We start from the raw sequence: 144,179 nt of genomic DNA on the forward strand, positions 1-144,179 counted from the left end.
TATATATATATATATATATATATATATATATATATATATATATATATATATATAATGTAGGTATGTATGTATAAGTAGCCATCATCTTAGAGATGATAATTGAAGCCATAGGGGCTAATGAAATCACCCTCAGAGAGAGTTTCAAGAGAGAAGAGAAGAGGTCCCAGGATGGAGTCCTGCAGTATACCCAAGGTTTAGGATGAAGACCTGGATGATGACAAAGAAAAAGAAACTGAGGAATGTCTAGAGAGGTTGGAGGAAAAATCAGAGAAAGGAATATCATGAAACCCTAAAAATGAGAATGTATTTAGGAGGAGAGGATACTCAACAATATAAAATGAGAACTAAAAAAAAAAATGGCACTGGACTTAGCAACTAGGAGATCGTTGGTAACTTTGGAGAGAAAACTTTCAGTTGAGTTATATGATGGAAAGTCAGAGTGCAAGGAGATTAAGAAGTGAGTTAGAAGAGCAGTAGAGGCAGCAAGCTTTTTTTATAGGTTGTGAAAGTGAGGTCCAGAACAATTGCTTAAGTAATTATGTAGTACAAATTGGCTAATATGATGAAAAAGGAAAATGATAAATTATTGGAAGGTATGCAGAAAAACTGAGACTCTAATGCACTGTTCGTGGAGTTGTGAACTGATTCAACCATTCTGGAGAGTAGTTTGGAATGATGTGGTAAGGGCTATAAAACTGTGTCTACCCTTTTATCCAGCAATACTAGGTCTGTATACCAAAGAGATTATTTTTTTAAAAAAAGAAAAAGAACCTATTTGTACAAAAATATTTATAGCAGCTCTTTTTGGGGTGGTTAAGAATTAGAAATAAAGGAGATTGGGAATGGCTGAACAAACTGTGGTATATGATTATGATAAAATGTTATTGTGCTATAAGAAATGACAGGCAGTATGATTTCAGAAAAACCTGGGAAGACTTATATGAACTGATGCAAAGTGAAGTGAACGGAACCAGGAGAACATTGTGCACAGCAGCAGCAATATTGTTCAATGAAGGACTGTGAATGATTTAGTTATTCTCAGCAATACAATGATCTAAGATAATCCCAAAGGATTCATGATGAAGTGTGCTATCCACCTCCAGAGAAAGAGCTGACGTTGCCTGAATAGAGACTGAAGCATGCTACCTTTTACTTTCTTTTTTCTTTCATTCATTTGTTCATTCTTTGTTTCATTCATTCACTCATTTTTTTTATTCAAATCTTCTTATGCAAAATTACTACTTTGGGAATGTCTTGCTTGACTTCACATATATAACCTATATTGAATTGCTTACTGTCTCAGCCAGAGGGTGGGGGGTGGGAGTGAGGGAGAAGTAAAATTTAGAACACAAAACTTTTAAAAAATATTTAAAATTATTTTAACATGTAATTGGAGAGAGAAAATATTATAAAGGAAAAAATCAATGATAGGGGAAAGTGAAGGTGTGGAAGATTTATGCAGATAAAGAACCAGTAGATGTGGACAAATTGAAGGGTAAAGAGGAGAATATGATGGTGGGGACAGTCTGCCAAGGAAGATGAAAGGATATGGGATCTAGGGTTACAAGGAAAGGTTGTGACCTTGCTCAGGAGTAGGTCAACCTCTTTATCAGAGACTTCTATACAGGAGAGCGTGCAGAGGCTGTCAAGAGATTTTGAGGTGTAGAATAGGAAGGAAAAGGGAGTTCATGATAAAAAGACTTCTCAGTAAATTATAAAGTGAAATGTTCTGTTGAGAGGAAGGGGAAAACAGTTGGGCTAGAACACCTGAGGAAAGAGGAGAAAGTTTTGAACAGCTACTAGGGATAGTGTGATTGAGAAATAATCAGGAAAGATCTGAAGAATTATCTTACAGTGATGATTCAGTTGAGATTAGATAGCATTCATTTTTAGTGAGTCCAGTAAGCATAGCTATGCGCCTTCTTAAACAACACTCATTAGTATATCTGCAGAGGTAGAGGAAATTAATGATAGGTGTAATATAGAAATAGAGTTTTGCAAAGCATTGATGGCCATAAGACATGGGATGTCCTGTGTCTGATGGCAACAGGCCAAGGGATATGAGAATGTAAAATAGGTAAAGTTGAATTGTTTGTCTGGGGTTCTCAGTATGAGGTCCGTGAACTTTTAAAAAAATATTTTGATAACTATCTCAACATGATTGGTTTCCTTTGTAATTCTATGTATTACATTTTATGCCTTTAAAAACATTACTCTGAGAAGATCCAGGGACTTCACCAAACCACCAAAGGGGTCCATGACCCAAAAAAGTTTAAGATCCTCTCATCCATAGCTGTCTAATACTGAATTTGCTCATGCTACCTTGAGTGCTTATATATCTTCTGGGTATCCCTTTTACTCACATTTGGGGAAACTTAGACAAGCTATAATATAAGTATATTGGGAGATTTTCCTGGAACAACTCCAAGTAGAAGCAATGAGCCAAAAAGAAAATAATTTTTGGGGTCAAGTCCCTAGTAACAAACATGGTCTATATGAGACTAGAATCTTGGGGGAGGCCTTAGGCCATTAGTTATAAATGTGAAAATATATTTTAACATTTGAAACCTGAAGTCACAGCATGGGAAGGTCCTAAGTGACTACATAAGTGCTGAGTAGAGGAACTTGTCAATTCAGACCAGTGAGAATGACGTTATGGAACCTTAGAAGGCTGAATGTTCTTGGAGACCGCCCTTTTGTAGCTGTGCCAGCTACCAAGGCCATTCTAAATTCATCCTTCCCTATTCTTCTATTTTGTTTTGGAATATGATTCAGTGTACTATGATATCCAATATACTCTGACTCTATTATTTTTGTTTTTAATTTTAGATTTTATTTTCAGGACAGCATAGAAAAATTACCATGCAAAGAATGAGAGTGTGCTGTTTGTGGGGTGGGAGAAAGGTCTTTTATAGAGGAGAGAAGAATATAAGCTCCTTGAGGGTAGGGATTATGTTGCTCCTTTTTATTCCTAGCACCTACTACATTTCCTTTGGTAATATAGATGTTTGATAAAGGCTTGCTTTTGAATTAAATTAAATTAAATTGGATGACAAATTGGATTGTGAAGAGAAATGGGTTCTAATCCTTGCCCTACCATCAAATTGCTTGTGTGAACTTGGAGCTAATCATTTACCTTCTCCAGACCTCAATTATCTCACCTGACAAATGAAGAAATTGAACTAGGTAAACCCAGGTTTCTTTTGTTCTTTTTTCCTTATCTAAAACAATCTATAATCAAATTAAATTGAAGAGTTTTTCCTTCCAAATTCAGGGGAACAACAGTTTAAATTCTCTCTCCCTTTACATTTGTAGGTAATTAGAGAGGGCCATCTCTAGTTGTCCTGACTTACATCTTTCCACTGGACCCAGATGACTCCAGAGAAGAAAGTAAGGATGGCGCCTTTGCACTGTCCTCCCTCACTTAAATCCAGTTCACTTGCAAGTCATGCCATCTCCTTCCTGATATCATGATCCTCGTCAAGAATGAAGGACAAAAAACAGATAATTAGAACAGAGGTAAGGAAATGGAAGGTAAATCAGGAAGGATATATGGCAGTGCATTCTGGAGCCAAGAGAGGGCTACAATGGTGAAAATGTTACTTTTGTATCTCAAATAAACATTATTTAAAATCCTAACACTAGTGAGATCTAGACAAGCAAATTACCCCAAAAGAGTAAAAAAAATGCACTTTTGCCTCAGTTTATCTGGATGTTTTCTGGTGAACAATTTTTTTGCCTTCTTGTACTAATTATCTAGTTCATCATCCAAAGCCAATGGAAACTGAAAAACTCTTACTTAAGATTTTTTTTACCCACACTTCCCTGTTTTGAAGGAGAACCAAGTAAAAATGTTTTAGACTGATTAGTAAAGATGAAAGTTCCTCACTGCAAAGCTTCCCATCTCTTCAATGAAGCTAGAATTCATGTTTTTATTGACTCCTTATGGAGTTATCTGAGTTTAATTACAAACACAAAATAGTAAGAAGAGAATGGTTTAGGGGGAATGTAACAACAGATACAACTTCTTGGCCCTCACAATAAGGGGTTCCACCTCTGGGCACAGTCACAGAACAGGCTCAGTCTCTAAGGAGAGTTCTCAGGCTCCTTTCCTTGCATTGTCTGGTTCTTTAAGTCCCTCCCCTTAAACAATGGGGAAAATGACTTAATGCTTAGTTTTGGGTAACGAGCAGGATCTTTCAAAAAGGGAGCAGGAAGGCGATCAATGCAAACTATAACTAATCTATATAACTAAAAACAACAAATACTCATAAACACACATTGGTGAATACTTAAAACGTTACACACTCCCAGAGGGTTGGCACTTAAAACATTAAAACTGAGGCATTTAGTGGGATTGTTGAATGGGCCTTTCACCTTCACCTCAGCTTTGTACTGTGCAAATAAATCCCTCAGTGTTCGTATTTTCTGTCCAACAATGCTAGGAATTGATCTCATCATCTCTGAGAAGAGTGAAGTTACAGAAACCTTTAGTTGCTGCTCATTTATGACCCAGAAACTTCCAATTTCTCAAACTCACTACGTTGCCTTCAAGGCTAGAAACATCCATCTCCGTATTATTCTTGGAAGAAACACAAGCAAGGGCTTTAGGGTGAGGTTCAGTTTCACCCAGGCAGCATATGTCCTATATCCATGTATGAGCTAAGTCACCATAGCTGCTAAATGGAAGAGACAGACAGATAGGTAGACAAAGACAGAAAAAGAAAGATGAAACAGACTAGGAGAGATAAAGAAAGACAGAGAAAATGGACAGACTGAAACACAGAAACATAGAGACAGCCAGAGAGAGCTAAAAGTTTTCATGCCCCACATTCCATAGAGAAAAAAAGTTAATCTCTTCTTCTATTAAATGGGAGGCCCTTTCTGACTTAGTGGCCAATCCTCTTTGACAAAGGTACTCCTTGGTACCATCATATGGACCCAGACATCGGTAAAGATGTTTTTTGTCACCTCAAAGTGTTAAGTCCTTCAGCATAGAGCCAGCACATGTGGCCCACCAGAATTGGCCTGAGGGAGCTCAGCTCTAGTTTGTCCTGGACCCACAGGATGGCTCTTGTTATACTAGGTAAAACATTGGAAACCCAAACAAAAATGGGTTGGCCCAATTAGTGAAGTTGACAGCTTTCCTGCCCATCTCTTTGGTGCAGATGGAATTCATTTGTTTTTATTAACTTCTTATGGAGTTATGTGAGTTTGATTCCAATCATAAAATTTGTTTTTGTTTTTAGTCAGTGGTCAGTTTTGAGAAATAGCAAGTTCTTTTGGGCTAAACCAACAATCATTTGGCAAGCTACAGCGAAAGACTTCTAATTTCCATTAGAGGAAAAAAAAACGTCAAGGGATGATGCTAATGAAACACAAAATAGTGAAGGGTTTATTTGTTTGTTAAATTTAAATTATACCTCACTTTTGAAAACAACTCAGTTTGCAGATGGCTTTTAAAGAAATGCCCAGGCTATTCTGAGAATTGTGTCAAAGCCAGACTGTTATATAGCTGAAATGTAAAGTGAGCAAGCAATAATATGACATAGAATGTATAGAAGACCTGGAGTCAGGAAGTCTTGGCACTTGGCACTCTGACACTTTCAAGCTGTATGACCTTGCCTAAGTCACTTACCTTCTCTCTCACCATCGGTTTCCTAATATAAAATGAAGAGGGAGGATTGATGATCTCTAAACTTCCCACCAATTTCAAATCTCTTGTCTGAATTAAAAGACCCAGGATCATTCTATTTGTCCTTCGACTCTTAGCTTTCCCAGCTACTAAAAGAGGTCTAGAAATTCTTTTGCCAATGTGGACAGAATGTAACCAACAGGACAAAATACTTGTAACCAAAGACTTTAACTGCCTTCTTCATCTAACCTATTAATTCAAAGTCAAGTTACCTCCACCAGCTTACCCTGTGCAGTTCTCTGCCCCATTTTCAGGTTGCTAATGGACATTTAGATGGCTCAGACTGGGATATCGTGGAAATGGGAATATGGGACTTGAAGTCAGGAAGAACTGAGTGTGGATCCTGCTTCTTACATCTACTAATCAAGAGCAAATCTCTTTATCTCACTGAGCCTCAATTCACCTATCTGTAAATTAGGAGAAATAAGGTTTGTCATCAATGCCTACCTCATAGGATTATTATGGAGCTCACATGAAATAATCAATCCAAAGTACTGGACAAACCCTAACATGTGATTTTAATGTCAACAATTTCTTCCTTTAATAGGGTAAAGCAAAGCAAAAAGCCTGAAAGATTTGCCTACTGGATAATCAGAGTTACTTTGGTATTGTGTGCACCCCTTGACCCATTACAAAAATTAAACGTGTAGAGTAATCACAAATACTAGTAGTCAGGAAACCCACTTGAGAGTGACGTGACTAACACCTTTAATTTTATGAGGTCAAAACCTCAAGTTCACATCTCCCTTAGTTGCCACACTCTTAGGGGTAGGGAATGGTGGGCTAAGAATATTTCCTACCCTCAAAGAAGATAGGGAAATATATCGCAGGCACAAAGCAACCAGCACCATTTGCATTTATCCAGGACATGGAGACACAATAAGCTGAACAAGAAACTCTGCCTGGTGACCTTTCTGACAATGTGCCCCACATACTTTGGGGGAAGTCCTTCAGAGGGGCACTATCTATGGTTACGAAACTGGGTTGCCAGTAACCAGTTGCTACAAGCAGCAGATTCCCAATTGCTTTCAATATGTGTGTGTGTGCATGTATGTGTGTGTGTGTGTGTGTGTGTGTGTGTGTGTGTTTAAGGTAACGGTCATATCTGGATCCCTTGGTTGCCAGGTTTGAGTTTTTTTCCCCCTCTCGCTGAAAACACATGTCTTCTATTAGAACTCACTGATGTTGACACACTGGAGGCTCCCCCAAACAGTCATGCTCCCTGAGGAGTGAAAATTTTGCATGCCCAATAAGGAAAAGATGGGGCTCTGTTGGCATGAATGAGGTCTATGCCAGGAGAGGGAGGGGCACAGGAGGTGGTAAATTTAGGTAGGAAGGTAAATCTGGCTCTGGTTTTAATGATCCCCCTATCCGCACCTGAAAATAAACTAACCGCACCTGGTAAAATTCCTAAATGCTTCTGGAACCTTCTCCTGATGTCAGTGTGAATATGTATCTTCCATTAATCAGAGTAAGTGTCATGTGGGTGTGTGCTGAGCAGAGACCAGGGAATATTTAATAATTCACACTGTACACACACATAGCCTAGGCTGAATGCTTTAGTCCTAGGCATAACCCAAGCTAAATGCTCTGTTACTTTTACTCAGGGTTCCCAGGACACTCCTGTTTGGTTGCCTTCTTAGAAATAGTACTGAATTCTAATTTGCATAATGTTAAAGGATGCATAATGGTAATATCTCTCTTGGAATCTTTATCACCTGGATCTCTTCTTCAAACACAATCCACTCTTCACACCTTCTGAACAAGAGAGATGTTTCAGGCTTCTTTTATGTCTCATGGTAACAAGTATGCCTTGGTAAAGTTGGGGAGTATTGGGGGGGGGGACAGAAATCTTGACCTGATATAGGGATAACTTTTACCTTCAAATTTTGTTTCCAGTGAGAACTAACATGGAGGGGGTTCTTTACCTCAGGTGCTGGCATTTGTGTGGTAGCAAGGGAGTACTATTCTCTACCCCAGCCTATGCCCACTTATAATAATTTGACCTTTCTCAACCTCCTCAGTCTCCGTATGCACCACAGGTGTTGAGAAGGTGAAAGAGAATGTGGCCTCTGCCACCAGAAACTTCAATTTTCTTGACACCTTCCCAAACTACTTTCCCCCCTCCTCACCCTTTGTAGGTACTTTGTCAAGTTGTCTGATAGATGACTCAAAGGTGCAGATTCTCTATCCTAAAGCATAGCACCCCTCCTTCCTCCAGCATGGCAGTGTCTGTGGCAGAGCCTCAGCTATCCTTTTGCCCCCAGTTATCGTTCTGGCAAATATTCACAAGGAAAATGTTCACATACCCTGAATTTCAGAATTATGCTCAGAGTTTAATTGTTATTGTGGGGGGAATTGGTAAATGGTGGCTTACTGTCAATTACAGATTGAAAAAACTTTTAGGGGGACTAGAAAAGATGGTAGAAAAAGAAGAAACAGAATAGATCCACTCTTCTCCACAACTATTCCAATAAAGATCTAGAAAAAAAATCATATAAGTAGTCACCAGGGAATCTAAAGGTAAACCACAGTCAATCACTTTTCCAGCCAAGATAAGCAAAGGGTCTATAGGCATTGGGAAGGAGTATCTAGCCAAGAAGGTCCCATACAGAATCCTTAAAAATGAAGAAGGTTGAACTAGGGGCCTATAGCTATGTATTGGGCAAGGAGCGAATCAAGCATGGATCAAGTTCAGACTTCACATGAGTCTATATATTGAGCAAAGAGCAAGTACAGAAACGAGCAGTAGTTGTGTAGCACTGACTTGGGGTAGGGAGCCTGTCATGGATTCAACCCCTAGACCTAGACCAGTGTCTGCAGTTGAGTGACGAGGGCCAGCAGATCAGGCCAAGGAGGATCCTGCAGGTCTTCTGCTCTGAATTTGCAGGGTGACTTTAATACAAAAGATATTTCCCATCCTTAACATAGAGATTCTTTCATTTGTTGCTATCAGCTTCCCCAACGCAATGTAAGGTCTAGCATGTGTTCTTTCTTTGCTTCCATCCCATGGAATCTTGAGCTCTCATTAAGGCTTAACTCAAGTGGTACCTCCTACAGAAACCTTTCAAGATCCTCTCGGTAATTAGCATTTCCCCCTCATATCCTAAAAATGCTTCATACGTACATTGCTTTTTAAAATAAATTTTATTTATATCTTTTGTATTTACATCAACTCCATTTTTCATCTATCCCTACCCTGGATGTTTTTGTAAATCTATTTATTTATACTTTTAAAGTTATTAAAACTTAACATTGCATTGAGACTTTTGGGTCACCCTAAATGACAGAACATTCCCAAAGTGACATAGAAGAATCTTGTTGACAAAAGGATCTTACGCCTTTTAAAAGGGAAGATACTAATCAATACAGGTTGGATTGAACTGAGATGCCTCAAAGGACCTAAGCTTCAATGTCATAGTAAAACCTCTTAAATTATATCCTCTGGGTAGAATTAGTCTGATATTTTCCAGCACTAGCTTAAAGGAATTTCAACAGGAACCCATGATCACATTAATAAGATGAGCTGTGAACCAAACTAAGAGTTACTTGTTGAAACACACAAACCTCAAGGAGACATGAACTTTCTGGATCTGATTGTAGAACAATACCAGCTGGGTCTTTCCTTAAGCAGAATATGGTTGCCCTCAGTCATTTTTCTATAGATATGGTTTACTCTTTAAAAAAAAATAAAGGAAAAATCCCTAGGTGTGAGATGATTAAAGTTTTAGATCTGGACATTTTAAAATTGGAAACATATTTGAAATAAATTATGTTGGCTAAAAGCCATGGTCTTTTGTGGGTATGTTTTTGGTGAGGGTTCTTTGTTGGGTTGTTTTATTGTGTGTGTGTGTCTGTGTGTGTGTGTATGTTGTGTGTGTGTGTGTATGTGAGAGAGAGAGAGACAGAGACAGAGACAGAGAGATGAAAGAGGAGAGAAAAAGAAAAAGAGGAGAGAAATTAGAGATGAGAGGAGAGACAGAGAAAGAGACAGACAGAGAGGAGAGATGGGGAGAGAGAGAAAAAGATGGGGGTAGTTCTAAGAATTATTGTTTTAAAAGATTCTCTTGACTGAAATGGAGAGTGAGAGGTATATAGATGCTTCTTCTGATTGCCAGATAATCAAATACATTTCACTTCTGTAATTCTCCACTTTATCTCCTACATATGCTTTGGCTTGATTCCATAGGACAAACTCACTTCTGGCTTCTTAATGATCAGTTCTCTGTTTATCTGTGCCCAGGCTGAGAACAATCTGTGCCTTTACAGCCACTCTGACAAATGCAAGACTCCAAATTAAATATCAGCAGACCTGAGACAACAACTTCAATTCCCAACTTGTCTTGACAAGTTCCTAACTCTCCACTCTTGGTAGAGAAACAAAGTTCCTACTCCAGGCTTGACACCCACTAATAAAGTACTAATTTCATGATGGCTCATCACCATAATGTACTGCAAGAGGAAAGATGTGATATAGTTTCAGATGCAACCAGCACTGAGTTAGAAATATCTAAAAATTCGGTTTAGCAATAATTTCAATAATTTCTATTTATTTTCTCACATTTTTACCTTTAAGTGCTAGCTGACTGCTAATTTCAGAATGCTAAAATATCAGATTTAGAAGGTACCTCAGAGGCCATCTAGTCCAAATTATGCCCAACTGAGAATTCTCTCTTTAACATACTATCCCCTCCTTGATCTAAATACTATGCTTCTCTAGATGCAGCATGTGATTGTACTGTTGTCAAGTTTTACTTGGTCGACTGGGAGGGAGGGGAGCAAGAAGGGTTCATGTCACACTGTTTACTCATTTTGAGCTTCCAGTTGTCTAATGTTCTCAGATATTTTTGTTCAGACAAGCTATTTTCTAGACATGACTTTCCCATTTTACAAATGGGAAATTGATTTTTTTTTTTTGGACGTAAATGTAAGATTTGACATTCCTCCCCTTACACTTCATCTTGGTGAATTCATCCTGGTATTCAAGCCTAAGATCCTGTTGATCCTGTTGAATTCATCCTGGTATTCAAGTTAAGATGACTCCACCATCCGAAGCACTGATCATCTCTCTAAGTTTGGTATCAATTAAAACGCTGATGAAGATGTCAACCATTCTTTCATCTAAGATATTGATAAAAATATTAAGCAGTATAACAGTTTAACACCTCGAGATGCTCCCAGAACTTCAGATCAATAAATATATACAAAATCTTTACAAAGTCGTTAAAGAGATGGTAGTTAAGGAAGGAGGGCACTAACAGTGGTGCAGATCAAGAAAGATTGTGTGTAAAAGTTAAAACTTGAGCTACATCTTAAAGGAAGAGATACAACTAAAAAGAATTAGCATTGCAGACATAGAGGATAATCAAGATAATGGTGGGAGATAGATTGCCATATGTGAAGAGAAAGAAAACCAGTTAAATCTGGTTGGTAACATACAAGAAGGGGAGTAATGTATAATTACATCAGAAAGAAAGATCGGATGCAAGCTGTCAAGTGCTTTTAAAGATCAAACAGAAGGATTTGTATCTTATCTTAGTAGCAATAGAAAGTCACTGGAATTAATTCTATTGGTCAGGCAGGTAGGCAACTAGCATTTTTTAAGACATTGCCAAGCATTATGCTAATAGAAATACAAAGCAAGCAAACAAATAAAAAAGTCCCTACAATCAAAGTGCTCACCTCAAATGAGGGGACAACATACTAACAACTATGTGCAAGCAATATATATATACAGGATAAATTGGGGGTAATGTCTTAGATAAGGAAAGTCTTCTTGTAGAAGGTGGGATTTTAGGGGGGACTTGAAAGAAGTCAGGAAGTGGAAGTGAGGAGAGAGATAATGAAATACATGTGGAACAATAAGTGAAAATTCCCAAAGTGGGGAGATGAAGTATCTTGTTCTAAGAACCAAAAGTAGACCAGCATCCCTGGATCACAGAGCAAGTCATGGGAAGGAGGATGTGACAAGACTGGAAAGTACTTTATGTCCATTGTCTCATTTGTTCCTCACAACAATCCTATGAACTAAATATTATTATCATTATCCCCATTTCACAGATGAGGAAAGTGAGACTCAGATTTCTGGTCATACAGTTAGTAGATTTCTAAGGAATATTTGACCCCTGGTACTTTTTTACTTTTTTTTTTACTTTTTACTTAAGTCTTTATACACTATGCCATGTTGAATCCCTTATGCTTAATAAGTATTTGTTGAGTAAAAATTTGAATCAAATGACAGACCCTCAAAATTAAGGGGGAACTGAGATCTCATCTAATTCATTCTCCATATTGATGCATGAAGTCACTCTACGGTAGCTTCAACAAGATATTGTTAACACATATCCAGCCACTGCTTGGATATTTCCCATAATATCAGTACCTTAATAAAATAGTTCATTCTATTCTGAAGCAGTTCAAATTCTTTAAAAGTTTATTCATTATAGTAAACAGAAATCTGCAATCGTTGAACTACACTGGATTTTTTTCCAATGCCACTTTCCCTGACAGAAAAATATTAAAAGCAAAAAAATAGTTATTCAGCTATAGCCTAGGATAGTCCCCTAGGTTCTTCCTGAATTGAGCTAATTATATGGTAATTTTAAAGGGATTCTTCTTCATTATCAAGTTAATTAGTTAATGTGTGTATGGCTCTTTGAATATAAGCTGCAACATACAACTACTAAGAGTAATTATTTACCATCAAACTAATGATTACTTAATTAGTGTTTCCTAAACAGCGTTTGAAGAAGCTTGCTGCCTGTGCTGCTGCCTCAAAGAACTAAGTGCCACTTCTTCAGCTAGAAACAGAAAGACAGGTATGGATTTTGTGCTAGGCATCTTAAAATGGAAGTGATGACAGTTTTTTGACTCAGATAATTTCTCCCTGAAATATCACCTTGAACTTCATTTGCCAATCATTCAAATAGCAAAATAACCCTGGAGAGACGGGGACAAGAGAAATCCCTACACAAGTATACATCAACCAAAAAGAAAGGTCTGCTACAAGCTAGTAATGGATAGTAAGGGAAGACACTAACTACCATTCCCTGGTAGGAAAAAGAAGGAGAATTGATGTTCACTGAACTCCCAGGAGAGAGTAGGCATTCTGATTGCCCAGTCAAGAAAAAACAAAAAACTTTAGAATGGTGTGCGGAAGTGAGGGAAAAGAGCAGGGAGTAATTTTGCCTAGGAGCCATTTTTTATTTTTTCTCATTTTTATGCAAAAATCCATAGATTCTGAATTTTTATTAGAATGAATTAAATGCATGTAATAAAAGATTTTCCTCTATTAAGCCCTGGCTTTTCTTTCATTAGAATAATTTTAAAAAAACAATGCAATATGGAATATGCAAAACTAATATCTAGAATCACATTATTGTATTTTCTAAGAACAGATGGCATTCAGATAATTCTGAAATGCAAGACAAGTCAAAGGAATATGTTCTGAGGGGAGACACTGTCATGTTCACAAGAGAAGAAGGGCTCTTCACTTTCTTTACTTGTGAGATGCCTTGGTGACTCTTGCTCTAAAAACTGGTGGATATGCTTTTGGTTTCTTGACCAGGTCTTAAAGGATTGGGAGCAGAGTGACTCCATTTATTTCTATAGCAATAAGATAGGCATAGTTTATTGCCTGGATGGCTTAAAAGATCCAGGAAAATGGAATAAGAGCAAGTCTAATGTTTAGAAGTTGGAAAGATGTTGGAACCTGATGCCTTCCAGCCCTGTTGCTATAAGAGGCACAAAGGGAAGTATAAAAGTCTGCTTCCTTATTGAGTTGATAAAATAATCATAAATCAGAATATTAAACTCAATTTCAGAAGCATTAGCATATTTTCATAACCTGTGGAAATTATAATTGGATTTCTACTAATTCAGTGTTTTGGCAAAATTACCTAGCCATATTTTGCAAGGATGTGAGGCCTGCAGGGCTGCAAAATCATTTAGTCCTAATTCTGAAGAGACACCCTGACTACATATGTGCCTGTCGGAACATAGTATTTCTCTGCCATCTAGCCACAACTCTATCTTTTCCCCGTTAGCAAAATGGTGAGACCAATTTCTACCATATGGAAGCATTTCCACACTGTAAGTGATTCTGAGAGTGGAGAGTGGGGAGGGAGGAAACTGGTTTACAAACACAGCCACTTGCAATTTGCCTTTCAAGATAACCACTAGGATGACCAATCAAATCCTGAAGGGTAAGGCATGTCCCACTAACATTTTACAATCTTTCCTGGAGGAAAATACGGAGGATTATGAAGAAAGGAGCATAAATTAGCTTTTCTGGCATTCCCCTTCCTAAATCACTCCTTCTGCTGGGTCTGCTGGGTCTAGAAGCTCAGCATTATTAAAATATTTCTTTAAAACAGAACACCAAATATGACAATGGATTTCATTATAAATGAGATAGATGACCCTTAAAGAAAAGGAGGGAGAGATAAGGGGCTTGGTAAAGGTGGGTAGGGGGAGATTCAATTCAACTATTATTGATTCAGAATCTGATATTTATTAAGAATTCATCTAGGGGCTCAGGATACAATGATTGATACCTTGCTAGGAGGACCCAGGGAACTCAAGCTGATTGAATGACTATATATGAATGATTTGAAAGGACAGGTTTGCATTGGAGATAAGACCCCTCTCTGTGGCTTATGAAAGCAAGCTAATGCACCAACTTCCTTCTCCCAGAAATTTGAAAGCATATCAAAGCTGCATTTTTAGACAAGCAGCCTGAGAGAGTGGTTCATGGACAATGTTTGTGAATCTCAGACTATATGGTTAAAGGATAATTTTGAATTATATAGGCAGCGTGGTGCTAGAACTAGAATTCCAGTCAAAGAAGTGAGCTTTTCTCATGGGACAACCCAAATTCAAGACTTCTGAAATTCAAACAATTGGGCAACAGTTTCTTAGAGGGAGAAAAAAAAAGAAAAAAATCTCTTTCTCAGCCTTTCCCTGTTTAGAAAACACATCCATATTTAACAGAGCAGACTTTCCTCTGGGGGACTTGAGGAAAATCCATTCCTGTGTGCAGGTGCCTCTTCAAGACTAAAAAATATGTGGGAGTTTCATGTGCATATATGTGTACTCTGATATATACATATGCACCACCTTTTGTGGACAGTTTGTGCATAGTAAGTATGTGTGTGTATATGAGTGTGAAGAGGAGAGTGAGGTACTAGTAGAGAATTCCCTATGCAAGGTATTTATCCTTCTAGTCACCTGTGTGGAGGATAAGTTGGAATCGGGGAGATTTGAAAAGAAAGCCCAATTAAAAGGTTGCTGTAATAATCCACAAAAGCATCAATAAGGTTGGAACCAGAGTCACAGACATGTGAAGGAAGAAGAAAGATTAAATATGAAGGATGTTTTATACAAGTAGTTCTGACAAAATTTGGCAACTAATTGGATGTGAGGGATAACAGAGAATGACGAATTCAAAATGCCTCCAAATTTGCAAACCTGTATGACTAGAAAGATGATAATGTCCTCAACAGGAATAAGAAAGTCAGAAAGGGGACTGGGTTGGGATAGGAAGGAAAGATCATGAGTTATGCTTTGGGCACAAGTTTGAGATGTTTATGGGACAACTAGTTGAAAATGTCCAGTAGGGAGTATTCAATATGGGACACATCCTGAATGTATAGATCTTGTAGTCATCTGAATAAGAGAATCTTTGGAAACTGGTGAAATCACTGATAGACTTTAGAGAGAGAACAGAAAAGGATCTAGGACAAAACACTGGTATACAACCACTGTTATGAGACATGACATAGGTGATGGTCCAACAACAGAGACCAATGAGTGGCCAGATGGATTAAAGAATAACCCAGAAAGAACAAACATAAAGATCCACAGAGAAGGAGAATCTGTGATGAATGAGTAGGGAACAAGTCAGAAGCTGCAGAGAGGGCAAGAAGGTTGAAAACTGAGGGGAAAAGACACATAATCTGGCAATTAAAAAATAATGGATAATTTTGAAGACAGAAGTTGCAGCTGTCATCAGTGATGCTAGATACCATATTACAAGTGATTGAAAACTCAACGAGAGGAGAGTAAGTAAAGACAAGTAGTGTAGTTATATTTTTCTGTATCTAGTTTGGGAGGGAAGAAGAGATAGAGAATAATCCTTTAAGGGGATTGGAAAGTCAAGCAAAGGATTTTTTGTTTGTTTATAAAGAAAGAAGAGATCTGGACACTGTAGACAGCAGGTATGAGTCCAGTAAATATGGAGAGATTGTACTGTGAAAGGGAAAAGAAATATAAGTTTGATGGTTTAAGAGGATGATGGGGTCAAGTGAAAGTGTTTTGTTTTGTTTGTTTTAGGAAGAGAGAGACCTGGGAAGAAAAGAACCAGTAGATACGGAGAAATTAAAGATAGGATTCTGGGAGAAATCAAAGGAGTAAACTTCATAAGTGACAAGTAGAGCTGATACTGGGGCTAAGTAGAAGGTCCCACCATAACAAGAAATCAGTATAAACAAAGAGAGCGTTTAGGTGATGTCAGTAGGTTTATAAATATATATTAGGAGAGAAGAAGTGTTTTTCAGCAAAGTATAAGGTAAAGTCTGAGAAGGGAAGGAGGATGGTGTGGAAGACTTGAGAAAATAATAGAATATTTGAAACAGCTGTTGTGGGACACTGCCGAGAAACATTTAGGAAAGGATAAAAAAGGTTGCCTTGTGGAAGTGAGGGCTCAGTTGAGATTCGATAACACAGACACATCTAACCCAGTCAGAGTGGTTGCCTAGCTTCTAACAGACATCAGGAAAGAAAGTGTCCCTCTCCTGGCATGATATTCTTTATGTTATTATTATATGATATAATATAAATATGTAATTATTATTATTTTTATAATAATAATTCACATTTGCATAGTCTTTTAATGGTGGCAAAGTGTTTTCCTGGTCAGGAATCCTGTAAGGTTGACAAAGTACCACTATCCCTATTTTATAGATGTAGAAACTGATGCTCAAAGAGGCCAACTATCTTGATCAGTGTCACAGTAGGAGAGAGCTATGATTTAAATCAGATCTTCTTCTTTTTATTATATTGCAGTGACTTTCATGCTCCCTAATAGAACATCTAAATTTTGTAACTCTCTGAACAGTTAGAACAGTGCTTCAAACATAGTCCACCCCTAATTCCTTAGTGAATTAAAATTGAATTTAAATATCATTATAGAAGTTATCAAACAACAATGCCTGATGATTTTTTACCCTAAATCCTCTCCCCACAAAATGAAAGGATGAGTAATACCTGACTTGGGAGTGCAGTCATTCTAGTAAAGGGAATGGTCCAGCCCTCTCATCCAGAGGGACTAATAGGAAAACAGATCCTAAGACATGGGTACCACTATGTCAGGATATTGGAAATGGCAGCTGTGTGATGGTAGGGTGAGCCATATGAGAAAAAAGAATGGTAGTTGTTGTAGGGGAAAGCAAACCCCCACAGAGAGGAAGTATGCCCTACTTATGGATGTTGGGGCCTTGGGGCAAAGCCCCATGCTAAAGAACTCTGACTAGTTAATATTCTTTTGGCAACCCTGTCTGGGAGTCAGAATATGCAGAGGTAATAACATCCATGAAGCATACTTTCTTGTCATTTTGAAGATGGACAAACATATGGGATAAGGGATTTAAAACTATTCACACTGTGACTTCTTTACAGAAGCACACTGAAATGGGGAAGGAATGGAGAGGGCCAAGTATATCAGCTGCAAAGTATGAAAAGTTTGACTGAAGATAGGAGATGATTAAGTATTTGTTTTGCTGCCTGGGAGAGGAAGATCTAGCATGGATTGCAACAGGATGTACCTCCCAGGGCCTTAACTTGCTTTTTTATGACATCATCAGACTGGACAGTTTCCAAAAGAGCCATAGAAGAAGAAAAAAAAGTTATAGGACATGTCAGACCTGCTCATGATACAGCTGCTGTTTTGTAGAAGTGGGGTGAAAAATGCAAAGAATAAAATGTAGAAATAAAACAGTAGCAGCATTCAATGTGGCAGAGTGTAGATGTCCTTTGTGCTTTTATAAAAGGACAAAGTTCTTCAAGAAACATGGACAGATGTACTCAAAAAATAAGACACATTTCACCTGAACAAAATTGGATTTCTAGGACTCAGTTTCATCCTCTGTACCATGAGGGAGTGAAATTTATGGTTTCTAAGTTACCTCCTAGCTCTAATCTTATGATCTTGTAATGTCTTCTGATCTCAACTATATAATTCCCTGATCATTATAAAGCCAATTTATTGAGTAATCATTGCATAGGAATCACACGATGTTCTTGCCAGGTATTCCTTATAAAATAGTTCAGATAAGAATCAACTCTTGAGAATTTTCATAAATTTTCAAGCTGAAAGAAATAAAAAAGTGAAAAAGGGAATTTTTTCATTGTCAACAATATATGACTGTTATAAATGTCTTGGATCCATAACAAATTTAATTCAAGAAACAGTGATTAAGAATAGAGAAAAGATGATGGAGTAGAGGCAAGAACTCATCTGAACTCTATCAAATTCCCCTCCAAATAACTTTAAAATGACACTTTAACCTAAATTCTAGAGTGACAGAACCAACAAAAGGTGGGAGTGAAACAATTTTCCAGCCCAAGACAACTAAGGTCAGCAGGAAAGGCTGGTCACACAGTGATGCTGGTTAGATCAGGAACACAGCAGCCAAGCTATGACAACACCAGCAACAGGTCTTGGAGGATGCTGGAACAGCAGCAGCAGGAATTTCAGGAGCTCTCAACACACAGATAAGAAGGTCAGACAACTTGTCAAAGAGATACTACAGAGGATCTTTAGCTGGCACTGGGTTCCGGACCCTGTTGCATTATCTAGACCCAGGTCCATGTCACAGTTCAAGGGTGAAGAGCAGTGACCACAGAGGAGCAGGTGCCGTGGTCACAGTTCTAGAATGGAGGAGAGTGCTTGTGGTCACTCACAAGGAGGGGAATTGGTCACAGCTCCAGAGCCAAGAGGAGTACCAGTACCTGCAGCTGCAGGCGGAACAAGGTCCTTTCTTGGATAAAGACCAAATCAAAAGCCAGGAGAGTAGTGACCATTCCTCTTCTTGGAAACACTGAAAATTTGCAGAACCACAGAACTACCTCTGACAACAGCCAGCAGCAGTAACAACAACAACAAAATCTAAAGCTTTCAATACTGTCCCTTCCAACCTGGGAGAAAGTCTAAATTTAACATAAAGTTTAAAGTCAATAAATAAGCTGGAAAAAATGAGCAAGCAACAAAAAAAAAAACCCAACTATAAAATGTTACTTTGGTGACAAGGACTAAATGTCAAAGAGATGCAAAAATCCATTGAAGACAAGCATCTTTAAAAACAGAATTGGCCAAATGGAAGAAGAAATATAAAAATCTGCTGAAGGAAAAAACTCTTTAAAAGGCAGGATTGGCCAAATAGGAAAAAAAGTACAAAAACTCATTAAAAAATTTCTTTAAAACTGGAATTAGGCTAATAGAATCTAATGACTGTAAAATATCAAGAATCAATAAAACAAAGTCAAAAGAATAAAAAAATGTGAAATATCTCATTGGAAAAACAATTTACCTGGAAAACAGATCAAGATGAGATAATGTTAAGAATTATTTGTCTACCTGAAAGCCATGAAAAACGATCTTAAATATAATATTTCAAAAAAATATTAAGGCATATTGCTCTGATATCCTAGAATCAGAGGGTAAAATAGAAATTGAAAGAATCCACTGATAACCTCCTGAAAGAGTTCCCAAAATGAAAATTTCTAGGAATATTGTAGTCAAATCCCAGAGTTTCAAGATCAAGGAGAAAATATTTCAAGAAGCCAGAAAGAAACAATGCAAGTATAGAGGATCCACAGTCAGGATCACACAAAATTTACACTTTCCACATTCAACTATTGGAATATGATAAGCAAAGGAGGTCAGATAACAATCAAGAATAACATATCCAACAAAACTGAGTATAATCCTTCAAGGGGGAAATAATATTTAATGAAATAAAGGACTTTCAAGTCTTTCTAATGAAAAGATAGGAGATGAATAGAAAAATTTGCTTTCAAATATAAGACATAAGAGAAACTGAAAGGTAAACAGGAGTTTCAATAAAATTTAATTCAATAAAATTAAACTGGTTATATTCTTGTATGCAAAGATGATACTTTTAACTCCCAAGAACTTTATCATTAGTTAGAAGTTTACATAGACAGAAGGCATAGGTGTGAGTTGACTATGATGAGGTGACATTTTTTAATGAAGGAGTAAGAAAGAGGGATGCATTGGGTAGGTGGGGGGGAGGAAAGGAGCAGCGGAATTGGGGAAATTAACATAAAAGAGACATGCAAGGAAGAGCTTTTATAGTTGAAAAGAAATGAAGGGATGTAACTAGCAACACAGGAATCTTACTCTCAGAATCAATTCAAGGGATGGATAACATACACATTCAGTTGAGTATAGACATTTATCTCACCCAAAAGAGAAGTGGAAAGTGAGGAGGATAAAGAGGGGAGGGCTGAGAGAAGGGAGGAAAGAGTAAGTGAGGCAATGGTCAGAAGCAAAATAGACGTTTGAGATTGGACAGGGAGAAAGAGAGACAGAGAGAGAAACACAGAGAAAGAAAGAAAAAGAGAGAGGGAGAGAGAGAAAGAGAGAAAGAAAGAGAGAGAGAGGATAAATGGGAAAAACAGAATGGAGGGAAATACACAGTAATCACAACTGTGAATGTGAATGAGATGAATTCCCTCATAAAACAGAAGCAGATAGCACAATGAATTAGAAACCAGAATCCAACAACACGTTGTTTACAAGAAACACTTAAAACAGAGTGACACCATCAGAATAAAAACAAGGTGATGAAGAAGAATCTATCATACTTCAGTCAACATAAAAACCAAAAGTAGGGGTAGCAATCATAATTTCAGACAAAAGCAAAACAAAAGTAGACTTGATTAAAAGAGATAAGGGGAAAAAACTATATTATAAACAGCAAAGTAACATCAATACTAAAGATGTTTTTTCTTCATTTTCAATGAGGACCAAAGACATTATGGGATGATGTCTTAACTTGTGTGTGAATTGGATTTCAGTCAGGTAGAGTTGCACAAAGTTATCAGTCTTACTCTCTTTTCCTGAGTCATTAAAGTCTACTTGCAAGACAAAAATCAGTATGACTCACAATGACCCAAGAGGCAGTGGATGACCTTGGCATCTACAATATCTCTCCAAGTTCTAAGTATTTCACAGCATCTGGCTGGACTGGGGGAAGTCTTGACATGCTTAAAGTATACATCTCTCTATCTCACCAACAGGTTTGAGGTATATTCATTACCCTTAACATGGTTTAACCCATTTGCCAAGATAGTTTTACTGGGGTGGGGCTGCTAAACATATTACAATTTCTTAGAGCCACAGGTGAGTGTTGAATAAAAGGTAGACACCAAAGGTGGATGAGCAGCCCTGAAAAGGGTTCAGCTGCCCTCACATCAAAGATGCTAGTCTTCCCTGAACATGCCACATACCCCACTAAAGATATATGCACCAAATGACATAGCATCCAAATTCTTAAAGAAAAAGGTAAATGAATTACAATAGGAAACAGTAAAATTATACTAGTGAGTGACATCAGCATTCCCCTCTCAGAACTAGATAAATCTAATAATAAAATAAACGAGAAAGAAAGCAATGAATAGAATTTTCAAAAAGTTAGTTATGATACACCTCTACAGAAAATTGAATGGGAAAAGAAAGAATGCCTTTTTCTCAACCGTACATGGTACCTTTACAAAAATTGACCATGCATTAGAGCATAAAATCCTCACAAACAAATGCAGAAAAGAAGAAATATTAAATGCATATTTTACAGACTATAGCATAAAAATACATTCAATAAAGGGCCATGGGAACATAGATTATATAAATTTATTGCAAAGTAAATGATATAATCCTAAAGAATGAGTGGATCAAAGAAAAAGTCATACAACCAATCAATAATTTCATTAAAGAAAATGACAACAATGAGACAACATGCCAATACTTATAGCATGCAGCCAAAGCGGTACTTAGAAGAAATTTTGTATCTTAAATGCTTACATAAATAAAATAGAAAAAGAACAGATCAATGAATTGAACATGCAACTAAAAAAAGAACAAATTAAAAATACCCAGTTAAACACCAAATTTAAAATACTGAAAACCAAAGGAGAGATTAATAAAATTGAAAGTAAGAAAACCACTGAACTAACAAGTAAAACTTGGAGCTGGTTTTACGAACAAAACAATAAAACAGATAAATCATTGGTTAATCTGATTAAAAAATAAAAGGGCATTAATAATATCAAAAATAAAAAATGGTGAATGCACCACCAATGAAGATGAAATTAAAACAATTATTAGAAGCTATTTTGCTCAATTATATGCCAAGGATGAACATTTACAAAAATATAAATTGTTCAGATTAACAGAATGGGAAATAAAATACTTAAATAACCCTGTCTTTAAAAAAAGAAATTGAACAAATCATAAAAGAGCTCCCATTTTACTGATGAGGAAACCAAAGGAGACAGGGATTAAGTGACTTTTCCAGGGTCATATAGCTACTGAGTGTTTGAGGTCTCACTTGAATTCAGGTCCTCCTAACTCCAGACTCAATGATCTATCCACTAACTGCCGACTATTAAATTTATCAGACATAAAAAGGAACTTACTTGCATTCAAAGAATGCAATGAATAACTTATGGATCCGTGGGGTCAAGAAAATTTGAGCTCAATACAGAGTAAAGTGAGCAGGAGGAAGAGAACATTGTAGACAGTTACAGTAATATTGTGTGAAGAACTACTGAGAATGACTTAGCTGTTCTCAGCAATACAATGATATAAGACAATCCCAAAGGAATGATGAAGAAAAATACTATCTGCTTCCAGAGAAAGAACTTATGGAGTTTGAATACAGATTGGAGCATGTTATTTTTCCCTTTCTCCCTCTTCCTTCCTTCTTTCTTTCTTTCTCCCTTCCTTACTTTGCTTTTTTCTTTCTTTTTGAGTTTTCTTCCACAAAATTGCTAATATGGAAATGTGTTATATGTAATTGCACATGTATAACCTATATCAGGTTGCTTACCATCTTGGGGAAGGAAGGGAGAGAATTTGGAAAACCAAATTTAAAAAATATTTTAAACTGTTTTTATGTAATTAGGGAAAAATTAAATATTATTTTAAAAGAAGACCATTTCAAATCTTGCCTCAGAAATTTAGTAGCTCTTTGACCCTGGGAAAGTTACTTAAATTCTTATCTGCTTTATCTTTCTCATCTGTAAACTGGGGATAATAATAACACCTACTTCCCAGGACTGTTATGAAAGTTAAATGAGTAAGTATATATGCAAAGCATTTACAAACCCTAAAGATATATACAAATGCCAGCCTTCATTAACATTAAATAACTAAGATTCCAACACAGAATGAAAAGAAGGATGAGATAAATGACCAAGTCATAAAAATTCACTTGTGGGAATGAAGTTTGAGACAGCATTTCTGGACCAGTTCATTATCACCAGACACTACAGAAAGGTTATCTTAAAGAGTCCAATTTAGTGATTCATGTTGACTTCCCTTTCCCCCAGACCTGTGGATGCAAACACAGAATTAAAAGGGCAGATACCAGAAGTAAGAATGTGAGGTGTTCATATGTTAAAGTACAGAAAACAAACCACAAAAAAATCTATACCCTAATGTTCCTTTACAAAGTGTGAATAAAAAAATTTAGTGGAATAAAAAAAGGCAATTTACCATTGGCTTTCCAAAGACCAGCCATGCCCCTGGTGGCCTTCAAAAAGCTAACTTTACCAACCCTGGTAACAATCAACAGAAACTAGGCATAAAACAGCTTTCTGCAGGATGACCCCAGTTCCTCTACCAGAGGGGCAGCAAGGTGGAATTTCTCTCTTCTCCCTCTCCATTCCCAGCTATAGAATTCTCTAGGGTAGCTATTTTCCCAAAAGAAGACACCATATCTAGTAGGGAGGAGAAAGACACACACAGAAACAGAGGAAGAGGTAGAGAGGAGCAGTAACACAGACAGAGATAGAGAAAAAGAGATGGAGTCAGAGACAGAGAGAGACACGGAAAAGAGAAAGACAGAGAAGGATGTAGCTTCAAAAAGCATGATCTTTTAAATGACAGCATAGAGTCAACCACAGACTCAAAGAAGTGTTAGCCCTGGTGATTAGAAGCTGAGTTATAAGGATGAGCAGGCTATGGGTTCGAGCATAAGTGATTTGCCTCCACAGAGATGCTATTCCAGGGGGAAGCTGTGTGAGGATACCAAGAAAAGAAAAAGGACATCGGAGTCCTGCAGTGATGAATGGTGGACTCACTTCACTGGGTCATAGATTGATACTTGGAAGAGACCTTAAGGACCACTGAATCCAACAACCTTATTTTACAGAGAAGGAAACTGAGGCCCAGAGAGATTCAATGATTTGTACAAGGACACAAGATGTGAGTTGTCTCAACCACCCATGTATTCTATGTTTGTGCCTCGCAATCAGAGTAAACTAAGTTTGTGCCCACTCTTCCCAATGAGACTGTGAGTTTTTGTAGGAGAATACATGTCATGTTTATGTGGGGAATGTTTTGTAGATGATGCACTTACTATGTCATCTTAATGTAACAGAGATTTGAGAACTGACTGACATTCTGGGATTTGTTGTTCAGATATATAATCAGTCCCTCAGAAGCCTGAAATTAATTTGGACTATTGTGATCATTAAGCAAAAAGAGGGTTTTGAGTCACCCCTGAAATTTTGAAAAGAGACTCACAGCCTGCAAGAGAGGAGACTGAAATATTTTTTTTTAAAGGAACAGGGAGATAATGGCATCCAAAATTCCACCCGGAATTTAATGAGTGAATCAGAAAGCATTGACCACATAGTGGCTGCAGTTGACAAAAAAAAAACCCAAAAAGAGAAAGTAAAAGAAGAGTAGAGAGGCAACAGAGAAAGGAGAGATCAAGGTGGGTCCCTGGGGCTCTGTAGGCATCTCAATGCAGAGGAAATTAGACTTTCATACTCATCTCTTCAAGGACTAAGAGAAGCTGCATTAGAGATCTGCTCTCTAAACAACTCCATCCATCCTATACCTGTCCATTAGCAAACACTGTAATATACTTTACATGCTTATTTTACCTACATGTTTCCTGTATCCTGATCTTGCTTCAACTCTCAAGACCAGGAGTTAGTGGGAAATCCAAACTCAAAAATGTAAATTATAACAGAGAAGCCAAATCTCTGTCTGAATGCTAAGTATTTTCTTAATTTAGAGGCTTGAGTTATCATGATTATGAGAATCACTTTTTCCATCTGATATTAACTCCATAAAAAGTAGAGGAGGGGATTACATGAACCTGAGAGACATCATATTGCCCCATGCTAAAAAGCAAGGTAATTTTTCTAAGAGGTCATGACTGCTCAATTCCCCAGAGAAAGCAGAGTTGAAGGAAGGGAAAGAAGGAAAAGAAAAGTGACCAAGGCAAGATCATGCTCTCACTCTCAACCACCATCACAAAGCCCCTACCTTGGGAGAAGAGAAGAAAGGCCTGGGAAAGATTACCCTTTGCCTAGTCATCATGAAGGAAGGGTCAGAAAAGGTCAAGTAAGAGCTGGTCAACTTTATACTTTACATGACACCCAAAGCTATCACATTTTCAATGGCTTTGCTTTGAGGTAATTGTGTCTACTGGGTAGCCTAGTAGCTGATAAGCACATAGTTGGGAGACAGTGAATTATAATTTTAGAAGTGTAGACCCAAAGATACTTTGAAGGTAATAGCTACCTTCTGCAGGATCCGTGTGGTCAGTGAAAATGTGGGTTGGAGGGGAAGCAAGCTCCCAAGTAGTCTACTGTCATAGAATATGTAAGAAAAAAATAGAAATGATATTTTCAGTATGTGCCTCTACTCTAATGATAATGAAGTTAGAATCAAATCTTACCGGTTATAGCTAATGACATTATACTGCCCTTAGTCACTTGTTCATTCCCTCACCTCCAGGTCATTAAACAAAATACTGCAAGCCAGTGCAGGGCAATCATAAAAAAAATCATTTCATCCTTAAACCTAGATTAGATGAAATTGAGGAATGGACAAATTCCTGATCATATGAGCAAAAGAGCCCTGGAGTACTCTAATAAACAAAGATATTAAAAGAAAAAACTCATTTTTGGAGGAAAGGTAGTAAGTTCAGTGAAAGACACATCAAGTTTGAAATGCTGCTTTGGTAAGAGTTAACCTGCACGTAATTGGAGATATGGGACAGAAGCACTGAAAAAGATGTGATAGCGGGAAATAAAGATCTGGCATTTCTCTGTATAGCGCCAATAATTGGAACCATATTATTACCCAAGAGAGAATGTAGAGCTAGTTAGAAGGCTGAGGACAGGACCCTGAATTGGAAAAAGAATGAGCAGTCTATGAGACAGAGAGGGAAAATAGAAAGGTTTGAATTGAACCAGGTGTCCTAGACCCAAAGATAGAAACAGAAGTGTTGACAGCAATGTTACTACATTTGACCAGATTGCAATACAGGCTAGACTCTTGGGAATGAATAGTAGGAAGGAACGTTCAGATGATACTGAATACAGACTGTCTCAGATGTTTGACTGGGTTTCTGCCAAGCACATTCTCCCGAAACGCCATGTCCAAAGTCTTGGACCCTTATTTCCTTTCTACTTCAGATTGCTCTTTTGCTCTATGTATGTGAAAGAAATCAGATCATTTGAAAATGCTTACACCAAATCAGAAATAAATTAATATGTAGAAGGGTCTCTTCCTGAGCAAAATGTCAGTTTCCAGAAGGATGTGAAGAATAGTTTAAGAAACAAGTGTCAAAATGTCAGAAGTGAAAACTCTAAAGATAAGTCTAGCTAGCCAAAATTCCCTTGGATCAAGTCATATGCAATGATTTGGGCATTCAGAGGAGGTTTTCTTTCCTGTGTTGGTGGCCTTTTCTCAGTTTTCATGAAAGCAAATGTTTTCTTCTTGACACAGTAGAGGAGAATAATGACAGTATAATTAGATTTAAATTACTTGACTGTGGATAATTCCTTGGTCTAAAGACAGAAAGAACTGAATTCAAAACAATCTTCACATCCCACACAAGTCATTTAATCTCTCTGTCAGCCTCAGTTTCCTCAACTTCAAAAAAGGGATAATAATAGTACCTACCTAACCAGGGAAGTATGAGAAATATTTCTTAAGTTCCTAGCACAATGACTGGCACAAAGTAGGCAATAAATATTTCTTCTCCTCCCTTCCCTTTCCCAAAATTTTGTCTTGTATAAAGTGGCAAAATTAAAAGAAAAATGCTGGATCTCTTAGCTTAGGAACATCTTATGCCTTTATAAGAAAAATTTAAAAAGAAACTTCAATTAGTATAGATCTAATTATTGTCTGAGGAAACTATGTTTTATGATATCAAACCTTGTGATATTAAAAGCAATATTTGTAGAATTTTATATATGTAGTCCTTAAATATATATATACGTGCATGTGTGTATTTATACACATACATATATATGCATATATGTTTGTATGTAAATTAAATGTTTTTAAGTGAACCTTAAAGATCACTGAAATAATAACTATCAAAGACATTTCAACTTTCCCTCAAGATTTGTTATTTAAAATTGTTTACAAAAAAAACCCACAACTTTTTCCCCCCGATGGTTTCAAAATTTCCAGAAAATTTTCCATCTCTAATAGGAAGTGCCTCATCAGTATGAAAAAAGAAGTAAAGATGAGGGTTGTTTGGTCTGGACAGCCCACCTTTGGAGATGTGCTCTGTGTTCTTTCTTTTCAAACAAGCTGGAACTAAAATTATGCAGTCAGTCTCTAGTAAATCTGATGAGCTTCCTGTTACAGTGGAAAGAGCGCTGAATTTGGAGTCTGTGGGTACAAACCTCAGGTTTTAACAGTTTGTATTTGTGTGGCTTTAGACAATTCATCTCAGCTTTCTGGGGCTCATTTTTCCCACCTGTAAAATGAGGGAGTTGTGTTAAATGATCCTGAAGGTTCCTTTTAGAGCTAAATCACTTAACTTCTGTCGGTCTCAGTTTCCTCAATTATAAAATGAGAATACTAATAGTACCCACCTGATAGGGGGATTGTTGTGAGAATCAAATGAGATAATATTTATAAAGTATTTTGCAAATAAAGTGCATATTACATAATAGGTACTTAATAAATGATTATCCCCTTCTCCTCCCTTTCAAATCTATTACCTATGAGCTGAAGACAGTTTCCTGACCTGACCATTACAGTTACAATAATACCAAGCCAAACTTTGTCCACGATCGGATACTTAGTGTCACTTGAGATTTCTTTTAAGACAGTAGAAATACTTTGTTCTGAGAATAATAATAGCAAGCATTATTTTTAATTATCGACATTAATCATAATGCTAATAACTAGTATTATAACTAATTACTACAATCGAGATAGCACTTAAAGGTTTGTAAAACTCTTTGTGTTTTCTCATTTTTTTCTCACAACATTCCTTTGCGATAAGTAGTATTATACCCACTTGTAGATAAGGAAACTGAGGCTCACAGAGGTTAGGCGGTAACATAGGTTACCTACCTATGGTAAAACAATTATTGTCTGAAGCAAGATTTGACTCCAAGTGCAGCTCTCTATCCATGATGCCACCTAACTGCCAAGAAGCCTAACTTGGATGGTATTAAGCTGATGTGTGATCAAGTTTTTTGGAAACTTTGTTTCCCTGCATTGACACACCTCTCATATCTTATTTTCATTACTGAAAAAGAGTCCAGCCCTTCTTTGTTGGAAGAATTCTGCTTATTGAATACGCCATCTCTTCTCATCAAAATTCTAAACTGGGCATTCAAGATTTTCTACAACTTGGCTTCAAGTGATTTTTCTAGGCTTATCTCATACTCTTCCCCTCCACCATTCCCATCACATACTCTGACTGGAGAAATCTACTTTTTGTTTAATGAACAAATCACAAATTTCCTCAATGTCTTTCTTTACTTCTTCATTTTCTATAGCCAGACTTCTCCCTTCAATCTGTAACAATTGAAAATCTCATCTTTCAAGATCCTGCTTAACCATTGCCTTCCTTGTGAAGCCGCCTCTTACTCCTCAAGCCAGACGCGTGAATGCCCATAACGCATAGTTTGTACTCCTCTTGTATACTATCACAGGCATTAATATGGAGATTTCCTGATATAGAAACTGCTTCCACAAATGTAGTTGGAAGTTCCTTTCTAAATTTTGTCTTAGTGCGCAGCTAAGTCATGGTGAGTGACGTGCCCATGTTCATCCAGCTTGCATGTATCCCAAGCATCCCTTAAATATAAATCTTCTTGGATCCAAGGCCAGTCCTCAGGCCACTCTCCTATGTTACTGCCTCTGTGATGTGGCATTGGAAGGAAGGGCCTGAATGGACTTGCTAAATGAAATGAATGTGAATTAACAAATACTCATTGCATAAAATGCTTATTGACTACTAGTTTGGTGCAGAGATCTGTGTCAGTAAAGCACTAGGAAAGATATGAAGTTTTGATAGGGTATTCATGGTTTCTTTTTCACGGATCTTGCATTTTGGGGGGGGTCAATAAGACATTTGCAGACATTTACAGTACAGATGATACACATGAGGTACCAGATAAGTGCATTAAAGTGGGGTCAAACAGTTCTATTAAAGATCTGAGAAGGAAGATACTTTTCGATGGGGAATCAGGGTAGGCTTTCTCAGAGAGGTAGCATTTGAATCAGGCTTTATGAGATAAAGACCAGTCTGATCTCATAGGCTACACATATGTCTTTGTAGACTTACAGCAAATGCTATTAATTATAAATATTGGCTTATATTTTCTTTACGAATTGTGGATTTAAATAAAAGAGGTCACATTTAGATATAACAATTTAAGAAGAGAGAAGGGGATCTGGTGACCAGGGTAGAAACATATAGAAATTTGCTATAAGCAACATTTAAAATGTTAAAATTAGGAGTCCTGTGCTAGGAAAGGTGAGTAGAATGGACATTATCGATCAAAAAACGGAGGGGGGGAATAACCCTAATGTTCTCTGTAGTAAATATAGAGAGATAAATTATCCTAAAGGTTGTATTTTAATAAAGCAATATACTTTCAACCTCACTGAGAAAGGAATAACAAGGAGAAAACAGAGAAAAGGAAAATTTAAGGTTCTTTTTGGGGAAAGGACAGAATAGAAAGGAAGAAGGGAAGAAACGAGGAAGGAAGGAAGGAAAGAAAAGGAGAGGAGTGGAGAGGAGAGGAGAAAGGAGAAGGAAGGAAAGACAAGACCTAAAAGAATATAATTGTATGCAAAATGTCAGTAGTGAACTAAGCAATAAATGTCTATTAAATGTTTCCTACGTGTAAGATATTGGTCCTAAGGGCTAAGTGTCAGTCGGTATATTTAAGGGAAATGAGAAGTTAAAATATTGGAAATGGAATGTTAGACCTGGAAGTACCTTAAAGATCATCTAATTAGTATGTTTATTTTACCTAGGAGGGAATCACAGTGAGTCATCTAAAGTCTTCTGGTTAATTAGAGTAAGTATGAAAACTCCAGATCTAAGACCCTTTCTATCATATTGCACCCTTTCTTTACATTTCTCTGAATTTCAGGATTGATGTGTTTGCTACTGGCTATAAGGTCATCTTGATGTATGAAAATCAAAGATGAGTTGATTTTTCTTAAAAAATAAACTATTCATCTATACACAGGAAATAATAACAAGAGTCAAAATGTCAAAAAAAAAAAAGGCTTTAGCAAATTATTCTTTTTCTTTCTCTAAATAGTGCCCTATGTGAACCGTCTATACTTCCATAGAATGAGAAATCACTTATCCTTATTTTATTGAGTTTCTTCTTGACATTTTCACCATTAATTTTCCATGTGATCATTCTGGCCCATCACCTAATCTCGCTGCACCTTTTCCCTCATTTGCAAAATAGAAATTAAAGTGCCAATTTTATCCATTTTGAATAGTTGTTGTGAGAATGAAAATAAGTTATTTATGTTAAATCAATTTGGCAAGAGTTGAAATCTTAATATGAGGTACCATCCAAATTCCAGAGATAGTTTAAAAGTTCTTAAATCATACTAAAATAATTAAAAATCAAAATCATATTGGTCAAAGATCAGGAACCATGGTTTTGATGACTATACTTCCTTTTTAGAAAAAAAATTACTTGGATGAAGGGAGGTATGAATAGATTTTAAAATATTGAGGAAAATGACAACACCCATGGCAACCTAGGTTTTTATTGATTTATTAATCTGTTTTTATTAATTTGTTATTTGCATGTTCAATTCAAACAATCATTTTAAAATAACATATAAAAGATAAAAGAACATATTTAGGACTATTTAAGAGAAAAAATAATATTGCCTAGAATAGAGTTTTGAGCCTATTTTTTTTCTCAACAACAGTAAGATCACTTCTTTTAACAGTCACAGTCCTAAGTAAAGTTGGGTTTGCCTTCAGATTTTATGAAGGAAGCAAAATGGGACCAGTTCTCTGTCAGCGGGTGATAGGGTTGAGATGAGAGGGTAAGGAACATTTGTCATGTATGCAAGTCTCTCAGGTCACTCAAAATTGGACCCCTACCTACTGAGATTATTCATAAGTACTTTAGTGAGATTTGAAATCTACTTTTTTTCTTCAACATCTTTTTTAAAAAGTTTAAAAGGTTTATTAAAAGGCTTGTAATATTTCTTAGACTCTAAATCTCTGTTACAAGACAAACTGTGATGACCTAAGTAAAAATGAATCATAGACTTACAGAGTAAGTTTTTTTTAAAACAAATCAGTTTAACAAATTAACTGAAAAAGTGCTTGGAGGCACAATATGCTTTGGGTTTTCTCTAACCCCAAATGCTTGAGAAATAAAAAATGGAAGCCATTTGACACAGTCAGGTTAGACTTTTCATATAAACTATAACCACAGTAGCAATCAAGGGAATAGTGTTTCTGAGCAATTACTGGCTTTTGTAGCTTGTTACACATCATTTAGCTTAAATTCTTGTCTCAGCATCAGCAACAGTGCAGGATGAAGATCCAGAGATGTTCAGTGATGAGCCTAAGTACCTTAAAAACAAAAGAAAATAAAAAAATCTTAAGGCAAGAAAAAGTAAGCAACAAAATGAAGACCCAAATCAATGATAAATCTATATTTAAAGAAAAAATTTAAAGATCAAAAAAGGAAGCTGACCTTGAAAACAGAGCCCAAATCATTGCTCCCTGTAATTGTAGTTCTGTCTTCTCTACTTCCCAAATTTCAAAATGCTTTCCATCAAGAAGTGACTCTTTCTTGAAAATAAATGGTCGATACAGGATGAACTTGCCATGACCTAGGATGCTAATGCAGTGGAATGCTGGTAAGTATTTAACAACCAGGAGTCAAAAAATAATTCCCACAACACACATTTAAGATTAATCTGCATTCTTTATCTCTTTGTCTTCACTTTCTTAATTCTAGACAATCGACAAAACAATGAATCAAGCCCTGATTTGTAGCCTTTGTTAATTTCCAAAGGGGAAAATACTCATACTGAAAATTTAACAATCAGCTCTTGAAAGCTGACTCCAGCACAATAGTATTTGGTGTGAAGAACTATGTTAAAATATGGCAATTTGGAGGGGAATGGAAGGAAGAAATAGTTTACCATGCCTATCTGCATCAGCCCACAGTTTCTTGCTTAAGCACCATAAGAGATATAAACCATCCCCATAGATATGGTTCAATTGTATTACCATTGTCATAAGTGGAAGGAATAGAATCCCCAGGCTTACTCAGACAGATTCATCATTCTCACTTTTCCTCTCACATCTAGCAGGATGCAAGTCTTACTCAGTGGCATCACTGTTCTTTGAGTTGATTTAAAGGACAGAGAGGACACTAACAGGAATGGGAGCAACTGAAAGTCCCGTATTCAGTACCTGGGTCTATGGTCAATCCAATTAAATTAAATTACATTTCTAGATTTGGAGTGTAAGGGTTGAAAGTATGCAAAAACAAAAGGAAAATACTTTTTGCCCTCAGGGAGTTAACCATTCTACTCAGGCAGTCAATAATAATTTATTAAGCACCCACTATGTGTCAGATTCTATGCTGAGTGCCAACAATACAAAGAAAGGTAAAGGAGCTCACAATCAACTGGATAGCCTAATGTTTTAAAAATTATTAGTAGAGGAATACACTATCTGAGAAATGGAATTGAGCATTGTGATCAAATACAAGTCAAAACAGGTGCATCCAACACATTTAATAGTAAGCATCATTGTTACAGTGCTGTATTGACATTGGGCATAAAAAGATAAGTAATCCATTCATTGTAATTAGCAGTGCTTTCCCACAAACAGAACAAGGGTCTACTGAGGTGAAAGTTAAGACAATTGAAGCCTCTGAAAAGGACTAATTCTGCAATCAAGGAAGACCCAGTCAATAAATAAACATTTAATAAACACATACTATGTGCCAAGCATTATGCTAAGTACTGGGGATATAAAAAGAGATAAAAAAAAATAATAATCCCCGCCTTCAAGGAGCTTATAATCTAATTAGGGATACAGCATGCATACAAATGTTTGCACAACAAGCTATTTTCAGGACAGATAAATAATTCACAGAGGAAAGGCACTAGAGGAGTTAAGGAAGGCTCCCTGTAGAAGGTGGGATTTTAGCTGGGACTCAATGGAAGCCAGGGGAGTCAGTAGTCATCAGAGCAGAGGAGGGAGGGTGTTCCTGGCATACAAGACAGAGAGAATGCCTGGAACCAAGAAATGGGTTAAATTGTGCTTCTCCAACAGAAGGCAAGGGGTAGAGGGCTTCCCGGAGAAGGAAAAAAGAGAGTTTGAGTCTATCAGCTTTCTTCCTTGTCAGAGGAACAAGCTTGGAGGAGTTTAATATTACTTTAGTATTTTCAAATCAATTTCCTGTCTGGAACCAGAGGCTCAGATTGCACCTTAAAATCTTCAGCCTCCATGGTGATGGGGTTGTGGGGTGGGGAGATGTGGGAAAATTTCTCCCTCTAAGTCACATTACCCTATGTTCCCGGTAGCCATTCTGTTCTGGTTTTCACAACCTACTATTGCATATACCCATCAACTAAGATCCCCAAACACCTATGCCAAGATACTCAGTACTCACAAAGTAAGGTGAAGCTTAATTACCTGGGTCCTGCCAAGTTACAGGTCCAGGGAGTCTTTGACAAATCCCTAGAACCATTCTTTTACTCCACTTAATTTCCTCTCCTCTTAACCCATTTGGAGGAAAGAATTAAGGGCCACAAATGATCCTTTCTTATTTCCCCTTCTCAGATCAATCTTACTTAAAGGCAGAAAAATAAACTTTATGAAAAACTCATTTGCCCCAAAATATCTCTCATACTGACTGATCCTCCACTGATTAGACTTTTGTTTGAACTAGCAAATACCTCTAGTCATCCATACTTTACTAATATTGAGACACTGAAAGTTTTAATTAGAGGGGAAGAAGGACTAAAGGGTTATTTTGGAGGCTGGCACATTTTGGGTGAGGGCAGATTGTGATAGAATGCCAAAGGGTAGGATCTGGACAGTTCCTATGGCTACTCAGTAGTGACCAAAGGCAGTTAAAATAAGCTTAGAAATGGACACCTATTGTTCGTCAACCTCATTGACTTATAACAATCAATCAAATAAAAAGCATTTATTAGATTCCTACTATGTTTTAGGCAGTGTGTTAGGCAATGGTACAAAAAATTAAATGATACCTGCTCCAGAAAAGGCAACACTGGCATATGTAGACATATACAGAATAAAAATAGATAGAATTGGTACAAAATGAATACATTTTGATTTTCAAATAATGTGAGACCTTGCCGCTGTTTGTTGGCTTTAATGTTGAATTAACCTTCATGCTGCCCCTACTCTCATCTTCAAGGTCTTAAACCAATGGACTTTTTCCAAGAACTTTCCTGCCAAAGAAGACTGCCTTGGATTGGGATGTAGTGGAAAAATACTAGTAATAGAGTCAGAGGAACTACAGTCAAATTCCAACTCACTTAAGCTTCCTCATCCTTGGGATCTTTATCTGAGGGGGTGGATTAGCTGATCTATAAGGTCCCCCCAAAGGGCTCACTAAATATGTGTTCCTCTGACTTCTTCATTAGAGAAACACTGCAATCAATATACTGCTAGGCTCTTCAAGGGTAGAGCAAAGAAAGCACAAGATAGGAGATAGGGTCACAGAGGGAGATGGCAGTCTTTTAACCTTGTCCCATCTAAAGCAGCATGATTAGAAAGAAGAGTGTATAAAACACAGTAAGATAGATATATAGACAGAGAGAGAGAGAGAGAGAGAGAGAGAGAGAGAGAGAGAGAGAGAAAGAGAGAGAGAGATAGTAGATAGTCGGGGAGGGAGCAGCTGGGACAAATAGGAAAGGCTTCAAGAAGAAGAAAGTTCTTGAGCTGCATCTTAAAGGCAGAGGTTGACTCTGTGAGCTGGAAGGAAATAGGGAGGAAATGCATTCCACTGTGAAGACATGGAGATGGTAGATGGAGTGTCATGCAAAGAATAGAGAGAAGACCAGTTTGACTGAGTCCCAGAGTGCAGGAAGGGCAGAAATATACAATAGGCTTGAAAAGATAGGATGGTGCTAGGCTATTATGTAGGGTTTTAAATAATAAACAGGAGAGTTGTTATTTTACCCTAGAGGCCAATGAAGTAGGCTGTGAGGGGGAATCACATGGCAGATCTACACCTTTGGCAGCAGTATGTCAGATGGACTGGAATGGAGAGAGATTTGAGGCAAGAGACTAACAAGGAGGTTGCTACAAGAGTCTGGAGGAGAGGTGATGACCCTCTGACACTTGTAGGCAGAGAGGAGTTGGATAAATATACACATAACATGTTTAGCTTCCAATTTGTCTTCTGGGATTGAAGTTTGTTTCTCTTTTTTGCTTTGGATTTGACTGAGAATGAGACTCAAAATCTGGATGTACAGACATCAATAGTTGCAAATGGAGTTAAACCTTTGAGAGCACATTTAATAAGAATAGGATATGTTTTTCCAAAGGTACAACAAAAAATTGAAACCTTATTGACTTGAAATAAATCTAGAATTAAATCTTTCACTGAATCACTGTCACTTTTTTCTAGTTCAATGCGAAAAGTGTTTTGTATCTAAATCTAATTCACTTCTTTTTTATCAGTAAGAATTATTCCTTCAACAACCTCCTTTTTTTTTCAGTATCCCTTTTCCCATCTGCCCCATCTCCTTACCATTATTTCTCTAATACATATGTGAGTTTTTTTCTCATTATTACTCCTAAGATATTTAAAAAATGCAATATGATTATTTACCAAATATTCCCCATAACTCTTTGACAAGTTTCTCATGCCTCCTAAAGAGTAACACATATTGCAGGTTAGTGTTGGTAAACATGATAGAAATGCTGAACTTGGTTTGAGAAAGACCTGAATTTGAATCTTGCCTCAAACTTACTATCTGTAAGACCATGGGCATGTCACTGAATTTCTCTGCACCTCAATTTCCTCATCTGCAAAATGGGACTATAGGAATAATACCTGTAGCACCTACCTTCCAGGGTTCCAGTGAAATAATATCTGTAAATTGCTCTGTTCAACTTTTGTTATTATGTGCAGCTCAACTTTAGACTATCCAAAGGAAATCTAAGCCCCCACCCTGATCCAACCTGGCCTATCTTCTTCCATTGTCTACCCACTTTGAACTCCAGGAATGTAAGCTTATCTTATTATCAACTCATGTTTACCATGATACATGGGACACATTGTGATTTCAAAATTTTCAAAATTTTTCAAAAAGATTCAAATTTTTGTGAATTGTTGGCTGATTCAGCCCTTTACTGATAGAGAGCACAGGTCATCCCTGAGGAAGTGTCTGATTTAAAAGCTCTGCTGATGCTCTTTTGGTTTCTTTAACATGTGTTCTGTCCTTCTTCATCCCTCCCCTGTCTCCGTTCCCAGACCGTGAGCTGAATTGTCGCAAAACTGATCCCATTTTTTCTTTGAAATGCAACTTGTATCCACAGTGGGCTACTAAAGAAAACAAGCCCATTGGATTCTGATTTCCCTCTTACTCACTGCTGTTAATCAGCAACACACGGCCGCCACCTAATCTGGTGCAGGTCCGAGTCCGGCATGGTGGGGGTGAATGGCAGGGGTTCTTTATTCTTTCTGTTTGATACATCCTTCCTTCCACCTCTCAAAATCCACCACTGGGAGAAGGAAAGGGCGGACAGGAGGGAGAGGGGGAGACTTGCAGAAAAGTCTTTTCCGTTCTAACCTTTAATAGGCTGTGCGGTCATGACCCTGGAGACATCAACTTGCAGCCTCATGATGGGATTGGTTACTCTCCCAGAGTCCTCATGGGCAATAGCCCTTTCCTTTCCTCCTGTCTCCTGTGGCTTCACAGCAGCGTTCAGCATCTCAGGAAGAGAAACGTAAGGTTCAGAAAATGTGGAGATTTCAACCCTTCCCTGCATGGTCTCCATCCCCCTCAGTCAAATAACCAAAGAGGATTTTTTTTATTTGCTTTTGGTATCATTTTTTAGTCCAAAAACACAACAATGGCTTTTATCAGTCAACAAGTCATTGCTATATGGCATGCTCTGGGGATGCAAAGAAAGGTTAAAACACAGTCTTTCCCCTGACGAATTATACATTCTTATAGGGGAATCAACACATAAATAATTACATTCAAGTAAGAAATATACAGAATAAATGGAAGTTAATCTGACAGAGGAAGGCATTCACATCTGGGAGGACGAAGAAAGACCACCTATAGAAGATGAGACCTGAGCTGACTCTTTTACAAGAAAATATTATTTATTTTTAACGTTCTTTTCTTTATTTTGAATACCAAATTCTTCCCCTCCGCCTTGCCCCTCCCCCATCCACTGAGAAGGCAAGCAATACGTCAATTATACATGTGAAATCATGTAAAACATTTCTAAATTAGCCGTAAACTAACCAAAAAGCAAGAAAAACGAAGTGAAAATATTATACTTCAGTTTACACTCAGAGTTCATCAATTCTCTCTCTGGAGATATATAGCAGTTTTTTCATCATGAATCTTTTCGAATTGTCCTGGATCATTGTATTGATGAGAGTATCTAAGTCTTATTTTGAATTGCCACAAAGTGTATCCTATTTTTTCTTTGAAATGCAACTTCTGTCCAAAGTGAGCTACTAAAGAAAACAAGTCCACAAGATTCTGATCTCTTGATCATCAATTATAATCTTACCGCTTCTGCGTATAATGATCTGGTTCTGAACATTTCACTTTGCATCAGTTCATATATATCCTAGGTTTTTCTGAAACCATCCACCTCATCATTTCTTACAGCACAATAATACACCATCACAATCAAATACCACAACTTGTTCAGCCATCCCATAAATGATAAGGAACACCACCCCACAATTTCCATTTCTTTGTCACCATACAAAGAGCTATGGTAAATATTTTTGTACATATAGGTCCTTCTTTTTCTTTGATCTCTTTGGGATAGAGACCTAATAATGGTATTGCTGGATCAAAAGGCAGGCACAGTTTTTTTAGCCCTTTAGGCATAGTTCCAAATTATTCTACAGAATGATTGTACCAGTTCACAACTCTTCCAACAGTTCATTAGTGTCCCTGTATTCCCACATCCCCTCTAGCATTTGTCATTTCTGATAGGTGTGAGGTGGTACTTCAGAGTTATTTTAATTTGCATTTCTCTAATCGATAGTGATTTAGAGCATTTTATCATGTGACTATAGATAGTTTTGATTTCTCCTGACTGTTGCTTGTTCATATCTTTTCACCATTTATTAATTAAGGAATGCCTCTTTTTTTTATAAATTTGATTCCGCTCCTTATATATTTGAGGAATAAATTCTTTATCAGAGAAACTTACTTTAAAATTTCTTGATATAACTTCATTCTTTATGGTACCTTTTATCAAAATATCATTTCCCTGATTATCTCTTTTAATGAGTTCTATTTTTACTTTTGTTCTGTTTAAGATCATGATTGTCTTTTTTACTTCTGCCCCATAACAAAGTCTGCCCCAACCCCTATATGTGTGTCTTTCTGTTTAAAGTGTGTCTCTTGTAAACAACATATTGTTGAACTCTAGTTTCTAACTCATTCTTCTATTTGCTTCCATTTTATAGTTGAAAGACTTGAGCTGACTTGATGACGAAGATGATGGTGATGGTGACAGTAACTTTATGGTTGACAAAATCTTTGCACATATTATCTATTGGTTACTTATTCCTTTTGCTCTGAATCATGATTAATATTTAAAAGTTCCTGTAGTCTTGGGATCTCTGTGGGGAAAAGAATTTTATTATTTAAATGTGCATTCCCTTTTTATCCTTCTGGGATTAAATCTTAATCTTGCTGCTTCTTCTCTTTCTGTAGAATCCCTAACCCTCTCTACACCCAATCCGCCCACAAACGCATCACACACACACACACACACACACACACACACACACACACACACACACACACCACCTACTCCCACACAGGCAAAGCTACTTTTTAGAAATACTTTCTTTACCAGTATCAAGAAATTCAGCTGATTTTTGCCATCCTGACCTTTGACAAGCTAGACAGGAAGCTTTATGTAAATAATTTATTTCTTTAACTAGCACACATATCTCTTCTTGACAAGTAGTTACTTGGTAAGACCTCAATCAGTCAACCAGAGATTCAGAGCTTGGAGTAATCTTAGAAGTCATCAAGTCCAACTCCTTTATTTTACATGAGGAAACAGAGGCTCAGAGAGGTTATGACTTACCCAGACTCACACAGCTAGTCAGTAACAAATATCATTAAACATGTCTACTATATCTCACTAGTATTAGAGATTCAAAGACAGAAGGGAAATATTCCCTGCCCTCACAGAACTTCCATTCTAATGTCATAATCACTGGTATGAGGTAGGTCCTTCTTACTCTTTTTCTCTATTTATTGGATAAATTTTCATGACCAATGAAGAGCAGGTGTGCAGGAGTACCAATTCAAATCACACATTGGATGGCCAACCTTTTAGATGATTCAAGTATTAGTTCAAAGTCATGTCTATTGAGTGGGTCCAAGTTTACTAGTTAGTTTAACTGTTCTGCATTCATAAATTATACCTTTTATACAGATCAATCCTCTCAGCAAGATGTTTTACTGGTCATGGGTGAAAACATAGAAGAGTATGAATGGTTCAGTACAACCCATCCAACCCAGCCCTTAATACTTATAGAGTGGGGTTGGAACAAGCACATGCAGAGTGAGAAAGCCTTGAGGGTTGTGGCCATGAGCAGGTCCTTTGGGGCTTTAGCTAAAGACTGTATACAGGGTGTGGGATTCTTAGGCCACAAATACTATTACAGCTGGCTCTTTGCCTATTGGGTTTAAATATTTGGGGACTATGAATGCCACGTTCCTATCAAGAGAAATTCTCTCACTTCAATCTTTCTTTGCCCCCACCCAGGAGGAACTGGGAAATCTTTCCTTTTTTGGGTCTGGCCTCCATACTTATATTCCCAAATGCAGAATGAAATGCATGGAAAGAAATTATAGGTGATAGTCATATGCTCTGATAATAATATAAAATAGATTAAAGATGTAAATAAGCATTAAAAGGACATCTGAGATGAAAAAGTGAGAAGTTGGACAGGGGAGGAAGACAAAGGCTGTGGGTTTGAATTCTGGCTCTGCTATTTACCATCTATGTGACCTGAGCAGGTCTCCTAATTTCTCTGTGCCTTAGTTCCTTATCAGTTAAATGAGGTGATTTGACTAAGTGGCCTCTATGGTCCCTTCAAATTCTAATTCTGTGATTCTGTGGTGATCCTAGGGACTGTAACATGGAATCCAGGCCATATCCATTGGATTCCTGTTAGCTTTTCTCCTCTCTGGTTCCTTACTCTGATGTGGTCTCCTGTGCTGTCCTTTTTTCCACAGAAGGCTATGACTCATCCTCTTTTCCGCAGAAAACCAGGACCTGGGGGCAGCCCTTTCTTCTCCATCTTGACCATGGTTTCTCCTAGTATTATTAAAACAGTGAAGGCACAGGATTACTCTAGAGGAAAAAAAATCAGAATATACATTTTGTATATTAATGATAGTCCGTAATCAATTCTCATTATAATAAGAAGAAACAAGCTGAATAAATGATCATGTACCTCAAAATCTAGAGCCTAATTTAAGCCAGTTCTAAGTGGGAAATGTGACCCTCCCCTCTTTAACCCTTGTCCTTCTTTGAGTGACAGATGATTGCAGACATCAGACATTCTAAGTAGTGAGCAAGCATGGATGAACAACTTAAGGTCATTAAAAAGAGCTGATGCCCTGATGAATTTTTTAACCTCTCTGTAGGGCTCAGACATTTTGTGAGTTATCTTTCCCTTTTATCTTCCAGGGATACACATCCTACCAGTGTCCTACCAGGACCTCAACACTGACCTCCACCTCCAATTATTTCTTTAGTTCTTCATGCTTTTCAGTTCTTTTCTTTCTGATTCATGACTCCCATCTTGACTATCAGAATTCCCCAGCTATCTCTGCTTTCATTTTTTTATTCCATATCCCTCAGCCTTCACTTTGCTTTTAGTCCCATACTCATATACAGAACTGTGCCCCTTTTCTTCCAATCCAAGAATCTACCAAGCTAACATTAATAAAAAGAACCTAATTAGAGATTTAAAAGTACACTTCCAGGAAGCAATACTAATATGCAAACTCAAATGCCTTTCTAACCTTCTGTTGACTTTGTAGACACCTTTCAAGTTTGACATTTTGTATTTAGACTGCCCAACTGAGTTTTGAAGAATTGTAATGCTTGTCACCAAGGCTCTATTAGAATATTTCCATAGTGCTAGGTCTCAAATGGAGAACAGATTTTGTTCCAGAGTCCACTAGTTGAGTAACCTTTTTAAAACTTGGATCTGGAGGTTCTGGGGAAGCAAAAACCAGATCTTTCATCTTGTTCAAGCCACATGGGAGGAAATGAAATAGTCAGGGTGATGTGAAGCATGTGATTTCTAGATACCTGCACACTGCATCTTTCTACGTGATTCCCAAGTCCATTTGCAGACAATGGAAGATATAAACTCACTGATGCACTAGTCAAACTACAGAGAAGTCAGGGAGAGATTTGCTTCCCCCATCTTCACCTAAGACTTAATTCAAGAATCATTATTTCTTCCTACTGCCACTTCCCTTCAGAAGATGGCAGCACTTAGGGGAAAAATCAGATTCTGTTCCTCATATCAGCCACCTATTTCCTTAAAAAATCGCCTGTTGCTCTCACGAATTTGTCTATCCTGCCCTTTTTATAAAAGCAAATTAGGCAGCCACCAAATCATTGTCCAATGTGCCTAATGATGGAAGGAGATAGAGAGCTGGGAATTAAGTTTTGATCCCTTTTAAGAGAGGGGAGGTGATATCCCTACTTCAGTAGAAGTTGAAGGAAAGGAGGAAGGAGTAGTGGACACGAATCCCATTTGGATGTCTCAAAAGAAGCAAGAGAGACTTATCATAAGCCAGGCAAACACAAGTTTCCCATAAAATGGAATCAACATATTGTGTCATATTATATTTTGTACAAATATATTATATAGAATACGTACAAAATCACATATATATGTACATATATATTTATGTATATATATATTTATTTCCCTGCAGGGAACCAGAATGGGATATGACTTCCTATGGAAAACAGGAGAGTTAGGTAGGTAGACAGACAGACAGACAGATAGATAGATAGACAGACAGATAGGTGTCTCAGTTGATATACATATACATATAAAAATATTTGTGTACATAACAGGCATATATATATATTTATATACATATACATGTAGTGCATGTACCTATACTCATATAGTCACACATGTATTATGTATGTACATATGTATATGTTTATTTATATTTGCATGTGTATATGTTTATATATTTGTGTGTATACACACACACACACACACACAAATATATACACTCATCCTTAGGCTTAACATTGACAAGCCCTTCAGGCAAATGCAAGCTTGGGCAAGATCAGACTCAAGTAGAGAGTTAATGATCCATGGGAAATATTCTAGAAGTAGGTCTGCTGAGCACACAAACACACACACACACACACACACACACACACACACACGCACACACACCATTGTGTATTGTTTATATTCCCGTTTCAATGCTCTTTCCAGAATCTAAAGTGAGACATAAGATAACAGTGTTTCTGCAGATTGCTAAAGAATGGATGTATTCCAGATCACCAAAGAGCAAGACTCCTCAGGGAGAGATAGACAGGAGGCCATATGGTCCATACGGGTCCAACAATTGCTAACTTCCTACTCTCAGATCCAGATGGAGGCAAGAGTCATTGGAATATCAGTTTCACACCACCAATATCAACAACCCCAGGGGTGTATTGGAGCCAGCTCTAACTGGCTAGGAGAGCTGGATGTTAAATGTTCAGTGTGAGTCTCAGAAACTGGTAAATGCTACAAATCAGGGATTGATTTATTATTTTCTTTATTGTCTATGTAAGAAAAGAGTGGGTAAAGAATTAATAATACAGACTAAACTCTTCTTTGGGAAGATAATTGGTGGTAAGTGACTTGCCTAGGGTCATGCAGCTACTAAATGTCTAAAGCTGGATTTGAAGTCAGGTTCTCCTTATTCTAGAAGCTAGACCTCCATCCAGTGTACCTCCAAGCTGCCCAAATTCAGGTTAAACTTAAAAGTGTTTTCTGTGTACATTTCTCTTTTGGGAAGCTGGCTGTTAAACATTTACCTGCATGTTCTTGACCAGTCCTGCTTCTAGCCTGCCACTAAAGCAGTCATCTAACTGTCATCTAAAGAGCTATTGCAACTGGCAGAACACTGGACATGGAACTAAGAAGATCTGAGTTCAACTCTTGCCTGAGACACACTTATTAGTTATGTGACTCTGGGAAAGTCACTTAACCATCATTTTCCTCATCTGTAAAATGGGGATAATTGTTGGGGGTGGAAGCTCAATTCCATGTGGACAGTCTCGGGCGGGTAAAGGTGGGAACTTCTAAATCTTAGAGTTCTCATGAGGCCCCCCCATGAAACACCAGGAAATCGAGGAGTGAGACCGAGCTATCTCGTGTATTTCTGCCTCTTCCCGTGAGAAACGTGATGGGAGGAGCATCCCCGCCCTCGAGACTGTCCCGGATCTGGGCACACCTATTGTTATCTAACAGGCATGGTATTCAGGTGCAAACTACACAGCCGGAGAGCTTAATTAGGGTCAGGAAAGCCTGAAGGCACTCTTAGCGCGGGAGGGGCCCTTACAGGACAGAAGGCCTCTTCCCTCTCTCCTCTCTTCGCTCTCCCCTCCCCCTCTCTCCCCACTTACACTTCTACTTCCAATCTCTTACCCTACACTTCTACTTCCAATCTCTTACCGTAAGATCTTGCCTCCTTGGGAGATTTCTTACTCCCTCCTAAGGAAGAGCTCCCCCTGCACATGTAACCAGGACCCTGAATAAAGCCTAACCCTTGTTCGACTCCGGAAAGTCTCTTCTCTCATACGTTTATCCGGTTTGGCCAACCGAAGACCTGGGACAGGTAAGGTAAGACTCAGGTAGCCCTCAGGCCTCTAGGCCTGGCAGATAATAATGTCACTGACCTTCCTGAGCTGTTTTAGGAACAAAATAATTTAATATTTTTAAAGCACTTTGCAAATCTAGAAGTCATCCTTCTAGCCTAGCCATAATGCAGGGAAGGTACCCACGCTTGTGGGAAAATGACCTGGTGGCTGCTGGTGAAGTTATTGTAGCCTCAATTTCTATCTCAGCCATGGCAACCAAAGTCCCCATCCCTAGCGCTGTAAAATGGTTCAGCATTAGGAACAGATGTATTTTATCAATGGAAATGGCATGAAAGCAGAAGCATTACCATCTACTTAGCTGCTTCAGCTTAAGGATCTTTGTGTCTGGACCTTTCCATTAGACTTGCTGTGGAAATCTCCTTCCTGTGTTGTGTTCTCCAATTAGAACAGAAGTTCCTTGAGAGAAGGGAATAACTTACTTTTCTACTTGTTTCTCCAGCATTTCACACAGTTCTTTGCACATGGTAAGTACTTAATAGATGCTTTCTCCATTCACTCATCAAATCATGTGACAATGAATGCCACAGACATATTGATCAGTCAATATATATCATCGTCATCATCATCATCATCATCATCATCATTGCTTTTATTATTACCATTGTCAAGCATATCCAAATTCTTTGGCTATCCTGAAACATCTCCACAGCTAAAATCACAAGAGAGAAATTAATTCAATTGAACAAATAATTATTTGATCATTACCTAAGGCTTGGTAATTATTCTGGTTGTCCAGAAATCATTATCCAAATATAGAAATCAGGGCATTTAGCACACAAATATTACCAAACTAGACAAACTATCTCCAGCAAAGTGAGTATGATTAAAGATATAAGCCTATAGGGCACGTTAGTATAAGTGTCACTGTTCTATGTAAAACTGTTCCATCTGGTTAGAGGTTAATTTACTGTTCTCAACTGAAAAATCTTTTTAACATGGATATGGTAGAAAATTCTCAGTCCCTGTCATGATCCCTCACAAAAAAGCTTAAAATTATTAAGAATCAAAGGCTGATTGGGCTAACCAAAGCCAGTGTCTCCAGAGAGTGAGGTTCAGGCACTTTGCTTTATCCTAAAAAAATGGTAGAGGTGAAAAAGTTTGTATCCCATTTCTTCTGACCCAAGTATAAATATGGCACCTGCACTTCTCCCAAGTGAACAAACTCCTTGTTGATAATTCTTACACAAGAAAAGACCAACAGAATAAAAATGCGTGTGCAATTAGACGAAAGTTGGGGAAAGATGCAGACCTCTGTGTGTATGCATTTATGCACATGCAACAAGCATATGTAAACTAGGAAATAAAGACCTGTATCATACATACCCTTTTGTGGAGAATTAAAGAAGCTGTAGTGTACAATTCTATGTTGTGTGTGTGTGTATATATGCATGAAAGAGACAACACTGGATTCAATGCATATTGATGAGCAATACAAAAATTCAGTCTTCATTTTTCTTCAAGAACTGCAGTACACTCATGACCTATTAAAAAATAGAAACATTCCTGTTGACGATTGTTTTAAAGATTTATTCTGTATATTTTCCTTACCCAAATAGTGGATTTTTCATGTACATAGTTGCATGCATATTGACATCGTTACAATGTAGATCCCTCAGAAGGTAGGGACTGTTTTTGCCTTCTTTTGTCAACTCAATGCTTAGCATAATAGTTGGCACAGAATAAGTACTTAATAAAGACTTGTTGGCTCACTGATGAACCTGAGGTAAGCATACCTTGCATTCTTCTGATGGCAACATTTCCTTTTGACGTCAGGTATTTTCCATACAACATTTCATTCTTCCATGCATAGGTTTTTCAATCTGGCCAAATGATCAGATCTATAAGTGGGTAAATGGTGATTGGGGGAAAGAATTCACTCATGCACTTAACTATCTCAGACCTTTTCCACATGTCCTCACTGGCTTCCTTACCTGCTAATGCCTTCCCTTCTCAGAATGCCTTCCACCTACTCAGTAGTTGTTTACATTTTCTCTCTCCCAATAGATTGTAAATTTCTTAAGGACAGGACCTAGTTTTTTGCCTTTCTTTGTGTCATCTGTCTTAGTACAGTGACTGAAACATAATAAGCTCCTGATAAATGATTTCTTTTCCTTTTTTCCTTCTCCTTTTGGTGACATTAGGGTAGTTTGAGAACAATAGTCAATGACATTCATCAAGGACGCAACAGAAAGCAATGGGGTCCTTGAAATTCAGTCCCTGATTTTAGGATCCACTAAGTCTCAATATTACTGGAAGGGAAGCTGCTATTTATTTTCTATAAATCTTTCCCCTGGAACAGCAGGTGTCCCACAATGAACAAGTTAATGTTCCTATTCAGTCTCTCTGATTAAAAAAGATGAACTATGGAATCACCTCTTTTGATGATTAGAATTGAAGGTGAAAAGAAAAGAAAATGTCAACAGACAAAGAGAGGACACAGGTTCTCTCCCCTTCCTCTGCCCACCCTCCCTCCCCCCCCCAATCTAATAAAGATGATTAAATTACAAGTCTTTTCTTCCTGTTGAAATCACTGCACATTATTCAAATATTAGAACTCAGGAAATAAGGCAGGACAACATCCCTCATGAAACCTTAGAAGGCAAAGCAGGGGTCCAAGGCTGGAGGCCTGCCTGGCTAGGCTGCTCTAATTAAGAAATAACCCTGCTGAGTAGAATTTAATCTAAATAAAATAGGAAAGGAACTTGGTGGAAACCACTGCCGCACCAACCCCATCCCCTTCCCTCCTCACCCTCTTACCCCTCACCCCTTCACCCCCTCACACATCTCATATCTGGTCAACTCGGTCTTGGCTGAATTCTTAACAGGTGCATCTCAACCAAAGCCAAGACACAGCCTTTCTGCCTTTAGAGAAGGTTTTGATATTATGTCCCTGCATCTTTTATTTAATTCAAGTGAACAGACATTTATTAAGTTTATGCTACACATAAGATACTGTGACTTTGTGTAGTACTGTTCACCAGAGGTTTTGAGGGTTCACTTTAACATAGTTTTTCTTTCTTTTTTTTCATGTGAATTTAGCAAGTATCTCAGGGCATAATCATTTCAATATGCAAAGAACAGAAAAAGAGGATTGCAAATGAAACTATGAACTTTTATTACATACTTTGTTCTTTTAAAGTATATATTAAATTTAGCACAATAATACCCAAACTGCCCTGCTTTTCCATATCCCCTTCTGAACTCTCTTTGGTTCATTTCTGTGTGTTGTTAACATGCTTTTTCTATCATCTCATCATTTTTTTCCTTTTTTAGACATTATGAATACAATAAACATTAACAGACATGTATATTCTCATATGCATAAACAGCTGGGTAATATAATGGATTGAGTGGTCAGAACAAGGGGTCAGAAGGACTTGAACCCAGGTCTTCTTGACATTCAAGGCCAGTCCTCTGTCTCCTAACTCCATACTACCTCAGTTTTGAAATGTAAAATAGATAGGCAAATGGTACAATGATTAGAAAGCTGGAGCTGAAGGTAGAAAGACCTGAATTCAAATCCAACATTAGATAATTGATCCTAGTTACTTGTGGAACTTCTTGTTTCTAAATGTCAAGTTTAAACACTATTTGTCTTGAAGTTTACTGTGTTTCATTTTTTCTTTTTTCCCCTTTTGGAGGCAATCTGTGAATTCTTTCATTTGACATTTCTTTTTCTATGTTCAGAAGTTCTAGGCTGTTTTCTTGTAGTATTTCTTGCATTGTGGTGTTCAAGACTTTTGACTTGTCACTCTTCTGGGAGACCTATAATCCTTAGGCTGTCTCTTCACATCCTGTCTCTGAGATCAGTATACTTCACTTTTATAATGAGCACATTTTCTCCTAATGTTATCGTTTTTTGTTTCTCTTCTTCTAGACCAATGATGGGAAACCTGTGGCCTTGAGGCCACATGTGGTTCTCCAGGTCCTCAAGTGCAGCCCTTTGACTTTGTTCTATGAAGTTTAGATTCAGTCAAAGACCTAGTTAAAGACCTAGAGGGGCATATGTGATCTCAAGATTACAGGTTTTCCATCCCTGTTCTAGACTGTCCTTCACTTCATTATATTTGCATTCCTAATCAATCTCCTGTGTTTCTTTGGTGAAACTTGCCAAGGTAGATTCCAATTTTTCTAGTCTACTAATTATTTTTGCTGTGTTGGTCATAAATTCTACTCTTACAATTCCCATTTCTCTTTTAAATCACTCTGGAACATCATGTTCTCCTCAATCTCCACAGGATCCTCTGTCTCATCAAATGTTGCATCATTTTCCCTTGTTTTGCAGCATTTATTCATAGATGCCTGAACTTGTATACTAAATCTAGAGGCAATATTTCCTTTTACTATGTGTTTAAGGTCTTTTTCTTCTTCCTGAGGTTTTAAGTAATTTTCATCTTTTTTTTCCTTATTTTCTCCTATTGCTCACTCTCTGACTCCCTCTCCTCTGATGGTGGGTTTCCCTGGGAATTAGATTTCAAAGCTTCTTAGTCTCTTCCCATGCTGTGCAGCTCACAGTTCACCAGTCTAGGTCTCTGTCCCAAATAATTTTTGGGGGGAGCATAGCTAGGCCCAGCTAGATGATGGTTTCTCCTTTGGGCTTAGTGGAGTGCCACATATCCTCTGCCCTACCACAATGTCCTCTACTGTTCCATCTGTTCCTCAGTTCTCTAGCCCAGTTATACAGAACACTATCATATTGGTACTACCACAGCTAGGGTTGATCTGTACTTTGAAGTTTGGCTCCAATGCTGTAGAGAGGAGGGAGAAGGTGTTAGCATATGAAGTTGAGCTTCATTTCAAGCCCAGACATGTCCTGCCTCAGTCCCTCTGTCCTTCCACTCTCCTGAAGAAATATTTTGCATGGAATACTGTTACAACACTGGCTACTAAGACCGCAGCAAAATTCTGTAGCCTGGAATCCAGGTCTCCAAGACACAGGAAAGCCAAAGAGGGGACTGGGGCAAGTTGACTCATGGATTGAATGGGTTGAGTTAATATATTGACTCCTTAAGTTGACTAGTGCAGACGATCTACTGGTGGTAGGATGAGCAGGGCAGGGGAAAAAATGCTGAGTAAGTACAAGGTAGGTGTAAGTTCATGTTTATTTGTTTGTTTTAGCTTTCTGTTAGGTTCTGTGTGTCCTAGACCATGGAGACAGCTGAAGTTGCTTTAATTTAAGCACATAATTTCTGTGTTAAAGAGGTTTTAGAGGTCATGAGTATCAGAGCAGATGTCTAGCCCTTCATTTTGTTGGTTTGGCCTCAGATACTTAATTGTTATGTGATCTTGGGTAAGTCACTAAACCTCTCTCAACCTCAGTTTTCTCATCCGTAAAATGGAAATAATAATGTCACATATTTTGTATCCTACACACAGTCACAGGAGTTATTGTGAGGATCTTAAGAAGTAATATATGTCAAGTACTTTGTAAACCTTCAAGCACTATATAAATGCTAGCTTTTATTCTAGAAAAAAGAGGATTGTATATTAAACTGTTAATTTCTATTATATGAAACATTTTTAATCATATATTAAATTTTACAAGATACTACAAACACTGTTCTGTTTCTTTCCCTTTCTGAGCTTCCTTCTAATCTCTTTGTCTGATGTTTCATTGATACTTTTCTTCCTTATTCATTTTTTGGTAGTACTGTGTTATACTCTCTGCTTCCCTATTTTTTTCTCCCCTCCAAAAATAAAATCTCTCCCGTCTAAAACTTTCAGTACAATCAAACAAATCAAATTCAAACAGCAGTCATGTTTGAAACTTCTATATTTCTAGTATAGTACAGATTTGTCAAGAGCTGGGAGGCATGCTTGATTATTTGTCTTAAAAAGTCAAGAAGTATTTACCGCATTGATCAGCATTCTTATATCTTTCAAAGTATTTTCCTTTACTTTGCTGTAATCATCATGTATGCAATTTTTTCTCTTGCTTCTACTCACTTCATTCAGCATCAGCTCCTACAAGCTTTTCCAAGTTGCTCCGAATCCATAACTTTTGTCACGTTCTATCTCAAAACAAATACTACATTTATGCGTCTTGTTTTGTTAGCCTTTCCCTAACTAAGATATGTCTATTTTTCTTCCAGTTCTGGTCTGGGATATAACAAGAAGTGTTACCATCAATACTTTTGCACTGATAAGTCCCTTTTATCCATCCTTAATCATTTGGGGGTATATACCTCATAGTAATATTACTGGGCGAAGGGGTGTGCATAGTTTCATAACTATTTGGAGTTATAACCCTATAATTCTGTATATGTCTTGGTAGGTGAATTCCCATATATTTTATATATCCTTTGGTTACACATCCCATACCTACATTTCTCTTTATATCATTTGATAAAATTTTGTTAATAAAATTGAAAAAGGCCAAAGAATGTGTGAGTTTATCCTATTGTTACAATGATTTTTTTAGTCGAATCTTTTAGTAAATCATTATATCATTGACAAAAGTTCTAATGTTGATTCTTCTTTGCCTATGCATATTCCCTCAATTGTTTTATTTCATCTTATAATAAATAGCATTTCTATAATTGTACTAAGTAGTAATAGTGATAATCTTCTTTACCTTTGATTTTATTAGAAAAATCTCTAGGGTTTTGCCTTTGAAGAAAATTCTAGATATTCACTTTAGATAAATATTATTTAAAATATTAAGGAAAAGAGCATTAATTAAACCTACATACTTCAAATAAATCCAACTTTGCCAGAGTATGTAATCTTTTACATATGTTAGTGTTGCCTCATTCCTAAAGTTTTTGTTTGATATTTTCTTCAGTACTAATTAGAGATATTAGCCCATAGTTTTCTTTCTCTTCTTATCTCTTTCTGGTTTTAATATCAGGACCACATTTGTTCCATGGTAATTCAGTAGCATTCCTCTCCCATTCCCATTTTTACACACAGTTATGTAATATTGGAATTATTATTTGGATATTTAATGGAATTCACTTGAAAAAATCCATTTAGCCTTGTACTTCTTCTGTAATTTGGAAGTTCATTTATGATTGGTTTGACTTCTTTTTCTGAGATTAGATTCCGTAGGTTATCTATTTCTTGTCCTTGAATGGGTATATTATATTTTTATAGATATTATTTCAGCTGTTTTCATTCTATCCAGTTGGTTGGTATATAACTGAGCACAATGGATCCTAATATTTCCTTTTCATCTGTTATGAATTCTATTTTATTTTGGTTATTTGGCCTTACCTTTTTTTAATCAAATTATCTTTGCTTATTTTATGTATTTAAAAAGACCTCCATATTTGCTTTTTCAATTTCATGGTTTTATTTGTCTTCAATTTTTTTTTTCTCCTGTGTTTATTCAGTGTGTGTGTGTGTATGTGTTTTGTTGGGAATTTTTTATTTATTCTTTTTCCAGTCTTGTGTTTTTTTTTATTCCCAGTTTCTTGATCTGTTCTGTCTTTTACACATTCATAACTGAGTTTAGAGATATAAATAAAAAGTTTTGATAACTATTTTGCTTGAATCCAAAAGTTTCAGTATATTGTGGTCATTTCCTAGATTAAATTTTCTCTTGTTTCTATGAAATCTCTATTTCCATGAGTTCATATTCTTTAGGATTATATTTATTCTTCACTGAAGTTTGAATTCTTCCAATCACTTTTATTGATTTTCATTTTATTACATTATATATGGCCAGTAAAAAGTAAGTTTAAAAATAAGTTTAACAAATAATAAAATAATAAAAATAAGTTTAACAAATACATTTCTGCATTTGTTAGTGAGCATTTTTGTATCCTACATATGGTCAATTTTGGTGAAAAAAAATGTGGTGAAAAAATGAGGAATTCAGGCATTTCCAATTAAGTAATTCACAGAAATTTAGTTTTTATTTTTAATTGATTAATCTAGGCCTAATACAGGAATATTAAGGTACCCAACTATTATAATTTTGCTTTCTCTTTCTCCCTGCAATTTGATTAGTTTTTCCTTTACATATTTAGGTGTCATATTATTTGGTGTATATATCTATATCTATATATATAAAATATATGTGTGTGTTATATATACATATTTACATATGCATATATACATATATACATACACACATATAATATATACATATATACACATATATGTATATATAAAGTTTTGGTATTAATTTCATTTCCCTGTTTGTCTATTTTTCCCTGTTTGTCTATGAGATTGTAATTTTCATCCTTACTTAAAAAAAAAACTTGCCTAAAGCATAATAAATTCTGCTCCAGACGCTCATTTTAACTGAATGTGAATAATTATATTTCTTGTAAATGATATATTGTTAGATTCTGCTTTCTAATCCGTTCTGCTGTTCTCTTCTGCTGTAATTGAGTTTATCCTGTTCACAATCGTAGTGATGATTGTTAATTGTGCTTTGACCTCCACCATAGCCTCTCTCTTTCTTCCTTTTTCTCCACACTCTACTGTTCACAAGGAAGGTCAAAAAAGAAAAAGAATATGAATTGTCAGTCAGTCAACAAGCATTTATTAAGTGTTCACTATGAACTCAGCACAATGCTTAACACTGTGAATACAAATACAGGTAAAAAGAAAGACAATTCCTGCTTCAAGGAATTTATGCTCTAATGGTGGAAGATAATACATAAAAAGGAAATGAAGCATGGGTAGGGGTGGGGGAGAGAGAAGGTACCAATGCAGGGACATAATAGTGATGTACAAAGGGTCTAGATGGGGGTGGCCAGGAAAAGTGTGAAGATCAGCTGACCTGAACTATCTGAAGGATCTGAAAAGAACTCACCATTGGGGAGGAGAGGGTCTCAGAGATGGAATGGCAGGATGAGTAGGCTACAGAAGAGGAGGGACCTTCCAGGGTCAAAAAACTTGATGGTAGAGTTTAAAGAGTGAGGAGGAGGACTGAGAAAAGAGTGAAGGATTAATATGTATACCTCAAGACTGAAGTAATCTTACCTCCTTCCTTTGCCCCTCCTCTCTTCACCAGCTCAGAGTTCTAACCTGAAGGTTCTAAATCTTTCAAAAACTGAGTACATTTAATCAAATGTGTTAGAGATGAACCTCTCCAAATTTAATTGCATTGGTCTTTGATATCAGATATGTAATAGGTCAATTGCCTATACATTGAAAGGTTTTCTAACTTTTATTTCTGGCTTTCACAAGAATTGAGGGTTACCACTTCACCACAATTAACATTATAATAGGATTTATGTGTGGCTTAGAGGCAGAGGGTTAATGGATAGAAAGTTGGCCTAAGATCCAGAAAGACATGGACTGAAGATCTGGCTCTGAAACTAACTGACTGTGTGACCTTGAACAAGTCACATTAACCTCTTAGTGATCTAGGGCCCTCACAATATAAATTATAATAAAGGTGTGTTGGCACAGGGAACTTCTCCATCTAAGATTTTCCTGGAACAATAACAGGCATAGTTCTTATGCATGTTGTTGTTAAAGTCATTTCATTCGTGTCTGCTTCTTTGTGACTCTATTTGGAATTTTCTTGGCAAAGATACTAGCGTGGTTTCCCATTTTCTTCCTCAGCTCATTTTACAGTTGAGGAAATTGAGGCAAACAGTGTTAAGTGACTTACCCAGCGTCACATAGTAAGTGTCTGAGGCCAGATTTGAACTCAGGTCTTCCTGACACCAGTCCTAGAGCTCTATCTACTGCACCACCTAGCCACTTCTATGCATGGCTTTTCATTAATGACAATCATCATCATCATCTGAATATGTTATTATCTATTTGTGAAATATTTTGAAGTTGCATAGTTACCACTACAGAGATAGCCTGTGTTCTCATCTGACCTACACTAGTGGAATATCACCCTAATTCAGGACCTCATCCCCTCTTAACTAAATTATTGTAATAGCCTCCTAACTGTTCTTTCTGCCTCAAGTTTCTCCTCATTCCAATCCATTACCCCATTCACAAAACCACCACCTCACTTCAGGTTCTCATCATCTTGTACCTGGACCAATGCAATAGCAGTCTCCCAACCTCAAATTCCTTTTCACTCCAATCCATCCTCCATAAAACTAACAAAGTGGTTTTCCTAAATTGAAGGCCTGATCATGTCGCTCCCCTACTCCATTAACTCCAGGGCTTCCTTTACCCGCTCTGGTATCAAACATAAACTCTTCTGTTTAACTTCCAAAGCTCTTACAACTTGGCCTCAAATGACCTTCTAGACTTATTATAGAGCAGTCCCTTTCATGTACCATGCAGTTCCACCAGTCTGGTCTGCTTACTGTCATATATGACATTCCATCTCCCATCTCTGCCTTATCATAAGGAGTCTCTGTGCTTGATATGTCATCTTTCTTCACCTTTTCATTTTACTATATGTAATTCCCTTCAAGGCAAAGCTTTAGGGACATGCCTTTAAACATGAAGCTTTCCTGATTCCTACAACTTCTAGTGTCTTCATCTCCCTAAAAAAAATCACATTGCAGACATTTCTTATCCATGTTGTATATATGAGTGGTTAGGTGAAACAGTGAATAAAGTGCCGGGCCTGAAGTCAGGAAGGCTCATCTTTCTGAGTTCAAATCTGGCCTTGTATACTTATTAGCTATGTGATCCTGGACAAATCACTTAACCCTGTTTGCCTCAGTTTCCTCATCTGTCAAATGAGCTCAAGAAGGAAAGGGCAAACCACTTCAGTGTCTCTGCCAAGAAAACCCCAAATAGGGCCACAAAGAGTAGGACATGACTGGAAATCCTGAACAACAACCAAATTACACAGAATAGGAGGCTGTAAGACCAGGTACCTCACTTTCTTAAACCCTCATGTCAGCTGGGCCTGGGGCTACTACTTCTTTGCTTCAGCAATGAATCCATTGTCAGGAAATATGGCCATTGTATTGACAAAATTCTGGATATATTGCGGGGGAGAATATAGTGGGAGCAAAATCTTTGTATGTCTTCATTCTTGGGAAATCATTGCTTTTATTTTTACAAGATTCCTTGAGTCTTCAGTTTTCTGCCCCAGAGTTTAAGCAGCAGTTTGTTCTGGTGGCGTTGGATGTAACCATCAGGAGAGCAAACAAGGGCCAGGTCAGGCAGGGCTGTGGAAAGCAGCTGAGAAACATTTGCCGAGGCCTGAGCCGCAAGGGACATGAGATGAGAAGACAGGATGAAGAGTGGGAACAGAAGTGTTGGCTAGTCAACTGGTCTTGAGGTTTCTGTCATGAGTACAGAGACCAACAAGATTAAGGGAAGTCAGTCAACATGCATTTATTAAGTGCTTACTCTGTGCCAAGCACTGTGCTAAGCTCTGGGTATACAAAGAAAGGCAAAAATACAGTTCCTACAGCTCAAGGGTATCCTTCACATTTTAATGGGAAAGAAACCATGCAAAGAACTATGGATCTATCATATATACATATATATGATAGATCCAAAGAACTATATATCATATATATATATATATGATAGATCCAAAGAACTATATATCATATATATATATGATAGATCCATAGTTCTTTGCAATATACATTATATATGTAAATATATAATATATAGTATAATATACATTAGATAGATAAATATAGATATATGTAAAATAATTTCAGAGGAAAAAACACTATCAGTAGGAGAGTGAGGTAGAGGAGTTGGACCAATAAAGGACTCTTTTTTCAGATAGGATTTGAGATGACTATCGAAGGAAGCCAAGAATACCAGGAAAGCACTCTATATGAACACAAAAAGAACTCAGGCATGCAGCAAGTGGTAGACCCTCCAACCCAAGAAACTTCCTGAAATAGATGTTGCTGTAATATCTGATTGTCACCAGAAAGACAGACTGTGCCAGATTCTTCAATCTGCCCTGAAGCCAGGGTGAGAACACTTACCCAATGTCTTCTACTCTCCTTCAACTCTGACCTGTCAAGATTTCATCTGGTTTTAGGTGACTTCTCAGTCAGCATTAATTGAGCAGCCCAATATATAGTCAATTCTAATCTCTGTCCTGAATTCAGTCCCACATCACCAACAGTGTATTGAAAATCTGCATGTAGAGGTACTGTTAGCACTTTAAACTCTGCATGTGGGGAAAAGAATTATGGTGCCCACTAACCTCCAATTTCTTTTAAAGGCATCATCATCTTGCAATCCACTCAGGTTTGCAAACTTGGAACTGTTCTTGTTCTTTCTTCATCTCTTTGGCCATTCAGATGATGAATTTTGTTGATTTGAACTCTACAATATCATTGTCATCTGTCCCCTTTTCTACACTTGTACAATTTGGCTTGCACCATACTTCAGGCACTCAGTCCAAAGGGCAGGGGAAAGGAAGGGAAGGAAAAAGGAAAGAAAGAAAAGGAAGGAGAGGGGAGAGAAGAAGGAAATAGAAGGTGACTAGAGATGAGGAAAGGAAAGGTGGAAAGGAGAGGAGAAAAGAATGAGGGAGTGGGGAAGAGGGGAGAGGAGAAAAGGAAGGGAAAGAGAAAGAAAAAAGAAAAGCAAGGGGCTTACATTTTATTAGGGAGATACAACCTGTAAATAAGTTATAACATATGGGATAATTTGATATATGGGATAATTTGAGGTGGGAGCAAGCCCTAATAACTAACTAACTAGGGGCATCAGGAAAGGCTATTTTTTATAGGAAGTGATACCTGAGCTGATCCTTGAAGGAAGATTATTTTGGCAACTGTATCAAGGAAGGATTGGAAAGGGGAAAGACTGGCAACGGAAATACTAATTAGCAAAGTATTGCAATAGTTCAGGCTAAAGGTGACAAGGGAGGGAACTGGGGTTGTAGCCATGTGAGTGGAAAGGATTCAAATAGGAGGGATGTTAAGGACTTAGAATCAACAATACTTAAAACTGATTGAATATGCGAATGGGGAGTGGTAAGGAAGAGGAAAGCATCCAGAATGACTCTGTGGTTAGGAAATGAGGTGACTGAAAGAAAGGATGTTTATGTTTCATTAATCTTAACATTTCACTACCAGGAAGCATTCATTGTGCCTATCCTTTACAACATAAGTATCAACAGGACATTAATGAGTAAACCTGTTAAATCATGTTTTGAGCATTAGTTGACACACGGGTATTTATAAATATATAATTTTTACTATATTTTATTGAATCATAATAGTTGTAGAATATCAGAGTTGGGAAAGACTTTAAAAATAAAATATAGAATATGAGAAGATCCTTTCCTCTGAGATGGTACCAAAGATAAAGAAGGTAATGGCTGTCTCTTCCTACCCAAGACAAAAGTCAAGTCAAAGGCCTTGAAGGCCAAGAAGGCAGTGTTTGTACACCATCTGGGATAGGGAGAAGAAAATATTAACACTCCCAACCTTTCATGGACCCAAGACAGTGACTCCAAAGACAACCCAAGTACTCTGAGGAAAGTGCCCCCAGGAGAAACAAATTTGATCACTATGTCACTGTTATGTTTCTTCTGACCTCTGAATGTGATAGAAAGAAGATTAAGAATAACTATATCCCAGTATTTATTGTGAAATGCCTGGAATAGTGTCTATAATATAATAGGTACTTAATAAATGTTGATTGATTGATTGAATATCAGGGCCAACAAAGAGTTAGGCTAAAAAGAAACTACATATAATGTGGTCAAAGTCAAAAAAACTGATCTGGCTTGATGGAAATAAGATATCTGATTATATCTGATTTGTCCCAGACTAGTCTTTGGATGTGGCAAAAGAAAAAAAATGGAATCATCTAAACCACAAGTGTCAAACAAGTGCCTAGGAGTCACATACAGCCCCAAACACTCTCCAATGAAACCTGAAGCAGATTAAAATGTAATTGGAAGTATTTAGCAAAATAAATAAAAATATAATAAAGTATCAATATCATTACACTTCAAAATTAAGTCAATATGTAGCCTGTGAGGATCATTATGTATAGATTAGTGGCTCCCATTGCTGTTTGAGTTTGACATCACTGATCTAAACAATGTCTAAATAGACTTCCTCATAGAACAAAGTTTTCTCTAAAAACAAACAAAAAACTAAAATAAAAATATAAAATGTCAGACTAGATGGGTTATTAAATATCATGTAGCCCAACTCTACCTTATAGATGAAGAAACTGAGCTAGATATGGGAAGAGATTTGATCATCATCACAGAAATGATAACTAGCAGATAGGACTCAAATCAAGATCTCTTCAAATACTCTTTCTCCTTGACCAGAGGTTCTTAACTTTTTGTGTAGCCTGTGGACCCCTTCTTGGAAGAATAGTTTTAAGTGCATAGAGTAAAATACATAGAATTATTAAGGTAATAAATTATATCAAAATACAGTAATCAAAACATTTTTTTACAAAATTCTGTATGGTGACCATCACTCTATATATGTTTCAAATATATGAAAAGGAAATAGTTATAGGCATTGTGTAAAAGTCCATAATCTAGAGTACCTGTGTGTGTGTGTATGTGTGTATGTATGTATGTATTTTGTCTCCTCATCAAGACTATATAAGGGGAGGCAGTATGGTACAGTGGATAGAGCTCCAGGCTGAAGTCAGAAAGACCTGAGTTGGAATTCTAGTCCCAGATATTTCCCAGCTGTGTGATCCTGGGCAAGTCACTTAACTGTGTGTGTCTCTATTTTCTCATTCATAAAATGAACTGGAAGAGGAAATGACAAACCACTCCAGTAAACTGGCCAAGAAAATTCTAAATGGAGTTACAAAAAAATCAGACATGACTGAAGCAACTCAACAGTAACAATGAGACTGTAAGAACACACAACATATCCTTTAAGGACACACATTGTGTCTTCTATTTCTTTTACACCCCCTAGAGCACCTATTATAGACTTCTGTACACAATAGGTACTCAGTAAATATTGCTAAATGAATCATTTACCGTACATTTCCAGGTCCTACTGTGGCTGCCTATAGCACACAATCTCCTGCCTCCTCCTTGAGCTTCTAGATGACAGGATTGTCCCTAATTACCCTGGACATAGTAGCTTCCTTATTGGAAATATGCTTCCTCCTGCTCATGGCTGCTGAAAGGAGGTCTTTCAGGTGGCCTCTATCCTAGAACACAGCACCAGGTCAGGTTGGGGAGCTGAGGGTTATGCTGAAACCTAGAAGATTGACCTTGAACTTTCTAATCTCATGCCTTCATCAGTGGACCTCACTGTTGCTCTGCCTATATCATTTCCTCAAAGGTTAGCATACTCCCACTTCCTCTTCCTCAGACCAGTCCTCACGATACTGAATCTTTTCCTGCCAAAGAACTACCCCTTGACGTTCACTCCCTCATTCCCATCCATTTCAACCATACAAACTACCACTGTCCTACCTCCAATTTTCCTCTCCAGATAAGTCTGGCACCTTCTACTACTTGATAATTATTTTTTTAATCAAAACTCACATCACTTCCACTTTTGCTGTTTTCATCTCCTTGCCCTCACCCAGATAAGACTTCTTGCACCATGACACTATCCCTGGCCACCTTTCCAGTTCTGGCTTCATTCTTACATAGACCCCTAACTCACTGGTCAAGGTGTAATCTGAATAACCTTTCTTTCTCTCATCCATTTCCAGACTCTCCGTGTACTATGATTATTCAACAACTTATCCTTTAAGGTTCACTCTATCCAAATTTGTCACCTAATCCAAATTCTGGTGGCCATTAACTACTACTGTCCAGAATGTTCTCTTTCCTTCCTCAATGAGTTCATTACTAATTCACAGCTTTCCTCTTCACCTCAATTCCTCCCTTATTCTAGGGGATTTCATTTTAGATTTTGATGTTCTTTCAAACACTTAGCTGCAAACAAGGATGTTTATATCCTTGATTATTTCCATTTGTCTGATTCTCCAAAACCCTATTTGAGGTTTTCTTGGCAAAGATACTGGAATGGTTTGCCATTTCCTTCTCCAGCTCATTTTACAGATGAAGAAACTGAGGGAAGGGTGATTATGTGACTTGTCCAGGGTAGCAGAGGTACTAAGTGTCTGAGGCCAGATTTGAACTCAGGAAGATGAATCTTCCTGATTCCAGGCCCAGAGCTCTAGCCATTGCATCACCTAGTTGCCCCATTAAATATACCCAAGTACATACACATTTATACCCTTACCATAACCTTCAAATGTTCCACTTCCATTTCTAATAACTCCTAATTTCCTTTATCTAATCATAATGTTTTATCTTTCTCTCTCTCCCTATTTCTTACTTCCCCCCTAAATCTACTGTTTGTCCTCATAGTGACTTTTGATCCCTGTAATCCACAGTGTTCATAGGACCTCACCCCATTCTGACTATACTCTTCTTCCTGTTATGAGCCTTTAGGGAATCCTTTCAACTCTATGTTACCCTTTTCTCTTTAATCTCTTGTTCCCTTGTTCTATTAATAAGTGTGCCTCATCACACCTCAACTATGGATTACTCCCACCATCTGCCTCATTCTTTCTCATCTACTGCTGAATGAGATTAAAGCAAATCAAGAAACTAGCTAGATCCACTACAATTTATGGAGGCTAATCTCAGTAGGGCCCTCAATGCATTAATGTAATCCTTATCTTCCCTAATTGATTCCTTCAAACTTCACCAAAATATTGAGACCATGGACCAAGAGCTCCCTCTTCTCTCTTCTTCATCTCAAATCCCTCTGACATCATCTCTAACTATTTCTTTCTTCACTCCAGTCCCTGATGATGAGATAACACTTCCGTTTGTGAAGAATAAATTCTCTTGATTCCAGCTGCTCCCTTTTCCAACAGATTGTCTTCACTATAATCTCTATTTTCTCTATAATCTTAATTCTATCCTTATTTATTGGTTCCTTGCCTACTATCTACGATCACAACTGAGTTTTCTATGTGTATAAAAACCCTCACTAGATCCTACAATCAGTGACACCTCACCAGGAATGATATATTCTATAGCTTTCCTCCTTTTGTCAGATCAACATCTGAAAAAAAAGATATCGATTCCCTGTAAAGTTATCTATTACCTCTTAGTCATGTAATCTAATGACCTTTTCTCAGTCTTCATCCTTCTTGACCTTTCTACATCATTTAGCACTGTTGACCAATCTCCTATATACTTTGTTTTCCTCTGAGTCTTAATGATCCTTTCTCTCTCTCTTCCTTTCTCTTCTTCCTTCTCTTCATCCTTTTCCTCTTCTTTCTCCTCCTCCTTCTACTTCACTGACTATTCAATCTCAATATCCTTTGCCAGTTTTTCATTCATGTCAATCAATTAGAATAATCAATAAGTATTTCTTAAGGGTCTACTACGTGCCAGGCACTTTGCTGAGTGATGGGGACACAAAAAGAGGCAAAAAACAGTCTCTATCTTCAAGGGACTTGCAATCTAATATGGGAGAAAACATTTAAATAAATATATGCAATGAAAGCTGTGTACATGATAACTTTTTTAACAGAGGGAAGGCACCAGAATTAAGAGGTGTTGGATAAGGCTTCTAATAAAAGATTATATTTTAATTGAGACTTAAAGGAGAAGTGTGAGTGTCCTCCAAGGTCTTAACTTACCTCTTCTTTTCTCTACACTACCTCATTTGATGATCTTATCAATCCCCATGAGTTCAATTATCATTTCTATGGATATAATTCCAAAATCTATATATTCAGTATTAGTCATTACCTTTAGCTCCAGACTTCCTTCACCAACTAACTGCCTGTCAGACATTCCAAGTTGGATGTCCTATAGGCATCTCAAACTCAGCATATCTGAAACAGAATTTATTATTTTTCTGCAAGAACCAACCTCACTTTCAAACTTCCCTATCATTGTCAATGTTACCATTATCCTCCTAGTCACCCATGCTAGACATTTCAATCCCAGGTTCATATTCTTGATCCTCACTCACCCTCATACATCTACTTGCCTTATCTTATAATTTCTACCTTCACAATATCTCTCACATGTATTCTTTTTTCTCTATTCACAAAGCTACATTCCTAGTTCAAGGTCCCATCACCTATCACTGAAATTATTGCAATAGACTTCTAAATGTTCTCCCTACCTCAAATCTTTCCCCTGTCTAGTCCATCCTCCATACAACTGCCAATGTGGTTCTCTTCAAACGTATGTCTGACCATATCTCCCACATATTCAATAAACCACAGTAATTCTCAGTTACCTCTAGGATAAAATATAAACTATTCTATTTGGCATTTAAAGCTGTTTTTAAAGGCCTCAACTTATCTTCCCAGCTTTAGAACATATTATTCCTCTTTTCAATGAACCTGTTTCTCTTAGAGCTTCCAAGATCAAATGCAAAACCCTCTCTTTCACTTCTAAAGCTCTTCCTAACCTGGTCTTTCTTTCTTTCCAGTATTTTTACATCTTCCTTCTTTCCATGTGCTCTTTGATCCCGCAATGCTGACCACCTTGCTATTCCTTGTATACGACCCTCCAACTTCTGACTTTGTGCATTACTTCCATGGTTGGAATTCTCTCACCCACATTCTCATCTCTTGGCTTTCTTGGTTTCCTTCAGTTCTCACCCAAAATTTCATCTTCTGTGAGAAGCATTCTCAGTACTCCTTTAGTGTCTTCTTTCTGAGATGATCTCTAATTTATATTTCCTTTACATTGTTTGTACATAGTTTTATACATAGTTATTTGTATGTTGTCTTCCCCATTAGAGCTCCTTGGGTCCTGTGAGCCCTATGTTTTCCTTTTCTTGTATCCTCAAGCTTTAGCACATGGTAGGAGCTTAATAAATATTTATTCATGTTTCTTGATGTGGCTTGATTCCATGCATTCTGTAGTCTAGCTATACAAACCTATTTGCTCCTCACACATACATGCTCCTTTTCCTATCTCCATGCCTTTGCGCTGGCTGGCCCTCATGCATGAAATGTTCTCCTTCCTAATCTCTGCTTTATAAAATATCAGCCTTTCTTTAAGTCTTAACTCAAATATCACCTACAAAAAGGCCTTTCTTAGTGCCTCCTAGATGCTAGTGCCTTTCTCTCTAAGGCTGCTTTCCATCTACTCTATATCGATTTGTGTATATATTATCTTATCTATTAACATGTCAACTACTTGAGGACAGGAACTGTTTTTGCCATTTTTTTAACAGACAAGATTTAACATGATGCCTTGAACAAAATAAATACACCTAATAAATGCTTGCTGATTTACTATTTATCTCATTTGGTCCTTACAAAAACCCTTGAAGATCAGTAATGCAATTATTATTACCTTTTATAGGATATAGGATAGATAAGGAACCTGAGACTTACAGAAGTTAAGTGACTTCACCAAGGTTATAATGCTAATAAAGGTTAGTATCTGAATCCAGGTCTTCTGTCTTTAAGAATAATACTCTTTCTGCTACCCAACATTTCTTCCTAGGGTGATATTAGGAATAGATACTCAAGATTCTTTGCTATTCCAATAGTAAAAAAGCACAGTAAACTGAGAGAAGGGGCACTTAGATAAATTTTTCATACATAGTCCTCTACAATTAATTAATAAAACTGGTTTAAATTATAAAACATAGCAAAAATCTCCATGTAGTAAAGGAGCATGGATTGATCTAGCAATGAGATGGCATAGTAGATAGCATGACAGATCTGAGATTAAGAAAACCCAGCTTCTCATCCAGCTTCAGACATTTATTAGTCATATGACCTCCTTTGCAAATCACTTAACTTTTGTCTGCCTCAGTTTCTTCATGTATAAAATGGGATAATAATAGCACCTACCTCCCAGAGCTAGTATGAGGCTAAAATGAGATAATTTTTATTAAATGCTTTGCAAATCTCAAAGCTTTACATAAATGTCAACTATTATTATCATCTGGAAATCCGAAGATGAAGGTTCAAGTTGCAACCTTGTCCCTGATCCATTAGAGGACCCCAGCCAAATCACTGGACAATGAAATATTTCAACCCTCTTAGTTATGCATAAATTGAGATGCTACACTATTTCCTATCTCTATTTACCTTCTCATGTCACTGTAATAGAGCTAAGGCACCAATTTATATGTAGTGTGGACTTCCTTCTGAGATAACTTCAATATACACTGTATATATCTTGCATATTCATAATTATCTGCATGTTGTCTTCCATTTTAAAGCACTAGCTTCTGGAAGGAAGGGACCATGTTTCAGCCTTTCTCTGTATCCAGCAACTTAGTATAGGGTATAGCACACAGTATGCATTTGAAAAGTTCGTGTTAAATTACAGACTCTTGCCAATTCTGATCTTTTTAAGACAAATATCTACTTCTGATAATAATAATGTCTCCCATGCTGTAAAAAAATTAATTTGAAAGCAGTAGACTACATTATTGTTGCTAATGAAAATGTTCTCTAACCACTGCCTGTGGGGCTTCTCTCTTAGAGGTGATATCCCATCAATCACTTAAAAGAAAGATAAGCAACTTCAAGGGGATGTGACCATTAAGATGGAGGACTAGACATTTTTTTTCCAGGGACCATTAATTCTCAAAAATACATCAAAAGAGGAACTTATCAGAGGTAGATTAATTGTAACTGAACCCACAGGATAGGACAGCAAGAAGTCCAATAAAATAACAGCCTTATGAAATAGTAATGGAGAACTGATTAATAACAGACTTACTCGGTGCCACTCCCATATCAGACTCCATATTCTAACGGTTAACAATCCTATCTACAGAATGTGCTTTAGGACAAACTCAGGGATTTCCCTTCTACTGAAGAGTCTCAGTCAGTACCCTCCACCCCCATTGTTCTGTTACAGCAAGCATAAGGCATCAACTCTGCCTAGCCATATGGGTTTGGGGACAGGGATATCAAAGAATTCTGCCTAGCGAGTCTCAAGGTTTCAGATATTTTTTCCCCCAGAATACAGACCCCCTCTAACTTTCAAGAAAATGAAAGATGCTATTTCAGTCCAATCAGGTAAAGTAGGGAACTGGAGCAGGGGACCAACATGCATGGCTGTACTGAATCTAAAGGAAAAGGGGAGTGGAATCCATATGGAGTCAGTCCTATCCCCCTAGAGCTTACTTAGGGAAGGGACTGTGGTTAATATAAAGCAAATTATCCATAATGGAAGGGAATTGAGACAACCTTGTGGTCTAGCCTCAGGAAGGAGTCAGAAAGTGAGTAACAAAGGAACATAAGGGACAATGCTAGAAGTGAAAAAGATTTCAAGAGGAAGAAAATTCAGTTAAAAGCATAAGCTAGAGCACAAATAGATAAATTAACAAAGATACTAAAATTAGAAAGGAGGACTCATACCAAGACATCTAAAACATTGCAAACTTCTTTAAATAAATATTGCATGACAAAGTGAATCAGCACATGATGAAACAGAACTCTATGTAGATTCCCAAGAGAACATAGAATTGCAACAGGATATTCTAGAATGATTGAAGAAAGAAATAAGAATCTTGAGAAAAGGTAGAAGGTAAATAGATTGTAACATTAATGACCTACTTAATAGAAGTAATTAGAAGAATAAAACACTAAATTAAATTAAGAAGAAACTGAATTCACAGTGGCAAGTTTTTCCAAAGAAGTCAAAGAGAGAACTAAGACTAGAAATACAAATATACTGAAGTGAAGGACAATCCAGAAGAAAAGAAAGTAATGTTAAAAGAACACAGTTGCTACTCAGGCAAGATGAAGAAAAAAAGTCACAATTAAAGAAGAGAAAAAAAGCTGTTAGATCAAAAATATGAGTGACTTTTAAGATAATCTTTGCCAGTTTAGAAACTGATGGTGGCCTTGCAATCCATACAACTCTCTCTCTCTCTCTCTCTCTCTCTCTCTCTCTCTCTCTCTCTCTCTCTCTCTCTCTCTCTCTTCCTTGAAGTCATTTGGAATAAAAGTTATCTATTACTTCTGTAGTACTCAAAACTAGCAAAGTACAGAGCAGGTTTCAAATTTGCATGCATAGAATGTACTTAGAATGAAATTTCAGTTGAAATCAAGAATGATAGGTCTTCTGGCTATTCTTTGATCCTTAAAAGTTCCAGGTTATTTGCACATGTTCATTCATTATTTCATTCAAGTTCTGAACCACAAGAGTGTACTAATTCTGTGTCCAACACTATTCTGGGGAAGTAACAATTAGATTGGAGAAGGTATGGGACTTTAGTTACCTTATTCCAAATACTGATTCAGCATCAGGAACCCCCTGCATCCAGAATAGAATTGACTTCCAGAGAAGAGGGAGGTATCTCTGTGTGAAGGCAAAAGTATCCTACACCTAGAAGTATAACCTTAAGAGAAAGAGTGCCCTATTTCAAAGCTTAATGTAAACCAAGTCTTGAAGGTTTGAAAAACAAATCTGAGCCCAACTCAAGAAGAGTTCTTGTGAAATGGTACATATTCTGACTGTGCTGTATGGTGGACCTCACAAAGCAACATTAAGATTTCATGCATCCAGGAAGTAGGCATGGGTTTTGAATATGGGGGAACCACATCTACAACTCATGGAAAGATAAAGAATGAAAGAGTATGGACAACAACTTCCACCAGCATAATGAAAGTGCCAGGTGGATCCACTCTACCAAAAAGAATTCCCACCAAGAGTCAGTAACACAATGAGTAAAGCATAAAGTACCAAGAAGACCATTTACCAAATGACCACAATGACATAAAAGAAAAGAACAAAGAAGATATCAAAACTCTTATCAATTCTGTAACCAATCTTGACTTCAGAGTTCTCTGGTGAATCAGAAGGCAAATTGAATTTGGAATCCAAGGGCCTATATTAGAATTCAGACTCTCTTATTTACTGTTTGTGTAACCTTGGTCAAGTAACTTAACTTTCTCTGGGTCTCAGTTTCTCATCTATAAAATTAGAGGATGGGAGTAGATGTTCTCTAAGATCTCTTCCAGCTCTAAATCTATGGCTCAGTCATTTATTTATTCAATAAATATTTATTAGGTAACATTATGCCCCAGATCTTGTTTTAAGCTCTGGAACACAATGACAAAAATTAAACAGTTCTTGACCTCAAGTAGCTTATGTGTTATTGAGAGGAACCTGTACACTCATTGGCTTCACCTTCTCTTATCCTACTCGCTTCTTAGTATCTTGCATTCTGACTTCCAACTTGACCATTCAACTTAAATTTAATGAAATTAAATATAAAATATAGGTAAAATATTTTCTTGGTAGAGAGTATCAGATACTGGGGGATGAAGATAACGTTTCTATTGGAGTTAACATTTAAAATGAGCTTTGTAGGAAACCAGGTATCCACCAAGACATAGGTGAGGAGATAGTGTACTTCAGACATAAGAGACAGAGACAGGACACAGAATGTCATAAATAGGAAAAGATGAACAAACCTATTTGACTGGAGGATAGTGTTCATGAAAGAGATTAACAAATAATAAGCTTGGGAAGCCAGAATGGAGTCAGATAGTAAAGGATCTTAAAAGCCAATCAAAAAAGAGTTTATATTTTATCATGGAGGCCAAAGGAAATCTCTCAAGTAGGGAAGCTCCTTTAGTAGAGAATTCATATGGGAAGACCCATGTCTTTGGAATATCAATTTGGTTAGAGATGGATTGATTGAAGAGACCAATTAAGAGACACAATTAGGTGAAAGGTCAAAAATGCCTGAACTCATGAGGTAGCTTTGTAGGTAAAGAGAAGGTACACAATACACTGTGGAAGGTAAGCTTGAGATTTGGCAAATGATTGGATATAAGGTGAAAGATAAAGAAAAGAGTCAAGAATGGCTCTGAAGTTATGGAACAAAGTGGCCACAAGGATGGCAGTGCTCTCAAGAGAAACAGGGAACGTTGGAAGAGAGAAGTTTTGGGGGTGTGGATGAAGATGAGTTTGATGAAAATCTGTTTTGAGATGCTTATATGGGACCTCTAGTAGGTATAAGATAGCCAATAGGCCATAAATTATATGGACTTGGAGTTCAGAAGAGACCCCAAGGCAGTCAAATATATAAATTTAATATTTGTCTCCATAGAGGTATTAGTTAAACTCCTGGGAGCTTATGAGATCACTAAGAGAGTATAGAGAGATGAGAAAAGGCCACTGGACATAACTCTGGAACATCCCCTCACTTAGGAGATAGAACTGAAAATGAGTGGCCAGAAAGGTTGGAAGAGAAACAAGAGAAAGTGGTGTCACAAAAATCCAAGATGCAAAAAGTGTTTAGGAGGATAACTTTATCCTTCTAAATCAGCTGTGATTTAAGAAGAAAAAGGACTGGAAAAGGCCATCAATTTTGTCAGTTAAGAGATTGTTAGTAACCATTGAAAGAGCAGTTACAGTTGAATAATCAAGTTGGACACCAGAATGCAAGGCATGGAGAAGTGAGCATAAGACGAAAAAGTGGAAACAATGAGTATACCTAGCTTTGTCTATAGGTTTTGTTTGAAAGAGAAGAAAAATGTGGAAGAGTCACTTAGGACATGACAAGATCAAGTGAAATTTACACTCATTGATTCCTTATGGAGAAAAACCACTTTTGGTTAGATTTGCCAATTATGTGGTTATTGGGTAAAGAGCTGGAAGATACCCAGAAGTCCTTATTTTACAGACAGGGAAACTGAGGTTCAGAGTAGTTGAGGGATCTCTCCAAGGTTACATAGGAAACAAAGAGCAGAAGGAGATTTCAAACCCAGCTTCTCTGATTCCAATATCTAGTCCACCTACCATTGCATTGCATTGCTTCTTTCTTGTTTCTAATTTTTAACCTTCATCCACAGAGCAACATGGAACAGTCTCCCCAGAGTCATTCAGGCAAGTTGTTAGCATGCAAGGTCAAGAGACAGAATTACCAAATGAGAGAATTTTATCTGCCTCCAGATTACCTAGATTCTGGACATTCATTTAAGATTTCCATTGTGATTTACATATATTTCATTTCATACTCACAATCATAAAATACAAATACTATCAATAGGTATTATTATTGTTACTGTTATTACAATTTTCCAAATAAGGAAAATGAAACTAACACAAGTTAAATGACTCATCCATGGTCACTCAGCTACAAAGTGTCAGAGTCAATCAATGAACTGATTGTCAGAGTCAACCAATCAATAGATCAATAAACAGTTAGTGAGCATCTACTGTATGCCAGCTACTGCAGTTGATGAAAAATATAGGAAGAAAGTACATAAAAGTGCAAGCCATGGTTTGAGACCCCCAATGACTCTAGGATCACATGGTTTCTTTTATCAATCTGAGGTTGTGACTCTGAAAGGACAGTTTTCTTTTCTTCCCTTTACCTTCCTATCAGATCTCTAATATAAAGTTCAGATGTGGCTCATGTTTAGGTTTCCCCAAAGGTGGGCAGTGAAATACCCACCTTCTGCATAAATATGTAATGGATGATTATGGTAATGGAGGTGATACAGACTCACTACAGAAAATGTATATTAAGAACTTACAGGGGTCCAAGAACAAATCCAGAAAGATGATAAATTCAGACAGACCTTAGGACAACTGTGATTCACCGCTACATAAAACCTCGCAGGTTGTTGCTGGTTCTATGTTTAATAAGACTCCACTGGAATATTTGTAACCATTATACTTATAAATGAAAATTAGTTTTGGCCCCTTGGGCTATCCAACAGAGAAATTTTCCCAGTTTTTTTAGGGGGGGCGGGGAGGGCTTTCAAGACAATACCAGAATGATAACCCTACTAGGTAACCTGGGTCCTTCATAAATAGAGGTCTCTGACACATGCGTTCCATAGAATAAAATGTTAGTCTCACTCACTGAACGAAGATAAAAGGACATTCACGCTGGGAGAAAGCTATTCCAAGAGAGAGGGTGGAGTTGGGGCTACAGGGCAGACCCAGGACAACTTTGGCAGCCAATTTTCTTTTTTCCACTGTCTCTGGAATGAAACTAATGCCAAGACAGCTAACAACCTCAGGAGACACCCCAGAGACACAGATAGTGTGTTCCCCCCTCCAAAAAAAAGTTGCACCCACCCAACAGCTTTTCCATGGAACTTAGCAGTAGCAACTGGGGAGTCATGAAGCATTAATTTTTTCCCTTGCGTGGTTTCCCACATTCTGTGACCACCTGAGAACATGCCAGGGAAAATACTGGAAACCTAGGTAAATGGAGGGGAGGCTGACATACACCACCCTGGCCTTAAAACTAAAGGAGTAACTCCCCCATCCCTGAGAGTACACAGACATTTGATTGCAAACTTATAGTTTGAGGGTTTCTGGTACCTTCCTCTCCCCTCTCCTTATTCCCCCCAAATAAACACAGATTTCTATTAAAATTTATCATGAGGGAGCAAAAAGAAAGACTAGTTTGATTTACTGTCCATTTCCCTTTCAGCCCTGGTCACTTGGCCAGTGCTATTTTGCAGAAAATATTAGATTTCAGGACAGACCGTATAAGCCATGGAATGAAACAGGTGTATTGTTTTTTGTGGGTTTTTTGTTTTTGTTTGTTTGGTTGTTTTGTTTCAGTTGTTCAAATGTATGGTAGAGGAAGGAAAAGTGGAGGAATAATGATTAAGAGCTGAGGTTAAACTAGGCTATATAGAGTTTGAGAAGTTTGCCTGCTTTGGTTGCCCAACACTGCTTTTCTACAACTCCTGTGCTTCTCTGGGGGTAAAGGAAGCAGAAAGGAAGGTTCTAAAGACTAGGCCCATAGATGAGGGGCATGCAGTAGTTAGAGATTCAGCCACACACTGAGAATAATGTCATGTTTAAGTCCTCTTGGACTAAAGATATGAACTAAAAGAAAATCAAGTTGGATGGAGTCTAATATTGGTTAGATCTCCAAAGCAGTCATTAATTGATCCATTTGGCCTTCGAGGGAGGTCTCTATGGAATGTTCTTAGAGATCTATACTTTGCTTGGTGCTAGTTAGCACTTTGAACACTGAGTTGGATGTTGGTTCAGAAGACCTATTTGTCATATTTGCACATGACAGGAAGTTAGGTGAGATTGGTGTTAATAGATTGGACAACAGTTAAAATCCAAAAATATTTCAACAAGCTAGAACAATAGGCAGGATCTAATAAGACAAGATTTAAGAGAGATGAAATATAATAGTGCATGAGTTCAAACATCCAACTTCATATGTAAAATGGAAACTAGACAGTTAAGTGTTATGGTATAGGATGTGAATCCTGGGAGATCTGAATTCAAGTCCTAAATCATAAGCAGTAGAACTTTGGTTTACAAATTTAATTCATTCTGAGAGCCTTTTCATTTTCTGAGATGTGATTTGTTCATATTGCAAAGTGAATTTTACCATAGCAAATAACGTAAAGTCAGATGATTAGTACCACATTCTCAAAAATATTCATATAAAAATAATTATTTATAATTTTAAGTAAGTTTTTTGTCCCTAATGCACCTGAAATACAATAGCAATGATTAGTACACAATATAAACCAAAAATAAAATAAAATAACCTACACTTTACCTTTGAGAAGAGTCATGGCTGGAATGAGGAAGATGAGAGGGAAGAGGAGGAGGAAGGGTTATTGCTTGGAAGGAGAATCTCCTTCTATGAGAATATTGGGGATTTCAGTGTTGGGAGTGTTCTCTCTTATACTCTTTCACTAAAAGTAAGACTAACGCTACTGCCTTCACTTATTTTTCATTTTTTCAGAATCACTTTCATGATTTGATTCACCGATTATTTTTCTTTACATTCGTTTCTGACTAGGAATCTATCTAACGATACTTGTTTTTGTACTTCTTTTCAGAATGTTACAGAAATGTGAAATTGCTTTATTGTTAAAAATATTCATGGCTCTCATTGCTACAGCCTTATTTGGGTGATGTTCTGCGACAAAATTTTGATGTTTATAATGCAAATTTTTGTTCATCCTTCAAGACAAATTTTGTGAAAAATTTTTCCTTGTCCAGAGAAGCATACATAAACCAGGTTACTTGTAAACTGAGATTCAACTGTACTTCTTAACTGTGTGAATCTGGGCAATCATGTGACCTCTGTTGGTCTTTGTTTTCTCATCCACAAAATAGGGATAATAATAACATCTGCCCCCCCCCGAAGTTGTTGTGAAGATAAAATGACATATTTGCAATGTGCTTAGCAAGCCTTAAAGCACTGTATAAATGTTAAATAACTAATGTAGAACTAGATAATTCTTATATATACGTATATATTTATATGGGGGTGGGTGTATACATATATGTGTATATGTGTACGTATGTAGATATAGATATAGATATATACACACACACAAGTTTTAGTGGCCTACAACCTCAAAATCGGTCAATAGGGTGACACAGATGCTAAATGAGTTTTTGTAGGCAAGGTGTCCAGATCGAGAGGTGAGTCCTGCCCTGCTCTTCCCTCACCATGTTCAGGTGCGTGTTTCCATAATTTAGGAAATTTGTTTCTAAGCTAGAGAACATCCATGGAGTTTGTACCACATGAATGGAATGGAGATTGTACCATATGAAAATCTGTTGTAGGGACAAGGGATGTTTGACATAGAAAAGAGGAGATTTAGAGAAAGATGTGATTAACTGTCTTCAGAGAATGTAAAGTCCCGTCAGAGGAAGAATTAAATTTTTCTGCTTGGTCCCAGAGGCCAGAACTAAGAACAATGGTTAGAAAGAAGGAAAGCTGACTTCAGCTTGATATAATAATTGTAAGAATTAGAAGTGTAGGTGTAAATTCTTGGGCAAATTCTAAGAGATTTTAATGTTAACAGAACAGGAAAATTTTCCCCATCCATTAGTAGGTCTAACATATGGAGTCTGTGGGAGAGAGAAGGGAGGGAGGGGAGAGAGAGAGAGAGAGAGAGAGAGAGAGAGAGAGAGAGAGAGAGAGAGAGAGAGAGAGAGAGAGAGAGAGAGAGAGAGAGAGAGCAAGCAGGAGCAGAGAGAGAGAGCAGGAGCAGAGAGAGAGAGCAGGCAGGGCAGAGAGAGAGAAGCAAACTGTGAGTGGGCGGAGGGAGGAATTTGTCTAGCGGAATTTGTTTTTGTGGGGAAACCTGACAGGAAGATGGTTTCAGATGTTGGTGCTTCCTGGATTATCTATCCGCTAAATATTACCTCCCGGTATTCTAATGATGTCCCAAATAGATATTTTGGCTTTGCCTTTGAGGAAGAATTATTTATATTTTGTGAATTTACCCAGAAATACGCATGCATATTCATAGGGGCTGCTATGGGTATCACACTGGCGTTACAGGGATTAGAGAGGCGATAAGTCTCTCCAGACCATTTTCGAATATTAAGCAGTGTTGGAGCATAGCAACTACTCTCTGAATGAGTAGTTGTGTGGTAAACCTTAACCCCATACCACTCAAAGGTGAAAGCAAAACTCACTTACACTCTGGTGGTACTGGCTGAAGGATATGAGCCATTGTAGATATGAACTGCAGTCAGTCAGCTCTCAGATGGTTAATAAATCCAGGGATTGCAGTATTTGCCAGTGGCAATGAAGGTCACAGGATGAGTCCTTCGAATCACTGTAATTTGGAACTGAGTTGCTCTAACTTATCTAATGAAAGGGCTATACTTCTGATACAGATTCTTATCAATGAGTCCCTGACTTGTTAAATTGTTCATTGATCAGATAGTATGTGTCTGACTTTGTGGAAAGTCTTTTCTGAGTGTTAATTGGTCAGGATACAAGTACCTTTTCTTCTGATTGGTCAGGATACGAGCACTTTTTCTAGGCTTGTGATTGGTCTTTAACCCCTAGTGGTCTCAAATTGAGAACCCTGGTGTCTTCAGGAAAATCTATGACAGGCTGGTTCCCATAGTTAACCTAAGTATCACATACAGTCAGGAGGTGGAAGCTATTTCATGATGGAAAGCCTGTTCCATTCATATACTAATAAATAACCTGAGAGTGATTTTGACGGACGCTGCTGTTATTTTACAATGACCCTTATGAGGAAAGACTTTTTCAGAAGTTGGAAGAGGAAAAGAATAGGTTTTTTTACAAACATTTACAAAACTGTAATTGCTTTACTCCAAAGAAAGTTATTTACTCTTAAAATGAAAGAAAAAAGACTTCATGTAAATCTTAAGAAAAAAAGGCTGTTCTGCTTAGGAAAGGAATTTCTCAAATGAGCGTTGTGTTTATAGCTTTAGAATACAATGATTAGGAATGATGATGATGATGACAGAAACAGCTGTAATAGTAGTGTCTCCATCTATCACTTAGCCTAATTTTTACAGGTGGAAATTCATTCATCAATAGAACTTTGTGCATCATAGCTGTCAAAATAAAGCAGAGGCTAGTGAATAAAGGCTACCTGGGACATTCCACCCTGCAGCTATTCATGCTCAAATCATGCTACAAATTAGAGTGACTATAATAAGGGAAGAGGGAAATGGAGGCTGAGAATCAGTATGTGGACCTGGAAGCCTAAAATCAGTTCCTGGACAGATATCCATTTTCTCCCTTCTCTTCCTAGGCTTTCTACCCCATGATAGCACTCAAAGGCACCTGGCACTATTTGGTTGCACTATATGCAAGGTTGAGTTGCATTGGTTGTTAGGCATAGGGTGGTATGGGGTTAATGTTTACCACACAACTCCTCATTTAGAGAGCAGTTGCTACTCTCCAACATTGCTAAATATTGGAAAACAGTATGGAGAGTCTTATCGCCTCTCCACTCCCTATAACAACAATGTGACACCCATAGCAGCCTCTATGAATATGCATGCGTATTTCCAGGGTAAATTCACAAAATATAAATAACTCTCTTTCTCAAAGGCAAAACCAAAATATTTATTTGGGACATCGTTATACACCAGGAGGTAAGATTTAACAGGGTATTTATTGCTAATCCAAGGAGCACCAACATTCTTCACTAAGACTAGGGAAACAAACCCAATAATGTTGAAAGGGACATTGAATGGAATTTGGCCAGGTAGGTGACATCCCAACCCTAGCCAGGAGAGCCATAAATAGCTTCCATCTATCTTTTCTGGATCACTCCAGTATCTTTCTTCTACTCACTAGAGTATGAGCTTCCCATTAGATTACAGACTCCTTGGGGGTAGGATTTATAAACACCTTGCCTCTTTTCTATATCCCTAGCACTTAGCACAGCATCTGGTATATAGGAGGGGCTTCACAGATGTCTATCAACTGAGATTTTCTCAGTTGTCATTTGGTGATTCTGTTCACATTGGGTCAGCTTCCTTTTGCGCATTAGGTAGTCAGTGATATGTGCAGTATCTAGCAGCAGTTATCAGTTGCCAACATGGAAAATAAAAAGGGAGAGTCTACCAGTACCCAAAAAAGCCTTGATGCAAGAAGTGTCAATAATCATATAATAGAGATTCCCAGTAAAAATCCCATTAATGATGGGTTTCATAATAAGTGAGGGTTGAGTTTATATGATAAAAAATATGTGTCATTCTCCCTAGGGCCCAATGACCATGAACCACTGGAAGACGGGGAAATTTTCTTTCCTTAATAAGAGGACTATTTGCAGAAGAAACCCAACCTTGACCTTAGATATATAAGGCAATGAGGATATAGTAATCATTTTTTAATGCACTCCTTGATTGACAGTGACAGATAGCATGGGGGAGTGGAAAAAGCAGGAGCTCTAGTCAGAAGACCTAGGTCACTCTGAAAAGACCATTTGGGGATATAAAGGTTTGGGATAGATTCTCAGCACAACAATTTTCTTTCTGAAGGGTAATTTTAGCAGCAAGAAGATGGAAAAGAAGAAAACATTAAATGCCTACTATGTTCTAGGCACTGTACTAAGTACTTTACAAATATCTCATTTGATCCTCAAAACAACCCTGTGGAGTAGGTGTTAACATTATCCATATTTTATAGTTGAAGAAACCGAGGCAGACAGAAGTTGTGACTTGCTCAGGATCACATGGCAGCAATGGGAAAGGACTAGATAACCACTTTGTGGTACCTAGACCCTATAGTCTTCAGATGCCTTGAACTAGAGTCCTTGGGGGAGTAATAAAAAAAGAAAAGAAACATAAAATAACAACAAGCACTACTACAACAAAAATAACTCAAATTGATATACCATTTGACAATTTACAAACTGGTTTTTCTTACAACATTAGCTTGTAAGTACCTTGAAAGTATGTTTATTGAGAGTACAGCAGATGGTTAGTAAGGGATCTAGGCAGTGGTTAGAGTGTCTGGTCTGGAGTCAGAAAGAGTTGTCTTCCTGTCACTTAACCCTGTTTACCTCAGTTTCCTCATCTATAAAATGAGCTGGAGAAGAAAATGGCAAACCAGTCCAGTATCTTTGCCAAGAAAACCCCAGATGGGGTCATGAAGAGTCAGACACAACTGAAATGACTGAGCAACAACAAGGTGCTTATTAAATGGTAGTTGAATTAAACAACTCTGTGAGATGGGTGGCGCATGAATTATCCCTTTTTAACTGATGAGGAATCTGAGGCTCTTTGAAGTGACTTGACTTACCAAAGGTCACAACACCTGTAAGAGAAAGAGTCTAGAATTTTTTATTCCAAATTCAACGTTCTTTCCAGTAATTAGAAGATGGTCTCTATCCTTACAGAGTTTTCCATCTAGCTTTAAGAGACAAAACATCCTCACTCATGATAATATCCAAGGAGAGCAGTACTCAAGCTCCACACATGCATGCAAGACGCTAAGGAGGTTAATCAAGGAAGGCTTTGAGGAAGCAGGTATGTGTTAAGCAGAATTGTGAAGTTTAGCAATGGTGGGGATGGCTGAGGCAAGAAGAAGTAGGAAGATGCCACATTATAGAGGTCATAGACAAGAGAGGGAGATGAGGTAATGACAGTGCTCCAAAGGTCAAAGAAATCCACAGATGTAAAACAATAAAAGAAACAAACTAGCAGGCAGTACTATATACCTTTCTTCATGAGGTCAGCCCTATAAGTAGGCAACTTCCTTTAGATGTGATTTGTGGGACTGATAAAAAGTGCTTAAGAAGGCTTCTGCTGTTTAAAAACCAATGTGACCTTAATTCTCACACTAAAGTCACTTTGGGATTAGATAGTCTGTCTCCACAATGTCCTTATTAAACTCAAAGTATATTACTTGGAAGGGATAATACATTAAGCCATTAGCAGCCTACTAGGTTCATATAGCAAAGACAATAGATAATAGATGGGACATATAACTTAGAGGAAGATCCCTATAAGATGATGTAATAGGTCAAGCCCAACTCAGACTGATTTGACAACTCAGGTTCAAGACTGAAACAAAAGAGGCACCTATAAGATATCTACAAATTTGGGGGGGGGGTTACTCAGCCAGAAGAATATTTGTAACAGGGAAGAGATCGTTGGCAAGTAGAGCTTCCTTGAGTGGTCTGAAGTCAGAAGTCTGAGGGAGGAGCCAGGTGTCTGCTCATGTCCTGGCATTTGTACAAATGAGGCTATGTCAATGTAGCCAGAGATACAGCCTGATGTAGCCAGGAAGCCCTATCAGCAGTCTTTAATACCAAGAACCAATTTTCTAGAATGTTTTAAATACTTTTTAAAAAAAAAATTAGCATTGCCTTTATTGAGCAGATCCTTGGGCCATTGCTTTTATCTCAGAAGAGGTAAAAATCTCAGTGGGCACCAATTGTTCTACTGGTGAATAGTGATGAAAATCTCAGAGCACAAGATTTGCAATTTCAGTTCTGAGTAAATATGACTTTCCATTGTATTAAAAGATTGTTGATTTCAGAAAATGGATGTCTGAGTGAAAGCAATAAGTGAATGAGCAAGTTTAAATTGATCATTTCATCAAATTAGTTACTTCAGTCATCTAGAAAATGAGTGAACGAGACATGAAATGGTTACATTTGGATGCAGAGAAGAATGTCAGAAAAAGTCCAAACAGCATGGCATTGCCCAGGGAGAGAAGGCCCCACAGTGGGATCCTAAGCAGCCAGATACAGGAAGGCATTGAATGTCTGTTAGAAGAGGAAATAGAGAAGATGTTAGATTATTGAAGATTAATTCATTGTTCTTCATAATTTGAACGAAGTGTTCCTCTTACCTAGAGTTACAATATATTTCTGTGTGTACCTCATTCTAAACCCCTAAAAAACTACAGGATGTGTTTTCCATCTCTCCCTCCTCATCACCTGAAAGAAAAGCTTAGTCTTGAATCAAAAGCTATTCTTGTATCCTCCTTACCAATAATACTCCACTCCCCCAACCTCACCATCATCACATACAAACTCGTAAGGAAAGTCTGACAAAAAGGTGGTTGCCAAATGAATCTAATTTGATTCCATATCTAAAGTAGGGCTCTTTGAGTAGAGAGAGGCCAATCAAAATGGACATTATGTGTCACAGAGCTCAGAAAGAAAAAAAAACATCCAGAAGGACACCCACCAATAACAAAAAAAAAAACAGTTAATAATTCAAAGTGACTAATTAAACTAGCTCCTTGGTGGTTCTACTTGGCTGTTCATTAAGTCAAAATCTGACCGTCGGAAACTAGGAAGGCTCTGTCACTTTTACTGTATTTTCCACACATCATTAAAAAAAATTGGAACTCTTAATGGGGAACTGGAAAACCTATAGAGCTCTTGGGGGCCCTGAGGGAGAACCAACTTTCTCCTGGGTCTGAACCCCAAGCCTGAGGTGACCCAAAGTATTGGACAGTGGGTGGTATTTTGGTGGGGTCCCTCCATTGAATCATTCTCACCCTAAGTATAGACTACTATGAGTATAAAGGCTGGAACTCTTTGCCAAGTTGCATTGAGAGAATGTTTCATCCACCAACTATGCCAAACCCTTATGGATAAAGTCAGCAGCGCTTTACAGGGAGCAGATAGAAACAAAACTCATCAAGAATGGGAACTTAGGGAATTTCATGGGGGTATGGAGGCCCACCAAAATTTCAGAAAGCTGGTATTATCTCATTTGGCATTTAGGAAGAACTCTACATTTAAGGCACTTCAGATCTGAACAAGCCTGTACAAATTTAAGAACAAAGGAATTGATGGTCTCTGGATGTCTAACCTTTGTGGGAACCATTGCTTCTGTATGACTTAAAAACATAGCACTGGATATTGTATTTAGATTAGGTGGTCTCTCACTCCAAGATTTTTCATATCTTCTCATTGTTTTAGGCTCAGGATTTTGATCTTCCGATCAGAAGCAAAAATTAGGAATTTGGGTGAGGGAAGGGATGGGCAAGGATAGTCTATGAGTAGCCATTCTACATGTTTCAAGCTGAGAGGGAGCAATTAAGAGGAAATGACGTTGAGCTAGTGTGGATTAGAATAATGAGGGAGATGGTGATGATGATGGAAGAGAAAGGTTGAGGAGTCAGAGGAAGGAAGAAGAAACACAGTTTAAGAGGCTGCTTTGGGGAGAAAGAGGAACAACACAAAACAGCAAATGGAGAGGCAGCATAGCACTGTAGGAAAAACTCTAGATTTAGAGTCATAGGATATGGGTTCGAATTCTGACTCTGCTAGTTCCCACCTGTCGAATGTGGGATAAATCACTTCCTTTCTCTGGGCCTCAGTTTTCTCATCTGAAAAATGAGGGAGCTAAACTAGATGACCTCTAAGGTCCTTTTCAACTTGATGATGGTTTTAACAAGATGACTCTATGAATTCATCTTATTGAGTGCCAACTTTAGACCAGGTATCAGAATTACCTACACTGAAATATCACTTTGCGTGCTGAAGAGTGTGTTGTTATTATAACTATCTCTATAGCCAGATTATATTACCTCCATACAATGGAGCCTACATGGCTGCCTAACAAGCATAGGGACAGGGAAAGAACACAAGTTCTCTAGACTTCAAGACCAGCTACTGATTCACCCTTCCATGCTGCCTCTCAACAAATATATTTATTGTTTTTTTTTCATTCATTTTTCAATGGTGTGTGGCTTGTTTTGACCCCTTTTGGGTTTTTCTGGGCAGGGCTACTGGAGTGGTTTACCATTTCTTTCTCCAGCTCATTTTACAGATGAGGAAACTGAGGCAAACAGGGTTAAGTGCTTCGCCCAGGATCACATAGCTAGTAAGTATCTGAGGTTGGATTTGAACTTAGGAAGATGAGTCTTACTGATTCCAAATCCAGTACTCTATCCACTGTGCCATCTAGCTATCCCTCAACAAGAATACCTTACATTTATATAGCATTTTAAGGTTTGCTAAAGCATTCTATATACATTTCTCCTTCGAGACTCATAACAACAGCCCAATGTGATAGGTGCTATTATTCTCTCCATTTTCCACATGAGAAAACAGGCTAAGAGTTTAAATGTCTTCCCAGGGCCACATAGCTGGAGAGCACCTGAAAAGCCATGTCTTCCTGACTCTAAGCTAAGTTCCTTTACCTCCTTAAATGGGCAGAAACACTGAGATAAAGGAATCTGTTCCAGAGGACTCATTATTACTAGACTATATTCCTCAGACTTCAAGAACCCAGGAAACTTCAAAAGCAGCTATTAGGTAATGAAATGTCCCCTGTCATTATCTCACAAGATGAAAACTTGCTCTCCTTTCCAATGTTCATGGACAATTTTTGTTTCTATCCTAAAATAATAGAGCTAGAAACGACCTCAAAGAAAGTCTAGATCAACCCCTAAATTTCATAGTTAAGTAAACTAAGGACAAGAGAAAATAAATGATTTGTACAAAATCACACAATTAGTAACACTCTGAGGGGGGATTTGAACCCATGACTCTGGAACAACTACTTTCTGTGCCATTCCCAAAAATCTTATAATTTGTTATTAATCTCAAACATAGGTTCTCTCTGTTTCTCTGTTTCTGTCTCTCTGTCTCTCTGCCTCTCTCTGTCTCTGTCTCTGTCTCTTTCTCTCTGTCTCTCTCTCTGTCTCTCTGTCTCTCTCTGTCTCTCTCTATCTCTCTCTCTCTCTCACACACACACACACACACACACACACACACACACACACACACACACACATACACACACAGAAAACCCTTCCCTTCTATTTCAGAAATCAGTGTCCTCTCTATCACACTCTCCAGAAAGGGTATTGCTTCAATATCCCTGGGACACAAAATTTCTTGGACAGTAAATTGTTTTATTATAATTTGGCTAAAATTTTAATGCTAATGTCTCAGGTTCCTTATTGATAGCTTCAGTCTAATATCCAGTGGGTCCAACTGGAGACCTTATCCCCCCAGCTGCAGTTTCTTGACCTATCTTATGGAAGAGTCCAGAAACACAATTCCCCTACTGTTCTCAGATGGGGGAAAGAGGGAGGGAGGGAGAAACATATCCACACAAAGCCTCACTAGCAAAGATTAGTGCAATTATTAGCCAACAGTAAATGGCTATAAGCCAATCTGTTTTCAAATCCTCCTGAGCACCTCAAGTCACCGCAGAGTCTCTTAAAGCCAAACACACAAGACTGTATGTTCTGTAAAGTGTGGCGATGCCATTCCTCAAAGGCTCCTGGACTAGCGGTTAATGCCGCCCTTACCCACAAGACTAATAAGTGGAGAAAGCAACAGTGAATAATGCATGTGTCTGAATTCCAGGTCCCCATGCCCCCATAAATCTGTAAAAGGCAAATGTCCGGGGCTGAACATCATTGGCCATGGCCTGCCCACTCGTCACATGGGCAAAATGCCTACTTATTAGAACTTGGTAGCAATAGACTGTGCCTTGTCTTGGCGTTAATTATAACATTCACAGGCAATGATGTATTTTAGAACTCTTTAGTCTTATTAGAATAACAATTTTGACTCCATTAGGCAGTATTAAACACTGTTGGCCATGAGAATCTCCCATTTGAAGTCACTGGAGTAGGTTAGGAAAAGAAATTAAATGCATCCGTTCTATGACTTTAGATACATGTATTGTACTTCACACGTATATTTTATTGCATAGCCCAGTGTAGAAGACCTGGATCCAAATGGTGCTTTTAAATAAATAAACAAATGTGCCAAGCACTTTTTGAAGTGCTAGAGATACAAAATTGGAAGAAAAAAAATTGGATAGTCCCTGCTTTCAAGGATCTTACACTATAATTAGGGGAAAGAACACATAAATCTGCCATTTACTACCTATATAGTAAATCTCTTAACCTCTTTGGGCTTCAATTTCCTCAACTGTAAAATGAGGGGATTGGACTAAATGACTTTTATAGTCCCTTCCCTGCTCTAAAATCTACCTTCCCAGGGAGAATTTATCCCCTCCCCAATACTATGCAAAATCTATACATTAAATGAATTTGCATTAGGAGTAAAGAAAAAAGGGGGATGGAAGATGGTACAAAAAGGCATGAAAATACTAATATAAGTTTATATGCCACCAAAATTACCTTTCAATTGAGTCAGTCGAATCAGATACCTGGTTAGTTCAATGAAAAAAAAAAAACAACTCTAAGCCATCATAGAGGGGAACTTATCCTAGACTTTATTTACTTAAAGTTGTCAAATTAAAAATACTTGGTTATTTTTATTGAAGGTATGACTTGGAAAAACCAGAGCAGATGTGCTTATATATCACAAGGATATCAAGGGCAGAAATAAAAGTCCCCTGTATATAATAAAATGATCATAGAATCTTTGGCAGCTAACAGTAGAACAAAATGCGGTCCTATGGGAATGGGGAGCAAAAGAGGAATGGTTGAGTGAATAGCTGAATATAATGTAATATTATTGCAGCGTAAAAAATAGCAAATATAAGGAATTCATAAAGACCTGTGTTAAACTTTCTGAATTGATTCATGGTAAAAAAAAAAAAAAAGACAGAAGCAGAAGAACTATGCAAAAAGGAACACTAAAATTCAATGAATTCCAATTAATTATGATCAGTGGAGGTCTTGTAGAATAGATAAGGAAGCACATCTTCCTCTTCTCATTATAGAATTGGTGAGGAGAGGATTGTAAATCCGGAAACTGCAATATTTTTTCAGAGACCCTCAATGTACATTTCGGTTTTGTCCAAGTTCTTTTCTTTGCTACAAAGGGTGAACTAAATGTGGTCAGGTAGGCGGGTACATTGGGGAAAAAATTATTGTGGTGTAAAATCAAAATAAATAAAACTTCAAAAAGAGAATTAAATGGTCTAAAAAAGAAAACAGTAGCAGAGAAAGATTCAAGAAATAAGTGAAGCTTGGACAATTACACTGTCATGGAATATCGGGACAACTACGGTAGTAGCTTTGTTTCCTTTTGGAAATAGACATATCATAACTCCGGCTAATCTGAGACACTTAGTTGGAGGATTTGTAGTTGCTGATACAGAATGGCATAAAAAGTTTCCTTACCAAACATTCCTTACATGGATAAACTCCTAAGTTCATACAAAAAGATAAAAATTATGTAGCTCAAACTTGTACCTATATAAGGATTTATGAATAATATACATTTGCCTAGAAACAGAGCTTTATTCCACTGTGAATATATATATATAACTGTTTTCACAGTGTATATACTGATCTGGTATGCATGCTTTATGTATACATATACGCATATGCACAAAAAGACACACAAATCATTGTAAAGATAGAGTGTAATACTTCTTTTCTAGGAAGTCTGAGGTTTTCAAGTTGGAACTCTGAATGGCTTCCTTTGTAGCCCTGGGCAGGTAACTGAAACTCTGGGTGCTTCTATTTTGTTTGCGTTTTTTTTTTTCCTTTAATTGAGAACCTGAGAGATTTTTTTGAAAAATAACTATTTGAAAGATGATACATGGAGATCATCAGGCCAAAAATGTAGCATAGATGCAAAATACTCTGGTGTTACTTATAAGCAAAAAGCTATACGCATATGTGTCTCATAAGCATATATTAATATTAGTTTATCTATCATATATATCATATGTGTTCATATGTGTCTATATATGTATTATATATGTATTTATATTTATCTATACAGGGTGTCTAATAAATTTTAGTGTAGTTTTAAACTTCAATAGCTTAAAATAGATTTTTGGGATTATACAAACTCACACACATACATATATATGTGTGTGTATGTATATACATGTGGGTATATATGTGTGTGCGTATGTGTGTGTGTACATATCCAAAAAATTGAAAAAGAAATTAGATGGTCTCTAAGGATCCTTCCAATGTGGGCATTTTGTGATATACACATGTATTATTTTAACAAAGGCAATTTGGTTCTTTACATAGAGAACTGGCCTCTAAGGAAGGAAGATTCAAGGTTCCAGTACCACTTCTAACACTGGCTGTTATTTGCCTCCTCAGTGCCCCAGGCAGCACTTGAAAACTGAATCTCAGAAATCTGATTTCCGAGAAAGTATTAATTCGCCTTGATAGAGGAAGGATCACTCCAAGAGTGCCCTACACAAATGAGGTTAACAGACTGAGTAAAAATGTAAAAAACCCACTAAAGATCTATTAAGCACTATCCATATATCTTCTATTTCAACATACCTAGACAATATATAGAAGAGCTTTCATTTTATAACTTATTGTGCAGATTTTGAATGTTTTTCTGTGAGTGATTTAATTTATATACACATCATAGAATTCTAGCTCTCTAGTTAGAAAAGACCTCAGAGCTCATCTATTTGAATCCCTTCTTTTTATAGATGAGGAAACCAAGGCCCAGGGAGGTTCAGTAATTTGCCTATGGTCACACAGTTAGTAAACATCAGGTGCAGTTTTTGAACCCAGGTCCAATAACTCCAGAGTCCATGTTCTTTCCATTCCATTATACTACCTCCTCATCTCATAAAGATGTTTTATGGATATTTTAAAGGTACTTTCTGACCTTTTATAATGTTCCACAAACATGAACAACCTATAGAAGTGGGGATGACTGTTGACTATGAGAAATTAGAATGATATAGCAAAAAAAAAAAAAAAAGATGTTGGAATTGGAGTCTAATCCTGGTCCCAACAACACATACATACTACCTGGGATTTCTCTCTTCACCTTCACATTATTACTCTGAGTCCTCATCTTTAAAAAAGGAGGTAATAAAATGGAGCCTACTTACCTCATAAGGATATTGGGAAGAAATTGATCTCTTAGTTGTTATCACCATCCTATCTTAACTATAGAGAAAGGCCTAATGGTAATTAATCAATAAACATTTCTTAACTATTTATATTTTCCAGACACTATGCATATCAGATAACTTTTCCATAAAAATAAAACAGTAATGAGGAGGAAGAGGAATGGAACTGATAGACCCTCTGAAAGCACACAGCACATAGGTCAAAAATATATGTGACAACAGGGCATAAATGATGCATGTCTAGTGCCAGTTACATAAAGCAGCACAGGCTCTAGAGTAGAAATTCCAGAGTTGAAATAGTTAAGTACCCCAACATATCAGCTATATGTACCTCTGGGAAGTATAGAAGCAAAGAGCACCATTGGTGTAATGAAGGACAAAACAGTTACATCAAGCGAGAGGACCAAGGTTCTAGCTTTTTTGAACGAATGAACGAATTTGAATTTGAATGAATGAAATCCATAATTATTGGCTCAAATGCTTCCCACTGGTAGCTAAATAACTGGCAAAATGCTTTTTTTTTCCTTTTTTTTTTTTTTTGGAAAGATTGGTTCTCCCTATTTCACCCAGGTTCTAAGTACAGAGACTATTCACAGGACTAATCTCAGTACTGATCAATGTGAAAATTTTGACCTGTTTGGTTTCCATGCCATACCCTGCCCCCACCACCACTTCAAATTTATCAAATTAGCACTAAACTTAGTGCAGAATCTGATTCCCCATATTGGTTCCAAACCTACTGCAGACACCAGATAGGCATAGCCCACTACACCTTAAAACTCCTGATATCAAAAGGTCCAGTAGACGTGACCTCATAGATATTTGAGATTAAAGGAATGGGCCACCAAAAGGAGTTACCAAACATTTTCCCAGCTCCCTCTGTATCTCATCTTGCTATTTTCTTAACAGAAAATGTCACGTATCTATTACTAAAAAATCAGAACACTAGCAACACTTCTAAATTTGGACCAAAAAAGTATTTGTGGACTTTCTACAGTGCATTCACAGCTTGTATCACATTTTAAAAGAAATCTATAAATATTTAAATGAAAAATATATTGGTTGAGGAGCAAAGAAGTCATGCCAGAAAGTCTCAGTGCATAGATGTATGAAGATAAACTTATTTATCAGTTCTTTAGTTCGTTAATGATCAAGTTGCCTGAAAGTGTCGACATTTATATTGGCATTTTTGATTACAACAAAATATTTGATGCAGTTCTCACTCAAGGTGTATTTGCATACTGGAAGTATGTAAATGCATCCAGGCATAATGAGAATTCTATTATATAAAGCACAATGCAAGTGCTAGCTATTGTTACCATTATTGTTGCTGTTAATTATTTGCAATGTTCCACTGAAAATAGAAAACATGAGAGACAAGTTCATCTCATTATGGTTCTGCCCCGTCCATTCTCATCTCTCCTAAATAAAAATAAATGTGGCTTCCAAATTAAGAAGGAGTCAAAACCAAACTTATTTAATGCAAATTAATTTATTTATCATTTAATGCAAATGGAAAACACTAAGCAATATGGAACCTCCAAAAAAACAAATTAAACAGCCCTTTCATCCTGTGCCATCTTTCCCCAGTGATATCGAAATGCCGTTACATCTAAATGTACATCACGAAAGGTTAGAAATGTACACCTTAATGTACACCATGAAATGCTAGAAACTGAAGACTTTGGGTTTGAATCGTGAGGGCAGATGTAATCAATGGCTAAAGGCGACACTTACAAATAACTTGCTCTCTCTCCTACAGACAGGGACACGCCAGCATAAAGTCAACAAGGGAAAGACTGATTCTGAATACGTAGATACTTACTGGTATCGTGAAATCTAAGCTCAAAGGGAAGAAAAGGTTTAAAACAACTGACATGCAATAACCATTTCGATATATTCCTTTAGAACTGCAAGATGCACCAGAACTGAGCTAACGGGGGAAAAATAGACAATAAAAATCTGCACGATATTAAATGAAACATAGGAATCATCATCCTGAGGCAAGTACAGAAAAATGAATGCTTCCTTGACAAATGGCAGGATTGATAGATGTTCTTATAGTTTATATGCTGGTCAAGAATCTATAGAGATCTTCTGGGAACAAGTACAGATCACTTAGCCAAGAAATATTATTGTCTGATAAGAGACACACATCATTAGATTTATTGAATGTAACCAAAAGTGGTTTACCTCCAGATGGAGCCCATGAAATAGCTAGGATGCAAGAATGAAATCAAAAGACCTTCTATGCATGACATTAACATGAATTTAGGCAATCATGTGTTTAAAAAAGAAGGGGGTTCCACAAAAGTCTGAGTCAAGCATATTTGTCTTGTATGAAAAATGGAGGAGGTTTTTTGTGATAATTATTCATGACAGGCCATTGCTACCAGAATTTATAGAGAAATTTCTTTAACGAGACTACATAGTGATTGGTTTAGGTTACTTAAGTAAAAGGGAAGATAGGTGACACAGGGGATAGAGTGCAGACTTGAGTTCAGATCTGGTCTCAGATATTGTATTACTCTAGGCAAGTCACTTAACCCTATTTGCCTCAGTTTCTTCATCTGTAAAATGAGGTGGAGAAGAAAAGACAAACCACTTCATTATCTTTGCTAAGAAAGCCCAAAATGAAGTGATTAAGAGTCAGACACAACTGAAATAACTGAACTACATAAAAACTAAAGAACGCTGTCTTAAATGAGGTCACCATAATAAACACTATCTCCAAAATGTGTCAAATGAAAATCTTCCAAAATATAGAGAGACTTGGCAGGGGAGATCAAAGCCATGTGGGAATAGGATGCTGTCATTACTACTGTCTCCTACTAGAGTTGTCCCAAGAATGCTTACAGTGAGCCTACAAAAAAGATCACCTTATATCCTATTATTTTTCTTCAACTACAAAAAGCAATGATTCATATCAACTTGTGTGACAATCCATAGGATGTTAAGTACAAAAAAAAAAATAAGTCTAGTGACTTGATCGCAGGACTGCTTCTCTCTGAAATCCATTGAAAAAAGATGAGAATGAAATGATAATGATGATGATGGTGGTGGTGGTGGTGATAATGGTAATGATGACAGTCACTAGTTTTATATAGTGTTTTAAGGTTTACGAAGCTCTTTACCTACATTATCTTATTTGAGACTCACAACAGCCAGGACATAATAATATCCATTTTATGGATGAGGAAAGTGAGGCTCAGACAGGTCAAATGACTTATCCATAGTCACACAGCCAATATCAGAGGAAGGATTTGAACACATCGCTGACTCCATTGCTTTTTCCACTACCACATTGCCTCTATGATGTGATGTCTTTTGAATCATGCTAATTATAACTTGACAGAAAAATATTATTATATTACTGCTATTAAGCCTTTCTCTAAAGAGGAGATAGAACCAAATACTATATGTAAATATCCACTCCAGAGTGTGAACTTTCATACATCAATGAAATAAGGACACACAGGAAATAAATAAAACCTGTGTATTTATGAGGCTTTATTAAGTAACTTTAAAATATATGTGTTAGGCATATGTTTGTCCATAAACCCCACACGGACATATTCACACATCACCCTCTTCCCTGAAAAACAAATGTGTTACTTCACTGTATTCCTCATTATATTCTGCTCCAGGCTATGATTGTCAAGACTCAAGACGAACATCTACAATGGCAAAGCAAGGCCCAGGGAAGCAAAGTATAATGTCCAGAAAGCTCCAAAGCCTGGGTTCACATAGAGAACTCTCTATTTATCAGCTCCAGGTCCCAGCCTATGGGTAGCTGACTTTCATCAGTTCTACCTGGATGAATTACTTTAGCAGAGGACACTGGATACTGACATGCTGTAAGAAACTAGGTCCTCCACTCTTGCCTGCTACTCATTTGCTTTTACTTCCAGCCCTCTTCCACCAGGTCCCTCCCTCCAAGGCAACCAGCAGAGAGCCACAGTTTGATCATATTGAATCATCCAGGATCAGTATGAACGATAGAAATGGTAAGCCAGGAATGGGGCAGCTGGAACACCATTGCAGAGAAGAGAGAATCACTCTCTCCCTCCATTGCAGAAATGGCCCATCAATTGGAGAGCCTCCTGGTCTTTCAAACCTGTCATGGTGCTTTGAAGAGGTCAGCATTCTTGCTCCCTCAGAGTGCCCTCAGCAGAAACGAACAGGAGCCATCCTCCTGAATCTGCATCCAGGTCACCCAAGAATTCCTATGCTGAGGCAAAGTGATAGAGTAAAGGCACAAGGCAGCAACACCTGCCCTAAGGAAGCAAGGCTAGAGGGTGCACAAATACTTGTTTTGACCCAGGCAGCAACTTACCTGGATCTGACACATGGCTTGAAATTGAGGAGCTAATGCCAAATCCAAAATCCAAATGAGCACATCCAAGGGTCCCCGTCTCTCCCCTGACATCCTTTCCTCTGACACTGGGTTGTTGTCTGGTGTGGATCAGATGACCAAGACGACTTCCCAGAGCCCCTTCCAAATAATGTGGCCTTAGGGGAGGGAAGAGAGGGGCATAGTGGCACCCTCCCACCTCACCCTCTCACCCCAGCACTGAAGGCGAGGCATCTGCTGAGATGGTGGTGGTGGTGGTGGTGGTGGTGGTGGTGAGCAGAATGCCGTGCTCCCTACAATGAAATGAGCCCACGGTATACCACAATCTGATCTTTTATAGTGCTTTGTTTATTACCTGTGTGCCCTTATTTCATAAGGCAACTTAGAGAGAGAGCAAGAGAGAGAGAGAGAGAGCAGGAATGATGAAGATGGCTATTACTAGGAGTCCAAAGACACCTTTTCTTAAGCCTCATTCATAGCTGCGAGTGTGCCCAAACAACCTAGCAATTGTTCTCTCAAATGTCACCTTTCTCTATGGGCCACTGTGCTGACAAAACGAGCCTCTCTCTTTTTGGCCCCTTCCCCCCCTTGAAAAAAAAATATCTGTGCTATCCTCCAAATATCTCTAGAGAAATTGAAACTACAAGGAACGTTTTTCTTCTCTCCACCTCCCCCACCCCTTTTTTTCTTTCCTTCTTCATGGGGCTTGAACAATTTGTCTCTGTTCTAGGTACATTCCTGTGGCCCATTCTCTTTTGGTCCCCTGCGCAAGCCTGAGGATGGCAGCCTTACAGAACACAAGGCCCACATTCAGACCCAGGGAAGGGGAGGGGGAAAGGGAACCAAATGCACCTCTGATTGTTGTGCCATCAACTTAATACCTGGGCAAGGAAACAAAAGCTCTTTAGAGAGAGCCTAGGCTATGCTGTAACTCACTCTCTCTCCAATCCTCATTCCTTCTCCCTTCCCCCTACCCCTACAAGAGTTCACAAGATAACAGGAGCTGAAAGAAAAGGTACAAACATAATTAAAGTTTTTCAAGTCATTTGAGGAGATATTATATAGAATGACAGAGAATGCACCAGTTACCCTGAGGCCCATTTTAATGAATTCTCCCAGCTCAGGCCCTAAGAACTTTCTTTCTTTGTTTCTTTATTTCCTTCTTTCTTTCTTTTTTCTTTCCTTCTTTCTTTCTTTTTCTCTTTCTCTCTTTCATTCCTCTTTTCTTTCTCTCTCTCCTTTTCTTTCATTCTTTTTTTCTTTCTTTCTTTCTTTTTCTGTCCAAAAATAATCTCTCTGTTGGGGACTTCAAACCTTTTCATATAGGTGTGAGTGGAACTCCTTCCCTGTAGAGCCCCTAAACATTAGGGTAACTCAAAAAAAGCAAAAAGAGGTCTCTTTGTTTGAGATCTGTGTTGCATTCAAGGGATCATAAAATCATAGATTTAAAGGTGGACAGATGTTACCAACTCTAACGTCTGATTGTATGGAGAAAGGAACTATGGCCCAGAGATATTAAATGACTTGCCCAAAGTCAACCAGGTAAGTAAATAACAGGACCAGGATTTGAACCCAGGTCCTTCAACTTTAGGTTCAGCAATTTTTCCACTGTACCACCTGCCAATCCTTACTTATATTTTGCTTATTCATTATACGTAGAGAAAGGGTAAAATATGGCACATGGGGTGCATTGGGATTCAGTAGACTGTTTATCATTTTGCTTCATACACCAAGTATATGGATCTTGGACAAGTCATGGCTCCTTTGAGAGATTTTTTTTCTCATTTCTCATTATGAAATGAGGGGCTTTAACTAAATAGTCTCCAAAGACTCATCGAGCTCTAACATTCAATAATTTTATGAAAGAGATGTGAGGTGACTGACTGTGAATAGGACTGAAGGATCTAGGGAAGGGGATGAGATGTTTAGGTGATCTCATCCTTGAATGTGGATAGAAGTTGATCTGTTATCTCAAAGTCTGCAACAGTCAATGTAAGAAATGAAAACTTTGCAATCCCTAGAGCACAAAACCCTTAGTAACCTAAAGTCCTAGCAGACAGATGGAGTCTCTTAGATGAGAAAACTGAGGAGGATGAAAAGGAAGGGGAAGTTTTTAAGAGCAGAAGCAGTCACAGAAAAATGGACATAGAGCCAATGAGAAAATGCAGTGAAATAATGTTTAACTGCCTGATGATTTTCTCAGAACTCTTGGGAAAGCTATTCAAAATCATCTCAAAGTTGGAAAGTGGGAAGGCTTGAGAAATCTGTAGGATAACAATAAGATAAATAGATGAGAGGACAAACAAAAACACAGAGATAGACAGACAGACAAAAAGAGAGAGACAGAGACAGAGAAGCAAAAACAGAGAGAGGAGAAAGAAAAAGGAAAGGAAGGAAGGAAGAAAGGAAGGAAGGAAGGAAGGAAGGAAGGAAGGAAGGAAGGAAGGAAGGAAGGAAGGAAAGAAAGAAAGAAAGAAAGAAAGAAAGAAAGAAAGAAAGAAAGAAAGGAAGGAAGGAAGGAAGGAAGGAAGGAAGGAAGGAAGGAAGGAAGGAAGGAAGAAAGAAAGAAAGAAAGAAAGAAAGAAAGAAAGAAAGAAAGAAAGAAAGAAAGAAAGAAAGAAAGAAAGAGAAAGAAGGAAGGAAGGAAGGAGAGATAGAAATAGAAATATAAGAAAAAGAGAAATAGAAAAAGTCTAGTTGAACTGAGAAATAGAAATAGAAAAAGTCTTGTTGAACTGAGTTTCAAGATTCAATAGTTAAATTTTCACTGTGATCATTTCCTTTTCAGAAATCAGCAAATGCTAGAAATCAAGGCTTAATTTATTTTTTTGTTGATTCACTAAACTTAAGTGATAGCAAAAGTATTAGTAATGTAAACTGAATTATGTGTACATGTTTTCAAAGAACCAGCTGTTGAATATTTACCAACACATTCTTAAAAGATAGACAGACAGACAAATATATAGATAGATAGACAGCACAGAGAGATAGACAGATGGACACATCCATAAGAGTATATCACTTAACATTGGTTTATTTTTTATTCATTTATTTATTTATTTATTTATTTATTTATTTATTTATTTATTTATTTATTTATTTAACTTTTAACATTCATTTTAACAAAATTTTGGGTTCCAAATTTTCTCCCCTTTTGTCCCCTCCCCCACCCCAAAACACCAAACATTCTAATTGCCCCATCACCAATCTGCTCTCTCTTCTATCATCCCTCTCTGCCCTTGGCTCCATCTTCTCTTTTGTCTTGTAGAGCCAGATAACTTTCTATACCCCTTTACCTGTATTTCTTATTACCTAGTGGCAAGAACAATACTCGACAGTTGTTCCTAAAACTTTGAGTTCCAACTTCTTTTCCTCCCTCCCTCCCCACCCCTTCCCTTTGGAAGGCAAGCAATTCAATATAGGCCAAATCTGTGTACTTTTGCAAATGACTTCCATAATAGTCGTGTTGTATAAGACTAACTATATTTCCCTCCATCCTATCCTGCCCCCCATTACTTCTATTCTCTCTTTTGATCCTGTCCCTCCCCAAGAGTGTTGACTGAAAATTGCTCCCTCCACCCATTGCCCTCCCTTCCATCATTCCCCCCACCCTGCTTATCCCCTTCTCCCCCACTTTCCTGTATTGTAAGATAGGTTTTCATACCAAAATGAGTGTGCATTTTATTCCTTCCTTTAGTGGAACATGATGAGAGTAAACTTCATGTTTTTCTCTCCCCTCCCTTCTTTATCCCTCCACTAATAAGTCTTTTGCTTGCCTCTTTTATGAGAGATAATTTGCCCCATTCCATTTCTCCCTTTCCCCTCCCAATATATTTCTCTCTCACTGCTTGATTTCATTTTTTTAAGATGATCCCATCCTCTTCAATTCACTCTGTGCACTCTGTCTCAATGTGTGTGTGTGTGTAATCCCACCCAGTACCCAGATACTGAATAGTTTCAAGAGTTACAAATATTGTCTTTCCATGTAGGAATGTAAACAGTTCATCTTTTGTAAGTCCCTTATGACTTCTTTTTGCTGTTTACCTTTTCATGCTTCTCTTCATTCTTGTGTTTGAAAGTCAAATTTTCTTTTCAGCTCTGGTCTTTTCATCAAGAATGCTTGAAAGTCCTCTATTTCATTGAAAGACCAATTTTTCTGCTGAAGTATTATACTCAATTTTGCTGGGTAGGTGATTCTTGGTTTTAGTCCTAGTTCCTTTGACTTCTGGAATATCCTATTCCACGCCCTTCGATCCCTTAATGTAGAAGCAGCTAGGTCTTGTGTTATCTTGATTGTATTTCCACAATACTTGAATTGTTTCTTTCTAGCTGCTTGCAATATTTTCTCCTTGACCTGGAAACTCTGGAATTTGGCCACAATGTTCCTAGGAGTTTCTCTTTTTGGATCTCTTTCAGGCGGTGTTCTGTGGATTCCTTGAATATTTATTTTGCCCTCTGGTTCTAGAATCTCAGGGCAGTTTTCCTTGATAATTTCATGAAAGATGATGTCTAGGCTCTTTTTTTGATCATGGCTTTCAGGTAGGCCCATAATTTTTAAATTGTCTCTCCTGGATCTATTTTCCAGGTCAGTTGTTTTTCCAATGAGATATTTCACTTTATCTTCCATTTTTCATTGTTTTGGTTTTGTTTTGTGATTTCTTGGTTTCTCATAAAGTCATTAGCCTCCATCTGTCCCATTCTAATTTTGAAAGAACTATTTTCTTCAGTGAGCTTTTGAACCTCCTTTTCCATTTGGCTAATTCTGCTTTTGAAAGCATTCTTCACCTCATTGGCTTTTTGAACCTCTTTTGCCAATTTAGGTAGCCTATTTTTCAGGATGTTATTTTCTTCAGCATTTTTTTGGGTCTCCTTTAGCAGGGTGTTTACTTGTTTTTCATGCTTTGCTTGCATGTCTCTCATTGCTCTTCCCAGTTTTTCCTCCACCTCTCTAACTTGATTTTCAAAATCCTTTTTGAGCTCTTCCATGGCCTGAGCCCATTAGGTGGGCTGGGATACAGAAGCCTTGACTTCTGTGTCTTTCCCTGATGGTAAGCATTGTTCTTCCTCATCAGAAAGGAAGGGAGGAAATACCTGTTCACCAAGAAAGTAACTTTCTATAGTCTTATTTTTTTTTCCCTTTTCTGGGCATTTTCCCAGCCAGTGACTTGACTTCTGAGTATTCTCTTCACAACCACTTCACCTCCAGGTCCACCCAGCCAATGCTTGGGGTCTGAGATTCAAATGCTGCTTCCCAGCCTCAGGACTTTGGGCGGGGGCAGCTGCTATTCAGTGTGAGATTAAGTTCAGGTGCTCAGGTGGGGGCAGGGCTGCCACACAGGGCTCAGTTCCCTCAGGGGGGTTTTGCAGAGACCTTCAACAATGGATCCAGGCTCCTGCCTGCTTGGGGAGCCCTGGTCTGCTCCCGCCTCCGCTGCTGTCTCCCGAGGGGGCATGAGTTATGGGGGCACCCCTCTCCCCTCTTGACCCACCAAAGAGACCCTCTCACCAACCCTTGTCACCTGTGGGTGGAGGGACCTGTGCGGCCACTGGAGATTCTGTCCCTGAAGCCTGCTCTGATCCACTCCTCTATGCACCACACAGCCAATGCAGGGCTGGGCTGGGCTGTACTCTGGGTCCGCAGCATGACAGACCTTTTGCGAGAGGTTTTCAGGCTCTCTGGAACAGAAATCTCGTCTGCTCCATTGTTCTGTGGCTTCTGCTTCTCCAGAATTTGTTGGTAGTTCTTTTTTACAGATATTTTATGGGCTGTGGGTTCGGAGCTAGTGTATGTGTGTCTTTCTACTCCTCCATCTTGGCTCCACCCTCTTAACATTGGTTTAATAAAGAACAAGAAACATTGCGAAAAGAAAAGGCTTTATGAAAAGGAAGAGAGAAGGAAGTCAGGTGCAATGGAAAGAAAAGAATGCATTTGGAGTCAGAGGGCTTAAGTTAAAATCATAATTCTTCTACTTCCTAGCTATTTGACCTTAGGCAAGTCACTTCCCTTCCCTGAACCTCTGTGAAATGAGGAGTTTGGACTGGATCACCTCTGCAGTCTCTTCCAGCTCTGGATCATCCTAAGATCCTCCAACAATCATCCTGAGATCATCCAAGCAATGTTGATGTTACAAATCATTCCAATGAACTACATGACTTCTTGATCAGGAGACCCACAAAAGGACACAAGGTCCAAGGGTGGAGGGGAAAGGAGAAAGCATATTGTTTTTCTTAATAAGAATCCTTTAAATCTGGATTAACATTTGACAGTTGTCAAAATGCTTTCATGTACATTATCTCATCTGATGGTAATAACTCTATGAAACAGCCAAGATAGCAAGCAAGACACAATGGAAAATATATGGAATTTGTAGTCAAAAAAGATCTTGATTTCATGTCACATCCATTAGTTATGTTACCAGGTACAGTTCCTTTAATGTCTCTGAATCTCAGTTTTCTTATTTATAAAAGGGGATGATACCTATAATAGTTACCTGTACAGTTTAGATTTTATGAAGGTCAACTAAGATAATGTAGGAAAGCATTTGCAAACCAGTCATTCAATAAGCATTCACTCAGTGTCTGACTTTGTTCCTGGCACTGTGTTAGGGGCTGGATATATAAGCACAATGAAATAATCTCTCCTCACAAGGACTTTACATTATAATAAGGAAGGAAGGGGAGAAAATTAGTAGATATCAAAATATATATATCATAAACATATAGCAAACAAATACAAATACACACTAAGTCCTTAGACACAGGGCACCTTGGATAGAGCGCTTGACCTGGAGTTCAAATTTGACCTCAGACACTTACTGGCTGTGGGACACTGGGGGAGTCACTTAACCCTCTTTACCTCAGTATTCATATTTGTAAAATGAGCTGGAGAAGAAAATGGCAAGCTACTTCAGTATCTTTGTGAAGAAAACCCTAACTGGGGTCACAGAGAGTCAGACACAACTGAACAACAAGTTCAGTACAAAATAGTTTAGGATAGAAAGAATGGACTAGCTGGTGAAATAAGGAAAGACAAGGCAGAAGTATGTTTGAGCTTTATCTAAAAGGAAGAGAGGAGCTTTGTGGGGCAAAGGTAAGGAGGAAGAATTCAGAATGGAAACCAGCCAATGCACAGTCACAGGAATAGGAGATGGGAAGTCATGTGTGAGAAGAAAAAATCAGTTTGCCAGGCTCCCCTCTGAGGGGAAGCAAAATTCATTGAGGCAATGAAGCAGGTTGGGGCTAGTTTTTGTAGGACTTTCAAAGCTAAGCAGGGGAGTTTATATCATGCCTTAGAGTCCATAGGAAACTGCTAGAGTTTTGTTGTATAGGGTCCAGTCTGAGTTTAAGGAAAATTGCTTTAGCTGACAAAGAGGTCAGATGACAGTGGTGAGAGACTAGAGACAGGGAGAACAAATAGGAGGCTGTTGCAATAATCCAGGCAAAGCGTGATGAGGGCCTGAACAAAGGTGGGAGCTGGGCGTGTGAAGAGAAGGAATCAGAGTGAGAGATGTCATGGATAATTTAGTAGAAATGGCAAGGTTTGGCAAGTGATTGAACATGTAGAATGAAGGAGACTGAGGAATCCAGGATAATGCTGAGATTATGAACCTGGGAGACTGGAAGGATAGAAGAAATTTCAACAAAGATATTTAAGTTTGGAAGCAAGGAGAGTTTGGGATATGAGACAATTTGAGAAATATTGAGTTTAAGATGCCTCTAGGAAGACTGTTTGAAGTGTTCAATAGGCATTTGGTAGGGTGTGACCGAAGCTCATGAGAAAGACAGGCTTTGCCCAGTTACCATCAACATTATTCTTATTAAGACACTGATTATTATTTCTATTTTATAGATGTCAAAACTAACTCAGAGAGACTTCCCCAAACTCACCCAATTAGTAGGTGACTGAGGCATGTTTTCTAACTCCCAGTCAATTGTGTTCATTAAAGCAAATTGCAATATTCTCAGGAATACGGTCATAATATGGACTTTACAGTGGATACAAAAACTCTATCCCCTTTCAGCCTACCAGAAGTATTCATCTACACAGAAGCCCAACTTGATCTGTTCTCTGTGGAATTGATTTCTAAAGAACCACCCAAATGCAGATGCTGTATGAGACTAAAACAAAGTATAGCTTAATGAATTCAAGCATTGTGTGCATGAGGCCAACATATAGGGTTATAAGCTCCAGATCTATCCTTAAGGCACTATAGAAAAATTTACCATGCTTAAGATTATTATAGATTAAGACTCAACGCATTGGCTCCATAGTATATTTACTTCTAAGTGAATTGCTCTCCAGAATGAAATAAGCAGACACTGGCTTTTAAAAGGACAAGAAGAGAAAAGATAGATGGTTCGGTAGAGACCTTCTTAACTACCACACGTCTGCCATGGAATAACAAGTCAATAACAGCATTTTTAATCAATGGATCATATATCATTATCAGAACATACTCCAATCTGAATGTCCCCATGAGCCAGAGACCATGAAAAGAGAGTTAGAAATAACGATAATAATACAAAGGCCAAGAAAAGTCATACAGCTAGTTAATGGAACAGGAACTAAAATTCAGCTCTTCCAAATTCTAATCATAAAGTCATGGAAGGGACTCCAGGTTTTTAAGAGAACTCAGAGGTCATCTAATCCAACTTAAAAGCTTCCAAAGTGTTATCTAAGTTGATGGACATAACATCTCTGTGAAGTAGGTATGATGCCATAGTGTAGTGGAATAATACGGATAATAATACAATTGAAAATCTGACTTTTTTGCTGCCTTTCTTGGGCTATCCTGAAGATAAAACTTTTATAAAACTTTTAAAAGTTTAAAAGTTTTTATAAAACTTTATAAAACTTTTTGTACCATTGGGATGTGAGGTATCATCATGACTAAGTTCGGGAAGATTAGAGAACTTTGAGCTATCACTTGATCCCTTTGAACTATCTTGAGATTTGTTTGTTTTCATGTCTTAACTCCTCTTTGGGGGAGTTGGTGATGTAATGATTCACAAATATATTGCTGGATGCAATTTTCCCTTTTAATTTGTTCTTTCTTTCTCCCCAACCAGCCTCAGCTGATTAATTTCTGCTCTTTTTTGTGGGAAAGAAGGTGATGAACATGAAAAAGATGACCTATCTTCTCCTGGACCAACAGCTAAGCTGTCCAATGGCCCATCTGTGTGAATGCTGACCTGGTGAAGGAGATCAAGCATTCTGTGGAAAATCCAGGTAATGGATTTGGCAGCACAAAGAAAAGATGGTTTGAATCAGGAACAGAGCCAGCCCCTTGGCTATTGAGGGTCAAGTTCAGAGGCTGTCCTCAATGTCTTGCCAAAATGGCTAAAGAACCTTGGATAGAGAGTCTCCATTCAGGAGAAGACAGACCCTGCCTGTGGTGGAGGTGGGACCAAGCCAGGTCTCTGGTTTGAATTCAGCTCATTGGAGGGTCCAGAACACTAATTGAGAAAGTTGCCAGTGCTATGTTTTCTTTCCTGCCTGATAACATGTGTTTCTGGACCTTATTAGGTGGGAATGTGATATGATTTCTCTGGAGAGAGGTCTGGTCCAGAAAGTTAATCTCTCACAAGTGTTTGGCTTTGTTATAGAACCAAGTCTAGCATTTTACTGAGAAGAATGGCAGGATAGATTCATAGAACTGTAGAAGCTAAGGGATGATAAAAACCTATCCTTATAGAAGTTCACATCTAAAAGGGGGTGGGGGAGCTTTAACTGTATAGACTGAAATCTCAGAAAGGGGAAGTACAAGATCATACAGCAAATTAACTGCTGACACCGGGACCAAAACCCAGCTCTTTCAAAGTCTAGTCAAAGATTCATGCATCCTCAGATTTGGAAAGGACAACAGAGGTCATCTAATCCAACTCTTAAAAGAATTCGCTCTACAAAGTCAGATGTTGTATGAACAATTAGATACACAACTTCTGTTTCAATAAAGGGTTCTTAGCCTGGGAACTATAGATAGATTTCAGGGGGTCATTGAACTTGGATGAGAAAAAAATACATCTTTATTTTCACTAACTTTTGGTTTCTTGTGTAATCCAGTGCATTTTGTTTTATGCTCTTACAAACATTCTTCTGAGAAGAGGTTCATAAGCTTCACCAGACTACATAAGGGATCAATAACACAAAAAAGAATGTGTCCCAGTTTTAGATAGATGTTTCTCAAGGGTAACTGTTTTTGTCATTTTGTATAGTATGATATACATATAATATGTATGGGAACTGAAATTTCAGCTCACAGTTCATAATCTTTTCAGACATTGACATCAATATCAGGAAATTGGAGGCTGGAAGAGGCCAGCACAGTGTTAAAAGGAAAGGACAATAGTCATATAAGAAGTCTGAAGTCATTCCCATGGCAGGTGAAACTGGTTGCCTTAAGGAGAAAGCAGCATCCTTGACTTCATGAAATTATGAGAAGAATGCAGAGGTTGCACCAGGCTTCTGGCATCAGGCACCAAATAATCAATAAACATTTATTAAATACCTACTATGTGTAAGGCACTATACTAGATGCTGGTGAAGAAAACCAAACCCCCACAATGCCCAAAGACATCTTGATCTCCATGAGATGGACATATGAAATGGGAAAAAGGCTAGCCAGGATGTTTGGATCATAGAGATCATGGAAAGCAACAAAGTGTTTAAAGACAAGAAAGATAAAAGGAGCCAGATTGTGAAATTTTAAATGATAAACAAGAAATGCTAGCAGTAATAGAGAGTTATTGGCGGTAACTGAGTAAGAGGGTAGCATGGTCAGACCTACATTTTAGGAAAACCATTGTGGTGGCCATGTGAGGATAGAGTGGAGTGGAGAATGGCATGCAGAAAATCAAATTAGGTTGTATCTTCAAAGCTCATGAATCTATGTCTTTGTCATCAGATAGTACTACAACAAACCCACTTTAAGTATTAGATTCTTAAATAATTTGGGGAAAGATAATTGTGGGATTTAAATCATTCTATCCAAGATTTGTTCCTTACATTTCACTTGCCTTCTCCTACTATCAAGTCAGTCCATTTGGTCTTGTTCTATCCCATATATATATATATATATATATATATATATATATATATATATATATATATACACATATATAGATGTATATATAGATGTATATATAGATGTAGATATAGATATAGATATAGATATACATATATATACACTTATATATGTATGTATGTATATATATATATGTATGTATGTATATATATATGTATGTATGTATATATAGTGTGTGTGTGTATGTGTGTGTGTGTGTTGGGGTAGGGTTATCTAAGCCAGTTAGTTACCCTGCTATGACCATGTACCCTAATGATGGAGATATACTAACTTCCCCCATTGCACTCTAGACCCATACAGTGATACCTACGGCAGAAGAAATCAATGGGACATAAAAAAGTCTTTGAAGAGACAAATGATATGAGACATCTCTTTGGAATCTCTTAGACTATTCCACAGTCTGAAGACTTCTATCTTTTTTCCCACTTCTGACCAAAGGAGTAGCAAAGCACAGCATGGAGAGTATTTGCACCTAATTCAGTCATCTGAATCACCCACTGTTTGTGTTCTAAGTTCTTCCTTAGCTTCTAATTCTTCCTACTCCAGTTTGCTCAATAGCCTCTCATGACTCATGGACATGCCTGTCTAATCATAAACACAAGTCAGAGCCAACTCAAACAACAACATAAGATATTTCTAATCATAATGACTTACAGTGAGAGCAGGAGGGAGAAGAAAGAGAAAAAAGTGTACAAAATCTGGGAGTGAGATGCCTTTAATATTCTTTAACTTCTTCCTGCATTCAACTGCCTACAAGAATTCCAAAAAGTAGCCATTTAACTAAGCTAGGGAAAAGTTTAGCATGCAGGAGGATAAACTGAGAGGTCTTTGGTCTTTCCCTGACCGTGATCAGATGATGGAAGCTTACCTTTGATATCACCGTAGAGCACAGAAGGCTTAGAAAGATCAGGTGTCAATATCATTCCTGGAAAAATAATGCTATTGGAAAAGGATGTTGGTGCAAAATCATGATCCCTTTCATTCCATAGGTTCACAGGTTTTAGAGTTAGGAGGAATCTAGAACTTGTCTAATCATATTATCATAGACTTAGAACTGGAAGGAAGCTTGGAAGTCCTCAGTTCCACTATCATTTGATAACTAAGGAAACTAAGGTCCAGATGGGTGAACTAAGATCATACAAGTGGTAAACTGCAGACACTGGCAAACACCCAGAACTTCCAATCTGAAATTCAGTAGTCTTTCCATTATACCATTTGGGGAAGTCATTACTCACTTCAAACTACTACCTATTTTTGAACCCAGAGAGATTTAACAAGGAAATAAGCCAGTAACAGTAGAAGGTAAAAATTATTGGGGTATGGGGAGTTTCTTTTTTGTTACAAATTTGGTTAACATCTTCAAATAATAACATATCAATACACAAAGAGCAATTAGAAGAACAAAGAAAGATAGATACAGTATCTGAAACTATGACCTTCTATCATATACAGTTTTTTTTTAAGTTAATATGTTTAACTTGACAGTAACAAAATTTCCTGATTTATTTGTAGGTCCTTTGGAATTTTTTTCTGTTCTTTGCTTGCTATTTTTTAAAAAATGTTTCATTGGTGCTCCTTTCTATCTTTTTTTCCTTTTCTTTAAGGGTGGAGCATCAGTAAAGTCAGTCAGGTAGAGCAGTGAATTAGAGTGGTGAGTTAAGAAAACCTGAGTTCAAATCCTGCCTCAGAAACTTACTGGTCATGTGGCACTGGTCAAGTCACTGAACTGGTCTGTGTCTCAGTTTTCCTCAATTATAAAATGATGGGGTTAGACTTGATATAAAATACCTCTTAGCTCTAAATCTATGATCTTACACATGAATTCCCCTCCAAAACTTCCACAGCAATAAAAGCCTTCCCTTACACTCTTTGTATGTATAAGTGGGGAAGGGTAGTGTCAAGGAGTTCCTCTGCCCAGTTCACACAAGAAAATGTTCATGATCCCCCCATCCTCTCCTTCATGTTTGTATTTATTTTTGCTAACGTAACCCAATTAGAAGAAATAAGAAGTTCCTTCTCTTTTTCTTCCTTTTCTCCTAGTCTATTTTTTTCTTTCCTTTCTTCTCTTAAAACCAGTAGAAAAAGAACAAGAATTGTACACGAAGCCTGCATTTTGCCTTACTTTGTGCCTTCTGTGTAAAGGGGCAACCAGATGGTGCAGTGTTTATGGTCCTGGAGTCAAGAAGACCTGAGTTCAAATCTAGGCTTAGATATTTACTAACTGTGACCCTTGGGCAAGCCAATTAACCTCTATTTTTCTCAGTTTCCTCATCTATAAAGTAGGGGTATTAGTAGCACCTACCTCCCAGGGTTGTTATGAGGATTAAATGAGTTGATTGTAAAGTTGCTTAGCACAGTGACTGGTGCAAAGTACATGTTGTATAAATATTAGCTATGATGATGGAGACTCTTGGAGAGAGTGGAATTTTGGATGGCTGAATGTGTGGGCATAATTTAGCCCCTTCTAATTACTCAAATATATTTATCTTTCTAAGTTTATCTTGTTGCCCATATTTGTGTTTCAAAGATTCTATGTAGTTCTGATCTTTTCATCATCAGTGCTTACAAATTTCCTATGTTATTAAAGGTCTATTTTCCCCTCAAAGGATTATGTTCAGTTTTACAGGGTTCCTCTTGCTTGCAAATCTTTATCATTTCCTTTCAGAGTTTTTCCAAGATTTCCATCTCCCTCATATTACTAGTTGTCAAGTCTTGTATGATCCTGTGTTTCCTTGGTACTTAAACTTGAACCCTTTTTCCCCTTTTGTTACTTATCCTATTTTTCCTTTGACACAGAAGTTCTGGATTTAAGATATAACAGTCCTGATGGTTTTCACCTTTCCGGAGATGACTCGTTCTTCTAATTTCTCTTAATTTCTTACTAATTGCATTACTGGGATTTAACTCTACCATCATCAGCCCTACCACCAATCCTTCCCCCAACTCCACAGGAAAAGCTCATCATCAGGGAAGCTCATCATCCCAGAAATTGTTTCAGTTTTAGTACTCGCACCTCATTGGTATCCTTAGCAGTCTTTGGCTCTCTAACTGGAGGGCTGAAGGGCAGAGCAAAAAATTCCTTTCAAAACCTTTGTATGAAGTTGGTTCAGAAGCTCAGTCAATTTCTCATTTCTCCAAGTGGCAAACAGTCCTTGGATCCAACTCCACCAACATCAGGACCGCCACACTTGCTATCTTCTCCTTTCCCCTCCTTTTCAATTTCCTTTTGTGTTTTGTTTTTCCCTATAAGGTTGTAAATTACTTGAAGATAGAAATTATCTTTTTTTTCTTTTCATGTCGTCAGTGCTTAGCACAGTGACTAGCATGTAGTAGGCATTTAATAAATATTCATTGTATTGTGTATTTTGTTGTTTTGTGTTGTATGGCTTTTCATTGCACTGTATTATAATTTTATTTTAACTTTATCTCTGGTTCTCATGGATCTGAGAAACTTCATTTATAGTTTCTTGAACTATAGTTTTCAGGTTTTTGCATGGTCATGGTTTTTAGGATCTGATGATTCCAAAATTATCTCTATTCAATCTGTTTTTCAGGTGAGCTATTTTTAAATGAAGTAAATATTTTTTCCTTTAATTTTATTTTATTATTTTTTTAACATTCATTTTTGAGATCCAAATTTCAGCCCCTCCCCCATCCATTGAGAAGGCAAGCAATATGATACCCATTATACATATGAAATCATTCAAAACATTTCCATATTACCCATGTTACAAAAAAAAAAAAAAAGCCTAGCAAAACAAACTGAAAAAGAAAATATGCTTCAGTCTGCAGAGTTCATCACTTCTCTCTCTGAATACAGATAGCACTTTTCATCATGAGTCCTTCAGAAAGTATAGTTCCAAATTGTTCTCCACAATGGTTGGACTAGTTCACAACTCCACCAATAATGTATTAGTGGCCTTATTTTTCCATATCCCTTCCAGCATCTGTAATTTTTCTCTTCAGTCATATTTACAAATCTGGTGGGTGTGAGGAGGTACATCAGAGCTGTTTTAATTTGAGGTTCTCTAAATAATATGGATAGAGAGCATTGTTTTTTATATAACTAAAAATAACTTTGATTTCTTCTTCTGAAAACTCTCTGTTCATATTTTTTAACCATTTATCAATTAAGGAATAGTTCTTATTTTTATAAATTTGACTTCATTCTCTATATATTTGAAAAATGAAGCCTTTATCAGAGAAACATTTTGTAAAAACATTTTCCCACTTTCCTGCCTTCTTTCTAATTTTGACTGTGTTGGTTTTGTTTGTGCAAATCTTTTTAATTTCATGGAACAGGACAAATATTTCATGTGTTCTAATTTTTCAGATTTTTGACTTTGTTCTAATTTTTCATCTCTGTTCTAATTTTTCATCTCACCAAGTCATTGTGTGCTCTGTTCTATTTTTCAAGGAGACCACTACATGTTTTCTACTTTCTACTCTGAGACACTTTCCTTTCATTATTTTTCTCTTTAGGACTCAGCTCATGTTTTAATCACTTCATTTCTTATGCCAACTCTTATATTTTTCGTGGAAAGTTCATTCTGTTTTTCTGAAACTGCTTGCATTTGTTGCAAATTCTGGATTTACCTCTTAGCCTTCTCTTAACCCAGATATTTCTTTGTTGTATTCAGAGGTTTGTTTGTTTTTTAATTTATTTATATTTCCAGTCCCAGTTTGTACCAGGACTAGCTTCTACCCTGTTCCATACTCTTTGATACAATGAACAGCCTCTGGCTACTCTTAGCCCTTCATACCCAGTGCCCTAGCAGAACTTTGGATAAGGTTGGATTCTCCTCACCTCTCTTCCTCCATTTTTCCACATCTCTGGCCTGGGATGGAGAGCAGGCCTAAAGCTTCAAATAAACTCTGCCCTCTGCCTCAACCATTGACTTCTTCCTCCAACAAAAGCTCTGAATTCCACCCTCCCTCACTCTTCAATTTGTGTAATAATAAGCCAGGAGTAGTTTGGTTTGTTTGGGGTTTTTTTGCCTGCTAAATCCATGATATTCCACAAGTAGAAGTCATCCACTGGCTTCCAGCTTGCTGGAGAACCCTGAGATACTGTTGCCTTATCATTTCTGTGACACCCAGGCACAGCTATTAAATATCATGGTTAACTTCAGGCTTCCTGGAGGGCACTCGTGTGGGCTTCTGTCTCATTTCTCTAAGTAGTCCTCTGCCTGGACCTGGTTTAGGCCCCTTTTGTGATTCCAAAAGGAAATCAGAGATTGTGTTGGCTTTAGGCATCTTAGAGAGCTCCAGTAGGCACTGCCTAGGGCAGAAAGGTCTCAAATGTCTTACAATCCTCACTTGTCAGTAACCATTTTTATTCCTAGTGGCAAGTGACAGACCAGGACTGAAATCCTTCAGGCTTCAGACCCCATTTCATCAGAGATCCCTCTGTTGAGAGGTCTCAAAGGCTTCTGACCATCTTCCCATGTAGTTCTGGAATGGATGGAAGAACTTATGGATGTTTTCCTTTGGTTTTGTTGATAACTGATTCATCTGACACCCTCCTAAATCTTTTCTGGGGAATTCTTTAGGGGACAGAAACATAGTCATAACTTTTCACATCTTCATTTTTACCAAAAGTCCTACTTTATTATTTGTTATTGAGTTATTTTAATTGTGTCCAATTCCCCATGACTCCATTTGAGGTTTTCTTAGCAAAGATACTGGAATGAGTTTGCCATTTCCTTCTCCAGCTCATTTTACAGATGAGGAAACTGAGGCAAACAAGGTTAAGTGACTTGCATAGGGTCACACAGCTAATAAATTTGAATTTAGTTCTTCCTGACTCCAGGGCTAGTGTTCTATCCACTGAGCCACCAAACTGCAAGTACTTTGAACATAATAGTCAATGACCAATCTGCCAATAAATAGGTGATAGCATGACAATGAATAAAGTGTTGAACCCAGAGTGAGGAAGTCTCCAGCTTGAATATTGCCTGTGTTACTTTCTATCCATGACACACTGAACAACTTATTTGACAAGTCTGGACCTCAGAGTCCTCATTTATAAAATGATGAATTTGAATTCGATGGTTTCTAAAGTCCCTCCTAACTCTAAATCTGAGATCCTGAGATCTTAATCCCACCTCTGAAACCTAAAATAGGTGGGTATACAAAGAGTAGCAGGCATCTAGGTAACAGAGTAGATAGAGCAATGGGTTTGGAATCAGGAAGACTCATCTTCAGTTCAAATCTAGCTTCAGATACTTACAAACCATGTGACCTGGGGCAAGTTACTCAACCCTATATGCCTCAATTTCCTCTTCTGTAAAAAAGCTGGAGAAGGAAATAGCAAACCGCTCCAGTATCTCTGCACAAAAACCCCAAATGGAGTCACAGAGAGTCATATACAACTGAAAAAAGACTTATTAATAACAACAAAGGACAACCCATGTAACCACTCTGAGCCTCAAGGGACTCTCTAATATTTATCTGCTAAGTTATAGGTGGGTTTCAATCTGATGGAGACCATATCCACATTGACATTGACATGGGAAGGTTAAGAACAAAGAACAATCAGGTTACAAATAAAATGGATTCATATTAAGCTACTGACCCCAAAATCCACCAAATTCTCTAGAAACTTAACCATATCTTATTTAGCACAATTGAATCCCCTAAGAGCCAATCTCTAAGCTCATATTCAAATCCAAGAAATCACATGCATGCAATAAAAATCTCTACACTTTCATTTTCTAGTTCAGTTTTTCCAGAAGCCTTTTGTCAGCATTTGGGTATAGCTTACAATCAATCACTTCCAAACTTTGTACTGATCTAATCTTCTCAAGACAATCCCAAGATTTTACATAATTGATTTATTCCACATTATAAAATGAGGATATTGCCCGCTATCAGCCCTCTTTAATAAGAAGTGGCAACCAAGACACATAATAAACAACCCAACTCTGCAGGAAGAGATAAATTGCTGATCTCTGGTTGGCATGCCACAGACTAGTCTTCATCATAGCCCCAGGCAACATTGAACTTTGAGGTCCTATAATTATATTCCATTGCACTTTTATTGGCACCTATAAAAACAAAAACATAAAATGTAATTATGGTAACACCAAGGTCCATGTTAATGCTAACCTCCAGGCTTTAATGTAATATGGAAGAGGACAACTCTGTAAAGGAAAACATCTCTTCTCCACCTCCTCAGAACCCTAGAGATAGTGCGTAATCTTGGTGTTCAGTTACTTCAGTTGTATCTGATTCCTTATGACCCCATTTGGGGTTGTCTTGGCAAAGATACCAGAGTAGTTTGCCATTTCCTTCATCAGCTCATTTAACAGTTGAGGAAACTGAGGAAAATAGGGTTAAGGGACTTGCCCAGGGTCATACAGCTAGTGAGTGTCTGAGACCAAATTTGAACTCAGGTATTCCTGACTCTAACCCAGGCATTCTATCCACTGTGCCATCTAGCTGCCCCCAGGGATAAAGACATGAATAAGCCTGTATTTAGAAGCAGCTAGGTGGCACAGTGGACAGAGGGTTTAGGCCTGAGGTAAGGAAGACTTGAGTTGAAATTCAAACCAGATACTTACTAGCTATGTGATCCCTGGGCAAGTCACTTCACCTCTGCCTACCTCAGTTTCCTGAACCATAAAATGGGGATAATAATAGCACCTACTTCCTAGAGTTGTTGTGAGGATTTAATGTTTGTTTATTTCCTCTGACTCCAAATCCTGCACTCTTTCCAAAGTGATTTTTATTAAGTTCTTCTCCAAATAACCTTGTATATCTTAACATGGTTGTTTGTACTTAACAGAAGAAGTGACTAGGGCCTAGAAGTTAAGGGGCAGGATCTACTCAGATCCACAAGGTAAAGTGGGATGTGGTTAGTTAATATGCTGGGTTGGGTGATGGGAAAAATTTGCAAATATCCAGTAAACAGATGCTACTATGGTCTGGAAGAGTGAGAATACATGGTTTATCTTTCATATTCCTCTCCTGCTGCCACGTTTTGCAAAAAAGCATTGATAATCTTGAATTTATTCAAGGAAAGTGACCAGGATGATGAAGAATTCATATCTTGTAAGGGAAAGTTAAAGAAAACAGGATCATTCAGCCTGGAGAAAACTGGAAGTTGGGATAGTAGTTTTTGCCTGTGTATCTCTAGTGTTTAACGCAGTGTTTCTTCAGTTATTTTTCAGTCTGACTCTTCGTGCAGGGTTTTCTTGACAAAGGTACTGGAGTGGTTTGCTATTTTCTTCTCCAGCTCCTTTTACGGAAACTGAGGCAAAGAAGGTTATGTGATTTGCCTAGGGTCATACAGCTAGTAAGTGCCTGAGGCTGGCTTTGAACTCAGGAGGATGAGTCTTCCTGACTCCAGGTCCAGCGCTCTATCATTCACTGTGCCAACTAGCACAGTATAGAAATCACAGCAGTTACTTTAAAAAATATTTGTTGCATTGAATCCAAATTGGTAGACATCTGTCTCTGTATTCAAACATTTGAAGGCACATGACATGGGAAAGAAGGCTTATTTGTTCTGTATGACTCCAGGACAAAGAACTCTGGTGGATGGTAGAAGTTAAGGAAGCAGATTCTAGTTTAAAATAAGGAAGAATTCTCTACCAAGTAAAGCTGTTCAACTGTACAATGAATTGCATTATGAAGTGGTGAGCTCCCCATCACTGGAAATGTTTGGGCAGAGTTCAGATAGCTCCATGTTTGAAATGCTGGAAGGTGGATTCCTGCATGAAATAGAAGATTGTCGGTTCTTCTTGTTGTTGTCCCTGTTGTGTTCGCCCTTCATTTTTGAAGAGGATGATGACATCAGAGAAATGATGACATGGCTTGTGCTTGACTTTGTTTTGAGGGAGGGAGGGTTGTGCAGGTCACCAGCCTCACTTTCTTCTCCTGAGCCATCTGGATCCAGTGACCAGATATTCATCAGGATCACTGGAGATGACCCAGGATACAATGGGAGACTCTGGTCTTCTTAGGCTGGCCTTTTCAGGTACTTCTTAAACAGTGGGTTGTGACCCTATACAGGTGGCAAAAAATTTGGCAATGGTGCAAGACTTCTGAACAAGCAATGACCAAAAATTAATTAAAAATCAAAAGTATAATGAATCTGAAGCATTTCTGGCAGCACTTGCCCATGTTGCCTCCTACAACTTCACTACTTTGGTTCTGAACACAAAGCATGTGCACTTTTCACTGTGTATGGCCCTCAGATCATGCAATGCCAGGAAACACTGCTGAACCTGGAAAAAGGGTTGCCAATGGAAAAAGTTTAAGAAGCCCTGGACTAGATGAATTTTATGGTCCTTTTCAACTCCAAGATTAGGTGTGATTAAATAATGAATAGCAGTTGCAAAGACAGAACTTCCTAACAGTAGAACTATCCGAAATGGAATGGACTGCTTCTATGGATAGTGACTTTGGAGGTCTTTAGCAGAGCCTAGATTACCACTTATGAAGGATGTTCTAGAGCAGGGGTGAGGAATCTGTGGCCTTGAGGCCACACGTGGCCCTCTAGGTCCTTGGGTGTGGCCTTTTGACTTCATCCAAGTTTTACAGAAAAAGTCCTTTTATTAAGGGAATTTGTTCTGTGAAGTTTGGATTCAGTCAAAAGACCACACTTGAGGATGTAGAGGGTTACATATGGCCTCGAGGCCACAGGTTCCCTACCAATGTTCTAGAGTATCTTCTTGTTCATGTACAAATTGGATTACATGGCCTTTAAAGTCCCTTTCAACTTTAAGGTTCTATGATGTATAATCCAAAGAGCCCTATAAACAGCTGTGTCCTCCCAGATCACAGACTTTGCCTTCAGCCCAATCCTGGCATCCAAATTCCAGGAAAGTAACTCCTTTAATGAAGGGGTCAGCCATCCCCAATATCAACTACTGACCAACATCTGCAAATGAAACAGGCAAGCCAGTAGAAAATCATGCCAAGGGAGAAAGAGAAGGTAGCATGTGTCTGATGGGGCAGCAACCAGCATTTATTACGCATCTACTATATGCTAAACATTGTACTTTAGTGTACAGTTATCACAACCACCATTTTCCCTCAGACTTTGGTGTAGTCAATAAAAGACCCTGAACCCAAGATATAGTGGAATAGAAATGCTTCTTCCACATGCTACCCAGAAAACCCAGATACAACCTTGCAGTCATCATTAAAGGGAGCAATCCTCATGAAAAGGAGACACCATGCCTGCCACCATCAATATTGACCTCTGATCAACTGTCAGGTAGGTAAGCCTAACAGAATTGTATTGGGTATAGCAGCATCCCCCAGACCACTGTCCCTCCTTGACCCCTGCCATGATAGTCCAGGAAATCAACTGGCATGACTGTGTGACCTGGCAAATTCCCCCTCCTCTTATTAAAAACCCAAAACAGAAAGTCCTCACCACCAAAGTCCTTGGCACTGTCAAATAGTACAGCATGAGAAAACTATATGGTCCTGTTAATGGAAATGAAACTAAAGAAGAGGCATTACCATGCCCTAAGGACTATAGGGATTTCCATCTGAATTCCAGCTGAGCCCATCTTATACGTGTTGCCTCCCTCTATCAGAATGGGAACTTTCTGAGAGCAGGAACTTAGCTTGATTTTCTTACTGATATCCCAGCCCTTAACCCAGTTCCTTGTACAGTTCCTTGCACATAGTAAGCATGTAATAAGTTATTTTTCATTCATTCATAATTCTAGAACAGGGGTGGTCAAACCTGAAGCCTTAAGACCACATGTGGTCCTCTAGGTCCTCAAGTGCGGCCCTTTGAATCCAAACTTCACAGAACAAATCCCCTTAATAAAAGGATTTGTGCTATCAAACTTGGACTCAGTCAAAAGGCCACACCCAAGGACCTAGAAGGCCACACCTAGAAGTTTCCCTACACCTGTTCGAGAACTTCTAGAGCTAACAATTTATGAGTTTGAGTGTGTGAGCATCAGGCTTTGAGTCGATTTTCTGTACAGATAGAAAGAAAATCACAGAGAACAATTGACCCCAAGGATCTCTGGTCCTATAACATCATTCTTCCCTGAAATAGCTGGTTTCTACCTATTGAAAAGGAGTGATCATTTCAATCTGTTCTGGGAATAAAATTTAGGATTAAGGTTTTAAGATCCCAGAGATGAATCTTATAATGCAGTTACCGAAGTTAGCATGACATGATCAATAAAGAGTTGCCTTCAAAGCCACAAGTAACGAGGTTCAAGTCTTGTTTCTAAAGCCTGTTGACTATGTGATGCTGGCCAAATTACTCACCCTCTTATTGTCCTAGCAGCTAATATTTTTGTAGCATTTACTATGTGCCAGAAATTGTGTAAAGTGTTTTACAGTTATTATATCATTTGTTCCTCACAACAACTCTGGGAGGTAGGTGCTATTATTATCCTCATTTTACAGATGAGAAAACCAGAGGCAACTTTTGGGAGGACACAGGGTCTCTCTATCTCATCAAGGTTGGTAATGCAGCAGCCACTCATGGGTTCAACTCTTACCTGGCACAGAAGTCTTAACCTACTTCATTTAGGGTGTGGATAAGTTCACCCTTCCTTATGCAGCCAAGTGGCCCTCTGCTCCTAGGAGCTCAGCATATTGCTGCTGAACTTAATACAGACACCCAATTGTCAGCAGCTCATATCAAGCAATCCACCAGTTTCAGCTTCCCCAGAAGAAGGAATTATATTCATAGGCCACCATGACTGGCTCTAGGCAACTCTGAGACTACATAAGATATCAACCTACATTAGTAGAAGAAGTTACCTTACCTGGGAGTTCCCTGTACCAATGAAATCTTGATCCCTATTCCAAGGATACATTGGCATCAGCCCAACTTTAAATGTTTTTACTTTTCCGTTTGTAGCTCTCAGTTCTCATAGGAGAAAAAAGATAAAAAAGCAGGAGGTGGTAAAGAAGGGGGTCATTAAGGCCACATAATCTTCCAAAGGTGACAGACTTATGATAAACCATGTTTAAACTTTACTCAAAGTAAAATATTGATCATCAACAGAAATTCCCTCTGAACCTTCTGAACAGGCCAGGTAAATAACTAATCAAGTACAAACATCAATCAAATCCGAAGAGGGCCTAGAGAGGTAAAAACCCTCACATTCCCATCCACAACTTCTTTCTGAGCAGCTGTTCTTTGTCAGTGTAGTTGTTCTGTAACAGAAACCAAGAGATAAGTATTACAAACAATGACAAAGCCGATGCCGACTAGAGAGTGTCTGCCCTACACTCATTCCTCTCCCAAACTCCTCTTTTATTATCAAGGTCGACACTGTCCTTCCAGTTACAAATGCTTACTCCCTCAGTATTATCCTTTACTTCTCACTCTCCCTTATCCCCGACATTTGATCTGCAGTCAAATATTGTCTTTCTTCCTTCCTACATTTATCTCATTCTCTCCCCTCACACAGACACTGTCCTACTTTGGCATGTCATCACCTCTTACCTGAACTACTGTTTGTTGTTGAGTCATTTCAGTCATGTCTGAATCTCCATGATCCCATATGAGGTTTTCTTGGCAAAGATACTGAAGTGGTTTGCCATTTCCTTCTTCAACTTATATTATAAATGAGGAAACTGAGGCAAACAGGGTTAAGGGACTTGCTCAGGATAACCTCCAATTTGTTCTCCCTATATCAAATCTCTCCTTACTCCAAGACATCCTCCCCAAAGCTGCCAAAATGTAAAGTTTCCTAAAGGAAAAAGTCTAACCATTATACATCTCCCCACACCCAATAAATTTCAGTGACCCTCTATTAGGTCTAGAACAGTGTCTGGCACCTAGTAATTACTTCATAAACACTTGTTGATTGGTTATCTATTCATAAGACAGAATTTTAATTCCTCTTTTCAGCATTTAAAGCTCTTTTCCACCTGGTCTGCTTCCTGCCTTTCCAGTTTTATTATACTTTATTCCTTTCCATGGTCTCCATAGTCCACCCACACTTGCCAATTTGCTATTCCTCACACACAACACTTTCTCCTATCTCTGCAACTTTGTACCAGCTCTCTTTCATACCTTGAGTGTTCTGCTTTGTCACCTCTGACTCTTGGAATTCTTAAGTTTTCTTAAGATTCAGCTCAAGCACCACTTTATGGGAAAGGCCGTCCCTGGTCTTTCCAACTACTAGAGTCTTCCTTCCAAGACTATCTTGTGTCTGATTCATAATATACCTGTATGTGTGCAAGTTGTCTCTTCCTTTGGAATGTAAGATCCATGAGAACAGAGACTGTTTTACTTTTAAATTTGAATCCCCAGTATGCTTAATCAATGTTTGTTCATTAAGTCGAAGCACTTCCTTCTCCTTTGGGTTGGGTTTTAAAAAACACTGGTTGTGGATCCGGGTCCTGCCTCTGACCCATACTGGCTGTGTGACTCTGGATAAGTAACCTTTCATTCCTTCTTGGTACTTCTCTGTTACCTCCTAACCTCTCATAGTATTCTAGGTAACTTCTTTTTCTTTTTAAATAGTATTTTATTTTTTTAATTATATTTAAAGACAATTTTAACATTCATTTTTTTAAAAAAATCTAAAGTTCCAAATTTTCTCCCTCCCTCTCTTCTCCTGCCCTAAGATGGTAAGCAATTTGATATAGATTATACTTGTGCACTCATTCAAAACATATTTCCGTATTAGTCATGTTGTAAAAGAAGAAATATACCAAAAGAAAAAAAATGAAATAGGTAAAGTGAAAAAAAGTATGCTTCAATCTGCAAAAACAAAAAAACAAAAAAAAAAACCCACTGGCTGATAAGGAACATTGTTACTATATGTTTAAGGTGAATTAGCTTATCAGATCATTTTCTTCCCTAACAAGAGATACCTGGATCAGAATAAAAGTCATGAATGTGGAAAAGTGTGTGTGTGTGTGTCTGTGTCTGTGTCTGTGTTTGTGTTGTGTGTGTGTGTGTGTGTGTGTGTGTGTGTGTGTCTGTGACGGGAGAGAGGGAATTGGAAAATTTGAAGACTTCAACTAAATTAGCTTGCAAAATTCAAATTTGCTTACCTCTTCTTTTTTTTCCTGTGGCTGAATGACCTTAAAGAAAATTATCTGTCTTTTACACAGAGGTGTGGAGGCAAGGGGATAGTCTAGATGACCTTTCCAGGCTCATTTATGCCCTAGGATTCTGTAGTCTTGTCATGATCTTTGATCCTTGAAGGTTTCCTTTGTGGTTTCTTTGTGATTTCCTCTACTTTAGAACATACACAGTTATCCCCTGTTCCTCACTGGTCTTGTGCAGGGAAAAAGAACATGGCAGGGCAGACTCCTTTCCCAAATCCAAGATGTAGATAAGTATTTAGGTGAGCTTCTTCTGCAGGCTAATGGTAGGGATTGGGAAAATGTGAGATCCCTTGGAGCTACTGAGTTTATTGAACTCTTTTCAACTTTTTATTCTTCACCCTGTAATTCTCAACACTGGTTCCCTTAACACGCTCTCAGGGTGTCTATATTTATCTAAGGAAATGCAGTAAGATGTGTAGGGAGCTAGTTAATAGGTGATGAGAGAAATTTTCTATTAACTATAAAAAGGATGCTTGTTCTGTGGTGGTTAGACATAATATAGACAATACTGTGCTCTGCTCTGGAAGCCACATGTTAAGGGGCCATTGGCAAGTAAGTTTGCCTCCCAAAGAGGGCATCCAGGATGATGGAGAACCTTGTGGAAAATAATTGAAAGAAATATGGATCTTTAGCCTAGAAAATAGAAGACTTGAGGATTAGGGGCATACCCACTTTACTGCTAGAGAAATAAGAAGTATTTTCTTTTGGGGAGAAGCAAATGACACAGATACTTGGGGATAGAAAGGGCTGATGCGGAGATGGGGTGGGGGAAGACAGGCATATTTTACATAACTTCCAAAGAACTGGGAACGAACCACCCTTGCAAATGCACCAGGCATGTTGAAGAAAATTTGGCTAATGGATTGATTTTATTTTTTAAGCCAATCAACTACTTCTGCCTCCTCCTTTTACTCCCCACTCTGTCCCCTGCTGTCATTTATCAAACTTGGCAGGGCCCTGTGGAATACCATTCATTCTTCAACAGGGTTTTTACCCCCCCTGAAATCAAATGAGCAAGGTACATTCTGGGTGAGAGTGCTGATGTGAGGGGGAGAATGGTCGGGAGAAGGAAACAATCAATTCCCTAGGACTTTCCCACACTTAAGGGAACCCACTTTATCAGCATTTGGACACTGGGTGTCAAGGTTGGTCAGACAGGATCCAAAGATGCTTGGGATGGGGCGGGGGTGAAGCAGGGAGGAAGGGGACTGATAGAAAACTGCATCTGTCAATTATAAATGGGACAGTTTTCTAGCAGTTGACACAGTGGTCTAAATCTTTCAGAAGCACCTGGAAAATAAACTGTAGAAACTCATATGTCCCAAAACTGATCTTCATAAAATACAGAAAAATATTGGAAGCAGCATCCCCTAGACCACTGGCCCTCTGTGACCACTGTAGTGCACTGGCATCCCCCAAACCTCTGTGGTGGAGAGGAAATGACATACTAGATTTGGAATCAGATGTCCAAAGTTCTAATCTCTACTCTGTCACTCACTGTGTGACCTTGGACAGCTTATTTAAACTCTCAGAGTCTCAGGTTCCTCCTCTGTTAAAAGAGAAGCTTAGATTAGATGATCCCTTTAAGATCTAAGTCTATGGTTGTATGAAGTTTTTCAGCTGACTTTCTCTGAATCTGCCTGCTCCCACAATCCCTTAGGTTCCTTGAATTTCCCCATCTATAAGGTATGGCTGCCTCTGAATAGTAAAAAAAAAAAAAAAAAAAAATTAAACTACAAGGAGAATGGAAGGTCCAGGAGTCTGAAATATTCAGTCTATTAGAAACTACTTGAAGTCCTTGGAGTCTTTCTCCTGTAGCAACCGTCTCTCAATTAGTCAGTCACTGGTTAGTTCATTGGCCAATTATCCAGGCCCCTTAGGTAGACTTCCCTTGTCAGTATTTTGATGGGGCTCACCAAAGAGTGAGTGAAAGAACAAAAATAAGTGAAACCCAAACCAGTCAAAAGGCACAATTTTGTAGTAGTGTGGATGGGACAAGAAGATGTAGTTTTTAGCCAAAATGGTAGAGAGAATTTGAGCTCTGGAGTCAGAGGACCTGGATTCAACTCTTACCTCCAACACCAACTAAGTTAACTTTATGCAAATCACTTGACCTGCCTGATCTTGATAGCCTCCCTTGCTGGGACAGTTCTATTTTTCAATAATAAGATTTGGGGACTATCTACAGAGTTATTACCCATTTTTTTTTGCATATTTATCCATGATCCCAGTTAGTAAAGTACTCTTTCCAGTAGGAAATAAATTCCCTTGTCTGCCATATCCCAGTTACCCAATGGGGAATTATATTGATATTGTCACTAATGATGGGAGGAGAAAAAAAATGCTATCTGTCTACCCTCAAATTAAGCAACCTCCAATCAGATATCCTACATTAATCTTTTTTGTTGTTCAGTCTTCAGATTCTTTGTAACTCTATGGATCATAGCATGCCAGGCCCTTCCATCCTCCACAATCTCTTGAAATCTGTCCAAGTTCATGGTCATTGTTTCCACTATCTATCTCATCCTCTGCCATTCCTTTTTTTTTTTTTTGTCTCCAATCTTTTCCAACATCCGGGTCATTTCCAGTGATTCCTGTCTTCTCATTATGTGGCCAAAGTATTTAATCTTCAGCTTCAGTATTCGACCTTTCAATAAATAGCCTGAATTAATTCCTTTAAGTATTGACTGATTTGATCTCTTTGTTGTTTAAGAGTCTCTCAAAAATCTTCTCTGATACCATAATTAGAATGTGTCAGTTCTGCAGTGCTCAGCTTTCCTTATAGTCCAACTCTCACAGTCTTATGTTGCTACTTGAAAAAAATATAGCTTTGACTATATTAACGGATTTGATCTCCTTGCTATCCAAGGGACTCTCAGAAGTCATCTCCAGCACCACAATTTGAAAGCACCAATTCTGTGTCACTTAGCTCTTCTTACAGTCCAACTCACAGCCATACAATGCTATTGGAAAAATCGTAGCTTTGACTATATGGACCTTTTTCAGCAAGGTGATATCTCTCTTTTTAGTATGCTATCCAGATTTGCCATAGTTTTCCTTCTAAGGAGTAAGTGTCTTTTAACTTCATTGCTGCAGTCACACAAGAGAATCACCTCCTTATAATCACGGCTGCTTCTAAGAGCCTGGAGTCTATAGCCCCATTCGCTTGATTTAGAGCAAGGACATGATACAAAAAGAACAGTTTCCCTGCCCAAAATCTTTAAGAACCAGTGATTCTCAGACCAGATCAAGGACAAACTCACATAAATAAGTGTGTTGTAGAGCAGTAGTGTTAAATTCAAATAGAAACAACACCACTGCTCTGTACATTAATATCCCTCTAAGCAGCATTTTAACTTAAAGTATAATTTTATCAATCCTTTATTGTATTTTTATTTATTTTGTTAAGTATTTTCCAACTGAATTTTAATCTGGTTTGGGATTCCCTCAGGAGTATAGACACATTTGACACTTTCCATGTTGACAAAGTATATGACATAGCAGAAAGAATACAGGCTCTAATATCACAGGACTTAGTTTCAAACCCCATCTCTAGTGCTTAATACTGTGTGACCTAAGGCAAGTCACAATTTCCTTGGCCTTCATTTTCCTCATATGAGGAAATGAAGGTGTTGGACTAAATTACCCAGAGGTCCCTCCATGTTCTAGCTCCATGAACCTGTAACCAGAAGACCTAGTTTCAAATCTCATCTCTGGCAACGACTGTATGATGTCAACCAGATTATTGGACCTCAACTTTATCATCTGTAAAATGAGAGGGGCTGAGCTACATGAGGGGATCTACAGAAACCAATCCCCCAAGGGATCCAAGGATGGATTTCAAGAGATCTGCAAACTTGAAATCGGAAAAAATACAATCATTTCAATGCAATTGGTTTCCTTTGTAACCCTATGTATTGTATTTCATAAATTTAAAAAACGTTCTTCTGTGAAGAGTTCATAGGCTTCTCCAGACTACCAAAGGGTTCCATAACACAAAAAAGGTTAACAACCCTTGATGGTATCCAACATGAAAACCCAAATAATCCTATCAAATAGAGACGTTTCAATTTATTCTACTCTTGCTCTTCACACAATACCATTATGGAATGACCAACACCATCCTGATGAGGTCTATCACTCCATCATATTGCAAGATGAAAGATAAATGTGAGCATCAAGGATAAATCATACTTAACTTTAAAAGAGAGGGTGGCCTAATTCAGAGAGCTCAGCACCAAAAGTCAGAAATTCTAGGCTTTAGTTCAAATCCACCAGACTTGATGACATCAGGCAACTCATGCAAACTCTCCTGGACTCTGTTTCATCATCTATCAACTAGGGCAGATAATCCCTGCCCTTTGCTCTGTCACAAGTATGTTGCAAGAACAAAGAAACTGATCATCGAAAAACAATGTGAAAGTCTTAGGAAGGAAAACTTGAGAGAGAGCCAGAGCATTGTCAACAATAGTGGAGCATATCACAACTAGAGCTAACATATCTGTACAGGGACTAACTAGGCCAGCTTTACCTTCCCTCCTTAGGATTATGTTGGACAGGAATAGAAAGGGAAAGAAAAAAGAACGAAGTTTCTGCTATGTGCCAGGCATAGCACTAAGCTCTTCACAACTCATATTTCATTTGGTCCTCATGAAAGCCTTTGGAGAATGGTGTTATTATCCTCATTTTACAGTTGAAAAAACTGAGACAGAGTTTAAGTGACTTGCCCAAGGCCACACAGCTAGGAATTGTCTTAGCCAGGATTTGAACTCTAATCTTACAGATTCCATGCATAGTGCTCTATCTACCTCACCACCTAGATGCTTCTAAACTAACAGAAGCCATGACCATTTTTTAATCTACCTAGTCCCTCAAAGACATATAGCATATCACTCTTCCATTTACGAAACCCTAGTGACTGTGCCTGGATGTTAGGATAAAGAACAAATTGCTCTGCTTGGCTTTTCAGAGCCTTCACATTCTGGCTCCAACGTGCCCTTCTAGGGTTAGGACACAGGTTTGTGTCTTCTTCTTGTGCTCTCCTTCCTAATCAAACTGATCTCTTTGCTGTTCCTTTTATGTAACATTCAGTCTCCCATCTCTGTGGCTTTGGGGAGTTGTCTCCATGCTGAAATGTTCTTCCACCTTATTTTTATCTCTTAGAATCCTTAGCTTCCTTCAAAACTCAGCTCAAGTACCGTTTTCTACAGGAAAGCTTCCCTGATCCTCCAATGCCAAAGCCTCCCCTGCAGAAATGACTCCATATATGTTCTGCATTTAACTGCCAACATACTTGTTGATTGTCCTCCAGTAGAAAGCAGGCTTATTGGGCAGGTAGAAGTACAATCAAGTGATCACCGGCTCTGGGGTCAGAAGATCTGGGTTCAAATCCCACCTGAGAGGTGTAGTAACTATGATCTTGGGCAAAACGTTTAATCTCTCTATGCCTCAGTTGCACTAAATACCAAATGAAGGGGTTGGATTAGGTGTCCTCCAAAATCCCAATTGTCTCTAGACAATGAGGCTAAAGCTTAAATAGCTTGACCACATGATGAGAAGATAAGACTCATAGTGAAAGACTCATAGAGGATGAAATGGATAGATAGTGTCATGGAAGCAACAAACATGAGCGTGGAGAAACTTTGGGAGATATTGGAAGACAGAAGAGCCTGGTATGCTATGTTCCATGGGACTATGAAGAGTCAAACACAATTGAACAACTGAACAACAGTGAGGGGTTACAATGGATAGAGTATAAGACTTGGAGTCAGATAGTTTTCAATTGTTTTTCAGATGTCTGACTCTTCATGACCCAATTTGGGGTTTTCTTGGCAAAGATACTGGAATGGTTTGCATTTTCCTTTTCCAACTCATTTTACAGATGAGGAAACTGAGGCAAACAAGGTTAAGTGACTGGCCCAGGGTCACCTAGATAAGAAGTGCCTGAGGCAAGATTTGAACTTAGGAACATGAGTATTCCTAACTCCAAGCCTGGTTTTCTATCCACCTAACTGCCCAGGAATTGGGGAAATCTCTGTTCAAATGCTACCTCAGACATTCCTTAGCAGTGAATTCTGGACAAGTCACTTGACCTCTCAGTTTCCTCATCTGTAAATTAGAATAATAATAGTACCTACCTCACTGGATTGCTCTAAGGATGAAGTGAATTAGCATATGAAGCACTTTGCAAAACCTTAAGGCTTATATCAATGCTTACTATTATTATAATTAACACTGTTATCAGAATTAAAATCCTAGGACTGCAAAATTGTATTGGCTTTGGCTTTGTATCCCTAGTGCTTAGTACAGTGACTAGAGGTGGGGAACCTGTGGCCTTGAGGTCACATATGGTGGCAAGGCTCCAGGTTCCCCACCCCTGGATAGTAAAAGCTTAATAAATATTTATTGAATTAAAAAGTTGAATTGACTCCACTTGTCATTCAGAGTGTCTTCTCCAGATTTGACACTTCATAAAAGTCTTATACTTTGGAAAATGTTGAATTCTCCTACTTCTTTTACTGATAGAAGAGAGACCACCTGTTTTCAGACCAGAGTTCTTTCTCTGACTTGACGGTCAAAATTTGGACTCCTCTAGAAACAGGAGGAGGCAAAGGTGATCCTCATGTGGTATAAGCTGTGCCAGGGGGTCATATTCTAGTCATGAATGACTAAACCTGGGTGAAACTTGAGGGATTAGTGGAAAGGGGGCGGGGAAAAGGGGTGGTGCCATCAGTTGCCAAAAATTGGCCTGAAGACTTTTCCTTGTTGTTTTGCCAATAGCTGTTGCAATCCTTTGGAGGAAATTTGGCCAGATAATGAACCAAAGCATGGATAGACTCTTGGGACCAAAACAAATAACTGGGAGGAAACTGGCACCTTCCCAGAGAGTACTTCAAGAGTAAGGTATGAGACACTGGGGTATGGATTACTATATGTTTATTCAGTGAAATTTAAAGTACAACCATGAATGATAGTCAACAAATAACTTGATTTCCAAAATCTCAGGAATGGGGCACTAAATATAAGATTCCCATGAGAAGACACCCAAGGAACTGAAAACCTAAAAAGTAAGAATGGAAAATTTAGAGACAGTTACCATTTTGCCAATATTCCAAAAGTAATAAAAGCTCACCACAGAAGATTTGGTTCAAGTATCCCAAAGATTAGAACCACTCAAGTCTAAAGGACTGAGGAAATATATCCTCTGACAGTACTTCTTGGAGTCTGATGACCATTTTATAATTATCCCAGAGCTGGATCTCAAACACAAACTTTTAAAGAGCATAGCAACTCCAAGCTATAAGGAAAGTAGGGGAGCAATCTGTCTCTCTTTCCCTCTTTCCTTTTCTCTCCTTTTCCATCTCCCCCTCTCCTCCCCTTCTCTCTCTGTCTTTGTCCCTTTCCCTTTTCCTACCCTGTCTGTCTCTCTTTTTGTCTCTGTCTCTCTTTCTGTCTCTGTCCCTCTCTGTGTGTCTCTCTCTCTGTCTGTCTCCGTCTCTCTCCCTCCCTCTCCCTCTCTCTCTCTCTCTCTCTCTCTCTCTCTCTCTCTCTCTCTCTCTCATTGCTACAATAGCAACCACTTCTCAAAGAAATACCCACATAATGTCCCATATAAAGAATGTTTCCTAAAATCAGTTAAGAAAAATGACTAATAGTGTGATTTTGACCGATAATACAGCATTTTCCACTTCTGTAGTTTGCAATTTGTTCATAACAAGGAGAGAAGAAAAGTGATACAATGGATAGTCTTGGAGTCAGAAAGACTTGGATTTAAGCCCTGCCTCCTTTATGTTATGTCACTCTGGACTAAGTCATCTATATTCAGTCCCATAGGTATTCTCTGAGTCTATTTTGTTAGAGATGACTTGCAGATATGTATTGGTGAAGGGAGTTCCCACTTTGAAAGTTCCTTAGATCAAAGTAATCATTTATCTAGACCAGATGGAAAGCAAGGATTGTGGCTTAACTTTAATAATTTACTACCTACTTTGGCCATTGTATTTAATCCAATTTTAGTTATCTTTTGGTGTTCTTTTTATTTATGTCGTTGTAGTTATTATGTATACTATTCCTTTGCTTTTTTTTCCCTCCATGTTTATAACCTTTTTCTGTCATCACTTGACTCCATACAGGCTTGAATCATCTCATTTCCCATACAATAGTGAGAAAAGCTTCCAAATCTAGGTTTTTTATATTGTATTCCATAAAGAATACTACAGAGGGTGTAGCCAATCTCTTATACAATGTTTACAATATGATAACTTCTATATTTGTTTTTATCTTTGGCATAAAGTAATCATTAGCTTATGCCATTATCATGTCTCCACTTGAATTTTCTCTTTTCCAATCTAACTATCCCCAGTGTTTTTTTAACCAATCCTCTTATGACATGTACTCAGTCCTTCACCATTTTGGTAATCTTCCTCTGGACATTCTCCAGATTATCAATATCCTTCCTAAACTTTGGCACCCAGAATAGAATAGTTTCTAACACAGACTCAGGATGAGGTCTGACCATCGCTGATTATACTGAGCCTATCAATTCTGTCTTCCTGAAAGCTTTCCCCCTCTTAAAGTAGCCCAAGATGCTAGGAGGTATTTTTGGCTGCCACATCACATTGTTGACATACACTGAGCTTGCAGTCCCCTAAGACCTGGACAAGGGTGGGGAACTTGTGGCCTTGAGGTCACATGTGGCCTTCTAGGTCCTTGGGTGGGGTCTTTTGACTAAGTCCAAGTTTTATAGAACAAATCCTTTTATTAAAGGGATTTGTTCTGTGAAGCTTGGATTCAGTCAAAGGGACACTTGAGGATGTAGAGGGCCACATGAGACCTCAAAGCCACAAGTTCCCCATCCCTGCAGCCTGAGACATCTTTTCAGACAAGCTGCTATCTAACTAATCTCTCCTCCCCCATCTTGTACTTATGAAACTCATTTGTTCTTTTTAAAAACACAGGTGTAAGACATTATACTTATTCCTACTGATTCTCATCTTCTTAGATTGTAGCCCTGTGATTCCAGGGGTAGGGAACCTGCTGCCTTGAGTCCACAGATGACCCTCCAAGTCCTCAAGTGCAGCCCTTTGACTGAATCCAAACTTCACAGAACAAATCTCCTTAATAACGGGATTTGTTCTGTATAACTTGGACTCAGTCAAAAAGCCATACTCAAGAACCTAGAAGGCCACATGTGGCTTTGAGGTTGCAGGTGCCCCACCTCTGCTAACCTTTCCAGATGTGTTTATTATCATCCAGGAAGTTAGCTTTCCCTCCTAGCTCTGTGTCATCTGACAATTTGATAAGCACACTACGTATATCTTTGTTAAAATCAAGGACAAAACCATTAAGCATCACATGGCCAAGCACAGATCCACAGGGCCCTCCACTACAGACCTTCTACTAAAATTGCCATTGAATCATTAACAGTTACCCTTTGAATCCAACTGTTCAACCAACCGTGAGTACATCTAACCATAATATCCATAACTTACTATTTTGTTCCGCAAGAATAATACACGATACTTTTATCAAATGCTATCTATATTAAAATCTAGGTAACTTTTATCTACAGCATTACCCAGATTTACCAGTGTCCTTGTACAGAAAGGGCTTGACCTTATATGGTCAAGCTGGCACAACCTCTTCTTGATGAGACCATACCTGCCCCTTGTAATTATTTCCTTTTTCAGATGTTCCCTAATCTTCTATTTTAATGATTCCCTAGAAACTTTTTCCCAGGAATTGAAGCTAAGCTCTTTGCCTTATAGTTTGCAGATTATATGCGCTTTCCTTTTGTGAAAATTGGGACAATATTTGCCCTTCTCCAACCATGTGGTGACTCTCTTATTTTTTTTTTTTTGAGGCAATCATGGTTAAGTGACTTGCCCAAAGTTAACAACTAGTATGAGAGTAGATCTGAACTCACGTGCCCCCAGCTCCAGGGCCAGTGGTACTATTACAACACCTAGCAGCTTCTCCTCCTCAATTTTCAATGAGTTTTCAACTATCATTGTTTCAGCCAATTCTTTCAGGACCAGGACAGTTTTTCTGGACCAGGTTACCTGAATTCATCATGCGTAGGCAGGTGTTCTCTTACAAATCACCTTACTTATCAAGAACTTAACAAGTTCGTGTTAGTCATTTTTGTTTTGTCATTTCCAGCACAAAGGTCATTCACTTGTCAGAGAAAACAGAAGCAAAATAAACACTGAGAAGGTCATCCTGGGAACCTCATTTTAGAAGGGACATAAATATGGTAGAGAGTGTTCATTCAACATAACCAGCATGGTAAAGGGCCTTAAGACTGGGTTATATAAAGAATCATTAAAAGAATGGACAATATATATCATGGACAAAAGAAGGTTTAGTGGGGATATATTCTTGTCTTTGGGTATTTGGAAGTGAAACAAAGGGGACACCAATGCATAGTGGATAATATTTTCTTTTACTTCTCCATCTTTTTTAATTCTATTACTTTCCCTCTATTAATTACTTCCTATTTATCCTGTATACTTCTTGCTTTGGGGCAGCTGGTTGGTACAGTGGATAGAATGCTAGACTCGGAGTCAAGAAGTTCTTGATTTCAAATCTATCCTCAGACAATTACTAACTGTGTGATTCTGGGCAAGTCACTTAATCCTGTTGGCCTCCATTTCTTCATGTGTAAAATGAGCTGGAGAAGGAAAGGGAAAACCATCCTGGTATCTTTGCCAAGAAAACCCAAAGTGGGGTCATGAAGAGTCAGACACAACTGAAACAACTCAACAACACTGCCTGCTTTGTATCTATTTGTTTGCATGTTTTCTCCCCCATTAGATTGTAAGCTCCTTGAGGGTAGGGCTATCTTTTGCCTCTTTTTGAATCCCTAGAATTTAGCATAGTACCTGGCACATAGTAGGTACTTGACAAATTGTTATTGATTGATTGATTGATTGATAGAGCATAGGCTTCTAAGCAAGGAATACCTGAGTTCAAGTTCAAGTTTGCTGTTTTGACCCTAAGCAAGTCACATAATTTCCAAGTTGCCCTGTATATATCTTATTTATACTTTGTTGTCTATAAGTCTTCTCAATTAGAATTAGAATTCCTTGAGGGAAATTATTCTAGATTTACCTTTCTTTCACTCCCTAGCACTTAGCACAGCTCCTGACATACAGAAAGTGCTTAATAAATTCTTTTTGACTCAACCGAGTGCTCCCAGGCAACTCTCCAATCACATAAATGGCTCAACTTTCATGGGTAGAGGTAGACTTCCCTATGCTGGTCTAGTCCAAAAGAAATTATATGGAGAAGAGTTAGGTCAGTTCAGCTTAGTCCAAAAGGGTAGAACTAGGAATAGTAGTTGTCAGTGGATAAGCCTTATTCTTATGGGATAAGAAACTTGATAACTATAAGAGTTATCTTAGAATCAAATTGTCCACCTTTGGATATAAAAGGTTCCTTCTTCCTAAAGGTTTTCAAGCAAAGTTTGGATGACAACTGATCAATTATGACATAGAGGGGATTCTTGTGATGGTACAAAATGGACAAGATGACCTCTGAGTTCCCTTCTAAAGCTGAGATTCTGTTAGTCCCAGAAAAGTTTAGTACATGCCTAGGATTGCACAAGTAGTATAGGTCAGTCAGTCAGTCAGTCAACTGTGGAAAATAATATGGACTATTTGTGCATGACCTGCGATAGAACCTTTTCAAGTTTATGTTGGTCTAATCAGTCACAGTCGAACACACTGTACTTTGATCCCAACATAGTGATGTCATTTTGATCCTTTCTGAGAATGAAGGACAACAATGAACCAAATAAGTCAGTCAACCAGTGTTTATTCAGCATCTACTATGTGCCAGGCATTGTGTTTAAGCCCTGAAGACACAAAAAAAGACCAAAAAAAAAAAAAAACCCTAAGAACAACAACCTACCAGCTCCTGTCCTCAAGAAACTCACATTTTAATAAGGGAGAAAACATGCTAACATCTGAATACAAAATATATGTAAGACAAATTGGAGATAATCTCAGAGGGATCAGAACTCAGGTCTTCTCACTCTTAGCTCAATACTTATTCAATTATATCAAACTGTCTTTAAGTCAAAGGAGAGCATTTCCTCCTTCTATTGGTACGATTTCTTTTCTTTGAGTAATGTAGGTCCAAAGAACTAATTTACCAAATGTTCAACTAGAAACATGGAAACAGATCCCAGAAAAAGCTTCTGTTGCTTCATGTGAACTCAGACATCCCAGGTATATTGTCTTCCTTAACTCATCAGAAGTCTTTCAGGCCCCACCTGGAGAAGAAAGTACAGAAGTAACTCTGACAATGAAAAGCAATGAGATGGAAACATAATTCCCACATGTTATTTACTTCATGAGATCTGTAACCTCTTGGATCACAAGCACCCCCATAAAATCTGAATATCCTTTCCACAAAGCCCAGCCATGAAAGATCAAAACAAAGTAAAATATAACTTTATCAAGTGCCTACTATGTGCCAAGTACTTTACAAATATTGTTTCATATGGTATTCACAACAACCCCCAAAGGCAAATGTTAGTAACCTCATTTAAAGTAGAGGAAACTGAGGCAGACAGAGGTTAGGTGACTTTCCCAGGGTCACACATTTAGTTCACATCAGAGGCCAGATCTGGACTCTAGGGTAGCTAGATGGCACAGGAGTGGTAGGCCTAGAATCAGGAAGACTCCTTTTCTTGAGTTCAAATCTAGCCTCAGACACTGTGTGACCCTGGGCAAATTACTTAACCCTGTTCATTTCGGTTTCCTCATCTGTAAAGTGAGCTAGAGAAGGAAATGACAAACCACTCCAGTATCCAAGAAAACCCCCAATGGGGTCAGAAAAAGCCAAATACAACTGAAAAATGGCTGAGAAAGTACTCCCTGACTCTGGGTCTGAAGTTCTATGCTTGCCTTGGCTCAGCCATTCTCCCGCATTTCAAAGATTAGGAAACTAAGAAAAAGAAAAATTAAATTATTTGCTCAAGGTCAGACAGGTTGTAGATAACAGGTCAGGGAACCAAATTTATGTCTTTTGACTTCAGATTCAGGGCTCTTTCCACTTCTCCACCCTACATGCAAGGTATCTCGTGGTACATTTCCTTCAGTTCTTTTAGCAAGAACAATGAAGACTTTCCAACAACTGAACTATCTAGAGAAATGCAAAGATCAGAGGTAGTTTACAGGAAATGTATTTGGAATTACCTAGAAATGTAGTGGACAGGCCTGTCACATAGTCTTTGTATCTCCATCAGTAAATGGTTTTGTGGTAGCCGGACCTAAGGGGTAATCCATGCTACCCTTCCCTCTATTTTTATAGCACCAAAGGGAAATTAAAGTCCTTCAAATGCTTAAATCTAAATATGGCTAATTGGCTTTGACAAGCCCGTGAAAGAGCTCATTGAAAAGATAGCAATGTATTAGTGAACAGTCCCTAACTTAAGTTCTAATGGGTCCCTATATGTCATCTCTCTATTCCTTTATCATCAGACATAGAATCATAGATTGAGATCAGAAAGGTACTCTAGCCAACTATGTATTTTTATAAATGGCAAAACCGAGGCTCAGGACTTTCCCAAGGTCACACAGGTAGTAAACGACAGAGCCAGGAATCAAACAAAGCCACTCTGCTTCCAGCACTCTTTCCCACTTATGCTGAGAAAGTGCCATATTCCTAACAGTACTTTTTGTAGCACCAATGAATTGGAAGTAAATTAGATGACACAGTAAATAAAGCATTGAACCTAGGATCTAGAAAGACCTAAGTTCAGATTTAGTCTCAGACACATACTAGCTGTGTGAGACTGCCCAAATCACTTAACTTCTGCCTGCTTCAGGTTTCTCATCTGTAAAATGGGGATAATAATAGCACCCACTTCCCAGAGTTATTATGAGGATAAATGAGATAATGTATTTATAAAATGTTTTGCAAATCTCAAAGTGCTATATAAATATAGCTATTAGTAGTAGCAGTATTAGTGCTATTAATTGTGGAATGGGGAAACTATTGTGCATAAACAATGTAATATTACCATAAAATATGATGAATATGAAGAATTCAGAAAAACTTTAGAGGGTTTGTATAATCTGATGCAGAGCAAAATAAGCAGAACCAGGAGAAAAACCTACATAGCAACCAAAGCAAAATAAAGGGGGAAGGGGAATCATTAAAAGACACCAAATGATCTTGATGTCATTAGGATTAAGATTATGAATGTGGAAAAGGTGAAATCATTCTGTCCAGGGCAGCTTCAAAACTTTTATCAATAGTTTTCTGAGTATGTAAACATCTCATAAATCACTCCAGGATACTTGGATGAAGGACATTAGAGTTACAAAGATAGAACACTACATTTTCTGGTACTTTTCTAATATTATGCCCAAACAGTGGGGTATAAGGGATTAATGTCATGTCAGAGCTTATTTTTCCTTTGCAAAAATAAATCCCTATTCTCCAGTTCATAGTATTTTAATTCATGCAATATATTAATCTGATTGAAACATATACAACATGAGTTCTATTGTTTGAGAACATCATTTAATAATACCTTTGTGGCACAGAAATCCCCTGGCTATAAGACAGATGAATTGCCATCTTCTGAACTGATCCTCCCTCCCACCCCCAGTCACTGGTCCTGCATCACCCTGGACTCCACAGCCATAACGGGGGGAGGGGTAATCTATTGTGGAGGTACAGCATTTCAACTACCTGGAAGGGTGTCATGGCCCCCACCTTCTTAGCAGCCACACCAATCAAATACTCAGCAAAAAACTTTTGTCAACAGGAGAGTAAATGACCTCTCCATCTAATCGCTGTGTTGCCTTATACAATTATCATATTCTGATGTGTACAGTCTTATATTTGTTGAGAAGTAGTATGGTCTGGGTTCAAGTATTACATCTGATACACACTAGCTGAGTCATTCTAAGCAAGTGACTTAAACCTTTCAAAGTTCCAAGCAACTTCCTGAGACTAGAAGATAGGCAAGTCATCGATCTGGATAAATAGAAAAAGTTTCCATATAGAAAGTTCCCCCATATTCATGAAATAATAAGCCTGCCCTCTCAAATGTATATCATATGCATGTATATTTGCATGTACATACATGCATTTATGTGTATGCATATATGTATGTACGTGTGTGTGTGTGTAATATATCTTATGCCCCCTACTAGAAAGCAAATTCCTTGAAGGTAGTTGCTATATTATTTCTCTCTGCACAATAAGAACCTAGGAAAATATGCTATGCATGGTAAGAAATTAATATATGTTTGATGCATAGGTAAATGATACCTGATAATTTATGATAAATCTCCAGTTATTGTTACCTGCAAGTGAGATAACCACACAGTTGATATTCTCATAAACTTTGCTTTGCTAAGTCATTCTCTGGCATAAAAAACACATGGTTAAAATGCCAGAGGATTTCTAAATACTTATCAGGAAAAGGCTACAATTCTGTTCCCATATTTTGTTATAGAGGATAGGAAATGTGAGCATATTCTTTTGTAAAAAATAAATTCCATGAATTCAGGTGAAAGACATGTAGGATCCCATGAAGTAAATTGCTTCAGGGGAAGTTAGCTTAAAAGAATGATGGGAGATGTCCAAGAATGAAATTCTGAAGTCACAAAGGGAAATAATTCTAATGAGGAAGAAAAATGGAATTTATCTGAAGTGAATAATATTGATATACAGAGAAATCATCAGCCAATTTACATTTTAAAAAGAAATGTAAGGAAGATAGATACAGGTAATAAAAGATAAATACAAGAAAGTGGCAAGATCTTGTAAGAAGAAAGTGAAAAATATTAAAACTTGGAATGAACTTAGGTTGGCAATGAAAACTGACAATAAAAGGATTATTTTTCCTATACTGGCATAAAAATGAGGATCAAAAATGGGAAAACCAAAGAATCCAAGGAACAGTAGTGCCTCACAGTCCTCTAGCCCTGCCTCCAGCCTGACTCCCCCAGTTATCATTGTGGGAAAATTCTATGTAGAAGGAAAATATAATCCCTGACACCAACAACAACAACTTCCACTGACAAGGTAAGCAAAACAACCCTCTCTCCCCTTATACCCTCCCAGGATCTAGAGCCAAAGAGCTTCAGGAATAATAACTCCCCCCACCTGCAGGTCATTGGTCCTGTATTACCCTTGACCCCACAGCCATCTTGGAAGGGAGCAACATTTGTGGAGATGCAATATGGTAACTGCCTCTGGAGATCCTAAAGCCCCCAACTCTTTAGCAGTCCCACCTACTAATAATTCAGAAAAGAAGGTTTTCATCAACAAAGTCCTTGCACTATCAAGTGGTTCATCTTTAGACAGAGATATGATTTTATCCATGGAAACAGCATAAAAGAAGATGCATTACCACCTAATTTCCTGCTGTACCATAAGGATCACTGAGATTTTCCAATTCACAGCTGAAATCTCTTATATGACTTTGTTATTGTTTCCCAGTCATGCCCAACTATCTACAACCCCATTTGGTATTTTCTTGGCAGTGATATTAGAGCAGCCTGCCATTTTCTTCTCCAGATCATTTTACAGATAAGGAAACTAAGTCAAACAGAGTTAAGTGACTTACCCTAGGTTACACAGCTAGGAAGTATCTTAGGTCATATTTGAACTCAGGTCTTCCTGGCTCCAGGCTCAGCACTTTATCCACTGTGCCACCTAACTATGTGGCATATATATGTGTTGACATCCCCTTCAGAATGTGAGCTCTTTAAAAGCAAGTATTATCTTGCTTTTCCATTTGTGTCCTTAATGTTTAGAAGAGTACTTTGCTTAAAGTAAGTGCTTAACATTTTGTTAATTAATTCTTTCATGGGACCTTTACTTAGAATGAATGAAGATAAAAGAAAAGGTACTCAATACTTTTTTTTTTCTATTTTCTCTGCCAAGGTGAGTGACATTTACACTGGGACTGACAGAACAAAAATGACTATCAGAGACTTAATAACTAATATAAGTAAAAAGTCAGTAAAAAAAACAAAACAAAACACCTGGCTAGAGGCAGAGCCAAGATGGCAGAGTACAAGGACAAACCTGCTCTAGCTCTACCCCCTTTGCACATAAAATATCTGTAAAAAATGACTCTAAACAATTTCTAGAGTAGCAGAAGTCACAAAATGACAGAGTGAAAGAGATTTCCAGCTCAAGGCAGCCTGGAAGGCTGCCAGGAAAGGTCTACCACACCAGGCTCAGAGCTGAGCACAGCCCACGGAATGCAGCCCAGCCTTGGCTGCTCAGTATGGCAGGGACAGGACTGGAACAGGCTTTAGGGAACAGAATCCAGGGTAGCAGCTGCAGTTTCCAGATTTCTTAACTCACAATTGCCAAAGAAAGCTTCAAACGTAAGTATGAAAGCTTTTTCCCCTGGGGGAGAAGGGAACAAGATCCATCCCTAGCCCTGGACCCACGGTGGCAGCAGCCACTGAAGCAGCAGCACCCATTTTTGGAGTCCTAGCCTAAAGATCCTGGGGAATTAAATGGCTGATCTGGGTCTCAGTTCTGAGTGGCAGCCCTGGGGTGAGGAGGAGTGGTGGCCTGGTGAAGCTGGTGAAGACTCTGGAGAGGGAATTCTACTCATAGATCCTGAGCAGAAAAGCTTGTGGTTGCTCCTAGACCAGAGGGCAGGCCAGGAGAGGAGTCAACTCCTCTCCCTTGATTGTGTCACCTGGGAGGAACTGAAAACTTAAAAGTCCCTGTAGTTTACCCTCCACTTGACAAAGGACTCAAAAGTCAAGTAACAGGCTGGGAAAATGTCAAAAAAAGGGGGGGTGAGGTGAATAAGACTATAGAAGGCTACTTTCTTGGTTAGCAGGCATTTTCTTCCATCCTTTCAGATTAGGAAAAACAAAGCATACTATCAAAGGAAGACATAAAAGTCAAGGTTTCTGCATCCAAAACCTTCAAAAATATATGCAGTTTTCTCAGGTCATGGAAGAACTCAAAAAGGATTTTGAAAATCAAGTAAGGGAGGTGGAAGAAAAATTGGGAAGAGAAATGAAAGTGATGCAAGAATATCAGGAAAAGTGAGTCAACAACTTGCTAAAGGAGACCAAAAAAAAAAATGCTGAAGAAAATAACACGTTTAAAAATAGACTGACCCAAAAGGCAAAAAAGGTCCAAAAAGTCAATGAGGAGAATGCTTTAAAAAACAGAATTAGCCAAATGGAAAAGGAGGTTGAAAAGCTCACTGAAGTTCTTTAAAAATTAAAATGCAACAGATGGAAGCTAATGACTTTATGAGAAACCAAGAAATTACAAAACAAAACAAAAAGAATGAAAAAAACAGAAGACAATGTGAAATATCTCACTGGAAAAATAATTGACCTGGAAAATAGATCCAGGATAGATAATTTAAAAATTATGGAACTACTTGAAAATTATGATCAAAAAATGAGCCTAGATATCATCTTTCATGAAATTATCAAGGAAAATTGCCTTGATATTCTAGAGCTAGAGGGTAAAATAAATATTGAAAGAATCCACTGATCACCTCCTGAAAGAGAACTGAAAAGAAAAACTCCTAGGAATATTGTAGTCAAATTCCAGAGTTCCCAGGTCAAGGGGAAAATATTGCAAGCAGCCAGAAAGAAACAATTCAAGTATTGTGGAAATACAATCAGGATAACATAAGATCTAGCAGCTTCTACATTAAGGGATCACAGGGCTTGGAATATGATATTCCAGAAGTCAAAGGAACTAGGATTAAAACCAAGAATCACTTATCCAGCAAAACTGAGCATAACACTTCAGGGTAAAAAATGGTCATTCAATTAGATAGAGGACTTTCAAGCATTCTTGATGAAAAGACCAGAGCTGACTAGAAAATTTTACTTTCAAACACAAGAATGAAGAGAATCATGAAAAGGTAAACAGGAAAGAGAAATCATAAGGAACTTACTAAAGTTGAACTGTCTACATTCCTACATGGAAAGATATTATTTGTAACTCTTGAAACTTTTCTCGGTATTTGGGTAGTTGGAGGGATTATAGACATACATACATACATACATACATACATACATACATATATACATACATACATATAGAGAGAGAGAGACAGAGGGCACAGGGTGAGTTGAATAGGAAGGGATGCTATCTAAAGAAATAAAATTAAGGGATGAGAGAGGAATATATTGGAAAGAGAAAGGGAGAAATGGAATGGAGCAAATGATCTCTCATAAAAGAGGAAAGAAAAAGCTTTTTCAGTGGAGGGGAAAAGGGGGAGGTAAGAGGAAAAAAGTGGAGCTTAATATCATAACATTTGGCTGAAGGAGGGAATTAAATGAATACTCAATTTGGTATGAAAATCTATCTTACACTATAGGAAAGTAGGAGAGAAGGGGATAAGTAGGGTGTGGGGGGGATGATAGAAAGGAAGGCAAATGGGAGGGAGAGTAATTAGAAATAATTTACACTTTGGGGGAGGGACAAGTTCAAAAGATAGAATATAATAAGTGGAGGGGCAGGATAGGATGGAGGAAAATATATTTAGTTTTTCACAACAAGACTATTATGGAAATCTTTTGCATAACTACACATGTACAGCCTATATTGAATTGCCTGCCTTCTCAGTTGGGATGGGTTGGGAGGGAGGAAGGGAGAGAAGTTGGAACTCAAAGTTTTAGGAACAAATGTTGAGAATTGTTTTTGCATGCAACTGGGAAATAAGAAATACAGTTAATTGGGTATAGAAATCTATCTTGCCCTACAAGACAAGAGAGAAGATGGGGATAAGGGAAGGAAGGGGTGTGATAGAAGGGAAGGCAGATTGGGGGAAGGGGTAATCAGAATGCATCGTGTCTTAGGGTAGGGGAAGAGGAGAGATGAGGAGAAAGTTTGGAACTCAAGGTCTTGTGGAATTGGATATTGAAAACTAAAAATAAAATAAATGAATAAATTTTTAAAGAAAGAAAAGAAAAAGAAAGCACCTGGCTACCCTTGATGAATTCAAGTCACCTGACCCAGATGAACTCCAACCTCAGGTCCTAAAAGAAACATAGATGTGATATCTGAGACACTGTAAGTAATATCTGAACCAGTATGAAGAGGTGAGAGGCAACACAAGTGTGTAGAAGGGCAGATACTGCCCTGTAAGAGAACAGAGTGTACAAACAATAATCCAGTGAGCTTTACTTTTATTCCTCAGAAAATTCTAGAATCTGTAATTTAATAATGGCTGGTAAATGTCTAGAAAAGAAAGTGGTGAATATGATATACTTATATGGTGACAACAAGGATAATTTGTGCCAACTGACCTCGTTTCCTTTTTTGTTTTGTTACAGGATTACTAACCCAAATTGCTGAGGGTAACACTGTAGGGATAGTTTACATAGACTTTTAACAAAGTTTTTGATAAAGAATCTTAAGATCTTCTGTGGAGATGATGCAGAAATATTGCTTAGACAATAATACAATCAGATATATTCAGCAAAGATTGGGTAGCCAGATTCAGAGAATAGTTGCTAATGGAAAATTTCAGTTTGGTAGAAGGTCTCCAGTGAAGTACTCAAGGGATTTTTGTCTGGTCCCATACCATTTTTATTAATGACTTGAATAAATACAGAGGATATGCTCGTTATATTTGTAGAAAATGTAGGATAGGAGGATAGATAACACAGTGGATGATATAGTCAAATTCCAAAAGAATCTTGGCAGGCATTCAATAGCATAAAATGAAACTTAATAATTCTAATTTCTAAGTCTTCTATGTAGGTACAAAACAAAAAGAAAATATGAGATGTGTAGTCATACATATGCATTTGCATTTGGTCCAGAAAAATCTGAATGTTCTAATGGACTGCTCAGTCAATATGTTATTAATGTGATGCAGCAGCCACAAAAATTAATCTTGGGTTGCACTGAGGCAGGCATAGATGCCTAGAATATGGAGGTGACAGTCCCATTGTACTTTGTCAGACCTCATCTGGAGTCCTGTGTTCAATTCTCAATGCAATAATTTAAGAAAGACAATAATAACTTGGAGACTGTTCAGAAAAGGGCAATCAACATAGTGAAGGGGCTTGAGTGTATCACATAGAAGGAACTAGGGATGTTTAGACTGGAAAAGATAAAACTCAGGAACATGATAGCTGTCTTTAACTATTGGAAGGGCTGGTGTATGATTGGGAAATTGGTATTGTACTGTTTTGCCCCCAGAGGGCAAAAAAGTCTCAATGGGGGCGTAATTCACAGAGGCAAATTTAGGCTAAATGTTGGTGAAAACTTCCTAACAACAAGAGCTGTCCAAAAGTGGGATGAACTGCCTCAGACAGATGGTGGGTTCCTCTTCCTTGGAAATCTTCAAGCAGAGGCTAGACGTATTGGTCTCGTAACAATCAAACTACTAACTGGTATAAAGTTTTACTTCATAATTCTATGAAGATATGAAAAATAATATGAAGATATAATACTATGATATGAAAATAAAAATGTGAAAAATAATCTAATTTGCCTGGAAGAACAAAAAGTCAAGAATATAAAATAAAATAATGAAAAAAATGTAGAAAAGGAAGAATATAGTAATCATCAAATTATTTGTTGTAGGTTACAGATGAGAAGTTGATTAGTAGAACAGGTTAGGTTCATAAGACTTGGAAGCAAATAAACATAACAACATAATGATAAATATAAAGACTCCAACTACTGGGGTAAAGACTCAGTATTTTAAAAAAAATTGCTAGTCTGTCCTTTGGTGGTATTTTCAATAACCACTAACCTTCCCTCATACAGTATGATGTTATAAATTGGCACGGAAATTTTCAGCAGATTTTTGTTGGTGCATATCAAAAATTAGTTATATATGGGGATGTAGTTCATTTTCATCTTCAGTTGTCTTTGATGCAGTGTATGAAATAATTGTTGTTCTGTTAACTGAATATCACTCTGTAATCACCACCAAAAGAAGTTGCAACTGTTCTATTGACTTTCTGAATGCTTCTAATAAAAGCTTTTTGTTAAAAAATTGTCAGGAAATTTGGAAGGCAGTCTGGCAGAAATTAGGTTTAGAAGAATATTTGACACCACATACCACAAAAAGCTTCAAATGAATGCAAAATTGCATGTATATATGAATATATGTAAACATATTATACTGCTATATTACAAAACTATGTGTATATGTATAGAGAGAAAGGTATATGTGTGCGTGTAGTCATGCATACATACATATGCAAATATATGTGTATGAAAAGTGGATATATGTGTGCGTGTTTTATGTATGTAGGTTACATATATCCAGCATATGTGCATCTATGTATATATGTTTTTGTGTGTACATACCTTTCTCTTCACTCACATAGTTACCACCCTGGTATAGTCCCTTATCACCTTGTGCCTGGACTACCATAGCAGCCTTCAGGTTCATCTCCTTACCTCATCTCTACCCAATACAGTTCATCCTCCACTTCATTGCCAAAGTGTTCTTCCCAAAGCACAGGTTTGCCCATGTCGTTTCCCCCCACCCCACCACCCCATTCTCAATAAACTGTAGTGGCTCCTTTTTACTTCTGGAATAAAATATAAAATGCTATGTCTGACTTTTAAAGCTCTTCAAAATCCTGAATCCTTCCTACCTACAAAATTATCATACACCTTGTTCCCTTCACGTTCCATGATCCAGCAATACTTGCCTCTCCTTATACACGACACTCAATCTCCTCACTTTATGATTTTTATTGCCTGTCCTCCAGGTATCCCGAGCCTGGATACTCTTTCTCCTCACCTCCACCTCCTGGTTTCCCAGGCTTCCTTCAAAACTCAGCTCAGTCAAGTCAAGAAGGCTTTTCTAGTCTCTCCCCACCCAACTGACTTCCCTCTAACATTATCTCCTATTTACACTAACATATCTTACTTAGTAACTGACAATCCTCAAACCTATCATTGAGTTAGGTGATGTCTACCCCAAGTACGTGAAGATTTTCCCCTGTGTAATAGGTAGATGAGAATAATCTGTTCCAATGCCCATAAAGGCAACAGAAGCAAACACTATAGAGAACTTAGAGCTTGGTCAAACATTGAAGACACCAAGGCCATCCACTGCATCCTGTATCATTGCCAATCATCTTGGCTTTTGTCTTGCCACTGGACTTTGATGACTCTAGAAGAGAGAGTGAGACTGATGACTTTGTGCAACTTTGCCTCACTGAAATCTAAATCACAAGCAAGTCAAAACATCTCTCCGAGATGTCATAGTTTCTCTTAGAAACCAAGGGTGAACAACAATATATCTTGTATTTACATGGTTGTCTATATGTTATATATATACCCAGTGGAATGTGACCTCCTTGAGGAAAGGGACCACATTTTTGCCTTTCTTTGTATCCCAGCACATAGCACAGTGCCTAACACATAGTAAGTGTTTAGTAAATGTTTGTTGACTGACTGGCAAAGCCTGGACATAAAAGGATATACCATTAAAAAACTGGAGGAACAGGGAAGCACATAGTTTTCACAGATTTGCATAGGGGAAGAATTCCCAGCAGAGCACATGATAGAGATAATTACTGGAGATAAAAAGAAAATTTTGATTGCATAATAATGAAAAGTTTATGCACAAGCAAAATCAATATTGTTAGCAATGGAACAGAAACAGTTAACTGGGAGGGAGAATAATTTTAGGAAATTTATCTGATAAATGCCTGATATCCAAGTTATATAAGAAGTCAGTATAAATATAAAAGAACAAAAGTCTTTCCCCAATAGGTAAATGAAAAAAGGGTACTAATTGGTAGTTTTCAAAAGAAAGCTATCGATACTAATATGAAAACATGCTCCAAATCACTAATAATAAGAAAAATACAAATTAATTCAATTCTGGGCTTCTACTTCAGACAATTATATGGCACAGTAGAGAGAGGACTGGGTCTGAGTCAGGAAGACTCATCTTCCTGAGTTCAAATTCAGTCTCATCTACTTACTAGTTGTGTGACCCTGGGCAAGTCACTTAACCTTGTTTGCCTCAGTTCCTTATTTATAAAAATGAGCTGAAGAAGGAAACGGCAAACTACTCTAGTATCTTTGCCAAAAAAACTCCAAATGGGATCACAAAGAGTTGGAAACTGACAGAAACAACTGAACAACAACCAAAAAAGGAGTTTCATTTCACTTCATACCCATCAATTTGACAAAGATGCAAAAGAAAAAAATTTTTGGAGTGGTTGTGCAAGAAGAGCCAAATATTACACCGTTCCATGAAAAGCTATGATTTTTTTTCCAACAAATAAGGAAAATTATTTAGCATATACCCAAAAAGTCAACTAACTGTTTATCCTTTGAGCCAATAATATCACTATTAGTCTCCAATACCAAAGACATCAAGAATAAAAGGAAAGAACATATATGAACTACAACATTTATATCAGTACTACTTCTTGGAGATAAAATAAGTGCCCAGCAATTGGGGAATGGCTGAATAAATTATGTGCTATTAAGTGTTAACAGAATATTAGTATGCAGGAAGAAATGATTAAAGGGACAGACTGAGAGAAACCCCAGAATACATGAACTGATGTTAAGTGAAGAACTAGGACCACAATTTCTATAATGATTATAACAAGGTAAAGAAAAACAACTGTGAAAGACTCAGGTGGCCTGATCAATGCAATAACCCACCACAATTCCAAAGATGAAATATGCTACCCACCTCCTGGCAGAAAGGTGATGAACTAATGGAAGAAAATGAGACATTCATTTTCAGACACATGTGCCTTTGTTTCATATGACTATACTATATGACTATATTTATATTTTACTTATAATACAATATTTATATGTTATATATGTATTATATTATACATATTTATATATTATATGATATGTATTATATTATACATATTTATATGACTATATATAGACATATTTATATGGCTATATTTTGTTTTATACGACTATACTGTTTTATATGACTATACTTGCTAAAGAGAATTTTCTTTTTCTTATGCTTGTTTTTGGCAAATGGATTGGGATATAGAGGGAAAAGAAAGAAAAGACCATCAATGAATCATGAAAATATAAACAGAAGTTCAGAAGGAGACTTAGGTAAAATAGAGTAGTATTGAAACTGTTGTATTAAATACGAATTATATCTCAAAAGAGCAACAAGTTTTAGATACAAGAAAAAAGAAAGACAAATTATGCATAACAGAAATTCATAGTTACATGTAATCTGCCACCCACCTTTTTTTTTTTTGCTTTTCTGTAAATATAATTATAATAATAACTAGCATTTATATAGGGCAGCTAGGTGGCATGGTGAATAGATTACTAGACCTGAAGGCAGTAAGACTCATTTTCTTGATTTCAAATCTGGCCTCAAACACTTGCTAATTGTGTGACCCTGGTCAGGTCACTTAACCCTGTTTGTCTCAGTTTCCTCAGCCACTAAATGAGCTAGAGATGAAAATGGCAAACCACTGCAGTATCTTTGCCAAGAAAATCTAAATGGGGCCAATAACAACTATGCGTCAAGCACTTAATAATTTGCCTCATTTGATTGTCCCAACAACCCTGGAAGGCAGTTTGCTACTATTATCCTCGTTTTGCAGATGAGGAAGTGGAGGCAAACAGGTTAAGTGACTTGCCTAAGGTTATATAGCTCCTAAGTATATGAGGCCAAGTTTATACTTGGTTCTTCCTAACTCAAGGCCCATCACTTTTTCCAAAGAACCACGTAGCTACAAAGGAATTAGGGTTAATGTGTCAAAAAGTCTGTTAATGCAATAAAAAGCATAATGCTTAAGTTTATAACAAAAAGAAAATTCATTTAAAAATAAATAACTCATGAATATTATGGAATATTACTGTACTATAAGACTAATAAACATGATGAATACAGAGAAGTAAATTCTTGCATGAGCTAATTTGACATGAAGTAAACAGAGCCAAGAAAACAATAAGTATAATGGCAACAATGTAAATGGAAAAAACAACAATCCCAAAATAATTGAAACTAGATGTTGCAAATTTAGAGTAAGCACACTTAGCCTCAAAGAAGACATATAAGAAGAAACTTCCTTTAGCTCCTTTGAAGAAGTGAGGATTCACAAGTGGTAGAGCATTCCATGTGATGCCGAACTTTTTCAATGCGTTGACCGCTCATTTTTTATTCTCTTTTTCCTCTTTTTAATTTTAGTCTTTGTTATAAGCAATGACTCTGGGAGGGAAAGGATAATGAGGAAAATACAGGTGATGGTGAAACAAAAGATGTCAATAAAAAGAAATTTAAGACAAATTAAGAGAATTGCATTAGATCATCTCTGAGATTCATTCTAGCTTTCAATCTATAAACAATGACAGTCTGTGACTTTGCTTGTGTCAGTTCCCCTTACTCTGGTCATTGATTTCTTTGTTTTCTGTAAAATGAGTGGGTTCAACCAGATGATATTTAAGGTCCCTCTAGCTCTATATCTATGATGTCATAATTCTTTATAGAGTTAGGGTTCTGGGGGCAGGACAAATGCCAACGTAATAGGCTCACCATATGAGTTATGCCAGAGTTTTGCAGTAGGTGGTTGTGGTGGTTGAAGAGACAGACAGGCTTTGACTTGTCCTCTAAACCAATCTGTGCAATAACAAGCTGTGTTCTAACAAGCTCCCTACCATATGGACTGTCCTTGAAGGAAACTTCATTCCTTAGTTAAGCAGTAGCTGGTAAGTTTTTTCCCAGTTAGTCCAGGATTAGATAGGCATTTGTATATGTTACTGATTTATTTCTTTTTAATTTGTTCAGCATTCTCTTGTCTGTCTATTTCAATGTTTTTCCCCAGATGATTGTCAAGGAGGTGGCAGCAGATAGTAGAGTGTTGTATTTGAAGTCAAGAAAATCTGGGTTTGTGTCCAGTCTCAGGGACACTAGGCACAATACCATCACCTACATGCTGGCTTATGAGGAGAATCAGATGATAAAATGTGTATAAAGCGTTTAGTGGCCTGAAAGCAATAATTGCTACCTATGACTATTAGATTATAAGTTCTGAGAGGGCAAGAACCACAGCAGTGACTCTGCTCATACAGTATGTAATATGGCATGCAATACATACTATAAGGTTACATATAGCTTATGACAGGAAGAATGAAAACAATACCCAAGTAGTCGGATTTTTTTGGAGGGGTTGCTGTTTTAAATAAGGACTCTGATTAACTCCATTTTTTGTTAAATGATCTCCAGGAAGCGTTTCCTGTCCCATTTCACTGTCCACTGGAGAAGAAAATCTCACTGACCAAAACAATAGACACAGGCATTTCCCCCCACTATTCAGGACAGACAGTAAAGATGCGCTTCCCCTGTAGGAACCTATTTGCATCTCAAGAACTAAAGGGCTCTCTGGCAGGCTCAGAGGCCACTCCTTTCTCAATAGAGGAACCTTGAACCATTCATTAACTCTGCAGCACACCTGCCCAGGACTTCAAAGGAATCAGGCCCAGACTCAAAGAAATACATCTTAAAGAAATCAGAGATTTCTGGGTTGCATTCCTAGCTTACCTTTTTCTTAGGTTTTCATGGGAATAAGTCGGTGTTGGGGGACAGATGTCCTGGGATGTCTATACCAGTGACGACACCTTGTTCTTTTAGTTTAGTAAGGGAGGGGGAAGCAGCTGTTTAGCAGCAAGATGAGAAAATGGCTGAGAGTATCTGAGTAGGTGTGGATAAGGCCAAAAGCCTCAGAGGGCAAGAAAACCTTCTTGGGGGTTCCAAAGTGCAGGGAAACTGATTGCAAGTTTGTAGTACAATCCCTGAGATCCACTAAGTCACTCCAGTTCCCTGAACCTCTAGAATCTAAGGAACTCAACCTAAAATCTATGCAGAGATTCTTAATCTAGAGTCCTTGAAAGTTTAAAAAATTGTGTTTTAATAGCTGTGTTCCAATATAATTGAAACCCTTTGTAATCCTATATATTATATTTTTGTACTTAAAGATTATTCTGAGGAGTCCACAGGCATCTCCAAACTACTAAAGGGGTATATGACACAAAAAAGCTTAAGAACATTTTGTACTATAGAATTTCCTCACCAAATGCTCAGGATTGCAACTTTGCCCCTCAAAAGGCACACACACACACACACACACACACACACACACACACACACACAATCCAAGCATACACACACAAACATACACACACTCTAATCTTACAGAAACCACCATAGATTTAATAGGGGGGAGATTTAATGGCCAATTGATTCTGTAACATGTAGCCAGTTGGGCTATTTACACCAGACTTTGCCTTTCTGGGGCTAACCACTGGACTGGGATTTGGGTTGGTGCCTGTCCCAGTGGAAAATTTCCCTTTAAGACTGAGTTGCAGAAATTACTTCCCCTTAGCAAGCTTCTAATAAGCCAGAGTCCTTGACCTTCATCTTCTTTGGGTTTTCATTAAGATCCTAACTCTTTACTCCCATTAAAGTTAGATGGAAAAAAATTCCTTTCAAAAATTGTCTAAAACTTATTTATACCATAATCCCAAATAGCTTTGAATGACTTTGTACATCTATAGGTTTACTTTTCCATAAGCAGATGTTATATACACAAAGAGAAAAAAGGGAATTAATTGGTTCTAAACACCAAAAAATATCATGGAAAAAATACTGAACTTGGATCAGAACTCTTGGGCATTTAAATCACTTCTCTGAAATTTGCTAGGTTTTTTTGGTTTGGGGGTTTGCTTTTTTTACTTAATGATAATCATCCAGTCTCTCCAAGCTTCAATTTTCCTATCTGTAGGAAGGGAAAAAATAATACTTATTCTACCTATCTCACAAAGTTGTTATAAAAGGATGTATTTTTTGAACTGTGTGAGTTACAACTAACACATATTCAAGTGCACTGTAGGAGATGCAAAGAAGCATAATAAATGACCCCAAATTCTGAGAAGCTTACAGTCTAACGATCCAGGTGAAACTTGACCAAAGGTTAAAGGAGACAATTTAGAGAAACAGAAATGGTTTGCTCCAGAACTCAAAATTTAATTCAGCACTGGATTGACACATCAATTCTTGCCCAAAGAATACTTGGAGCTTCAAGCCTCTCAATTAACCAAATAATCTTTCTAACGCAAATTTCCCATAAATTTTTAGACTATAATGAACCTGGAAAAAACTGTCTAATCTTCAAATTTCACTGTACAAACCCAAAGGAATACCCCTTAGATAGGGCCATTCTATCAAATCCCCGAGGGGTCTCCCTTGCTCCTGTGTTGGACCCCTCCTGTCCTACAGTTCACACTAGGCTGTGTTCACATAATTTGCCCCAATTAAACATTGGGTAATATTAACAGTTGAGTGTAAAACCAAGACTATTATTGTTCAAGAAGACACAATGAAAGCAAGACTTGAGAATATCTTGCTATTGAAATGTTAATAGAATCACAGTCTGGAGAAATTAACTGGAAAACTAATTACTCCAATCCCACTACA

The 144,179-nt window shown here is 37.8% G+C and overlaps 1 long non-coding RNA gene across 4 annotated transcripts; it reads right to left on the reverse strand.

The window, feature by feature from the left end:
• Positions 1-31,009: 31,009 nt before the first annotated feature.
• On the reverse strand, positions 31,010-90,195 carry LOC140528071 (uncharacterized). Of its 4 annotated transcripts, none has more exons than XR_011975055.1 (6): positions 46,152-46,852; positions 45,742-45,899; positions 44,838-45,067; positions 37,065-40,851; positions 31,967-32,113; positions 31,010-31,842 (listed from the first exon to the last, which is right to left on the reverse strand). It is a non-coding gene; the product is annotated as an uncharacterized lncRNA (long non-coding RNA). The 4 variants fall into 4 exon arrangements; XR_011975056.1 differs by having other exon boundaries at positions 37,065-37,206; positions 40,697-45,067; XR_011975054.1 differs by lacking the exon at positions 46,152-46,852 and adding an exon at positions 89,580-90,195 and having other exon boundaries at positions 37,065-45,067.
• Between the last annotated feature and the right edge of the window lie 53,984 nt (positions 90,196-144,179).

This window comes from Notamacropus eugenii, chromosome 2 (assembly GCF_028372415.1).
Source record: "Notamacropus eugenii isolate mMacEug1 chromosome 2, mMacEug1.pri_v2, whole genome shotgun sequence".
NCBI lineage: Eukaryota > Metazoa > Chordata > Mammalia > Diprotodontia > Macropodidae > Notamacropus > Notamacropus eugenii.